At 40.3% G+C, this 121896-nt stretch overlaps 7 protein-coding genes across 10 annotated transcripts; 4 read left to right on the top strand and 3 right to left on the bottom strand.

Annotated features, from left to right (window-relative positions):
• Positions 1–2557: 2557 nt before the first annotated feature.
• atp2a1 (ATPase sarcoplasmic/endoplasmic reticulum Ca2+ transporting 1) lies at positions 2558–33610 on the top strand. 2 transcript variants are annotated; one of them, XM_049560626.1, is made up of 26 exons: positions 2558–2689; positions 2800–2936; positions 4426–4443; positions 5099–5181; positions 9829–9933; positions 13582–13720; positions 15113–15193; positions 15279–15364; positions 18073–18228; positions 18397–18538; positions 22029–22195; positions 22315–22403; positions 22496–22598; positions 22706–22837; positions 23237–23362; positions 24181–24399; positions 24504–24615; positions 24696–24919; positions 26453–26673; positions 26778–26980; positions 27348–27433; positions 27590–27723; positions 29451–29568; positions 30984–31101; positions 31583–31627; positions 33295–33610. In XM_049560626.1, the coding sequence occupies exons 2-25, from the start codon at positions 2819–2821 to the stop codon at positions 31585–31587; spliced, it is 2985 nt and encodes a 994-aa protein (XP_049416583.1). In that variant the 5' UTR covers positions 2558–2689; positions 2800–2818; the 3' UTR covers positions 31588–31627; positions 33295–33610. The 2 variants fall into 2 exon arrangements, with proteins under 2 accessions (XP_049416583.1, XP_049416582.1); XM_049560625.1 differs by lacking the exon at positions 31583–31627.
• Positions 33611–34603: 993 nt separating this feature from the next.
• Positions 34604–43730, bottom strand: rabep2 (rabaptin, RAB GTPase binding effector protein 2). The gene is made up of 12 exons (XM_049560627.1): positions 43513–43730; positions 40544–40699; positions 39763–39845; positions 39310–39678; positions 38905–39000; positions 38178–38276; positions 37403–37513; positions 36582–36660; positions 36460–36471; positions 36100–36254; positions 35660–35776; positions 34604–35478 (listed from the first exon to the last, which is right to left on the bottom strand). Exons 1-12 carry the CDS (start codon positions 43535–43537, stop codon positions 35374–35376), a joined length of 1407 nt encoding a protein of 468 aa, XP_049416584.1. The 5' UTR covers positions 43538–43730; the 3' UTR covers positions 34604–35373.
• A 3596-nt stretch (positions 43731–47326) lies between these two features.
• Positions 47327–55894, bottom strand: si:ch211-11k18.4 (uncharacterized). Its single transcript, XM_049562279.1, has 12 exons — positions 55627–55894; positions 54864–54975; positions 53696–53789; positions 52221–52275; positions 51660–51800; positions 50912–51072; positions 50087–50185; positions 49787–49932; positions 49326–49497; positions 49110–49222; positions 48209–48293; positions 47327–48121 (listed from the first exon to the last, which is right to left on the bottom strand). Exons 1-12 carry the CDS (start codon positions 55742–55744, stop codon positions 48062–48064), a joined length of 1356 nt encoding a protein of 451 aa, XP_049418236.1. The 5' UTR covers positions 55745–55894; the 3' UTR covers positions 47327–48061.
• A 2728-nt stretch (positions 55895–58622) lies between these two features.
• On the bottom strand, positions 58623–64513 carry nudt9 (nudix (nucleoside diphosphate linked moiety X)-type motif 9). Of its 3 annotated transcripts, none has more exons than XM_049562144.1 (8): positions 64339–64513; positions 63427–63705; positions 63188–63325; positions 61795–61881; positions 61410–61521; positions 61059–61205; positions 60884–60968; positions 58623–59870 (listed from the first exon to the last, which is right to left on the bottom strand). In XM_049562144.1, exons 1-8 carry the CDS (start codon positions 64434–64436, stop codon positions 59725–59727), a joined length of 1092 nt encoding a protein of 363 aa, XP_049418101.1. In that variant the 5' UTR covers positions 64437–64513; the 3' UTR covers positions 58623–59724. The 3 variants fall into 3 exon arrangements, with proteins under 3 accessions (XP_049418101.1, XP_049418102.1, XP_049418103.1); XM_049562145.1 differs by having other exon boundaries at positions 63188–63322; XM_049562146.1 differs by having other exon boundaries at positions 63427–63669.
• A 2187-nt stretch (positions 64514–66700) lies between these two features.
• On the top strand, positions 66701–90792 carry mapk3 (mitogen-activated protein kinase 3). Its single transcript, XM_049560557.1, has 9 exons — positions 66701–67114; positions 68549–68731; positions 71982–72171; positions 75197–75313; positions 76055–76169; positions 78228–78356; positions 79971–80080; positions 83358–83486; positions 86432–90792. Exons 1-8 carry the CDS (start codon positions 66900–66902, stop codon positions 83475–83477), a joined length of 1179 nt encoding a protein of 392 aa, XP_049416514.1. The 5' UTR covers positions 66701–66899; the 3' UTR covers positions 83478–83486; positions 86432–90792.
• Positions 90793–93807: 3015 nt separating this feature from the next.
• gdpd3a (glycerophosphodiester phosphodiesterase domain containing 3a) lies at positions 93808–108162 on the top strand. Its single transcript, XM_049560848.1, has 10 exons — positions 93808–94222; positions 96219–96261; positions 98253–98388; positions 99085–99130; positions 99306–99424; positions 101026–101115; positions 101291–101424; positions 101645–101704; positions 101982–102033; positions 104701–108162. Exons 1-10 carry the CDS (start codon positions 94066–94068, stop codon positions 104827–104829), a joined length of 966 nt encoding a protein of 321 aa, XP_049416805.1. The 5' UTR covers positions 93808–94065; the 3' UTR covers positions 104830–108162.
• Positions 108163–110431: 2269 nt separating this feature from the next.
• Positions 110432–119177, top strand: ypel3 (yippee-like 3). The gene is made up of 5 exons (XM_049560849.1): positions 110432–110794; positions 113628–113746; positions 114020–114063; positions 115461–115569; positions 118004–119177. The coding sequence occupies exons 2-5, from the start codon at positions 113630–113632 to the stop codon at positions 118091–118093; spliced, it is 360 nt and encodes a 119-aa protein (XP_049416806.1). The 5' UTR covers positions 110432–110794; positions 113628–113629; the 3' UTR covers positions 118094–119177.
• The last annotated feature ends 2719 nt before the right edge of the window (positions 119178–121896 follow it).

The raw sequence follows: 121896 nt of genomic DNA, 5'->3' as shown, positions 1-121896 counted from the left end.
CGCAGTTCCCCGTTTTAGTGACTTTCAGTTCTTTGTTTGACTGTCGGCCCCAACTTTACTGTTTTGGTTCACTCTCACCGCTCTCATGGTTTTGTCTTCAGCCGCAGCAGGCAAAAAAAAAAGATCTAGAAATTCTCTCTACACAACCTGCTCAGTATATAACAGCAAACACACACATTTAGCAACTAGCTGGTGAACATAGTGGAGCATTTAGCTGTTTAAGAGCCAGGAATTTCCCTTAAGAGTTTGTAGAGAATAAAAACAGCTGAAAGACAGTGAATATCAGACTTACGCTGAAAACACAAAGCCATGACACGTCTAGCTGCGGCGGCCACTCCGAGCTCAGCTGAAGTCAAACTAAAAGTTGAGGGTTGTTTAACTTTTGGTGGCAAGTTGCAGCTAAAGAATACCTGTAGCCAGATAGTAAACAGAGTCCGGTGACTCCTGTGACATGTTGGCCTCTGTTGCAAAAAAAATTCTCCCCATCTGAAATGCATGAACTTTTCCCAGCTGTAGCATAATGTAATTATTGCAGAGAGCTGCATTCTTTAGCCTCTTGGTGTGTTTTCGGCATTACTTTCTCCATGTGGACACAAACACGACTGCGTATGAATGATACTGTTGCTCATAACTGCTGGATGTGCAAGTTCGCCATATCAGTTTTAAAGGTGATGATATGTCAATGCTGTGTTCACATTTTTTTTCTGCTGCCCCCTAGTGGCTAATAAAATTATTGGATTACTGTTACTTGATTAAAAATGAGCATTTCAGCCCTTGTCTTCTGTCATGCGATGGGACATGACAGGATGAGACGACAGGATGCAATGTAACTAGGAATGGACACCTAGTAATGATTCAACAAACTGCAGACGTAACACACTTTCCACAACAATGACTTAGGCTTAAGTGAGCTGAACTCACATGCTGCTCATACTGCCCCAACAACAACACTGCCTCTTCTGTCTCCTGCTTTCTTTGCATCTAATCTGTGTTTGTGTAATTATGAGGGCATTAGTCTATCTATATCCCCATGGCTTTATCCTAATGCAATGTTCTTGTTCTGCTGGTGATATATGTAGTCTATAGTTATGATATGAGAAGTCTAAAATTGGAAGAGGTATTCAGATGCTTAACTTGAGTGAAAAGTTCCAATTCAACAATGTCAAAGCCTTTGTACTTAAAAGTTCCAGTGTGTAGGATTTTGGGGGATGCATTGGCAGAAATGGCAAAAAAATATTCATAACTATGTTTTAGTAAATCATTGTGTTTGTTATCTTATGAGAATGAGTCGTTTAAATCCACTTCCTCCATGGAGTCCACCACGTTAACCTTTAGTAGCCTAGAACAGCCAAACCGAATATTGACTCTAGATAGGGCTATTTGTGTTTTTGCATCAGACATCGAAGTTCCCCTACACGCTTGGCACACAGGAGAAGTTTGAGCTGGTTGCAATCTACAACCTCACCACTAGGTGGCACAAAATCCTGCAGATTAGACCTTTAAAGTATCAAAGGTAAAAGTGTTGTTGCTGCAGAAAAATGGCCTCTTATTCAAACAATTATATTTCATATTATATAATTGTGGGCAACACAGTGGTGCAGTGGTTGGCATTGTTGCTTCACAGCAAGAGGATTCCTGGTTCGAACCCAGGATAGGGGGTTCAATATTGGGGGTGAGGGTGACTCTAAATTGTCTGTAGGTGTGAATGTGAGTGTAAATGGTTGTCTGTCTCTATGTGTCAGCCCCTGTGATAGTCTGGTGACCTGTCCAGGGTGAACCCCGCCTCTCACCCGCTGTCATCTGGGATAGGCTCCAGCCCCCCCGTGACCCCCAGTGACAGAAAAAGAGTGAATGAACCATATAAAATTGTGATTACCAACGTTGCAGCACTTAGATGAACACTATTTTACTGTAAACATTCTAGTTGTTTTATGCAATGGTTCCTAACCTCAGGGTCAGGCCCCTCCAAAGGCCTGAGATGAGGGAAAAATAATGCACTATATTTCATAAACTTATCACTTTTTCCCCCCCAGTTCTAGAAAAGTTGTTTTGGGGGGAAATATAAATGCATTGAGGAATAGTGTGTCAACACAAAATAAGATTTAGCTTATTAACAGTAGGTTTGCTTCAGGAAAAGCAGGGGTGAAAGTGACCTTTTAAAACTTGTTTTAATTCACTTGTTGAGTAGATGAATGTGTTCACGTGTCCACAAACATGTGCGCACACAATCACTAAGTAGTACTCTGTCATGAGCTCATCAGTGTCCCCTACCTCTCATTCAGAAAGCCGGTACGTTGCCCCTGAACATGCATGTTCTCTCATGCACATCTTATTTCCAGCTTGCTGGGGCAGCAGACCCCTCTGCAGTTGCTGCCCTCTCCCACCCCCCCCACCCCCCAGCCCTCCCAATTCTTTACCACAGGACCATCCCTACCCACCTATTTGTGACGTTCTCAGCCAATGAGGGGGAGTGCATGGCCAGCAAGCACCAATGAGGCATCTTTTTCATCTGTATAAAACTTTTCAGGACAGTTTGCCGGGTTGCACTTTCTGTCAGTCCAGGGCTCCGAGAGGAGAGCGACAGCCCAGAGCGAGAGCTAGAGAGAGTGTGTGAGGGGGTAGAGAGAGAGCCAGTGTGAACGCAGGGGGTTGCCAGTTTTTAATCCCAATCCCACACTTCAGGAAAGTGGTGGGTGAACATTTGAGCTTCACTTGTTGTAACTTTGAGTATCAGGCCAGCTGGGCCGCTCAGACTTGATGTGAATGTTTCTGTGCTTTCTATCCCTTCTGTTCCTGAAGCCTCTCCGTTTCAGCAAGGATGGAGTGCGCACACATGAAAGAGGGCCCGGACGTTCTGTCCTACTTTGGCGTCACTGAAGAAACCGGCCTCTCGCCTGAGCAGGTCAAGAAGAACCTGGACAAGTATGGCTTCAACGGTGAGGGAGAGAAAAAGATGGATGGATGGATGGATGGATGGATGGATGGATGGATGGATGGATGGATGGATGGAGGAAATAGTTGGATGGAGCATTGGAGTGTGTGCAGACAGAGTAGTTATGAATGAAATGATTGGAGAATCTTTGGATGCATCATTGCATTGGATTTAGCTTGGAGGAGAGCTGATGCATAGAGGCAGAGACACTATCTGAGGGGTTTAGCAAGGGGAGAAGAAAGAGCAGGAGGAGAAGTAGATGACTGATAGATGAAGCGGCGCAGTGTGTGATGTTTTTGATGATGGTCTAATTACGGGAAACAAAAGGAGGGGGGTGATGTTTGTGGAGCAGGTGCATCAGAGTTTCAGGTTTCTGACAACCACTTCTGGCTTTAGTTTTGATTGAAGATTATTTATTAGAAAATTCAAATATAACTTTGGAAACAACTCATGGTCAAATTAGTTACTAACTGCTTCTCTCAGTGGATGGAATTGAGCAAACTCTATAGGTCGAGGAAGGCCGTGAAATGCAGTTGAAAGCTCCCGAAAAGGCTTGAGATCAAATTATTATTATTGTCAAACCATTAACAAGAGCTCTGCTGCATTCAAGTGCTCCTTGAACAAATTATTAATGTTATTAATTACACCTGTGAAATTACGTCTGCTATTTCTAAAGGCCTATGACAAACAAGACTTAACAATCTTTACATAATAATGTCTTTGTGAGCATGCATGCTGGAGAAAGCTTTGAACCATCTTATGGTTGCTTTGAATCACGCTCAACAGGTTACAGTGACTCTGTTTGGAGCATCTCATCTAACAGATGGATGTTACAGCAAACTGCATTAACAGAGTAAATAAGATCATTGTAAAGGTCAGTTAGTAAAGTCTCCACATTTCTGTCGTAAACTGAGGGACAAACCAGCTGCTACTTAACATTAATCACACAGATTCCAACAAATAGTTAATAGTTTCTGTCAGTGCAGATCTTCTTGCAGGCAACATAGGCCGAGATCCCAACAAATCCCCCCTCTGCCCCAAAAAAACCTCCACAAACATGAGGGAAAAATGATCCAAAGCTCTAATGCTAACGGTCAGTCTGTAGCAGGGGTACAGCCTCTAGTCCTGGCAATGTGTTTATCGGTCAGTGATCATCACAGTCAGTATGCTTGAGCATCGATGGCTATAGTGATGTGTTTGTGGAGATCCTTAGAGTAAGAGAAATAAAAAGGCCGCAGTACAAAACAAAGCAAAATAAACATGACAAATTTTGCAATAAATAGGGCACCACAGGAGGCTTGCCCAAGATGCTGATTGCACTAGGTTCACCACTGTTTTTTTTGGTCAAGTGATATTCTGTTTTGATTCATAAATATGCCAAAAGTTTTTGCCTCATCAACATTTGACGCTGCAAACTTTTAAAAAAAAAATGCAGTACAGTTGGTGTGTATACTTTATCAATAATCTTTGTGTCTCTGCCTCTTCACCCACAGAGCTGCCAGCAGAGGAGGGTGAGTCCACTTTAAACACCTGCTTCCTAATTATTCCTGTTTGAATCACATGATCAGAGTGCATCTTTTAACTTTGTGCCACCGGGACCGGACGCACCTGTCTCCCCTCGCTTCCTGTGATGACAAGTCACACAGTCGTTTTTCTAACACCTGTCGCTGGCTCCTTGTTCTGTCTCACCAGTGTGCCACAGGTTTGGAGACAGTTGTGTGACACAAACTACTAACGTGTTCACACTGCACACAATCAAGAAATCAAATGACAAAGCCATTCAGTATCTGTGGCCTGCTGATGTTGTATATGGCTTTTTTTCATGCCTGTCTGCCCTGATGGTTTTACAGCTAGCAAATCAGGCAATATGGCAGGAGTTTAAGATCATGCAGATCATTTAAGGGGCAGATTTTTTTAATGCTTCATATGAGGTTGCTGAAGCAAAATAGATCATCACTTACCACATATTCATCATTGGCTTCATCACAATCACTGCTCCTCCTACTAAACCCTTATTGGTAAAGTGATGTTGCATGTAAAAGCACATGAATTGAGATTATATTGATGTTCCATAACATTTAAACCACTTACCATGCATATATAGACATATATTAACATTTACAATGTGGACACTTCTGTTTGTGATCTGGTGTATTTCTCTAACAGGAAAGACTATCTGGGAGCTGGTGGTGGAACAGTTTGAGGACCTGTTGGTCAGAATCTTACTGCTGGCCGCCTGCATCTCTTTTGTGAGTTTGCTCACGTTTCCCTTCACATAATACAGAGCATTTGTATTCACATGGTTTAGTACATACATGCAGGGAAGCCTGAAAGGTTTTAGAATATGGCCATCTTGATCTTTCTTTGCAAAGACAGAGATGTTTGTTCCAGTTTGGATTAAGGTGTTGCATATTAGATCATATATGTAGTTCCTTTCCTACTTTACATTATTTTTATTGAGATTTGGTCCCTAAAGAGTCCCAGTAACTGAGTCCAAACAACAGATGTGAATGTAACTTTTTGTAAAAGAGGCAAAAAGCCAATACGAGATGAAAGACAAGAATATATTTTCTCAAAACTCTCAAGTTAAAGTTGAAACCTGTTGCTGAACAGTATAAAATAGCTGTGTTTGTGTCATAAAATTACTAATTTTTGTGTCTTATCTCAGTATTTTCCCCTTAAAAACTGTTTCCTAATTTTCCCCTCTGCCACAAAATGTTATTCAGTTATTAGATGATTAGATTAGATCAGGAGTTTCAAACATACGGGCGACAACCGGCCTGCCAAAGGGTCCAATCTAGCCCTCTAGATGACTTTGCACACCTAATGGAGATGCATATATGAAGGCTAAGAGGTTACAGGAGAAATTTAAACAGTGAGTAAATACTCCATGTAAATGCTGCCTCAGAGGCATTTCCATTCTGACCAGAATACAGCTCTCTGAAATAACAATTAATATGTTCTATGGTCATATTCAAAGATATTGAACATTGTGCAAAATACTGTCAACCAAGAGCTTCAGCATGAAAAATCTGTATCAGACAAAACTTCAGATTATAAATGGCTGTAAAGGCAAGGGAAGACTTAACCTGCTTCTCCAATAGCTTCCACTTTAGTGGAAAATTATGAAAAAGTCACATGTAATGAAAGTGAGTAGTAGACTGACTGAATGTGGAAAAACTGAGACATATTGTTGAATTTGCACATAATTTTTCTTTCTTTTTTCTTTGGTAAAAGGATGAACAATTTTAGAATGAAAGAGACATTTGAAGGGGTTGATATTTTCAGGTTATTATGCAGTGGTTTCACTTGAGATCAAATTGGGCTGTATGTTGCCCCTGAACTAAAATGAGTTTGACACCCCTGGATAAGATCATTATATAGAGAGTTACTATTAGACAGTGAGAACAGCCATTTCAGCCAATTTACACCCATCATAACTCTACATTTGGCATGTTGACGTTGACCAATTAGAAAGTGGTATCAGTCATTAAAGCACTTTCATGGCCTTGCTCCTACCCATACATAACAAGCTCCACCAATCAAATGGTTATGTTCAGGTTTAGGTTAAGTCTGAATTTAGGTGAGGAGATGCTTCAGAGGCGACAAAGTCAAGTAGCTGCTCAAAGTTGTTGCACACAAGGTCATTTCTTGCATCTAAACATGGCGTGATGATGATGAAGCGCCTCTAAACCTTAAGGGAAACTACTTTTTAAAATAAAAGTAATAAAAGGGAACAAGATTGGCAACAAGAGCCTGACAGTGACGTGAGAAGCGCAAACTGAGCTGCATCTTTTCTGACCCCCTCGTCTGTTTTCATTGTGATTACACACACGCTCACACACTCGGGCCGACAAACACAGCGTGTACATCCCTGAGTTATTAAATTACATTTGGACCCGTGTCCTCACTCTCATTTACACAAGGAATCCCTCTCTCTCCCTCCTCCCCTCCCCTGCTGCTCTCTCCGAAACAGTTTTGTGGAGGAGAGTAGGCTGGACACATTGTCTTAATCCTCGATCTCTGCCCTCTGGCCTCCCTGCACAGCTGTCACTATAGCCTTAGAAGGCCTGACGGCTGTGTGTGTGTGTGTGTGTGTGTGTGTGCGGAATAGAGAGAGCAAGATAAAGACAAAGAGAGTGTGTGTGTGTGTGTGTACATATGCATGGCAGGAGCTTTATTTTAAGAAAGTCTCAAGCCAGGACGAGAAACTGTATCCTTGCACAAAGGTCAGGGATGGAAGGAACGAGGGATGGCTTGCAGCAGCAGGAGAGAGTGAGAGACACGGAGGAGGGCGAGGAGGGGGAGACGGGATTGGGTTGCACAATGGCATTGTTTGTTACAATGGCAAACGAGAACAATAGATTCAGAGTCATATATGGTTTCTAAAAGAGAGAACACTAAATACTGCAAATACACGGCCATCCTATTCATACACACAGGAATGTCGTGCCGCCACAGTGTGCTGACAGCCTCTGACTCTCATCCTGGAGATCGATTGAAGAGAGAGGCAGGGTGAAGACAGACTGGAGAGCGTGAGCAATAGTCACTATTTTTGGAAAAGGGTGAGAAAAGATGTGAGATGAAAAACATGGCAGATAATGATAATGAAGAGGAGCAAAAAGCTACATGCTACACGAGAAGGATGAGGCTCCTCTCGTCTCTCTCTGGTTAGCTCCGTGCTCCGCTGGCCTGCAACTAATCTGTGTCAATGTCAACACGAAGGCTTTCCGAAACAGACTCCTGCTCACAGGGGCCCAACACGTGTGAGACTATAGGTTTGGAAAAGAGTCACATGTAGAGGAAAGATTTCACACATAGGATGACATAGGAGACGACAATGACAAATGTCATTTGATCTGGATAACGCTCATAAATAGCCGCTCGCCCCGGCTTTATGTTTATGTTTAATGCTGAGCAGCAGTAAAAAATAATGCTGTCACCCTGAGAAACAGGTGCACCACACACTTTAAGACACTCGAGCCAAGCAGCATTACAGGCTTAACAACCACAGTAATGGCCGTCAAATTAAAGTGATAAGCAAGATATTAAAAGGAAAAACCAACATAAAGAGTTTTAGTAAGAAGTTGTGCCACCAGAAAAGCTTTAATGCATCTCTGCATTGATTCTATAAGGCACTGGAACAACACACTCACTCTTTGGTTATGGACTTTCCACGTCAAGATACAACGTGTAAGGTACCCTGGGTACGTTAGTTGTTGACGTTCTGGGGCGCTTTGTCAAGTTCTGCCTGTTACATGCATTGTCTGTTTTATAAAAGCAGTTTCATTCTCACAGTCTCTTTCAAAGTAAAAGCACTACCTCGGTACAACGCCACCAATTAACCTTTTTTTTCCCCTTTCAACAACATATGCACATGGTTACATTTTACCAACAAACGCACATGGTTTGGTTTAGGAAAAGAAAACAGGGTTTGGCTTTGCAATCATAAAGGAAGTGAACACCAGTCTCCCGGGTGAAAGTCAGTGGTTGCACCCATCCACCACCACTTCTACCCACCCTACTCAGACTTCTGCACCCTTAACTTTCGTTGTTGTCCTGCTGCGTTTCCTCCTGACATCGCCAGGCGCTGTTAAATAATGGCGACGAGCAATATACCATGCCGACGTGACAGGACAGCTTTTTTTGTTGGTGTCTGACGCGGGCCGTCACTGACCAAGTGCCGGATTTCAACAACTTCAGAGTGAGGCCGAGTTGACTGGAACTATAGTGGAGGGATTAAAATATTCCTTTCAATAAATACACCCTTATTTGGTGTTTTGAGGATGGTGATGGAGAGTTTAACAAGCCAGGCAAAGGTCTCACTAAAAAACAACAACAACAACAACAACAACAACAACAAAAAACTGAGTCAACTGGGCCTGCTTAGCATTTTTCTAAAGTCACAGAGCATAACTGGATGTTAAGTACTTAATTACTGCTTAATTACTTAATATTTCTTTAATTTGTCACCAGACTGTACTGTTGTAACTCAAAATGGAGTTAGTATCATTCACTATTAACACTCACCAGTCACAGGCATTAAATGAATGGTTTCAGACCACAGACGGTTTGGCATTTTTGCTTAATAAATGAATTTTATGAATGACTGTTCGATCAAAATTGCATTTGTATTTTCTTTTGATCGACCAATGGTTTCATCACTACAACATACATCTTAAAGAAGGGTTAACATGCAGGTTTATATGATGTCAGTATGTGTAAAAAACAAAAGGTGTGATTATTGATTTGTGTAACTAGAAGGGCGCTTGGAGAGTACAGGCCTCTGCCTAGACTAAATGTCCTGATTTGCAAAACGAAAGTGAAAAATAATGAATATCTCGCTCGTGCTTTGAATTTGTGTTCCTTTGCCCACCAAGTTTTATGAAAATTGGGCCAACAGTTTCTGCTGTTACCCTACTGACAAATCAAACCGAAATACAACCTTTCTTGAAAAACTAAAAAGGCTCATCATTTTCTATTGTGTGCCTCAAATGTTTGTTTCTGTTTTATGTAATTGTAAATAGAATGTCTTTCGATTTTGTACAAAACAAGCACTTTAAAGACATCACCTTACGCTGGGAACGTGTGAATATTTGGGAATATTTTCACTATTTTTTGACATTCTAAAGATTAAAATCAGAATTGATTTATCATGAATATAATTGTTGGAAGTGTTGTCCCCGAATGTTCATAGATTCTTTTTTGTTTTGTTTTAACATGAGAATTAAGAAGAAGAAAATAATTTAAGGGGATAAAGTCTGAGATTTGAAAGTGAACACTGCCATGTTCACAGTGGCTCTCTGTCATCACGGAAATCAGAAATATTAAGTGCCGGTAAATTATATTTTCATTTAAATTCACACTCTAATATGTACTTTCTCTCGCCACCACAGGTGCTGGCTTGGTTTGAGGAAGGTGAGGAGACTGTCACTGCTTTTGTTGAGCCCTTCGTCATCCTCCTCATCCTCATTGCAAATGCTGTTGTTGGAGTGTGGCAGGTCAGTGAACACACGCACATACACAGAGGAACAATCACAAGGACACATACCTGCCCCTGAATGCTGTCTTTTACACACACCTAAATAGACTCTTATACTTAGTAACAGTCACACACAATAAATCACACACGATGGACGGCCTGTTCAGCTCGCAGCCCGTGTCCTTTACAGCAAGCACACGAGAGCTCAAGAGTTCGAGGGAATCCAGAATGAGAGGTCTGACGTCAGCCGGAGGTGAAAAGGCAAAAGGTTAAGCCAGTGGGGGCGAGTGGAGGGGTGGAGAGGGGGGGTGATGGAGGACTGGGACCCTTGAAGGCTCAAACTGCCGTCTGCTTTGTTACAATCCACACTGTGCAATCCACAGTAAAAATACAGAGGGACGATCGGGTTACCACAGGCCTGGGTTGTGTGTGTATGTGTTTGTATGTGTCCGTGGTGGTGGTCGGGGGGGTTCATATCAACCCTGCGGCAGTCATTTGGAAACTATGCACAAGGATTCACACATGGGGGGTATGGGGGAGAATAGAGGGAGGGAGGGCGGCTGGCATAAGTTGGGCTTTACACTTTGAGGCGGTCGAGGGCAGCCTTGGAAGAAACCACAGACTGAACATCGGCCTGTTTCACTTCATCAACCTGTTGCTCAGCAGACCAACACCATATACTGCAAACACACACACTCAGGGCTTGATCACACGTGTGCAAAATTAACATTGGTGAAAATTCACCACCCATGTACTTCCTTTCGATGTGAGTGGATCAAATTTGCATCTTTGCATCATGTGCAGGTCAATTTTGTTGCAGCCTCAGCCCACAGCAAAAAGTATGTGTGGTTGGACCTGCTTGACTGTCATTAGCTGTCTGGAGGACACATTAATTGTTGCCTTGTCTACTCAGCTCATATTGTCTGACACTGGCCATGTAAAATACTAACTGCCCCACATGAGAAATGCTACCTGGCTGGATGGAAGTTGGGAGACAGGCAAGGAACACAAGAAAATAGAAAATGTACCAATGACATCATATTTCGTTGTATTTATTAGCAAGCTGGCTGAGCTGGTTTTGTGTCACATCCGGCACTGTCCATATTCATCACCTCAGCCTGCATTCGCTTATGTGTGACTGTGCCCTCATTCACAGACCACAGTGCTTTTTACACTACATGTCACATTCACACACACACCAATGGATCAGCCATCAGAAGCAATTTGGGGTTAAGTATCTTGCCCAAGGATGCTTTGGCATGCGGACTGGAGGAGCGAACTGCTTATCTTTTAATTGGTGGTCAACCTGCTCTACCTCTGAGCCACAGCCTCCCCAACTAGAATGCAACTCATTGACACAACTATGCTTCTGGTAAAGTAGGTGGTGGCAGTATGTAACCCCCCAAAAACAATGGTTGCAATTGGCCATCAAACAGAAAGACGATTAATGAAATACGCACAGTTGGAGCAGGAAGTGTCATGACATTTTCACCATACATTGGTGCATAAAAATCCACTATGCAGGAAAGGAAGTGTTTGATGCTTAGAATTTCTTGGGGTAGGACCCTCAGACCTTCCCTGCCTAATGTGTCCCTCCAAATGTTGACAAAAATAAACTACACCTTTGCAACCACTATATAGGTGGTCACTGAAGATTTCTTAGATGTCAAACAGTTCAACAACAACATCCCGCTCCTCAGGTGATGTATTAATGTCTTTGTGCTCTTTTCAGATGTATGTCCAGACTGACTTCACATTCTCAACAACTTGAATTGCTGATTATGTTAATGTATTTATGGGTTGATTGGATGGTTAACCACACATGCCATTATATAGACTTTTCTGTGGCAGTGCTGATTTCCCAGATTTCAGTTGACTGGGAGAGGCCTGACAATCACTTTCAGATACACAATATAAAAAATATTTAATTGGAGATAAAATCTCAAGAGCCTGTTAAATGCCTTTTCGATATTAAATGAATATGTATAAAGGGTTTTTTAAATGAAAACAATATGAAGCCTGCAGGCGTGCATGTTAATGTTAGGAAATCAAAAACTCCTGCATGAACAGCATTAACATCTTCTCTGATGCAGGTAGTGGAAAGGTGTTCTTTAATATTTCCTACACTTGGATTTTATAGTACTCAAATTCACCCTCAACCCAAAAAAAAAAAAAACACAGCAAAGACATTGCCCAAAAAAAAAAGCCTAGAGACCAGAGTGTCTGGCTGACCGCATTGTGCTAAAATGAGGTGTGCATTAGGTCGACAATGGCTCAGAACGTCCACTAAGCCCTGAAGAAAGGACGTAGTCACACCCCCATTGGCCCAGAGGAGAAATGCACCAAGCTGCTCTCAGTTCCTAATCAGGAGCCAGTCTCCACACCCTGTGCAACAGGTGATCTGAATAACCCTCTAATTAACTCCAAGGAGTTGTGACATTCAGCTGAAACAAATTGGAAAAATGGAAATGACAGCAAGTACCAAAAAATTAGGGACTGCTGCAAATATATGGTTGAAATAAACATTTTAAAGCCCTGAAAACCTATTTTCTTTTTCTTATGAGCACTGGGGTCCTCCAGAATATAAGATAAAACAGTTTAGTAATTTCATTCAAGACGTTTCTGTGTTTATTTTCTGTATGTATTTGCTTTTTTTGCCAACAGTGTCAATGAAATCTAACCAAAACCTCACAGTCCTTTTGAAGCAGATTATCTGAGCTTCTCTTTGTTTAACTCCTAAAAATGAATTTTGTCTGTCTAAAACTTTAATTCTTAATAATGTGTTGCTTCTTTGGTCATATTTTTTTTATGTTAAAGTGACATGCTTGATGACCAAGAAATTATTGAAAACCACATTTTTTAAGGACAAAGTAGTAAAATAAAAGCCTCAATGATCTCTTTCTTTGTCCTCAACTTATGCAAAACCAAGAAATTCTTCCAGTATATTCCTTTAAATGTTATACAGGCTGTAGCAGGTGCTATCACTTTTTTAATATGATTTTACAGGGAGCTGAAAAAATGACAGGAAAACCTACAATACAGTCAAATGCAACAATATGACCTCACATATTAACAATATGCTTTGCTGGAAAGTTATTGCAGGAATATGTACAGGATTATATTAATATTCAATTCAGGGGTTTTTTTGTCCACCATGAGAGGTTAAAAAAAAAAATGCAATGTAACACAGTTCCAGTACAGAGTATAGGACTGATGTGTTGCTAATTTCCAACTCCTGTCTCTAGTTGCGCTTTTACATGTTGACCTAAAATGTGATTAAAATATACAGTTTAAAACATCATACAACCACAATACATTATAACCATGGAAGGCACAATAAAATATATAAACCACAGTCCACACACTTCAATACACACACCACAGTATATGTACTGAAATACAAACATGATAACATATCCCATAACACATCTACTGCAATAGACATACCACTATACATATGCTAAAGTACACATACCACAATAAATTAAAACACTCACCCTAATACCCCTTAAAGTTTGAGCACATTTAGCTAAGAGTGGGTACAGCTCTGGTTTGGAGTTTCACACTAAAGCACGAAGAGGTGTGTCTGGAGTTGGCATTATCAGGGATGTTATGGTACTAAAATTACTATATTTTATATTTCGTTCTGCTTGTGTTTTTGCAACAGGAGCGCAACGCAGAGAGTGCCATTGAGGCTCTGAAGGAGTACGAGCCTGAGATGGGCAAAGTTTACCGCGCAGACAGGAAGAGTGTGCAGAGAATCAAGGCCAGGGAGATTGTTCCTGGTGATGTGGTGGAGGTTTCTGGTAAGATCTCCAAAACTCAAGGGCTTTTTTTCACAGCTTTACCTGCTCGCATGTGAAACACACTGAAAACGCTACAGGAACAGTCAGAATCATTGTAATTTGGTGTCTGCAAAGACCTTCAGGGTCAAAGAAAATCTATACTTGGTGTCGGACGCTGCCCAGGAAATCCTGTTATTTCAGTGCAATAATGTGACTCAGAGCAGTCAACAATTATCCTGACCGAAGCCACACAGGGTTAAAGGTCAAGGGCAATTTCCTGAAAGTAACCCCACAGGATAAGACTTGTTGTGTGCTCACTTCAGTGGTGTAATACAGGAGAGGAGAAAATATCTTCCAAATTCTTCATACTACACAATTTTAGTGAGCAAAGTCCAGTTCATGGACAGTTTCAAATTGCAGCGGTAGCATATAAAAGTATGATTGTGCATGCTATACTTTTTTCTTATTATTATTTGACCCATATTTGACCAGGTAAGTCCCACTGAGATCAAGAATCTCTATCCAGGGGAGACATGGCCAAGACATTACATGAATAAATCACTTAGTCAGGGGTTGTCAGTTTACCCAAAAACAGGTAAAGGGTCCCTCAAAGGAGTATACTGGATACTACTACATATAAAGAATATACTGTATCAATATTGAGGACACACTTTAACTACGTAGCACATACTAATAACTAAGCCAAAGCTCATCTCTGTGGCTTATCAAGGACTTCTCAACCTGGGATCCAGACAAGAAGTGTTTTATGAACTCACAATTGTCTCAGAATAAATTATAATGTTACACTCCGAGCTTGAGATGATTTCAAACAGATGACTTTTGCTATTTGTTTGACTCCTGACTCCACAAAAAGAACAAGTCAAGCGTCTCGGCTCATTCACTCATACACTTCAAAGAGTCACATGCACGAGTGTGTGTGCGTGTGTGAGTACATGTCTCCCAGTGTCCTTGAGAATGAACACGGGCCCTTTTAAGGCAGTCGCAGAAAAAAAGGGGTGGAGGGGAGCTGAAGGAACTTGCTGCGGGAAGGAAAAAAACAAGCTTGAGTATAAATACACTTAATATCACGGGCGGACTCGCTCCTCTGTCTCTCCCTCTCCCTCTGTTTGCTGTACACCTGTTCTTTTCATTTCATGATCTCCCCAAGGTCTCCCTCTCCCTCTGTCTCTGACTGTGGTATCAGTTTTCAACAACAACACAATCCATCCAGAGTGCTAAAACCAGTCAATCAACCCCACAACCCCTCCCTTCCCTCCCTCCCTCCATCCTGCTGTAATGCTGCAGTCAGATTGATATGAAGCTGTATGTGCTATAATCCTGCAGAGACGGTAAAGGCTCGTAAACAAAACCATCATGATTCACTTTTGTGTGTATTTCTCTGTGTGTGTTTAGTTGGTGACAAAGTGCCTGCTGACATCAGGATCATCTCCATCAAATCTACAACCCTGCGTGTGGACCAGTCCATTCTTACTGGTCAGTGTTCTCGGACAAACATGGCATCTTTTTTTATTTTGCTTCCTTACCTGACCACCCTAACCATACCTTGTGTCTCCTGTAGGAGAGTCTGTCAGTGTGATTAAACATACCGATGCCGTCCCAGACCCCCGAGCCGTCAACCAGGACAAGAAGAACATGCTGTTCTCCGTGAGTCTCTTTTATCGCTCCACTCTTTATTTTCCACTCTTATGTAACATATAAAATAAAGTTACCACCAATGACCAAAGCCAACACGACGTCACAAGATCATCACCATCGTCTTCTGGGGGAAATGTATTCTCTGGTTTGTGCACAACGAAATCTTAAGCGAGCCTCAGTTTTTCATGCTTTCATGTTAATTTCACAACCCTGAGTTACATTTTGATTGAAGCATATTGAGACCAATATGGCGTTTGACTCTTCTGAAGCCCTTTCTGGTCATTTTAGGGGGAGATATGAGCAAAAAGTTGCCTATACAACACCACTGCAGACCAGTAAATGGACTGCACCTGTATAGCACCTTTCTAGTCTTCTGACCACTCAAAGCACTTTTATGCTACTGAGTCACATTCACCCGTCCACACACATTCACACACTGTTGGCCGAGGCTACCGTACAGGGTGCCATCTATTACTCAATCATTCTCATATGGAACACCGGGAGCAGTTTGGGGTTCAGTATCTTGCCCACAGATACTTCAACATATGGACTGGAGAAGCCAGGGATCAAACCCCCGATTTTCCAATTGGTGGACGACCCACTCTATCTCTGAGCCACAACCGTCCGGTTAGACATCAACCCAAAGAAATGGCCATCTCTTGAATATACAAACGTGTAGCCTACCACTGCCTGATCACACATCCATGTACATCATCATTATTCTCACTTATGAAATGGGTAGAGCAGACATAAGTGTGGTTTGATGGTTGCCAGCCTCTTTTTCTTTCACGATTTCCCAGCTGGTATGATGTAAAACTGTACACTTGGCTTTTTGGTCTATTCAGTGATATAACCAATCATACAGCACATCTTAGGCATGTAAGTGTGTTGATGTCACAAAGAAAATGTTCTTAAATTTCCGCTTTTCCGAGCAGTTGTCTGCACAGCTAGAAACTGACGAGGTGATAACTTTTTCCAAAATGATGACCTCCTGCCTAATAAAAGTACACCCATACATGTGTGTGTTGTGGAAAACAGTAACCAGCTAAAAAGTCTAAAGCTAAGCCAGCAGCTGTATTAGGCTGTGAGGTACACGAAGGTCTGAAACAAATGTCATAGCGATTCATCCAAAAGTTGTTTAGACATTTCACCACAACCCGGTCTCAATCCAAAGTCGTCGAAATTTGGTGCTTGGACACTGACAAAAGTTAAGGCAGCAAAAGTCAGAGGGCCTAATTCACAAAGAATGAACTGCGGCTGCTGATAGCACCTTGAATTGCACTTCACTTGCACCCGCAGTTTGCTCCGTCTTAACGTCCTATTCACAAAGGATATTGCGCTAATGATGTACCAGCGCAAACACGCCCACAAAGTTTGGCAGCTGAGTGCAGTTTGCCCCTGATTGCAATTAGCCACATGGCATGGCATGGCATGGCAAGTGTTTGGCAAAGTACTGAATACTGTATACCCACATGTAGTGATGTCTGCTGGTGAGTCAGTCTAACAGTGTCGGATGGGTTGACGCTGTGGATTTGACCAAGTTTGACCACTTTATCACTATTCCCTCTCACTTGTAGCTGTTTTTTTGATATCTTTGGAATTTAATATGAATTATTGAACTGTTTTTGTTCACGTTTCTTTCCACCATTTCGTAAAATAAATTATTGAAAGTTGCTTTTGAAGTGTGTGACAGAAGTGATTTGGAGAACGACCGCAGACTGTCACCTGTTCAACGCATCAATATCTTCGGATGCCATTAAAGTAATAATGATTATAATAATAATGTCAAAATATTATTTACAGACTGATTTAACAGTCTGATGTGTTCTAAAGACGTTATTTACTTCACTCAAACTGCGTGTGGCTATTAGCGCTGGTGTTAGTGAATTAGACGTTGTTTATCAATGAGGCTCATTTGCATAGAAAGGGGCAATTTTCCGCCAAATGTATGCATATTACCTCATTTAAATACGTGCAAATAACACCGGAGCACCGAGACGCAATCTGCTTGGCAGCGCAGTTAGTGGAGCATTTCACCCCCTGCGCGTGCTTTGTGAATTAGACGGTATCTGTTTGCTCCATTTTTACCGGTTTAGCGGCCGCAAAAGCCACGCAATCCTTTCGTGAATTCAGCCCAGAGTTTTGGTGTATGGGTCCAACAAACACAGACTTTCATTTGGGAGAGCAGCAGTGTTCATGTCCCACAAGATCCTAAAGCCAAACCCTGTTCTTTTTTTGTAAACCCAACCACGTGCTTTTGTTGCCTAAACCCAACCACACGCGAGTGTTGCTGAAGGCAAGAAAATATAAATTCCTGGTGTTTAACCAACATAGTGTGTTGATTTTGAAAGAGGCTGAATGTAAACGGTGAATTTCCTGTGAAAACGGAAGTGTATCTTGAAAGAAGACAATGCATGTAAACAGGCAGAACTTGACACAGCGTCCCAGAACATCAACAACCAATGCAACCAGGGAACCTTTCACGTTGTATCTGGACGTGGAAAGTCCATGATTAAACGTCGATATGCAACTAGGTCGAAGTTAGAATGTGTTGTTCACCACAAATGTTAACCTCATGCTGGCACTACATGAAAGTCACCAAGGATTCGTCCTCTGGGGAACACTAATTTCAGTCAAAATTTCAATCTCAGTCTGTTTGGTCCAGATTAACCAACTAATGTTAACTATATGATGTTCTCTCTTAAAACTCTGCTCAGGGTACCAACATCGCTGCAGGAAAAGCCACTGGCATTGTTATTGCAACTGGTGTGTCCACTGAGATCGGTAAAATCCGTGACCAGATGGCTGCTACTGAGCAGGAGAAGACCCCTCTGCAGCAGAAACTGGACGAGTTTGGAGAGCAGCTGTCCAAGGTTCGTGAGGCAGAAAAATAAATCTGACACCGTATCACCGCAGACAGCTTTTATTTATCTATTCATTAGTAAAAAATGAGATAATACTATATTAAATGGCTTAATATGTATACAAAACAAAATCTACAGCCAATGTCTCATACATCTGTCTGACTGTCTGTCCTCCAGGTCATCTCCCTCATCTGTGTGGCTGTGTGGATAATCAACATTGGCCATTTTAATGACCCCGTCCACGGAGGCTCCTGGTTCCGCGGTGCTATCTACTATTTCAAGATTGCTGTGGCTCTGGCTGTGGCTGCCATCCCTGAAGGTAAGCCCCTGGGATTAACTTCCACTTTGTACTCCAAGAAGATTATCATACCTAAGATTCATCTCGTGCAGCTCATCTATCTGACGCTCCATTAAAAACTGGCTTATGATTGATCATTATAATATTACCATACAGCTTATCAAGGAGGAGCTGGATCAGTTGTGCTTATCAAAGTCTGCTTGCAGGTCTTGAGGAGTACTGCTGCATATGTTTAAAAAGTTGCATTAAAACCTGTCGTGGCTCCAGAATGAGCAACACAAAGTCTGATAAATTGCCTCATGTCACTTGAGTCAACGTCATTTGGGGCTCAAAACTACAAGTTTAAAACTGGAGTTAGAAAAAAATTACCTTACCAGACCTTTGTAGGCTCCTTAACACTGCTCGAGGCTACATTAGCCGCTACTAGCATAACACACCTGAATCTATGATTGATCTGTTGCCAGTCAAATTGCATTGTGGGTAATGTAGGCGCCAGGTTTTGGCAATGAAGAAGAATCTTTGGAACAGTCTTGCAATACTGTCTACTGACAGTGTTTTTTCTCTTTTCTTTCGGTGGTAGCTTGTCTTTGCTGGTGCTTTGTTGTAATTTGCTCCGTACAATAAAGCGATCCATTGTCCTCACACTGTTTTCCTTTTAATTATCATCCCTCACCCCGGCTGCCAATTGGGGCTTTTGATGTGTCACACACTTAGAATTCCCATGCACGGATGGTGACAAATAGTTTCCCTATGAAGGTTTATTAAATTAAATTAGATTTTTTTTTGCTACAGTTTGCCTCCTTATTAGGAAAATGGGTGCACACAACATACTGATACAGTCAGTTAAAAATTCATTCATAACTTTTTGTAGAATATTGCAAAAATAATGAATGGTTATCACAAAATCCCACGGCACACCTGGATTGGCATCATTTGAGAACCACTGTGGTAAAAAATCCATAACTGAGCTTTTAGAAACTGCAAAACCAAAAAACTCAGCTTTTACACATTAAGACCTAAAGCACCTTAAATCACTCAGCCACACTACCACCCTTTCGACCAACAATATCAGGTTTGTTAGTGTAACTTTTCCTCTCTGGTAGACTTAGGGTGCTAAAACAATCCTGATGCCATGACATGACATGCTGATATCTAATGTTTTTAGCTAGCTACAGGGATTTTGTTAGCATTATAGCCTTAAGTTGCATATTGTGGCGCTGATAGCTTTCCTTACAGTGGGCATGGTTTTCAGAGTGTGACGCGTTGCACTCTGTCACTGTAGAAATGCAAAGCTAAATCAGCAGAGTATTTTGGACTTTAGACTTTGCCAGTTTTGTTGATGTTTATTATGATGGAGATTTAAGTTTTGAAGTGAGAATAAGCAAATCCACCTCCATTCTTTTTTTTGGTGGTTTTAGTGACAGGTGAAGGCAAGCAGAACAGCCCAGACATCTTTTATCTTCAGGATTATCGTCCAAACTGTCCACATTGTTCTCAGGCCAGCTGGGAGATGAACTTCCATGTGTCCTGGTGTGGCCTGGGATCTCTGCCCAGCCTGCCTTTTCTGATACTGATGTACAGCATCATCAGCAGGTGGTTGAATCAGTGTATCTGGCTCTTAACTTGGAGAAGCAGCTGTTTGTCCCAGACAGGAAGCCAAATAATCCTTTTTTCTTGATATGATTCTTTTGGCCACTACCCAACTCCAACAATAGATGACAGTTGGAAAGACATTTGGCCAATAATTAACAGTCAGCATAGTAACTTAGCTTTGTCGCTACAATTGTTCTGATTTACGATTAGTTGTGATCAGGACCCTAAAAACCATCAAATTCTCACACTTGAATCAGAAACGTTTTTGCCATCTGAATGGGAACGATTAAATATTGTGAGCCAGACACAGTCTGAGATTTGGAGGTGCTCACATACCTCCTCGTCACACCACAGCCAGCTGTAAACTGTGCCAATGCTCATCAGAGCACCCTCTGATGATGCCAAAAGGACAACATCATCTGCAAACACAGATGCCACTATAATGTCACTAAACTGGACACCCTCCAGACCTTACCCACACCACTGTCAGAGTTGATTTTTGCCAAGCATCTGAACAGACATCTGACTGAATGGCTTGCAGCAGCCCCCTCCAACAGGAATACCTTAGTTTGGGTGTGTTCCAGCTGATGTGTTAAGGGCTGTGCAGGGACCACCACTGTTGTCAGCTTGCCCAGTGACAGATGGTTTACAGCCCAGGTGGTTTTGAACAGACAGATCAGATCTGACTTTCTAGACACCTGGTTCTTTGGGTCTTTCTAAGAAGTTTCTCTTAAAGGGCAGGCACATTATTATTATTATTATTATTATTATTATTATTATTGTTATGTTTTTATATCATTCTGTAGCTCTCCAGTAGTGTTCCTCATGTATTCCCATACCAACATTCAAACTCTAGTCGATGTATGTGTCTGCAATGCCCTGCCTTCCTCGTCCTGTGGCACTTCCTCCTCTGCTCCGGTCACTCTGAGGAAGGAAACAAACAAGAACCAGTACGCAGAGGCACACCAGCCCCAGTTCACACCACTTGCCTGGTCCCACGGCCGGCCCTCCAGTACCCACCACAAACACGGTCAAAAAAATACTCACGGTTTTCCTGGGTGGTAGCCAAACTACTGACCCAGACTGGAGTATTCTCGCCAAATGGGTACAGCCTGCTGTGCTTCAGGCTCCGGTATCTTTCGCTGCGTCACTGCGTCGAGCACCTGCTGTCGTGGTCGTTGTGTCGTCCCTCCTCTCTGTACCTCCGCTTTTCTCCTTTATACTTCCTGTGCACCACACCTGTTGCTCGTCGCCCTGATTGCTGCCTGAGGTTTGGTCAGTGTCTGCTGCTTTCAGGGGCAGTGGGAAAAACAGCACCGCATGCAAAATAATCACTCAACTAAAAACATAATCCTGTAAAACTTCTGATTAAAAACCAAACAACACTGCCAATTAAAAACACAACAAATAAATGGTCTAAAACACACAGCAATATTATATTAAAACATGCATAAAGCCCCCAACAACACTGACCTTTTCTCATATGTTTTAGCATCAAAATGCTATTTTCCCAAGTCCTTAAAAATGTTTTCCCACATCACCTGACAGGTTTCTGCTAGGGCTGGGCATTTAAGGTAATTTCCATATTCAAGTACCCACATCAAATTATTGTCAAGTACTTGAGTACTTGCAAAATGCAGAGAAACAGAAGTCAGACAATGTACTGCTGTGGACACCATGTTAGTTTAGATCCGAAAGTCACACAATACCACAAACGCACTTATTAATCCAGGCAGCAGTAGACCAGCAACTTCCATGTTCAGCGAGGTAAAATTACCTACATCCCTGCTTTTTGTTAACGTCGCAGGGTGGTATTTCCATTTGATAAAGAATGCAGATTTTTTAATGTTTTGTCCACCCTCCAGCAACGGCTTCATTTAATACCTATCTGCCAAATCTCTCACTCCGTCAATCGCAGGTCTGCCCGCTGTCATCACCACCTGCCTGGCTCTGGGAACGCGCCGCATGGCCAAGAAGAATGCTATCGTCAGAAGCCTGCCCTCTGTGGAGACCCTGGGCTGCACATCAGTCATCTGCTCCGACAAGACTGGTACCCTTACCACCAACCAGATGTGTGTAACTAAGGTAGGTTCACACTCACAGGTGTGATGTCACACAGATATATTCATTTTAAATCCAGACGTGTGACTGAAAATGAGAGCAGATCTAATGCAGATGTGTTTTTTGGACATGTTTCCATGCAGATGTTCATCATCGATAAAGTCGATGGTGACAATGTTTCCCTCGGTCAGTTTGATATATCGGGCTCAAAGTACACCCCTGAGGGAGAAGTGTAAGTGTCAAAAGAGTTAAGTGTTCTAAACACCATAACCCAATCTTAAACAATTCATTGATCTAATATTCTTGTGAATATTCTCCTACCAGTACAAAGAATGGCATGTCTGTGAAGTGCGGCCAGTTTGACGGACTGGTTGAACTGGCCACCATTTGCGCTCTGTGTAATGACTCTTCTCTGGACTACAACGAGGTCTGCAGCTTTCAGGAGAACTTTGTGTTTGTGTCAAGTATTTTTAAATGTGACACACTGCCAGCTTAACATGTATGCTTGTTCTTTCTTATTTTTCCATGATGCAGTCCAAGGGCATTTATGAGAAAGTGGGTGAGGCCACTGAAACAGCACTGTGCTGTTTGGTGGAGAAGATGAACGTGTTCAACACTGAAGTGCGCGGCCTGTCCAAGGTGGAACGGGCAAACGCTTGCTGTTCTGTAAGTCCACAAAAGATTCCACACAGTATGCGTGTTATCCTGTATAGAAAGACGTTTTAGTGAAACACAGATGCAAATGTTACCCGAAATATTACAGCTTTAAATTTGTGTTTGGCGACTACATACATCCCAAAAACTTTAAAGTGGTGATAATCAATATTTTGTATATATGTATGTTTATGTTTGTTGTATAGGTATGTTTAAGGCCTGCCATAGTGACAATAATGATCACAAGTCCATCAACTTAAAAAGTGATAATATGTTAATGTCCACTGCCCCCATGTGGTTACAAAAAAAGTTGTTGCAGGTTTAATCAGTGCAAACAAACTGGCTTAAAAGAGATGCTGGGCTCAGCCTGTTTTCCTCCAGTTCACCTTCTTTTCCTTCATTTTCTCACAGGTGATCAAGCAGCTGATGAAGAAGGAGTTCACCCTGGAGTTCTCCAGAGACAGAAAGTCAATGTCAGTCTACTGCTCTCCTGCCAAGTCTGCCAAGGCCCCTGTAGGAAACAAGATGTTTGTCAAAGTGAGTGTAGGACACACAAGAAGTAGAGTACACAAAGAGTCTACAGCCATGCTGGCAGCTCTGTGAACAATGTGCTGATGGCTGGGAATAATTTGGACAAGGGGTCTTTAATATTTTCCAGGCCAAGGACCCTTTAACTGACAGAGAGACTGAGCAGGGACCCCGTACTACATATATTGTATAAAACTGAGTTGCACCAGAGATAATTTTCTGGTCTTCGCTCGCTTGCAATTGCCTGTAGCTGTGAAGTCAGCGGCAGTTGTAGCATGGCTAGGTGCCGTGCCCTTTGCACTTTTGCTGTGTATGTCTGTACACGTGGAATAACACAGATAATTGTATGTAACTGTTAGCTAACTAGTTCACCTCGCTGGTATGGACAAGTGCCTCACAGTGATTTGGCATTAGCGTTCACATGAGCAGAGGCACACTTCCGCTTTGCAGAGATACCATTGGTGGGTGTAGTTCGGTAGAAAGGAAATAGTTCCTACATGAAACTGCTCACAAGGTCTGCAGACTATCTTGAGTAACTGGGTCATGATCTCTGGCAACCCATCCAATAGTTGTTGAAATATTTCAGTCTAAACCAAACTGATAGACTGCCTCTCAGACATCATCCCTTAGAGACATGCTTCTAGCAAAATAAAATATTTAAATTTAGGGACTCTGTAAAACCCTTTAAACAGAAATTATATTATAGTAAAACAACCATGCCAGTTATTACCTCTAAATTTGAAAGAAATGGCCTAAACTGTGTTCAAGTCATTCAAGTCACATATACTGTTATTGACAATGATGTTGTATCTTAACTCTGTCAACAGGGTGCTCCAGAGGGTGTCATTGACCGTTGTGCGTACGTTCGTGTGGGCACCACCCGTGTGCCCTTGACTGGCCCAGTCAAAGACCACATTATGTCAGTCATCAAGGAGTGGGGCACCGGGCGCGATACCCTCCGCTGTCTGGCTCTGGCCACCCGTGACACACCGATGAAGAAGGAGGAGATGAACCTGGAGGACTCCACCCAGTTTGCAGATTATGAGGTGGGAGACTGATAAAGAAACATGTAGGCAGAAATGAAAGACATATGTGTGTGATATTGTACAAACATACAGTCTCTCATTGGTGACTTTCTTCTTTTCTCCAGACTGACTTGACCTTCGTGGGCTGTGTTGGCATGCTCGACCCGCCTCGTAAGGAAGTTATGAGCTCCATCGAGCTGTGCAGGGCTGCTGGCATCCGTGTCATCATGATCACTGGTCAGTATCACACTCAGCATTTTAATCTCATCGCAGACACAAACAAGCAAACAATAAAATCTTGATTCCTGTCTCCCCAGGTGACAACAAAGGCACAGCTGTGGCCATCTGCCGTCGTATTGGCATCTTTAGTGAGGATGAGGATGTCACTGACAAGGCCTTCACTGGCCGTGAGTTTGATGACCTACCTCCATACGAACAGAAAGTCGCTGTCCGAAAAGCTTGCTGCTTCGCCAGAGTGGAACCGTCCCACAAGTCTAAGATCGTTGAGTTCCTGCAAGGCTTTGATGAGATTACTGCCATGGTGAGAGGAAGGAATTATAGGAGACCTATTACGCTTATTTTGTGTCATATATGTCGTGTTACAGTGTCAGATGTTCAGGTTGAATGTGGCTTAAGTTTTTAATAATGAGGTAAACATACGTAAAAGTAATCCCTGTGAGCCGTTTTCAATGTTTTTTTTTTCTGCTTTTGAAACAAGCTGACGTCAGCTTGTGACAAACTTCTTCATATGGTCATCTGGTCCAGGCACACTACTCCAAGTTTTTATTCTGTAGCCTACAGTGCTACATGCTAATATCAGAGGAACATTTAATCTTGGTTGCTGACCATGTTAATTCCTCCCTGATTACAGACCATATTCCTGATGGAGCATGATGTCTGGCTGTGAAGATTTTGGTTTAGAAGCTTTTATGGGGAAGTTTTTACAGTAGAAAGTGCCACTTGACTGCATAACAGTCATTCCCTGACTGCAATAACAGTGCAGAGACCTGGGGTCTCATTTATAAAACAGTGCATAAGATCCATACTAAAAATGTACATACGCACAAAAGCCAGAAATGGAGTACGTCAAAAAATATTTTACAATTTCTACAATCAGGCTTCCACTTCAACGTCTGTGTTGCCAATTTCCCATCTCCAAATGTTCGAATCATGGGTCAAAGTTTCTCCCATCAAGTCTGTTTCTATAGACAACCTTTGCGTGGGAAGTGGCATACGTCTCTTTTAGGCCTTGTTTTGTGCATATGCAATGTTTATAAATGAGACCCTAGGCCCCCAGGAAGTGTGTCAGGTTTTGAAGCCAATTTTTGTAGTGACCAAACACTGGAATTACAACTTCTGGGTCCGTCACACAATGCCAATGGGCCAAGAAAGACTTTTCCCCATAGACTTCACTGAAAAAGACATCTATAACTCAATGGATACATTTTTGAGACTCATAACCCCACCAAATGACTCATTTCACTATCAGGATTTGATCCATCAGGTATGATAACATTTGGAAAGACTGCAAGAGCTGCATCATTGAGTCATTTTGTCCCACTTCAAGTTAGCAAAGGGCTAAACAGGAAGTTAGCTGCTCAGCCTGCAGAAGTCTGCAGTGCACTTGCTGTATGGGCCCAGTGATGCAGAAGATCTGGGTAATTTTATACCTGAAAGTTGAACTCTTTTGGGTTCATGCGCCACTGATCAGCAGTGCCCTGCCTCCAAAGCTGTATCCAGTTCTCTTAATATATTCATGGCAAAACGACTGATAAGGCAGACCTGAAATCACTGACTTATCAGATTGAACTGGACTATCATGGGAGTGGCTTTAAAGAGACAGGTGCTAAAACAGAGTGGCTGAGACAGACGATGAATTCGGGAGCTGTATGAGGAAAGTTAAGTGTTTTTTCAACATTAAATGTGTGAATATGTTCTAGAAACCCCCCCAAAAAATAAAAGTATGAACCTGAAAATAAGCATAATATGTCCCCTTTAAAATGTAATGAAACCATTTGACATGAAATATAGATACTCAAACACAATAACTTATCTGCTTCCACCTTTCACCAAGACTGGAGATGGAGTGAACGATGCCCCCGCCTTGAAAAAGGCGGAGATTGGCATCGCCATGGGCTCTGGCACTGCCGTTGCCAAGTCTGCCTCTGAGATGGTCCTGGCTGACGACAACTTCTCCTCCATTGTGTCTGCTGTTGAGGAAGGCAGAGCCATTTACAACAACATGAAGCAGTTCATCCGCTACCTCATCTCCTCCAACGTAGGCGAGGTCGTCTGGTAAGTACAGGCGGAGGTGAGCTGTGACAGGCAGGAGGAGACACTGTGTTTAAACTGAGAAAATAATTTGCTCTGCTTCCCCTCTCCCACACTCCCTCCCTCAGTATCTTCCTGACCGCTGCCCTGGGTCTGCCCGAGGCTCTGATCCCCGTCCAGCTGCTGTGGGTCAACCTTGTGACTGACGGTCTGCCTGCCACAGCGCTGGGCTTCAACCCCCCTGACCTGGATATCATGGGCAAAGCCCCCCGCTCCCCCAAAGAGCCCCTCATCTCTGGTTGGCTCTTCTTCAGATATTTGGCCATCGGAGGTACGACACGTTGGTTGGATTATTACTGGCGCTGCAAATAACCCTCATCCCTTGGTGGTTGAAGCACTTCAGTATTGTAGCAATTTCCTTCAGTCTAAAATTGCCTCCCATGATGGTTGATAATACTGTCTTTTAAAGAACACTTACACAACTACAAGTCACAAACATTCACAAAAGCATCTGTAATTTTCATCTGAACATGTTGTTGCCATGGTAACACATCCAACTTCTTGGTATCATGCACCAAATTAACACTTATTTCTTTAACAACACCAATGAAAACTCTCCGGCAGCCATTATACATAAACCATCCGCATGTTGACTTTGGATATAAACTTCTTATTTAACATGGTAACATCTCCTCCAGGTTACGTTGGTGCCGCCACTGTTGCAGCAGCTGCCTGGTGGTTCCTGTACTGTGACGATGGCCCAATGATCACCTTCCACCAGCTGGTAAGTATTCAACACTGTTGTTTGTGAACTTTTCCTACAAATTATAGCCTGTCAAACAGTGGACTCTATCCACCTGCTGTAACTAGAAACTTCTTGAGAGGATGTTAACTTCCCAGAGACTGTGCCAAACTTTATATTTCCATCTTCCCCCATCAGTCACACTTCATGCAGTGTAGCGATGAAAACGAGGACTTTGCTGGCATCCACTGCGAGGTGTTTGAGGCTGCTCCCCCAATGACTATGGCTCTGTCTGTGCTGGTCACCATTGAGATGTGCAACGCTCTGAACAGGTCTGACTGCACTGTGAACTCATACTTACAGCTAAGCACTTCCTTCAACACTGTTTAATGAGTAACAGATGATATGTTGTAACCAGTGGTGTTAAATAATTAGGTACTCGAGAACTGGACCTAAGTACAAATTTGAAGTACTTATACTGGAGTTTTTCCTTTTTGATGACAATTTGTACTTCTATTCTGCTGCATATCGGTCGCCACTTTTTTCTGCAAAATGGATACTCATACTTTGATACTTTTAAAAGCTGGGGTAGGCAGAATTTGGAAAAGGAAAAAAAAAACGCAGAATTTGAAAATACACCCCTCTGCAGCTCTAAACTCTCTGTCCAAAGCCCCTCCCACCAGGTGGCCGTGGGCATTTGCCCACACTTCTTACAGTAACCCAGTTTTTTCAATACATTTATTTATTTAATCTTATTTCATTGCACAGTTGAATGCAGCGCATTCGCTCAGCCCCTCTCAAATGATACACCCCACCGTCCTTTCGACTCGCTCCCCACTGCTGTGGACTGCTTCCCCTGGAGGAGAGCAGGCAGCAGCTTGAGTGACAGACCTTAGGTTGGCGGCTATAGCACCTCGAATTCAGCCAGTGCAAACTCCCCAGCACCGGGAGTCACAGCAGGCTGGTGGGCAGCAGCAGCAACAGGAAGTTTACTGATCTGCCAGGACACCGGTCCCATTGGAGTGGGGGTTTGTGCTGGCTGGATTCGTGTGGATGCAGCCACTGACTGGGGGTCTGTCTCCGGAGCTGCTGCCCGTTCTCTTCCTGGCGAGGTGGTTTCTGTGAGGCAGAGAACATGCTGTGACTCGAGGCTCTATCTAACATTAGCTACATAAACATGAACATGAAGCCACAGCTGTGACCCTTTTGCTCCAGTTAGCAGAAGGATAAAATACTGGCAACATGTCCTGTCTATCTCTGAAATGCTTAACTGATACTGACTTGCTTTTTATTTTGTTTATTGTCAGACTCTCTCTTAGAGTCTTTTTGATAAGTCTGTCTGTCAACCCTTTTTGGGTTGCTCTGCAGTGCAGGCAGTTGCTGCCAATGCTGGAATAGCTTTAACTTAACTTAACTTAACTTTCTCTGCAGGATTCTCTGCCATTTAATTAGGCTTCCACAGTAGGAAAGTGCACGCACATCTGCATTTGTAGAACAGCCAGGAGGAACGCAATCTCTCAGAAATGACCAGTGATTGGCTCAAAGTTTCTTTTTTCTAGAGTCTGAAAACAGAGTCAAGAGAAGGTGCAGAAGTCTAGTTTTTCTCGCAGACTACTTAAATTACAACATGTTTATAGTTTACTATAGGAATTGGCCCAGTGACACCAAATGAAACTGCCTACCCCAGCTGCAAAAGCTAAAAATACTCCTGTACTTTTATCTCAGATGCGGGTTTCAAATGCAAGATTTTCACTTCTAATGGAGTATTTTAAAACTATGTAACAGTCACGGTCAGATCTTTAAAACAGAGACTACCAGGATCATATGTCAGTGTGATTATAATAGCACAATACACAACATGTTGGGGGGTCGTCTTTCAGTATTTACCTCATAAATGTGTCAGAGCTCTTCACATCCTTTTGTACACATTTATTTTCCTACATTCATCTCAACACACACACTTTTTCATATGCCCTCACACATTTTCAGTCTGCATTAACGTACCCCTCCGCCTCCCCAACCAACCCCACCCTCCTCCTCCTCCTCCCTCCCCCACCAGCTTGTCTGAGAACCAGTCCCTGGTGCGCATGCCCCCCTGGAGCAACGGCTGGCTGGTGGCCGCCATGAGCCTCTCCATGTCCCTTCACTTCATGATCATCTACGTCGACCCCTTGCCCGTGAGTCTGGCCTCCTGCACCACAGCCCTCTTCTCCAAAACAAACATCCATCTCCCTCTACTCCTCACTCACACACACTGCCTCTCCAACAACCTCCATGTTCTCTCTCACATTATCATTCCTTTGATACTTACAGATGATGTGTCGCCAAAATTACTAACAGAGGTGGCAGTTGAAGAAATACTTCACCCCCCCATGACCATTCGTATATCAGTTACCCATATGACTTTATTCTTCTCACATGCCTTGCTCGTGAACGAAGAATCCAAAAACACAAAATGGTCTTGATGAACGCAAGTCCTAAGTCCTATTCACACAGGTCTAATATTTCCTTAGGGACCTCTGGTGATTAGGTGATGTAATAAATGCAGAGGTCTGTGATCTTAATCCTGTGCAAATCTGCCATGTCTGTAATTTGTCACATAAAAATTGCCTGCTATATTTTGTCAAACACAGTGGTAGTGTTATAATGTTAGTCCCGTGTTTTTTGTTTTCTCTGTGCTCCGTTTCCTGGTCAAGAATTACGGAGACTTTCGTTGGCAATAACAAATTAAAATTTTGGCAGCACTCTGGGTGCAGGAGACTCATCCTGCTACACAGCATGCAGACCCATTTGCAGAAAAAGCAAGCTCCAGTTAATCAGAAGAGCCAAATCTCAAAAGATAAGATGAATGACGTGGCAATGTGTGGCAGAATCAGTTCTGTTTGTTTGAAATAAAAAAGGAGGTTAACACTGCTCATTACTGCAAGTGGTGCTGTGTTTCTGCATTGTGTACAGTGGAGTTACAAACAACTATGTGTATCATATCCCGGGATAATGTTAAAGTCAATTTGAGTAAAACACAAACTTTGTTTATCCTGTGCAAATGCACCGCACGAAACACAGACACTGGGGGATAATTTCTAAAACACATGACATCCGCGGGTTATAATAGTCCTGTGCGAATAGGGCTATATATATAAATATATATATATATATATATACATACATATATTTTTGATACATCTAAAGAAGAAGAACCAGTTAAATGTGTGTGTGTGTGTGTGTGTGTGTGTGTGTGTGTGTGTGTGTGTGTGTGTGTGTGTGTATATATATATATATATATATATATTTACCTGGTTCTTCTTCTTTAGATGTATCAAAAAGAGTATGAACAGTCACATTAGCATTAATGTTAGTATCTCAATCATACTAACATTAATGCTAATGTGACTGTTCATACTCTTTTTGATACAAAAAGAGTATGAACAGTCACATTAGCAAAAAGAGTATGAACAAAAACAGTATGAAAAAGAGTATGAACAGTCACATTAGCATTAATGTTAGTATCTCAATCATTTATATGCAGCTTTTTCTTACTGAAAGTTGTGTGTGGAGTTTGGCAGCTTTAACACAGCGTTGCTCTCGCCCACAGATGATCTTCAAGCTCACACACTTGAATGTGGAGCAGTGGATGATGGTGCTGAAGCTCTCCTTCCCAGTCATCCTTATCGATGAGGTTCTCAAGTTTGTGGCTCGCACATATCTGGAGGGTAAGCTGATCATGTGGCCTGTTCACATCCTTTATTCTTTCAGTATCATGTGCGTGTGTACAAATGTTTGGAAAATCAAAAAACAAATGTGATCGTCTATTTACAGGTTTATGAGTTTAAAATAACCTCCACAACATGTGTACTCATTTTGAAGCGGCTTCGTCAGACTTAGCTAGACAAAACGAAGAACACAATTTTAACTTTGTCCTGTAACATTTGAACTTGAACTTATGCCATCAATGACTCATCTATATTAATTTTTAAAGAATATACATATACAATTGATTAATCAAGTGTTAAGTAACAATATACCTTTTAATTAAATACCTTTGAATGTATTTTATCTCCCTGTTTTCTTATGCCTGACAGTTTTAATGATCTCTCACCCTCTTTCCTCTCATCTCTGTTTACTCCAATGACATTTATCTAACTTTCCTCTCCTTGGATACACCTTTTCACTGTTCCCTCCCTGACAATCCAGTCTAAACCTGTTCCCCCCTCCTCCATACTCCTGTAACAAAACAAGGTATTCCCCTGACTCATGCCAAAGGTTTAAGCACCCTGCATCGTGCATGAATATTTTGTTAAGTATGTCTCTGTTTTGCAAATCTTTCTGCACTAATGCATTTGGATCCTGAGTGAAGCTGTGAACAGTTCGGCTGTGTATCTGTCATGAATTGGTTTCAGCATCATACGTGGTATTTGCATAGTTTGTGTTTGTCATTGGCAGCTTGATATTGTTACTTGAGTTCATTGCTTCAAGGGGCTTGTAGATCCTCTGAAAGCAGAAAAAGTAAGATGCCAGCTAGCAGGCTATGACTTTGCACTTACTTACTTGTGCATTGTGATTAAATTAATATTGTGCATTTTGCCAACAAGGTCAAAATATTGCTGATTATTTCTCGAACAGACTGTGTATGCTCAGTTGCTGTTGTGACTATAGATAACATAATGTTTTCTATGGAGTATAATTGGAATTTATATGTGTATATATTTTTATATTACACTGTAATTTAGCAAATGTGCTACATTTTTCCCACTATGCGGCACTGGTAATAGGCTTGATAATGGACTAATACATGAAAATAGTTGCTGTCTTGCTAGTTTGCTGTCTTGCCTGTAAAACACATCCAAGCTGGAAACAAGTGGATGGATGGGTTAGTGCATGTATTGAGTTTATCAATTTCTGCAAAAAATTAAATCTAGAAATTACAATTTCCTGTTTTACAGGTGTTGCATTAGACTATTTCTTGTCTTTGAGCAGCTGCCAGGCTATGAGCGAAAACCCCAGGAAGTAAATGGTCCCAGCCAAGAAATAGGGTGCTGCAGAGATGACGTTTTCTTGCAGGCCGATGCAGAAGTTAGCTAAGCCCAGGTTGCTGCTTCAAAAAGCCTAAGCTGTGGATACTTAGACATTTTGTTCAGCAAGATAATCTTCAAGAATAAACACCACTTTAATGCCAAAATGCAATCGCCAGAGGTAAAAAGCTAGTGTTGGGCTGTAAACGAACCACACTGTGGTCACGTGACTTAACGTCCCCACCAGAACAAGGCTGTAAAGCCGTGTTCAGTGTGTTGACATTCTATAGTCTTATTTAGCTACTTGTTAGCAACTGCCTTTATTAAGACACCTAAAAGCTTCAACATTCTCAAGTTTGGGATTTACAGACATATTTTATGTCATAGAACAAATGTGAAAGTCTCTTAAACTTACTAACCACAGACCTCTTTTCAGGCATCTAACCAAAAACACAATGACTTTGAGAAGAGGAAACAGGAGTGCTAAAATCCTAGCTCATTTCCAGGTTTTAGGACTCATTCCTGCACTGCTCTGTTGTGCAAAGTTTCATTTTTACAATTTGGTTTTTGTAGAAACTAAACAAACGGAATATTGCGTGATATTTGGTGAAATTTAGAGGTGCTGGAAGGTGGATTTTGTTAACTTTGACAGAGACTGGCTAGCGGTTTGGTTGTGCTAAGCTAAACTAGCTGGATGCTGCATGAATGCATGTAGCCTCGGCAGAACAGTGTCAGTCTTCTCATCTAGCTAATTCTGGGCAACAAATCTAGTTAATATATTCCTAAAGTGTCCCGAAACTATTCCTCGACTCTTCACTCAGTGCATTTAACTACTCAGCTACTCTGCACACTGCCTTTATCTCACAGCTGACAGGCTTGTGCTTTCCTCTGCAGGAAAAGTCTAAAAGCAAAGTGTGACAGAGAGCGGCTGAAGCAAAAGAGAAGAGAGAGCTGACACACAGAGGATGGAGAGAAAAAGGCTGAGCACTCCCACTGAAAGAGAGCCTGCCAACAGTCACTCGACGTGATCAAAACATCTAGTGGCATGAATAAAAAAGAAAAACACATAAGCCATCTGAAAATACACCAAAAGAAAGCTGCAAAATATTTTTTTCTGTGTATGTACTGAAGTTAATATATAGGTAACAGTTATTAAAACTATTCTGTGTTGATTCTATTCTTAAAGAATAAAGATATGTATTAAAGAAAATATGAGACTTGGATATCAGTGTTGTTAACTCTTTACATTATTCAGTTTTTTAAAACCTGGGGTTGAATTTGCAGCAGCTGTGTTTTGCAATGAATTTTAAGATCATACATGTATTTCCAAATAGGTGAAAAGGCAATAACCAAATTATACAGTATATTAAATCTATTTTATTAAATTAGACAGTGTAAAGAAATATATTACTGTGCATATCCATGTTATAGATTTCCTGTGACTGCTTTTTCATATCAAAGATCTAGTGTACAGGATTTAGCGGCACCTTAGCTGTAATGTTGCAGAGTGCATCCAACTGAAGCTTCTCCCGTGTGCCAAGCATGTAAAGCCCAGTTCAGACCAAAGATTCGCGACAAGAAGAAACTGTTTTAGAACGTTGCAGAGAAAAGTTGCAGCGGTGTGAATTGGCCGGTCGGAGCCCGACTCAAGCCGGCTGATGTGTCACCTGTACCTTGAGCTGATCAAATCGTTGGCGGCTGGTTTTAGAACATAAAGCACGTCACCTGTTTCTACAACCAATCGACTTGTAGTGAAGTCCATTGGCTAAGCCAAAATGACAGTAGACGGCGTGTTCGCTAGCTTTGGCAGATGCTCTGTAGTTGCCTGTTTCAATGCATCTTGTCGCAAACCCTTGGTCTGAACTGGGCTTAAGGGAACTACAGTGGCAGACGCAGCCAAGCAGGGTTTTGTTGTCTGTTCTGGGCTACTCTAGAAACAACATGGCAGACTCCATGGAGTTGGACTTGCTTCATATAAACAGCTCATTCTAAATTAACAACAACACAATGATTCTTAGGTTGTGGTGATTATACATTTAAGAAAACATAATAATAAATATTATATTACATTTCTGCCGGTGTATGCCCCTAAATCCTACACGCTGGACCTGTAAGTGACTCTGAATGGAGCCTAGCGATGAGAAACTTTATCAGAGTATTTGATTATGAACTCAAAGGTTGAAGAAAAGACTGTGACAGCCTATTTTTACTTCTCAATATGTATTATTAACACAAAACAAACTGACATGATGTTACATATTCACATTTCTTCATGATTATTTTCTTAGCTTCTTTCCTAATCCACATCCATAAATTAGCTTAGAAGCTAGTGTGGTTGTGGTGAGAACAGGAATAGTTTATGATGCTAATTAAAATAAAAAGACAACAAATTAAAGTATGTAATAAAAATTGCATCTGAAATGCAGTTAATTTAGGAGAGTTTCTACTTAGTATCCCTATTATTCATTACTGCACTGTGATCTGTCACTGTTAGAGCTCCTCCTTCACAAAGAAGATGCAAAAAAGTGTTTGCATGGAAAGATAACTGCGTAGTTTGCATATCAATTACTGATACAGTGAAAAGTCAAGTGTTGGAATGTCGAGTGTTTTGCTGGAGTCAAGTCAGTTTTAACAACAGATACATTTACAAGTGTATTAGTAGAGGAATAAACATGTTACTGGATGTAAGAAAAAGAGTGCGCGAAAAAAGTTAAGTGTCCTCATGGTTAATTGAACGTCACTTTGGTCGCTAAGAAACAGTATCGGCCATTGACACCGAACCATCACCTCGGAAACAAACAGATAAATAATGTCTCTGTAGGAGTATCCATCAAATGTTAGATGTGCTCACAGCACCGGCTGTGATATCCCAGTGGTCACGACAGTGTCTCATGTGGAGGTGGTTAATTGGTCCTTACTGGTCACTGCTGTTTTATCTTGGGCTGCTCTTTGGTTCCTATGTGACTCTGTAACTCATGAGGCGTCTGCAGGTGGGGAACCACCTTTACTGACTCCCCCCTCCAGGATTTCTTTGACTTGTTCAATAGTCTCCGCCTGCCGAATTACCTCCAGCTTCACCTGAAGGGGGAGAGAGGGGTCAGTAAAACATAAATATGTCAATGATAAAATATGGAACTAATTTGTACCAGTTTCTGCAAGAGCAAGAAAAAGTTTTAGCTATTTTTTTTTCTTTTTTTTTCAATTTTCACTATCCCTACTCCACTCAAGCTGACTTCTACAGCCGTCTATTGCTTCTTACCTGCAGCGACTGGGAGAGCTGGACAAAGTCCCTCTGTACTGTCTGGCTGGTGTCAACCTGGGAGCGCAGACTGATTACTTGGCTGCGCAGCTCCAAACACTGTTGATGCAGGGCCGCCTGACAGTCACAAGAAAACAGATTTGACAATGTATTACTTAAGCGACTCACAGTGGGAGTATCAACAAAAGTTACTCTAACAGCAGCAGTGGATATCACCATTTATACTATTCACAATGTAAACTTGTAGAATCTTGGACAAGATTGGGTTTCATTTGATGAATTTAAGTTGTAGGCCTCCACGTTTAACAGCAAAACTATACCATAACGTCCGTTCACAAACTCTCACACGACTCGAATGCACCAGTTCAAATAACAGCACTACAGATGTCACTGAGACAAAAGTGTGAAGCATCAGCAGTAACTGAACAGATTGGACTTACTTTATCATTACCAATGGCCTTGTTGGTGTTCTGCACATGAGACAGTGCCACCCGCAGGGCTTCCAGCTCAGTGCGGCAGGCCAGCACTTCAGCCTGCAAGTGGTCCTTCTGAGCCTGGATCTTCTCTGTCTCCGTCTTCAGACTGGAGAGCTGCACTGCACACACAAACAAAGCAGATTATGATTAAAGAAAAAATACAGTTTATTACAAGTTGGTCTCATTTTCTCAGTTTCTGTCTCACCAAGGGGGGTAAAAATTTTAAATGTGAGAAAAAGGCTGAATGAAATGTGCATCTACACCAATCACAAGACCTACTAATTGGCTTCCCAGACTAATAATAAGCATGAGCTGTTCACTCACCTTCTAAAACTTCTGATGATCAGCGTTGCAGGTGGGAGCAGGGAGGAGGAAATAAAACATGTGTCAGTGTCACAGCAGTCAGTGTCGCAAACCTGCCCTGAATAATAATAAAATCAACAGACCGTTCTCCTCTGACCGGGTGTCCAGCTGCTCCCTCAGGTTGACAATCTCGATGCGGAGACGCTCCTCATTGTGTGCCCCCTGTAGGTTACAGGTCAAAAATCACCACACACACACACACATACATACACCACAAGCAGGCACATACAGTACAATAACTGTCTGCAATAAAGCTGTGCAGCAATGAGGCGGTAGCATTACTATTCATAAAAGGTGTCAAAACACAAACACTATCTCACAACTTGTATTGAAGACCAGCTGTTAGCTTGCTAATAGATCAGTTTTTCCATTTGAACAAATGTAACACTCTCACAACAGTACAGTAGCTTGCAGTGTAAATAAGCAGCGTAGGGAGAAGAGGCCAAGTTAGAATGATGTGTTTAAAAACACTAACTGACAATTCCTGCATAGTATAACCTTGAAGGAACCAAATAAATATTTGAAACTACCGAGAGATGGTCAAGGTACTTCCAGAGACAGAGCAGTGACAACCTGGTCACAAAATTAAACCTTTGTCCACACATAAAAGTTGACAAACATACAATCTAAGGGCTCAGACAATTACAGTCATCCCAAGAACTTTCTGAAATGAAGAAAAGCAGCAACTAAAGGGAAGTCACATAAACAAGCTTCTCACTGGTTTCTGTTCCCTTTATGATGCTATGTGAAACTCTTTATCTCATTATCCTCATTCAACAAGATGTGAGACAAGACGGTGTCAAATAAATTACTCATTGTGCTACGATACAAGTTTATATGAGTTTTAAGAAAACTGATTCCTTGCTGCAGCACTGTAAATAAAAACCCAGAACAGTAACTGTACCTGCAGTGTTGCTGGGAATGATGAGTCTGGTTGCTCAGGGTCCTCGACCTCTTCTCCTTTCAGTCTGGACAGCTCACTGCACACCTTCCTCTGGGAAAAGGACAGCTCTGCCTGGACACACAGATACAGGTTTGAACAACTACTTGTACTGAATAACGCACTAATAAACCTTATCTTACTTTATGGGTAATTATATAGTCTTGCTTTGGGAATCAATTGACTACTGTTGGCTAAATTAGTGTGTGGTGGATGAGTGAGTCATCATGCACCTGGGTTACACATTCATGGCAAAAATACAATTTAAGAGCCACAACTTTATTGCTTTTCTTGGCATCTTTCCATATTTAATCAAGATGGTTGAAATAACTATAAGAAATACATGTATTCTCTTTATTGCAGAGTCAGATGAAGAGATCAACACCACCCTTGTGTCTGTACTATAAATATGTAGCTGGAGCCAGCAGACGGTTAGCTTAGCTGAGCATAAACTGGACAAAGGGGGGGAAGTGCTAACCTGGCTCCGTGCAAAGGCAAGTACCTCCAAGCAACTTGCTTTCACACTGCGTTTTTGTATGTGTGGTTGAGTGATTTCCACTCTTTATTCTAAGCTAAACTTACTAGCTGCAGCTTCATAACTACTGGAGAGACGTGTGCTTGGTAGTGATTTAACGCTCAGGCAGAAAGCAAATAAGTGTATCTCCCAAATGGTGAATTTTTTCTTTAAGGACAATCCCTGACACAGTCACACACACTCTGTAGGATCATCATCACTCACCAGCCGACTCTGGACAGCGTTCTGTGATTGGCTAAAAGATTTCTGCAGATCCTGGAGAAGGGCCTCTGAAGTGTGGACCTGTGACTGGAGCATTGATACCTGAACACACACACACAAACAAAAAAATTAACGTGTATATACTGTCATAACTAGTCGATCTGACGACTATGTTCCCTTACTCTCTGACATCAGCAAATCCTCTACCACCCTTAGCTCGTCCAGAACTCTGCCACCGTGACTACAGCAAAGAAACATGATCCCGTTTCACTGATCCTGGCTTCCCTACAGTGGCTACATGTTACTTTTAGAATTGAGTTCAAGATTATTGATTATGTACAAAGCACTGAAAGGCCTCATCCCAAGTTGTTTATCATATTTTTAATTGCCCTTTGTCCATTCCCGCAGCCTGAGCTAATCAGATGCATTGTGTCTTGTTGTTCCAAGGTCCAAATTAATTCACAAAGGTGATAGAGCCTGTGCAGTCAGATTTCCTGGAGTCTGAAAGGACCCCACTGAGGAGATCAGGGCTGCAAACTCTGATCTTTTAAATCACTTTCATAACCCGCTTTTTTAAAATGTCTTCTCTGTGATTCCATTTATGTTTTACGACTTTTAAATATGTTTAGTTTTTGGTGTTTCTTTGATTCTCCCCATGTTTAATGTGCTCTGTTTTTATTGTGAAGTACTGTATGTGCTGTATACCCACACTCAGAGCAGCACTGCTCACCTGTTTGTGTGTGTGGTTGGTCTGTGTGTCCAGTTCTTTCTCCAGCTCCTCCTTCTCAGCCTGCAGTCGACTCACCTCCACTCGCAGCTCTGACACCTGCCCAACACACCACACCGTCACGTCATTACGCCACAAAGTCATCTGTCTATGAGGAAGATTTTAGTCGGACCAAAATCTTGCTATAATCAGAAAAACTACACAGATTTAAGTGTAAGGGCCTGAACACATGCTGCATTTTTGCGCTGTCAAATCAATTTTTAGCACAAGTGTAGCACCCAGCACCTGACCTCACGTTTTCCAGGAAGTGAAAGACACGACATGTGTATGAGCCCCATGGAATGGCGTGAATATTCTTTTTTTCATATAAGAAACCTGATCTCTCATATCATAGTTTTACATACATACCTGAGCATTTAGTGAATCCCAGTCGTTGTGCGTGACCAATCTGTGTCCGGCTGGCGGCAGGTAGATGGCTTCAGGCACCAAAGTTCCAGTGGAGAGCAGAGAGTCAGTGTCGTCCTGTGCGTTGAGTTTTCTGGGCAGAGACGGCGTGTCTAAGGAGAATGACGACAGCGAGGCTGAGTCACAGTGCCGCAGTGAAAAATACCCTTCTGTTATAAGCGATGGTCCTTCTCCCTCCGCCACTGTGTCGAGCTCCGCTGATTGGTGTGAGTTTCTGTCTGGTGACGCCGTGGCCTCGGCATCTGTCAGGCTGTTGGTTGTGTGTGTTCTGTTCATTTCATCTGCCTCCATCTTGCCTTTCCTTCCACTCATCTGACAGGTACAAAAAAAAAGCTGGGATTAAGTCCAGAACATTGGGAACAATTCAAGAGTAAAGACACAACATTAAACACTGACCATGCTCTGCCCACTGGCTCTTCTCCACTCCACAGGCTGAGACTGGAGAACAGATATCCTGGCCTCATACTGTGCTGCTGTCTCTGTAAACACGACAGGATAATAAAATAATAATGAAACAATTTACTCAGACAGATGAACAATATTTGGTTTAGCTAAAAGGCCGAGATTAAAAGCTCACAATACCTTTAAAAAAAGTGTAGCTGCATTTTATGTTACTTCCTATTTTGTTAACAATATGTTAGTTATAGTATGTTTTAACACCATTGCAAACTTTCATTGTTTTAAAAAGGAGCATGTCAATGTTTCCCACTCCTCTTCTGACCTTTCACCTTATTGAATAGCTTGGCAACATACCAACATTTTAGTCAGTTCCTTCTGACCTTTGTATTAAATGTTAAACTAATACTATTGATTGAAAGTCAACATTGTAATTAATATTACTTAATTCATTTGGAAGTTTAGAAACTACACAAAGAGGAACAAAAAAAGAAAATCATAAAACCTAGAGCTGTTCAGGTTTTTTAAAAAAAAATCCCTTAAAAACACAGTATCAGTATTTTTTGCAGTTTAAAAGTATCATCTTCAACAGGTTTTTATCGTTAAAACATATCCAAAGGAGATCCAAATTATTTAGGCTCTGATTTACAAAAGAAAGAAATATATAAAAAATATTTAACCATATATAATTAGACAAAAAAGGACTGTAACAAACTCACTGTGCTTATCAGGCACATGCAAACACGAAGGCACAGCCAACCACACTTACACACATACTGACCTCTGAGAGCCTCCTGGAGAGACTGGATCTCTTGATCACATTGTTTTTGTAGCTCTGCCAGTTCCTCCTGTTTGCTCAGCTCACAGATCGTCGCCACGCCCTGCCAGTGTTCGACTTGAGCTCGGCACTCGGCTAGCTGGGCCTGCAGGCTCGCCTCTGAAAAATGATAAACAGCAGGTTGTCGTGTGTTTTGCCTTCATTATGTTGTCTTGAGGATGTCTGCATCAGTAGGGTCGGAATCACACCAGTATGAGAAACAGTGAGGTGATGCAACAAAAAGGAATCTGCGTTACTAGCTATCAGACAAGACCTTTAAATATGTAACTGTAAGATAAGAAGAAAGCAATCTGATGTCACGGATCTATGTGCTGGGAACTTTGTAGGACGCCGCTCTAAATTCTTTGCATCACTCACTTTTGTAAAACTACAGCATGTTTATGTCATCCTTGTTATCTGTGCACAGAGTAGACTGATAGAGCTGTTTGAAAGTTGCATGCAAGTCTGCCAGTTGTGTAATGGTGTGTATGTGTATTTATGAGCAAGGATTAGTCCATGATTGACCCAATCTGACAACATTCTTAGTTGTTTGAGTGTATGACAGGAGCATAACCAGCTGATCACATTGTTTGGTACAGAGGGAGATCAATGAGGAGAATGAAGCTTACAGTCAGGTCCATAATTATTTGGACAATGATACAGTTGTCATCATTTTGGCTCTGTACACCACCACAATGGGTTTTAAATGAAACAATAAATACCTGCTTAAAGTGCAGACTCTCAGCTTTCATTTAAGGCTTTTTTTCAAAAATATAGTATGAACCGTGTAGGAATGACAACCATTTCTTCACACAGTCCCCCGACTTTAAGGGCTCATAAGTATTTGGACAAACTAACATAATCATCAATTAAACAGTCAGTTTTAATACTTGGTTGCAAATCCTTTACAGTCAATGACTGCCTGAAGTGTTGGACACATAGGCATCATCAGATGCTGGGTTTCTTCCCTGGTGATGCTCTGCCAGCCCTTTACTGCAGCCATCTGCACTTCCTGCTTGTGTTTTGGGTGTTTTGCCCTCAGTTTTGGCTTCAGCAAGAGAACTGCATGCTCACTTGGATTCAGGTCAGATGATATGACTTGGCCATTGCAGAACATTCCACTTCTTTGCCTTAAAAATGTCTTTGGTTGCTTTTGCAGTATGCTTCAGGTCATTGTCCAACTGCACTGTGAAGCATCGTCCAATGAGTTTTGAAGCGTTTGGTTGAATCTGAGCAGATAATGTAGCCCCAAACACTTCAGCTTTCATCCTGCTGCTCTTGTAAGCAAGACAAGACTTCACTAGAATAAAATCAATCAATACATATATATTCAAATCAAATCAATACATATATATTCCTTTTGTCAATCACAGATAAAGACATGTACAGTATGTAAATTTACTGTTCATGCTTAGATCTGGGGTCAAATAGACCATAACAGGCGATGAAATAAAATCAGTTTTCTAAGTTATTATGTTAATATTCAGTGTCTGGGTGATGTGATAATTACAAAAGCGTAATGCATTCACTTGAGGAAAAAAAATCTGCTTTGATTTGCCCCCACTAAGTGCAGCGAGTGGGAGTCACAGCCAACAAGATCGCAAGTGAAGCCCAGGATGGGGCTGAGTAGCTGGGGGTCGACCAAGCCATTATTCTCAAGTGAATGCATTACACAATACAATGCATGTAGTAGGGCTGTACCATATATTTTTTCTTCATTGTCATCGTGATTTCAATTTGCACAATAAACACACTGTAAAAGAGAATATCAGTAGAAAACTGCACTTTAAAATGTAACTGTCATCCTGTTTAATGTGTATTTTGTGTTAAGTTCAATGTTCAATTTGTTAAATAATATAAGGCTGAAATAAATCCCTTGCACTTTTTTTTTATCAATCTGCAATTTAATTTAATATCTGTTTTAAAGGTCCAGTGTTTAGGATTTAGTGGCATCTAGCAGTGAGGTTACAGTGCTGAAATCTCTCCTGTGCACCAAGCGTTTAGGAAAATTATTGTGGCTGACATGAAAATGCAAATGGCCCTATCTGGAGCCAGTGTTTGGTTTATCCATTTTCAACATGGCAGACTCTGTGGAGGAGGATCCCTTCCATATGTACATATAAACAGCTTATTGTTAGGTAATGAAAACACAACAATTCCTATTTTCAGGTGATTATAGATATTATATACCACTTCTGCCTATAGATGCCCTGAATTCTACACACTGGACCTTTAAGGAGGCCTATCTTTTTTTTTTTTTTAGCTGTCAGATCCCTGGATCTCCTGGACCCTGAACACAACATTAGGATTACTGTTGCTGCCATTATATGTAGAGACTTTACTCACACTCACACACACACACTTCGTTGTATTTCTTTGACTAATGTGGCAAAGCACAGCTGAGAATCTGTCTTATTATGTTCGACAACTTTACAGTAACACTTGTTGCTCATGTTTTAGCAAACGGGTAAACACTTAACATGATAAGGGACCTAAAGTTGCTAAACTGCTAATGAAGCCACCTGCAGCACATAGAGAAGAATCTGTTGTGACAAATATGACTTGGTACAGTAGTCACACCACTGTCTATGATACTAGCAAATGAAGGAAGTGAAACTAAGCTCTTGTACTGAATTAACGCGGTTTATAGAAGGTGCTGGACCCCAGTTTTGACAGTTAACTTAGTTAAGCTAAAGTGTTAGCTAGCGGCTAGCAGCGCCTGTTCTATGGTCAACGATGCTAACAGGCCGTTAAACGGTTTACTGACCACAGCTGCTTCACAATCAACAGGTTTCAGTCACAGTGCAGACAAACAACAAGTTTACATTACTGTATACTAAAAACTCAAACTGTAAAGGTGACAGCACATCACCTCACAACCAATCCCGTTACACGTAAAGCAGATTAAAGTTTACCGCTGCAGTTTTTATTACCTGTGTCTTCACCGCTGGAGCTCATTTTTTGTCAGACAGACTTCACCTGACGATAAAAAAAACATATCTATCAAAAATCCGGGAAACCTTTCGGAGTCATTTTGTAGAAGCAGCAGAGTTTAGGTGTGGAAATGATCAGCGCAGTGTCAACTTCAGGAAACAACTTTCCCCGGTTTAAGCCTGCGGAAATGACGTCAACCTCCTTCCTGTTCACGAGTGCCTTGCCCTGTGCGCTTTGGCTTCTGATTTGACCGGATTTTATGGAGGTTAAAATACCAAGAAAAGTGACCACAGCTTTGGTTTATGTTGCTGCCACTCCCTGGACATTAGGCATCCTGTCATCATGTCCACTGTTTGGTGACCGCTGGGGGTCACTGAACCCCAGTTTGTACGTCACAAAAATAATACACCATATACTGTAACATTATTTATTTCTTGTTTTATGTATTGTTATTCATTATTCATTCATTCATTTATTATTATATTTTATTATTTACTCATTCTTATAATAATAATAATTATCATTATTATTATTATTATTATTATTATTATTATTATTATTTTCATTTTTATTTTTATCTTTATTTTTATTTTCATTATTATTAAAGAACGATAGCTGATATTTACTAATTACGCACTTACTTTTGTTATTTAATTCCGACATTAAATGGAAAATGATCACATATATCTATATATATCTATATCTATATCTAGATAGATAGATAGATAGATAGATAGATAGATAGATAGATAGATAGATAGATAGATAGATAGATAGATAGATGCTATTTTGTTTTAAGTGCTGAAGTTTACAGTGAGTCCTTGAGACTATCTTACAGAATTCAAGGATCTTTGCCCCATCAGCAAAAATAAATAAAAAAGTTCAAAAATAAAACTAGAAATATAAACTAATAATAATAATAATAATAATAAATAACAAAAATGAATAATTTTTTTTATATGGCCCACCAATTGTTATTATTTTCATTATCATTATCATTATTATTGTTATTATTATTTGATCAGCATATAATAATAATTTATTTATTATTTTTTATTATTATTAGTTTATATTTTTATTTTATTTTTTTTTATCTTTATTTATTTTTGCTGATGGGGCACTGTGATTTTGAAACAGATCCTTTAATTCTCCGAGATAGTCTTGTGGACTCACTGTAAACTGCAGAACAAAAACAAAATAGCCTATATATTATTATCATATATGAAAATTTTCAAGTTTTTAATGTCAGAAATAAAAAAAAAAAGTTAGTGTGTGATAAAAAAAATTGCATTTCTCAATTTTCTTGGACATATATAAGAGAAGAACTTAAAATTACTGTAACACTACTGTAACCTCTTTGATGAAAGCAATATGGAGGTATTGAAAAATGACTTTTTCCTCTCTAATAAGGATACCCTCTGGTGGAGGAAGACAATTTTAAGTTATTTTATATTTTGGTCCTCGTGAATGGTATGTTATTACTGCTCCCAGCACTGATATATATCCTTTGCAAGTTACCTTTTCAAAATTAAAGAGGAATGTATTAAGAAGAAAAATCCAAATATTACGGCAAATCACATCTCTCTTTTTTTCAGATTATCCCTCAGTTTATGTAGGATAGAATTCAAATGTAGCTCCTATTTTGAAGGCAGTGTGCAGGAGGAAGGTCCTGCTGATCAGAAATGGTGTCTCTTGGACTCTGTGTCATGATGAAAGATGTGGCTGTGTTGCTCTGTCATGGCTCCCAGTGCTTCCAGTGCAATTCCTCCATTCAACAAAAAACTATCAGCACAGAAATCTGTTTCTTCTGTTCACAGTGCTACATACCAGTGCACAATGAGCTTCAGCTGTGTGTTATCAGCTTTGGCAAGCAGGTCACTTTTCATACTGCATGTTGATATGATGTGAAGTCCTCTGTTGTCCTTCACAAAGGAAAGATTATGTAATAACGTACTGTATGTGCATGACATCATGTGTTCAACACCTTAAATTAATATGAGTTATGTTAGAGGGACTTCATAATGTTTCACTTTGCGGTTAATCATCCCTCTTATAAAAGAAAAGAGCAGAACTCTATCTGAGTGATTCATAAACTTCATCTGTAAATTATTTCACTTGGCAGTGTTTGACAGAGATGTTAAAAGTCAAGCTTGGTAATAACCTTGAAACTGGAAAACAGTGTTTTATTGGCAGCAGTCCTTTTGCACCTGCTTCCTTTGCTTGACAAAGGCATGACTACAAGGTTTATAGTTTCCTCTGTTTGCTTTTCAATTTAAAACAAAAGATTTGAAATCACTGTTCTCACCAAACTGGAAACCACATGCTATAAACAGTTTTCACCTGTGATTACAGCAGAATCCTTCCATTTATATGCCCTGGCCAAACCTGCGAGTCTATTTTGATCCAACTTCATTTTCCAGCCCTGATACTCTTACATGCCTCTCTTCGATTTTCATCTCTTCATCTAGAAATCTGATATCGAGGATGGCATGCATCCTGCCCCTATTCATCTGCAGTCAAACGGGTGTGGCAAGAACAAAACTATGAAGCAGAGAAGAAATATAGGTACAATCTTACAAATTAAAACAGATCATGATAATTCTTCACAGGATCCATTTTAGCAAAGCTAGATTATCGAAGATCTATCCAAACCTCTCTGATATTTGTGACAGATGCTGTCTCAGGCAGGATTAATATCCCTGAAAAAGAAAAACATGAAACTTTGCTACTGTGTCATCATACATCCAAATTACTGAATGAAATTTGGTAACAGAAAAACATAACAATAAGGTCTTACATTTTATGATTTTAAGACATTTTTAACTAAACTTGAGACCGATTTTTGGGACAAATCATATTTTGCTTGATCAAACATTTAAAGAAAGTATAAATGTAAGTAGTATACATGTGGTCTTGTGCAGAGAGAGGTATGTAGGAATATGGTTGTTAAAGCCAGTTGGGTTAATCTACATTTTGCCAACATATAAGTAATTAAGACCTCACAAATTCTATTTAATGACTTTTAAGGCCAAATATTTATAAAATTGAATTTAAGACACCCTGCAGATATACTATAACCATTTTATTGTGTATTTTCACATTTCCGGTGACTTGCTTTTGTTTTTATTTCCTTTAAAAAGTTTAATTGTAGGCATCAAAACATCAAGTTGGTTTTCACTGAATGTGAAAACCAACGTGGCAATAAACCTTACTCTGATTCTGATGTGGCGACTTCAGAACACTTTTTCCCAAACAACACACATTTTTGTATGGTTACACATAATCAATAATCATCTGTCATCTTCAAATGCAGATATTTTCAAACAGGATTTGGGCAGAGCATCATGTCATTACTCCCACCTAATGAAAATCAAAACAAAGGATATCCCAAAATGTGGCACTAACCCTTTTGTAAAGGCATCAGTCCACTAGAGGCAGACATTTTCTGCAGAGACTGTATCTAAGATCTTCAGGGTGGTACCTGACTTGTTATTCAAACCGGAGAGTCAAGGAATTTAGAAGTACGGAGAAATGATCACATGCACAACTAAAACCTGAAATGCACTCCTCTTAAGATTTGTTTCTTTCTTGTGGTGAAGTGAGTAGTCTGCAAGACTGCATCTAGACCCCTCTAGTTTTTTTTTGTTTTTTTTTTAAAAATCTTCACCTCAATCAATCAATCAATCAATCAATCTCTGTTTTTGTCTGTTTACACGTGGAAAAGAGGCCAAAACGTAGAGAAAAATATCCATTTACAAAAATATCTGCATGCGTGTAGATGGGGCCTTAATCTCAATAAGGAACCTCCGACAGTATATTGAACACTATTTATTTAATTCATTTGTAGTTAAAACATGGTCACAATATAGAACAGGAAAGTACAAAAACTTCACTGATAAAATGTTCGATTGCTGGATATTTACTTCAATAACAAGAGTTGTGTGGATAATTGAATATTCTACACATTACCTTTCACAGACATTCATGATGAGACCTGGATTAATACCTCAAACTGTAACTTCATGATACCAAGCAGCCAGAGTACTGTATAAAAATGCTGGTGAAAGTCTTCGGAAACTCATACAAAGTGACTCATATAAACTAGTGCTATATGCCATATAACCAAAATACAATTTCTCTGATAAAGAAATATTATAAATAGTTTGAAAATGTTTAAATATCTTAAAGTGGTATTCATTTGACTGGTGCAGAGGCACAAAATACATGTATATAAATGCTTACAACAATAAGTGATCAGTAACAAAAGGTCATCTCCAAACACTAATCATCTGCAGGTAGTGTGGTTTTGGAGCGTTTACAGAGGTAACACCATCTAATACGTAAACAAACTTTACAGTATCCAAAGCACCAAAGCTTTTCTACAAGTGTACCATGTGCTTAAAATGTACATCTGCACACTTCCACAGTATGCAGCATCTAGTGGTCAGTGACATGACGGCTGGTGTGAAACCTTGGCAAAGCTTTTATTTCATTTGGTCCGACGTCAGTGTGGGGATGTGGAATCGCTGTGTGCATCACCGTCTTTCTTTACAAGTCCATGTCCTGATCGCTGACACTCTGACGGAGGTAATCTTCATACAGCTTTTTCTACAGGCAAAGATTAGACAGTTTAAAATCCCAATAATGCATTTCTATTAGTACCGTTTTAGTCATACTCAAACACACTTGTAATACCTTTTTGGTCTTGACCACCTCCTGGATGTACTCCAGCTTCTCCTGCAGTTGCCTTTTTTGTTTGCCTGACAGAGTTGGTTGAGTGCTGCAAAGAATTGAAGGGAGTTTGATAAGAAATGTGAAAGTTTGTTTTTATCCTTTGTCATGAGCAGTGCTGCAAAATCACAGGGAGCCCAGATCACATGCAGCTGCTTAACAGATTATCTTCTTGATTCCACAAAGGGAAATCAAAGTGTCACAGCTGCAGTAAAAAAACACAACAACCTGTAAAATACCACGGGCAAGAGAAAATAGACACCAAAACAATCTCAGATACAAAGATACTACATACAGTACAAATGTAGTTTATGTACCAAACTGTACTACTGACTGGTGTCGACTATATTGGGCCCAATCTGATCCTTTGTTTCATGTCATCTGTCACACAAGTGTTTTTACTCAAGAGGCTTTCATGCACAGCAACGTAATGACGGCAACGAATTTAAACCTTCACTGGAATACAGTTAATTCAGGTGACTAAAGCAAAGGCAGCATCGAAGCAACAAACTCTAGAGAATACTCTCTTAAACGGACGGAGAAGTCCCTTTCGAGACAGTGACAAGGCTGAAAAGATTAAAGAGAGTTTGTTATTTGATTCTTTCTTATTTTTTAATAAAATAAAATAAATAACATGAAATAAAATAAAATACATTATGAAACTTGGATACAGGCATTTTTTTCTTAAAAATTTAACTGTCAAGTATGTACATTTGAACTTGAAGTGTGCACTGTGCAGATGAAACTGCACTAGAGCAAAGGGTAAATGAGGACTGAGAGTTCATGTAGAATAAAATATATTACAATGAATGAAAATGGTGACATTACAATAACAGTAGATGAGCAGATGATGGTGCTGTCCTACCTGAAGGAGAAGCGTGCGATAATGAGCAGGAGGAAGGAGAGAAGGACCAGTCCGCCACAACTGTAAAGCTGCTGCTCCACAGAGAGGGACTCCAGTACTCTCACTACAGGAGCCTGTGGATTACAAGGGCAGCTAAAAATCAGACTTGACTGCTTTATGTCGACTGTGCAACGCCTACAAAACAACAGCGTGTGGTGCACTCCCTTGAACACTCACCAGGTAGAGTGAGAGCATCTCTCTGCCCTCGCGGCCCATAGCCGCCTCCAGCAGCTCCTGGGACAGAAGGCCCAGCACCAGTAAGGCCATCAGAGCCATGGGGATGGTGAAGCCCAGCAGAGTCAGGAAGCAGCTCTTACAGCGCGCCCGTCGGTTCCTAGTACCGGTCTGCCTGTGAGAGCAGAGGGTCGGATTATTCTCTGAAGGCATCATGGACTGATGCTACTGTGCATGTGTCTCAGTAAGATTAAATATCTGCACAGGATGGCGCTTACAGTTGGGATGAATAGGAGTCAATGAAACAAAAGTGCAAAGACAGTGACCTCAACTGGCTGCTGCACACATTTCTTTTCAATCAAGTTAAACACTGAACATAATTTTTTTTAGTAGTGCAACAATAAAGCATGTCAGGTCATGAAACTATACTGCATTCTGAGGCACAAACTGTTTCTGTGTGTTACCTGTCATTATTGAGTGTATCAGTGATGGCCTCACTGATAATCTCACAGTCCTTCTCCAGGGAGTTGAGTGTATTCTGGACTGTCTGGTTTATGGTTTTCTCGACGGTGCGACAAACCTCCTCAATCTGGTTCACACAGCGACTTGGCTGTGAACAAAGACAACAAATTACAATGTGCGCCCATCATTATGTTTATATTAACCTTTAAATAATTGGAATTACAAAGAACAAGTTGAGGTAGCAGAGACATGAGCATTAACAGCATACAATCACCTGAAGCTCAATGAAGTGCGACCCTTACCTTACTTGGATTAGGAATGTAGATGGTGGGCATGTCAAAACCGCATTTGTTCAGTCCTGGTCGCTTGCAGAGCTCCTGAACAATCTGCATCATTACTCTCTGAGACAGACAGACACAAAAAGACAAATAGGTCCTTTTGAGTGGATATAGACAATGGCTAATAATTCTGGTCAAACGGACTTTACTTTATGGGAGAGAATGTTCATTTACTTGTGTGTTCTGAAAAGAGCTGCAATAGTCAGTCAATTTATGGTTAGTTCATGGACAGAAAATTAATTGGCTGCTGTTCTGATCATCAAATTTAATCCTTTTAAAGCAAAACAAGCCAAACATCTACAGGTTTCATGCTTCTTAAATATGAGTATTTGATGCTCTTTTGATCAAACATGACAACATACTAAAAAGCTTTGGACTTTTAGACTGTTGGTCAAATGAAATGATGTCACCTTAGGCCCTGGGAAATTAGACAGGGCAATATTTCACCTCTTTTTTTTTTTTTTTTTTTTTTTTTTACATTTTATAGACAAAACATTTAATCTGAAAAATAATTGTGAGTTACAGCCCTACTTCTGTGCTCATACATACTTTAAAACCTGCATTGGTTAAGACACTCGACAGCAGCTTTCAACTACCCACACACTTTAACATGAAGAGGACATGCTCTGTTTTAGGTTATTATTCCTCCTCCTCTGTTTTTAAAATTCTTATACATGTGGAAACTCCTTTAACTGAGGTGAGTAAAAAATGCATTTGTATACATGTGAATGAAGAATGATGACAGTCCTAAAAAAATGGGCTTTTAAAGTGAGCTGTTGCTGAGCGTACCTGTCTGTCCGACTCTCCTCCAGCCTCGTCAGCCTTGCTCAGGTAAAAACGCAGACGATCTCCATGTTTCTCATTCAGGCTCTCCACTATGTTGAGGGTGCGCTTGCACAAAGCCTGACCCATGGGATCAAAGAAGACCAGAATCAGGTCACAGAGATCACCTGAGAGGGAAAGTGGGAAGGACTATTACACCACAACAGATTCTTACACAATGTCTATTGTATTAAATCTTCTTATTATTATATTAAAACGTATGGTAATGGAAGTTTGATGTCAGAGCGAGAACTCCTGAGTGATACTCATTAAACTTTTCTGTAGGATTGTATAAAGTTCTTTAATTGTTTTACTTGCTCATTACTTAGAGTTTTGTATCATTGTGCGGTTTCATCACACTGTGACAATATAATTGCACAGAAAGATGATTACAAAACTAGCTTACAAAAAAAGAAGCTTACAAAAGCTAGTTCGCAAAGGAAGTGGTGAGATCAGTAGCCAACTTGACAAAAGATCACTAATGGCACACAAATACTGTGGCAGAAATAACCGTGGCCTGGTGCCTTTAGAGGCTGGTATCTCACTTTAACTGAAGACATCACACATTCAACAGAACTGCTCCTCTATACTTGTATTATTTTTACAATGCCATTTAAAATAACTCGGTGTCACAACACCAGCTGCCACAGAAGCCCTAGGGGACCCTTATTAACTACAGTATGACAACAAGCAAGGTCATTTAGTGGCCACTCACCCAGCCACATGATAACCTGGTCCACATCAAAGGGATACTTCATGTCACCGTCCACCAACCCCGGTGAATCCACAAATGTCACCAGGCTGAACCGTTTCTGTCGCGACGTGCAGATCTCTGTGCTCAAGTACTCTGAAACACCTAGATATCAATTCAAACAGATCAGAGATCAAATCAGTACAGATCTCTGAGCATTAAATTCATCATGCTTCAAATAAGTTCCTTCATTTGGCTTTAACACAATTGCAGCATAGTAATGTGAATGCTTTCTGCTTTTTGATCCTTGTTTTTCTTCCATAAAGACAAGGGACTGTATCAGTGTCTTCAAAGGATAAAAATGTGAGGGTGCTGCCACTTTGATCCAATCTGTGCTGTTGCTGCGTCCTAAACAGGCTGCAGAAAAACTACGCCAAGCAACAAATCAGCAAATCTCTCCATCAAAATGCCGGGAATTTGGGAGTGGATCAGTGTGGTGGCAGCCTGAGGGGGGACAAAGTGCATCATTGTGGTAACTCTTTAGAATAGAACAGGGAGGGATTGTGATTCGAGCAGCAATCTCACCTTTGAACTCTTGCAGAGGCTTGAAGTGTGGATATAGATGAAGGGTGGCATTGCCCTACAGAAAAACAGAAACAAATTTGTCAGAGATAGTTTGTGAAGCAGGTGTCAGGATCTCCAGAAGAACTGAAAACACTTCAGAGGAGCTAATTCAAGTTGATGTAACAAGTCCATTTGAATTTCACATTACTTCTCCCTCAACCAAATATCAATCAATAAACCATTGTTTATTCAGGGAAAACTGACTGCGCATTAAGCTCTTTTACAGCAATGTCTTGAGTTCACATTCAACGGGCTAGGGGGATTCAAATATATGATAGCAATTGCAATAAAGTGATGGAAAAAGTTCATAAAAACAAATAAGTAGCGGGGAGTCAGTGGCTTAGTGGTTGGAGCAGGCGCCCCATGTACAAGGCTCTTGCCACAGCGGCCCGGGTTCGAATCCAGCCTGTGGCCCTTTGCTGCATGTCATCCCCCTTCTCTCTCCCTCTTTCACGCTTACCTGTCCTGCACAATAAAGGCAAAAATGTCCCAAAAAATATATTTTAAAAAACCCAAAAACAAGTAAGTAGCAGCAATGTATCAAGAATTATAAACAGCAATAAAAAACCAATCATATAAAGATGAAAAATTAAATATTAAGAATAGAGTCTGCAATAAAGGACGGATACATAACAACAACAACAACAAAAATAGTAATATGTAGAAAAGCATGTCTGTCAATTAACCAAAGCAGGAACACTGTAAAACAACCATATCATCTAGCATATACTTGATATAACCTAATGACACATACCTATCTACTTTAAATACCTCTTGTAACTCCTTCCATTTATTTGCTGCGAGAAAACTAAAAACTAATTTACCGAGCTTTGAAGTGATCTGAGGAGTTTCAAGGGATAAAAATCCCTGTGAGTGTGTTTGATGAGAGATGGATTTGATTTTAAAAAGAGAAGTGAGGTAGAAGGGCATCTTTCCAAGCAATGCCTTATAAAACAAAAAGGAGACAATGTTTTCCCTTCTATCAGTGCGAGAACACCATCCCACATTCTGATATAGCTCACAGTGGTGAGTTATAAAACCATCCGCAGTAATAAAACAGAGAGAACTGTGGTAGACGCTATCAAATGATTTTAATGTGGATTGAGCTGTATGCATATACAAAATATCGCCATAATCTGAGACTATAGTAGGCTGAATAATTGTCCTTCTATTTTCTAAAGAGAAGCATGACCAAAGTCTGTACAATGCCCCCAATTTAATTCTCACCTTCTTTGTGAGCTTAAGCACGTGTGTTTTAAATGAAAGCTTGTCATCTAGCCAGATGCCAAGGTATTTGTAATCTGTAAGACGTTCAATGTGGATGCTATTCAGGGACAGGATGGAGTAGGCGTCACGCTCACGCTTCCTTTACCTTGTGAATATAAACTCAACTTACAACAAATGGCACCTTATTGTTTTTGTACTGTTGCACTTACTGTGAGAGATTCTCTCTTGCGCCCACTTGTTACAAAGCTGAAGCCTTGGGTCTCAATAGCCACTCCAGTGCGCTGGATGTGCTCTTCGACATACCTGACCAAAAAAAAAAAAAACAGGTCACAACAAACAATTTAGTGATGCTCCAGGGGAGGATAAATATTTTGTCCACTGTCCAAGCTAAATAAATTAAAACTATACTATTCTACAAAATCAATAGTCTGTATTGGCTGACATAAAGATCACAGTAAAATCTTAGCTGCACTCATGCATTATGGATTGCATTTATCAGCTAAATGTTCCAATAAATTGCATAAAGGACAGTACCAAGGACACACACAAAATCAGCTGTACAGGCTTGGACAAGAACATTTTGTCACGTTTGTCACTTTGTGATGTCATCCACATCCAATCCATGGCACAGGTCCCATCATATAAATATCTCGAAGTCTTTGTTGACACCTCCCTAACCAGGAACACACATGTTGATAGTCTCTGCAGCAGATTACAACAACAGTTGCATTTCTTACTTTGAGAGTTCATGGTGATGATCAAAAATTTATGATAATTTTTTATCAGGCATTGTTAGAGGGCCTACTTAGGTACAGTATCACAGCTTGGTTTGGTAACCTCTGTGTGCAGTTAAAATACAGACTGGAGAATAATAGGTGTCAAAGAGCACATTTCCTTGCAGTCTATTTTTTTGAGCAAGCTACTCTAAGTCAAGCCAATAAGATCATCAATGACTCCTCTCATGTTCTGCATACAGAGTGCAAGCTGCTGCCCTGTGGTAGGAGCTTTAGAGTGCCTCATCGCAGACTCGACATATTTAAAAACCATTCATACCTCTGTCTGTAAAGCTTTTAAAACAATGGCAGATAGAGAACTGGAATTTGATTATGATGATTTGCTGATTTGCATTTTTGTAGAGGTATTTTTAGCATGTGATGTTATCTATCTATCTCTTTTGTGTTTTGTATGATGTTGATTTGTCTATGTATTATGTTGTATGTTGTATTTCTATGGCTGCAGTATGGGTGTAGGGCCCAAGACAATTTCCCACACTGTGGGACAATAAAGTTAATCTTGATCTTGATCATGTTTGCTTAATGTGGGCAGACTTGCTCTCTGTAAACTACACTGGGACATCCTTTCTTACAACATACTTACCAGTTGATGAAGGAGCTTTTCCCAGCAGAGTGGTTGCCCATCAGCATCACAGTGATCTTTTTTCGGGGAGGCAGCAACTTCACACCAACAGATTCAGCGACTGTGATCAAGCCTGGAAAAAACACAATGATTTTTTATTTTATTTTTTTATGTAAATTAAAGAATACACCTATCAAGTTAGACTGGAGCCATCATGGTGCTGTGGTTGCACCTGCAGGACTCAGGTCAGGCAGTCAGGACCAAGACTGCTGCTTGAGTGAGCTGGGCTGGAGAAGGGCCACAATCACTTCTGTAGGAGTAGTTATTTTCATTTATAAAAGCATTTATTGCTTTTAGTGCGTTCACGGTACTTAATTTCATTCATTCATTAATTTTCCGGGGACCCAGAATTCCTAGCGACGCCCCTAGATGGACTCTTATAAACTGACCCCAACCAAAACTCACTTTATAATGAGGTACAACTGCAAAAACGCTGTTAACGTGTAGCTGACTCATCAGTAATTAATTGGCAGCTGGCTGTTAAAACTAGCATTAATGCTAGCTTGCACAACGTCAGCCAATCCATAAAGTCCTTGCTTAACAGCTAACGTTAGCTAACGGTTAGCCCCCTGTAGCACGGATAAGGTCTCCAAACTTACTAAGCTAGCTAGCTAACCCCCGGTCAGCAAACAGTTTGCTAGCTTTATTATATTGACAATTAGGTCAGTGTTGAAGGGATTTCCAGCGAAGGTTTGAGTCCAGCAAAATATGTCAGCCAACTCACCACTGTCGGGATCCGTGTACAGTTGGTGACAATCCCTCAGGATGCGTTCATCGCAGGACACCCCGCCGCTTATCGACTCTGCGTTAGCGGCACTCCGGCTCTTGATCTTCCCAGACATTGTGATGGTATCAAACTTCTGGAGAGACTTGCTGAAGTAGGAGACTCTCTGAACAAGCTGTGAACAAAGCCGGTTTGCCTTATTTGAATCGCCCCGGTCCGTTGAAACACGGGGCTGAGACGTACACCGGCCACGTCGTCAGCGAAAGCGGCTTTTGTCGCACAGGCTTCTGGGTAATGTAGTTCTTCCACTGAGTTAATGTAGGCCACTTTGACTTTGCTTGATTTTTTGGTTTTTCTGCAATCACATAACCTAAACATTAAAAAAATAAGTAAACAAGTAAAAATAACAAGAATATAATGCCTCAATAAATACAATTTTAAAACTGTTTTAAATGAATGGATGGCTGTTTAGCTTCAGACAATAAAGGCACCTTTATTGTCTGAAGCTAAACAGCAGCATCTGAAATTGAGAGTCTGGATAAAAGTAAGTTTGTAAGAAGAAAAAAAAACACAAGTGCAATAAAGATTCATGTCCTGTTCAACAGTCATGACTATATTTCAAGACTTGGTAAGACTGTCTGCTGCACTAATGCAGTTATGGCTGCAGTAAATTTACAGGCAACCATTTACCCTAAGATTATGAAATACTTAAAGTCCTATGTCTGGAAATTAAATCCATGTTGCTATAATGTGTTCATCACTGAGCATGGCCTGAAAACATAGCCATTAACACCATGCAAATACAGTGTATAATTTAAATGTTCCCAACTTTGAAATAATCTTTTGCACCTCCTTGCCTGTCTTACTGAATTGACCTTACATATTCCATATGTAATGAGGCAGTATATCCTGCTGCTGTCTGAGGAAAGTATCTGTGTGGTTCAAGGCCACTCAGGGAAAACATTACAGTTTAGTAAATCATTACAAACATGACCACCCATTATACAGAAGTAGCCTATAGAGAGTGTTTTGGCCTGTATCCAGCTGGTGAGAAGAGCAGTCTCAGTGCACACTACACAGACAGTACACAATGTACAATGAACAGATATTTGTCCAATCGAAATGTAATTTTCCATAGTTTTTATTTAGCTGTCAAAAATGAACCTTTTCACAATTGGAAGAGAAACACACTAGACATTGATGTAGATCACCTAAGATCAAACAAAAATGAATTTCATTTTTATTGGTTTTGTAGCACTTGATAATGCATGAGGTCTCAAGATGTGCATAAATATGTGATGACGGCTTCTAATGTGAGACATAAAGACAGCTGATGTTACGCGTACAGTAAGACAATAAATACAGTGGAGAGTGTATAATAATCCTTAAGACGAGCACATACTTTATGGGGAAAGTACAAAATCAACTTAAGAATTCACACTGATTTACAATTTCAAGTGAGTCAAATGAATAACAAAAAACACGAGAGCAGACACTTTCAGTGCAAGTTTAGTAAGTGGACACCTCTTGGTTCATCTTCACATTATAGCATATACAGACAATCAAATCAGCAAAGCCTCACGTATAACTCCTCCTACGATTTATTTATTTTTTCTTGTACTAACCACAAGCCAAAATCATGAGGCAGAAAAGAAATCAGTGAAAACTTTTGAAGGCAAAGGTTAGAGGATTTTGTGACTGGCAGGTTGCCAGTTTGAATTAGTACAGTTGGGGCAATCTTACTGGGAAATACTCGCCCTTCCTGCAACAATAAATGTTATTAGTGCTCCGACTGTAAATGCTCTTGTGGAGCTGGTAAGTAGTCTGAGTGCACAGGAAGTCTATCAGAGCTGAATGTGCATCTGCATAGGTGTGAACATTTTTAAGATTACGCTATATAAGGCAGCTGCTGTATTTTAGTGACGTTTGAACAGCACACACAGCTGTTGGTATCGCACCTTTTGAATATCATGTCATGCAGGCAAATGTTGTAGCCTGAGCAGGGGTGAGAGCAAATAAAAAGGACTTGTAGGAATTGTGGCATTACATCAAACTATTGTGGACCTAATTTAATAAGTTGTTCTTGTAAGAGGTTCACTTCCAGCCACACTCTTGTTCCTTTCCCACAAGTGCCTTTTTGGCATCACTGCAGCACACAGATTATTAATACCACCTCTTATGAAATCTGTTAAAGGGACAGTTCAACCTAAAAACACAAATACATATTTTCCCTCTTACCTGTAGTGCTATTTATCAGTCTAGATTGTTTTGGTGTGAGTTGCTGAGTGTTGGAGATATCAGCCGTAGAGATGTCTGCCTTCTTTCAAAGATAATGGAACTAGATGGCACTCGGCTTATGATGCTCAAAGTGCCAACAAAGTGCATTTAAAAAACTCAAAAGCAATGTCTCTTTCCAGAAATCATGACCTGGTTACTCAAGATAATCCACAGACCTTGATGTGAGCAGTTTCATGTAGGAACTATTTTCTTTCCACTGAACTACACCGGCCAAACATATTACTATGCAGAAGAAAGTGTACATCTACTCATGGATGAGATGCTCGTGCTTGTGACAGCGCGAAATGTAAACATTAATAGCGTCCTCCTTGGCTAGCCTTGTGGTGCTAGGTGAGCTAACAAAACTTCCTTGTGCGCAGTGATGTAGTTGGCAGATGTAGTTCGGTAGAGAGAAAATAGTTCCTACATGAAACTGTCCACAAGGTCTGTGGATTATCCTAAGTAGGTCATGATTTCTGGAAAGTGACATTGCTGGAGTTTTTCAAATGTATTTTTTGGCGCTTTGAGCATCACAAGCCGAGTGCCATCTCGTTCCATTATCTTTGAGAGAAGGCAGACATCTCTATGGCTGATATCTCCAACACTCAGCAACTCACACCAAAACAATCTAGACTGATGAATAGCATTACAGGTAAGAGGGAAAATATGTATTTGTGATTTTGGGGTGAACTGTCCCTTTAACAGATTTCATAAGAGGCGGTATTAATAATCTGTGTGCTGTAGTGAAGATGCCAAAAAGGCACTTGTGGGAAAGGAACAAGAGTGTGGCTGGAAGTGAACCTCTGGCTGTTATGTCCAACACTGAGCAAAACAATCAAGATTGATAAATAGCGTTACAGGTAAAAGGAAAAATATGTATTTTTGATTTTGGGGTGAACTGTCCCTTTAAGAAATGTTTTTCTGTTGTTGGCTGCTTTCTGATAACAGAAGTGTCCATGTGTTAGTGTTTGTGTCATGAATCCTCACAGATACAAGCCATTTAATGCGTAATTCATCACAAAGTACGCACAGCAGTGAGATGACACTTACTGATGTGAATGTTTTGGAAAAGACAGGCTGTCGAGTGTGAAATGGCCTTTGCTTCCACCGTCTGTTGCCACTTGAAAACATGTTTGTCCTCCAGCTTCTGGCCTGTCTGTGCTCAGCTTCAGCACATTGTTCGGCTGTGTGTGGAGCTCCACCACATCTTTATATTCATTTCACATCTAAAGATCAAAGTCAATCGACACTTTTTCATTTTGATTGCCCCCACGCCTTATCACACTTAAATTAATGTAGTATGTGTTGTGTTCGGCAGCTCATTGTGTTTGTTCTTACATGATCACGCTGGGTTAATGTGATCCTTGTTAACATTGAATAAATTAGCATAATTAGTGCCAACAGAAACAGTACAGTGTGCCACTCAGTAGCATCTTGCGTTCTACAGTCTCATGTTAAGCTTCTTCCAAGCAATGAATCAAAATCTTTTTTATGAAAATGTACATTTCTTCTCTTTCATTTTATTTTCTGCAGCTCGTACATGGGCTGAGCCATGTCCTCTGTGGCAAAGTTTTCAACATGCTGTTACATTCATTTCATACAATTTGCTATGTCAATCTAAACCTACAGTCACAATGTTGCTGTAGATTGTACAGGGGGAATACGTATGAGTGCATATAAGGCTTTCAATGACTATGATTATTGGGTTTAAATTAGCAAGGGAAGATTCACAAAAGTTTAGGTGTCATGCATCCTTAATGCATCAGCACACAAGGCTCTTAATGTTTCCTTCATTGACATGTCAGAGTCCGTCGTCCTTAGTTACCAGTGAGCTTTCCTCTCTTTGGCAACCAGCTCCAGGAAATGGGAATGATTCGCAAAGAGCGGGAAGGACGAGTCAACATCAACCCACTGGACTTGTCCTGCGTCATCGCCAGCTTGGAGCGGCAGCTCGCTCACACTGTTGCCTACGGTAACGACATATGAGATATGTCATTGTCCTACAAAAACCCCATTTGTTGCCACTAGAGAGAAAATACCTCAAGAACTGTAACAGGGTTTGGATAGTTAGAAAGGGAAAAAAAACATTGGGCCTCATTCAGCAACTGTTAAAGAAGCATTTCACTGCTGGAAGGACAGCCTTGTCATAGAACTGTGCTGTCTATACAGTAGAAAGATGCAAATACTTTTGAAATTGGTGCTACATGACGTGGGCTGTGGTATTCAAGGCCCTCATGTGAGGTGAGCCCACAGAGATACTAGAATGAATAATAGCTGTGGATGTACAGATGGGTCCACAGAGAAAGCCTGTGAACAGGATCCAGAATTTTGTGCTAGGCCCCTGACTACCAGAATGCACTGCGCTGCACCAGACCAATAAACACTCCCACTAGTGGGTAAAGTAATGCAAAGTGCCTTTAAACTGCCAGCTAAAATGTGCTTCAGAAAACATTTGAGGCCAGATATCAGCAACGCAGTAACAGAATCTTGGTTTATATTTGATCAGCGCTGTCTAATTTTACTGTTTGATTTCAGTGCCATCCAATACTTAGTGATTGATCATGTTATGTATAGGCCCAAAGTAGGTCTATTTCTGCATTCCAGGTCTATTTGCACAGTGGCAGATTTATTGCTGCTGCAAGATGTTGCAGATTAAGCCCTGGGGAGGGAATGCATCTTCCAGGACTGTGTAGATCTATTTGCAGAGACTGAGAGGTGGTCAGAGTCTCTCTTCTGTGTTTGGCTTTTTTTGGCCTCAGATTTGAGATCACAACCTACTTGATCAGCTGCGTGCTTAATTCTCTCAACTTTTATTTTCAGTTTCTGTGCATTAATATAGCCATGTAGTCTTACACACTTATATTTGGATTTCTCAGGGCATTTACTTAGACTTTTCTTCAGACCTTTCTCAAGAAAAGAAAACTAAGAATTAACTTAGAGATATTGGTGAATGAGGCTCATTCTTCTTCATTACTGATACCTGAGTCATCATGAAAGTTGACAGCAACTGTCTCCATCCAAGCATTGTCAGTGTTTCTAGGATCATCCACATAGCCTTTATAGACCTGAGGAAGAAAAAAAATATATTTCTGATTCCCTCATGGAAGCATTTGTTGAATAAAATGTGACAGTGAACAAGTGAGTGAACTGCTGACCTGAAACCCTGGTGATTTGAAGAGTTTGGTGATGCGTTCACTGATCTTCACTCTCTCTGCTGGCGGGACTGCCAACGAATTCAACGCTTCTTCTGAGAACTCCCGCTGCAGCGTGAGAGAGACCTGCTCCCCTGGATCTACCATGCCCTACAAAACAAGCACACGCACACAAATAAATAGGCAAGTCACATGGCCGTGACACCTTACATACCAGAAACCACTCAAACCTGTCCATGTCTTAACATTTAATTCTTTTTATTGTCCCTGAGCATTCTTGAATAGCTGTGAGCAAATCATAATAGGCACACCCTAATCAGTGAAGCTTGTAAAAGAAGTAAAAAAGCCACCAACCCCAGGAATGGCCCACTCCCCGCAGTCTTTCCTCTTGATGGACACAAACTGCAGGATAGGCCGCTTGGAGACTAAGTGAGACACCTTTGCTCCTTTGGCATCTACTTTCCATCTGCCAGACGATGACACACATTAGACCATCAGGCATTTATAAAAAACAAACAAACTGCTAAGTGCGTAAAGTTATCCATTTTTCTGACATGAAAGACAACTGATCTGATACAGTGATACCATGTTTTGGAAGAACCTTACGTTGCCTGGTTGTAATGAATTATTGACTGGGTTTTCCCTGGTTGAATAATTTTTTATGTTACTAAATTGAGTAATGAACTATGGTCACCAAGTGTGATAATGATACCGATGTGTAAAATAAAGAAAAAGTTACCTGGTGACAATGGGATCAGCTGCGTGATTGGGTCCCCATCGTCCCAACAAACCTCTACCAGTCACCCCAGTGCGGCCATGAGGATTTCTACATGGGTAAAAAGTATTTGTTTATGAGCAGTTTTAAGAGCATACGTTTACAAAAATCTAAATATTTTACAAACACAAAAATCATCAGAAAAGGGCACAAAGAGCACTGTAGAGCTTCCAATTAAACTCTTTAGTTTTTAGAAGAAGTGATCACAGGCCTGCTCTGGCTTCTCATCCTGACATGTGTATTACTGTTAAATATTCATTAAAGGAATACTTCACCCACAAAATGACCATTGGTATATATATATTACTAATCCGTTGTTACCTTTTGTGCGTGTGCCTCCACAGTAAACAAAGAAACCAAAAGACAGCAAACATTTTTGATGGATTGAAGTAAAAGGGGGGCCGGTTTAACAACAGAAAACTATATCAATACATCCATTTACAAGCTTATAAAACTTGTGCAGAGTAATCCAAGTCTTATTCATCCAGTGTTATGCTCAGTACTTCCCAAACAGACAGCCCTTTCCAGGAACTTATTGGAGAGTGAAACCTATCTGTGCTCTCTTCAAATCCAGACTCCATGGACAAAAACAATAATTTCACCTCATTTAACATGGGAGCTGCTGCTCTACTGCTGCCTTCATCAAATTTTTTGCATTACTGCGTAACTTTGGTGTTTTAAAGGGTTAGTTCAGATTCCCTCAAGTCACATAACAACACAAACACAAACAAACTACTGATCTAGGCAGCAGTAGACCAGCAGTTCCCTTGTTCAGTGAGGTAAAATTACTGTTCTTGTCAATGAAGTCTGGTTCTGAAGGGAGCATTGATACGTTTGACTTTCTGTTCAGTTCCCAGTCAAACAGGACTGTCTGTTTGGGAAGTACTGAGCATACGACTGGATAAATGAAACTTGGATAATACTGTTGAGTTGTGTGAGTTTATAAACAGATGCTTAAACATATTCACAAATTCAAGGTAACATGGGCTGAGTAAATTAAATACAAATGGTCATTTTATGGTGGAAGTATTCCTATAAGCAACATCTTTAACATTAACATTCAATGAAATGACTAATGTAATGTGAAAGGATTGCTAATACTAGAGAGAATCATCATCCCCATTGGCAGCTCTATGCAGCTGCTGCTACTGAAAGTAACATTAGGAAAGAGTTTGCTATGTCATTAGCCATCAAAAATATAAAATCTGACATAATATACATCGTCTTGTTACTTCTAACTCTCTTTTGGAGTCTACTCTCTAATTATGAGGCATGTAAATCACTGACTGTAGATGTGAACTACCTGTTTTTGTGCAAAACCAACTGAGAGTGTAAGAACAATTTCTCTATAACTTACAGTGGCTTTCCTTTTTCTATTTTGTAGGTGCCGCCAAAGCTGGTCCTGTCCACGCCACCGTCCACAGTGTTGAACTTTGGAGAGAAAGAGCTGCGAGCAAAAGTCATCAAAACTGGCATGAAAAATCTCCAGCTGCTGCTTTGAAAACAAACAGCATGTGTAACAGTCAGAATATCTCACAGCAGCCAAGACAGTAACTACTTGGTAACTACCAACATACATATCAACCTACTGCTCACCCAATATCAGGGTCCGCCCATGCTGGCTTCTTTAATACTGAAGGGTCAGTGTGGGAGACTGGATTATACTGCGGCCAGCTCTGACTCCAGTCCACCTTGTCATCAGGCACGAGTAAGCGCTTGACTTTGGACCCTGGATACTGAGGACATCTGGACTTGACATGAGGCGCTGCTGAGGAAGGCATTGTCCGGACACTGGTCGTGTAGAGGTGACAGCAACTGGCACTGATGGGTCTGATGGTTCTGAAAGGGTGAGAAGATGAGCAGGAGATGGCAGACCTGCAAGGGAGGAAATATGAGACATGGAAATCCAATAAGTAAGTAAGGCGCGCTCTGCCTTCCCTGCAGCAGCATGGTCCCAGCCGGCCACCACCTACATGCACTCCTTGCTCCCCTGGCTCTTCTGCAAATAATGGAAACACTTTCCTAATGAAGTAATGGCAGTGTTAATCTTCTGACATAAGCTGACATCACATTAATTCAGAGGGAAACCAAACACTTGCAGATCATACCAGAACAGCAGGACAGCTGCAATTATACTGCAATACACATCTGTTGCATGATGGTTTAGCTATGATTTGTTGAATTTTGCACGACATAACGTTTCATATTATTATCATATTAAAAGGAAACAAAGCCTGGCTATCATTTTTGCATATAAGCAACATTAAAATACAGTACAACGATAATAAACAGTTAGCTAATGCTTATGTCTACGTAAGTATTGACTTCAATCATAACGCCAGGCATTGATCAAGGACTTTGACAGAAACAGCTACTGCAGCACATACCTATGACCACTTTCAAGTATAGTGTCAGCTTAAAACTGAAACTGTCCTATAATGTCAAATAGTCACAGTTTTTAACGTTGGTTAAATCTATATAAGAAACGTTACTGTCTACCGTCCATACCTAACTCCGGGGGAGCACACGGTGTACTGGAGTCCGAAGAGAGTGAGCGCCAGACGAAGACGACCGAACCAGTCCCGTCGCAGAAGAAAATGTACCATTCCTTGGACAAATAAATCAATAGTTAACAACCACAACACGCAGCGCCAAGTAACCAGGAAGTGCTCCGCCCGACGCGGTGACGTCACAAAGGGGTGTGGTTACGGCAGTCGCACTCGTTTCCATGGTGATAACGTTCAAGTGTACCACAATAAAGGTAAAAATATTATACATAGATGGGTTGAAACCGATATAACGCTATATTTTATAGCTATAAATTAGACACAAGAAACAATTTTGTTGCATCTGTTTTTGTGTATCTAAATTATAAATATTTCATTTAAAAACTAGTAAATTCCTTTTGTCAATGAAGCTAAATTAACAATCAGATGTTGATGGGTTGAAAAAGGACAATTACCCACCTAGTCAGTATCTATTTTGCTGTAATGTCAGTTGTGAGGTGGAAAACCGCATTGGCCTTTTAGGTGGAAGCCCACAATTATAATACCAGGTTTCCTCATACATTAATGTCAATATATTTAAGGGACTGTTCGTTATTTATAAGAGGGGAGGGGTGGTGTAAAAAGGGGGAGGCATATTAAGCAGCGGGGAGGGACTTATGTTGTTTATTTTGGCTAAGGGGAGGGGCATACAGCTTTAAATGGCTGTATTTTGTATTTATTTTAGCACAGATTTTTAAAGAAAACATGCCTCTATCCAAACCTGCTGACCAGAAACTGTGAAAACAGGAATCATCATTGGATTTGTAAATTTCAGAAATCCTTGAACAGATTATGTGGGAGGAATGCTTCACTCAGAAAAAAAAACCCAAGACAAATCAAAGCTTAAAATAGTGATATTTCATCAAAATTCTACATGTTTCATGTAAAATTTTGCAAAAATAAAATTTGCAACAATTTGCACCAACTAACCAGCATACCAAACAAGAATAAAAAAAAAAGCCATAGCTTTTTCCAACTCCAGGATTTGATCTTCAACTTTCAAATTTAAATCATCCAAGAGGAAGTTTTTAAAATCTAACAACTGACATGTGGTGGAGGGAGGTTGATGTATTTTCCTCTAGTTAGTCAGTCAGTCAGTCAATATTTGTAACTTCATGGGAAGGTAAAAAATAAATAAATAAATAAATAAATAAATAAATAAATAAATAGATCAAACATAAAAATATATAAAATATAAGGCTGCATAATACATATCCTCCTGAGACCCTGTGTCCTCATATGAGGACATCACATTTTGGGTCTACCTGACCTTATACTTAATTCTACTTAACTTAGATCTGCTGTCCTCATTTGTGGACCCTTTTGTTGTGCCACCTCAATACACTAATCCATGTAAAAACAAAATGGCAGCCATCTGTGCCAAGTCAGCCTGCAGCCAATCCTGATACTAAAGTGGACAATGTCCAAAACCTGATCACTTTTTAGGGTTGAACTTGTTTATTCATGATTAATGAAGTTTGTAGTTTAATATGGCAACAAATCTGACCAATTTTAGCAACAGTAACACGCTAAGACAGTCTTGATTAGGAAGTACTCATTTGAGGACATTGGGACTTAATTATCATTGACAATGTATAGTTTTTTATACTTATCAGGTCATACTGATCTCAACTAGCAAGGAGAAATTAAAAATGCACAAAGGTTCGGGTCTCAGGAGGATATATTGTTGTTTATTGTCAACAATAATAATTATATAATGTTTTTCATTACATAAACAGTGCTATACACCAAAGTCCTTATACATGTAAACAAAGAGTTAAGTTTATTTACTTTATTAATCCCCCTGAGGGGAAATTCAATGTTTTCACTCTTGCTTGTCAATTACACACAGGTCCGAAAGACACACGCATGCACAAACAGGACCTATACGTGCACAAAGTGGAGAGATGTCAGAGTAAGGGGGCTGCCCTTGGTCAGGCGCCCTGAGCGGTTGGGGGGTTCGGTGCCTTGCTCAAGGGCACCTCGGCAGTGCCCAGGAGGTGAACTGTTCTATAGCATAACGTCATGACGTCAGTTGGTGGTATACAGGGGTGGATAATCACAAACAAATGCATAAAATGAGTATTTGATCATAAAGTCTATTATTCTTGTCTCAACAGGCAGCATGCAACATATTTCGGCACGCCCACTCGTGGCTGCTGCTGCATGTTTATTTTGCAGATTGCGCTTGTTTCGCTGTAACATTGGAGCTGACCAGGCGGTGCCTGTAGCCAACTGACGCGACTCCGCCCGAGCAAGTCACCCTGGGAACCATATCTAACGCACCTGTATTACCGTAGTTTGGCACGCGCATTTACGCTCGGTGCTGAGACCAAATCCGCGCTCGCGCACGAAATCCATTTACACTCCGGTAGTAGAGAGGGCCCTGATCGAGTCGCTTTGCTCCGTCAATCAAACAATCCGCTCGGTTAAAGCTCCGGACAAACGTTAATCTGTGCTGAGAGCGTCGGTGGTCCCTCGGTGAAACACAGTGACAGAGCAGGAGCGGTTTGGAGAGGAAGAATGGCGGATTCGAGCAGCACTGCAGCAGCGGTCGGGGCCGCAGGCTCCAACTGCGCTTCTGCTGCCGGGGCGCCTCTCCCGGTTGCGCAGGATGGAGCGCCCGCAGCTGTGGGAGCCAAGCCCGCGTGCGAGTCCGTGAAGGGCCAGATGTTTGATGTTGGCCCCCGGTACACGAACCTGTCTTACATCGGGGAGGGGGCGTACGGAATGGTTTGGTGAGTTGTGCTTGTCGTCTCTGTCGGGCCACCGTAGTGTCTAAATCAAAAGTGCTAGCTAACATAAGCTGTTTGTTAGCAAATTCCGTTAGCCAGCTAACCATAGCTGCTGTATTCAACAAGCGTTGCCCAGTAAATGTGACTGCGGTGTTGATGTGTGTGTTTAAAACTGCTGCCCAACATTTAGACATCGTTAAACCTGAAGGCGGCTCATGTTGTGGTTAGCAGGTTAGCTGACTGGCTACAGGCGTGGCTATGAGCTTTACAGGAAACAAGATTGAGAGTGATTGCGCAGGACGTAGTCTGCTATCCGACGAGAAATCTTTTGCAGACTGCATTTGACCGCAAATGTGAGCTAGTTATCGCTACATCCATGTCATACGTCCTGCAACAGTCTCACAACCACCTTGATCTCTGCTTAAATTCTGATTGTTAGCCTGCAGCAAAGCTGCTGCAGAGGATGCGAGTGGGATTTATCAGTTTAAGCGAGGCCTTTCCTCGTATTATCGCTGTGTGAGATCTACAGCCCTGTGTGGACATGTTAAGCAACCCTGTTGCACTTGACATCAATGCCAAGTCATCGCAATCGAGGGTGAACTGTGAACAGAATCAGATGTGACAGCACTGCGTGTCAGTGCAAAGTGGACCGTAGCATGAGAGCTGGGCCCACACAGACATTTCAACAAGACACGTCGTGTGGATCACTGTCATCTCGAAACAGAAGTGTGTCAGCACTGTGTTATTTTGTCACTGTCATTACGGGGCATGCGATTCCACTTTTGCAGCATTTGGTGTTTGTAAACATTGGCAACACCCTCTGGTTTGTACAGTGAAAGAAAACCAATTATAGTTTAACCTTGTGATTTACACTAACTTCAAAACTGCGTGTTGATTATTATCCAGGTGTAGAGATGTGATTTTAACCAACATACAGTGCTGTTTGTTCATGTCACAGTATTCCAGCCATGGCAGACAGCACACAGGCATGTGAATTTACTCAGTTTATGCAGTGTGTTGTGCAATAAGAAAAAAAAACGCCTTTACTAACAGGGAAGATGTGATGTAACCGTTGTTCCTGTTGAGGCTGAGTGTCTGTGTAAAAACCGAGCTTGGATGATTTTTTCCCCCCATGCAAAGGGACAGTGAATTCAAGGGTCCCAGAAATGCACCATTCACGGCTGCTCTCAGCCTCCATCTACTCCACACCTACACCACACTGACATTGCACCTACACTCAGGCATACACCTACAGTACTTCACAACAAATCACAGCAAAAAGATGTGTGCATCTTGGCAGTGGAGACAGTCTGCAACGCCCTTTTGGAGCTTAGTATTAGCCCATTTTCTGATAACGTCATTGTGCGTGAATTGTACAGTCAGTGTGTAATATGAGACCTGTTTTTTGCTTCTTCTTTCCCCATCCACCCTACCCAGCTCTGCTATGGACAACGTGACAAGCCAGCGTGTAGCCATCAAGAAAATCAGCCCATTTGAGCACCAGACGTACTGCCAGCGCACACTGAGGGAAATCAAGATCCTGCTGCGTTTCCACCATGAGAATATCATCGGCATCAACGACATTCTCAGGGCACGGCACATTGACAACATGAGGGATGTGTATCCTTTAATGCTTTACAGGAGGGGCCATGCATCTGTCACTTACTTCCCAAATTAAGATTGAATCAAACCTGAAAGTTGAAAGCATTATTTTTATTTATGTAGTGCTGCACTTACTATAAGTGTAACACTCAGAAGGTGTTAATTAAAACATCCAGTCATTTTGCCTTCAACAACCTGCAACACAACAGTGTACAGTGACTTCTGAGGAGCAACAGCTCTGTTTTTTCATTTCAAGTGTGTGGGAGATTTCTGTCGTGAGTACACCTGACTTAGAAATGATCGAGGCAATGTGTCAGCGTGGTGAGGTTACAGCAAACAAATAAACAAGGAGATATTAATCCAGCTTCCAGTCCTCATACTCAAGCCTTACTGTAGAGCCCCAAGATTGGTTTGAGCAGGAGTTCAGTGGAACAGTTAATAAGGAGCAAAACTGAGACAGTTGTGGCTTTTGTGGCTGGACAAGCTACTGTTTCGGCTATATATGAAATATAAACGGTAACAAAATTGTTTGCTGGGTGCTGGGGTGATTGATAATTACTGATAATTACTTTAAATTACAGTTTGTACATTGATTTTTTTATTCATTTGTCCAATAGCATTGTCTAATAGATGCTGGAACCAAAGTGATTGCAAAATACATTGAAAGTCATTTAGATGATTTTACCATTAAGAAATACAATAAGCACTGTTGTCCAGGCACAAATTAAATTAAAGGAGCAGTGTGTAGGATTTAGTGACATCTAGTGGTGAGGATTGCAGGTTGCAAGCAGCTGAAACGTCTCCCGTGTAAAGCCTGAACTCCTGGTAAGGATTCCTTTAGTGTTCGCCATTCATGATTGTTTTACCGGGCGCTGAATTATCGGTAGAGGTCTCTTAGTCTCCAAAACAAACAAAAACAAGTAATTTATACCAGTAAAATTTGTTTGTTTGGTTGCTAACTACAGAGGCCAATGCAAAGACACAATTGGCCCTATCTAGAACCATTATTTAGTTTGTCTCTTCTGGGCAACTGTAGAAACAAGGGCGTGTAACATGGTGGACTCTGTGGACAAGACCCTGCTCCCTATATAGACATAAACAGCTCATTCTAAGGTAACAAACACAACATTTCTTGTTTTCAGGTGATTACACACAAAAAGAAAATATACTTATTATATTATTTTTAATTTCTGCCAATATATCCCCCTAACTCCTACACACTGGAGCTTTAACTCTCCAAACATTTAGTCTCAGCTTTACCCAGTCAAGCTGTTAATTTAACACAATCTAAAACTGATCAGTTGAGTATTTTGACAAGTTTCAACGTGTCTGCTGTTAGCATTTACCTGCATTTTTCAGGTCAGTTCTTGCAGACTTTCTGAATGGCAGTAGTGATTTGCAGAGCAGTTAGCAGTGGACTGTGGCCCTGCTGGTCAGTGAGTTGCTGCTACTCCATCAGTTTTTCTGTGAAAAGCTGCTTTGTCCACTTAAAACAGTGGAAAAGAAAATGCATGATGTCCATGTATTATTTAGGCCTGGTTTTCTTGCTTGTAGGGCTGCCACTAACGATTATTTTCATTGTCGGCTAATCTGTCAATTATTTCTTCGATTAGTCAACTAATCATTTCATCGAAAAATGTGTTAAAATGTTGAAAAATGTCGGCATGTCTCGCCCAAACCCCAGAATTACATCATCTAATGTTTTGTTTCATACTCACGCCAAAGGGTTTTAGTTCACTGTCACGGGAGAGTGTGTAAAGCTGCCAATATCTCAACGTAAGAAGCTGCAGTAAGAGTATTTTGGGGTACTTTTATAGTACTTTTCTATGAAAAATGACTCAAACCGATTAGTCGACTACTAAAATAGTCACTGATTATTTTAATAGTCGATTAGTCATCGATTAGTCGACTAATCGTGGCAGCCCTACTTGCTTGATCTCTTTAGTTGCTCCACTTTTTGTATTGGGTTGTTGACTGAATCCTGATCAAGGGATGGCACCAACTCCGAAAAGCTCCAAATAAGCTCTGGTTATTGAGCTGGTTCTATTCAGGATTCTTTGAACTTTGGTGCTATCTAGTGAACCAGCCTGCCCTCGTTTCTACCAGATTTGAGTTGAACCATTGTAATCATTGCAGGGCGTTCTGCAACTGAAGTAAACAGTTATAGCAAGATCGTGGTTCACACTGATTACCTGCACGGTTTTGTTCTGTTTTTACAGATTCTTGTTTTTATCCGAAAAACAAGCATGAACCCACTAATGAGCCCAATGCATACTCTTTTTTTCTCTGTTTCCTTCTCCATCCTCTCTTTCCAACCTGTAGAATATGACATGGCCAATGATGTCATCATGGTTGACACTTCAGGGTCAAAACAACAGATGAGAAACAGCTATTTTGGGTCAATCTGCTCTGAACGGTTCAAAATTAGGTGTGTGAACCAGAATGAAGCCTATTTCGTGTTGGTGGAAAAGGGGTGGTTCTGATCTTTATGCAGCTCAGCTGGCAGGAAGAGCGTTGCGCAATAGAGTGACTTATATTAGACAGCTGTGCAAGTGGCTCTGTGAGGCTGTATTTGGGTACAGTGATGCTAAGATATTACAATTCTCTGGGAATCATGAATGTTGGTACCAAGGTTTGTACCAGTCCATGCCATAGCTGTTTAAAAGTCAGGATCAAAGTGGTGGACCAACTGACTCATTGCCATTGCCATTCACCAAGCTATGCCACTAGCTTAGCTAAAGAAACGTACGCTCTAATAGTATTACAAAAGCCTGCAGAAGAATATTTCTCACTGGTCGTGCAGCTGTTTAAGACCCTCTGTACAACTAGGGCACTTTTGACTGTCTGTATCAGATGTGTTAATGATTGGATAACTCTCAAATGATTCGCTACATACTTTAGCTGCTAGTTGTTGTGTCACAGTTGTTTAATGTTAAGATTTGAGGAACAAAATTATTGCACCACCGTTATTGCGCCTAATTGACCAAGCTGACCAAGTCTCAGTTTTCCCTACAAGACTCTAGAAAACATGACAGAGAAGTCATTGCACCCTGAAGGTGAAGGTTGAACCACATGAAATTTAAAAAGGGCAAATGTAATATCAAATACAGTCCAGCAGCTCCCACTTTGATTTTATTCATAAACTTCTGTTGCCGAATAATTTACAACACATTAGAAATCACTCTCAGAGTTGTCCTTATGTTTCTCCTGGTGTCAGCGGATGCTTTCTGCCCTGCCGTTGTCCTCCTTGACCTGTCCATCCTTCCAGCTACATCGTGCAGACTCTGATGGAGACGGACCTATACAAGCTGCTGAAGAGCCAGAGGCTGAGCAACGACCACGTGTGCTACTTCCTCTACCAGATCCTGCGAGGCCTCAAGTACATTCACTCAGCCAACGTGTTGCACCGTGACCTCAAGCCCTCCAACCTGCTCATCAACACCACCTGCGACCTCAAGGTCAGCACACACACACAAATCATCATCACTGGTATTAACTAGAGTACTGTATCTACTTTTAATTTTTCTCAGGCAGCAGAAAAAAGACAAATTTAGATTTTTGTTATTTTAGGTTATGGTGGGCTTTGCACATAAACCTACAGGAAAACTACACATGCATGTTTTTGCTTTCATATGGAGTTATGTGGAAATCCTGCGTTTATCTGTGGTAAACTTAGTATAGATGTTAAACATTCCCTGTGATACAAAAATAGTAGCTGGTACACTTCATGTTTTGGGGACAGAAGTTAAAATGAGGATATTCTCCTACACTCAGATGGTGCATTCAAGCCAAATGCTTATTTTCAGTTATCTAAAAAAATGTCTTACACAAGAATCCAATGTCTATTTAAACATTGGTACCACTTGCAAGTTACAGCGTTCACCAAGATTGAGGAAGCATCCTAGGAATGTTGGATATGGGTGATGAATTGACCTGAGCCCTTTCTTGCTTGTCTTGGCTGTTCACTGTGCAGTAAATGTTTCACTTTAAAAATGTAAGCACTGAATCAACTTTGATACTTGCAGATACTCAACATTAAATTACTCACAGTTGGATTGTGATGCTGTTAAAAAAACTCTTGAGGCGTTTCCCTTTCCTGATTCTGCTTTGTTCTCAAATGGGTATGTTTGTTATTTTTGCAGCTAAGTAGCCCAACGTGAGGTGGAATAAGTGAAATACTTCTGGAGTGTATTAATTAGGATCAAAACAATCTTTTTTTTAAGAATATTTATTGTCCAGTTAGGTGTTAGTACCTTAGAATAATAGACCAAAGGCGTCTTTCCCTAACACAATACAGCTGCAGGATGGTTTCAGGTTTATACTTGTATTTTGAGTTTCTGTCAGTACATTTTTACCTGCTTTAATGGTCAAAGCACACTTAATTTTCCTCAAGCCATCTGTACTGGAACACCTGTATTCACCCTCTGTCTGAACAGTCATTTTAGTACCTGTCTGTGTAAGCCCCCCCCCTCCCAAAAAAGCCCACTTTGCTATGATTGGTCAGCGTTTCCGGATCTTGCACATCTCACCGTCACAGCAGCTGGGGAATGACCGTAATGAAAAATAGTGGCACGCTACCATGAAAAATCACCAATAAAAACCTCTAAACACAACCAAACATGCTCCAGCAGGAATCTGAAATCAGGGAGAAATTAACAACATCAGCAACCAAGATTACCTGACGTTAGCGTGTGGCTACATGCAGCCGTGTACTTGCAGCTGGAGAATGTGTGTGTGTGTGTACAGCAGCACTTTCTCCCATGACAAATGACCAATAAAACCTTCTTAGTACAAGCGGACTTGTTCCAGCAGGAATATGATCTGAAACTCAAGAGAAATTAACAACATTAGCAACCAAGATGACCTGTTTCCTTGACGCTATAGCAGGTAGCTTCATGTAGCAGTGTCATGATCTGATGTCACCTTGTCTCAAAGGTAGAAAAAAATGTTGGAAACAGAGTATTCAGAGCGATCTGAAACTTTAGGGTTTTGCTCACAGGGATTATTTGAAATTTAAGCCACATTTATTAATAATAATAATAATAATAATAATAACAATAATAATAATTTACAGCCGCTGCTTTTTATGTTTGTGAAGATGTATCTACAGACTGTTATGCTAAATGGTAGTGCTCTAGGCCCAATCAAATCATTGGTTGCTAAAATGCATTCCGGAAAGTAGGAAGCCGCAACTTAAAATCAAAGTGCACAGCAAACAAGTTGAGAGAAAGCTTGTCTTAAGCATCGCAGATTAATGATGATTCATTTCCTTCACTCTGTTTCCGCAGTGATTCGCTAGTGGTGGTCTTTTTACCAGAATCTAAAACAAGCCACTATAAACACATTGATATGAGCCATCAGGGTTCTCTTCGCTCTTTGCTGGGTTGTACAGCTTCAGAGTACACTTGTGAACTCTTAGCAGCACAGCCATCAATCCCTGGATTAGTTGATCATGTGGGAGGAGTGGAGAACAAAGGCAGCACATGTTGCACCTACTTACTGATACATTCCTCTACAAGATAAAAAAGATAAATAAACCCTCATTACTGCAGCTGTTTGTTACATCTGTGACTCTGTATCACTGATGTTACGTAGAAGGGTACATCGCAGATTTGCAACCATTTTTGTATCATAACAGTGTGGGTAGTATGTCTAAATGAAGTGTTGTAAACTTCCCTCCATCTCACCAGTGCCTAGATATCCCCTCCCCACCAGATGAAACATTTTGCTTCACTCGTGCCGCCACCACAGACTTAAAGAGTATAGAAGTGGATCAAAAGACTGGCCCACCTCTATCTCTCTCTCAAACTCAGACCAAACTCCGATCAAACAGGCCACCATTTCAAATGGATGCATTTCCATTACATCACCTACCAGCGGAAGCTTTTATTGGTCTGGTACGGCGCTGTGCATTCTGGTCATTGTAGGTTTTCTACCTCTTGGGCAAAAGCAAATGCCGCAGTCCTTTTCCCTCTGTTTTCTCTGTCTTTTTCTCTCTCATGTAGCACCAATTTCAAAAGTATTTGCCTCTGTCTACTGTATAGAAAGCCTCATTTTTATTAAAAGATCATCTTTCCAGCAGCAAAATATTTCTTTATTGCGTTTATTCATAATGTAATACTAAAGTAGATTTAAAATAATTGATCCACTCAGCTAACAAAGGCAAATAAATAGGAAACCGATATTATGATTCCTCCCCTCTACTGGAATACTGCCTGCCCCACATTTCCTGCAATCTGGTATTTTAATTACACACAAACATAATGTAGAAGTTCAGGCCTTAAGATTAGAAAGTAAAGTAGGAGCAATAAAGCTTCAGAGAGGCATAACAATGGGAACTGGTAGAGCTGTATCTGAAGTGGATTCTCCAGTTGAAGGAAAATCTTAGCTCAGCTTTACCTACTCTCATATTCTTAATGCGTGTGGGGCTTGACTGATATAAATATAATGTTTCTGACGTCTGACTTTTTGTGTCATCTTCAGATCTGTGACTTTGGCCTGGCACGTATAGCCGATCCCGAGCACGACCACACAGGTTTCTTGACTGAGTACGTGGCTACACGTTGGTACAGGGCTCCAGAAATCATGCTCAACTCTAAGGTAAGTGTGTGTGTGTGTGTGTGTGTGTGTGTGTGTGTGTGTGTGTGTGTGTGTGAGTAACTGATGTGGATTCTGTACTGGACTGGATGGTTTGTTAGGCTCCGATCAGACAGAGTACTTTTTGCAGCTACAGAGCTGCAACCTTAAAACCTGCATGAAAAATGGACAGGCGAAGGTCACTTGGGGACTGGACAGAGAGAAATGGAGATCCATTCTGCCTCGTCTGGATGATGGTTGGTTCAAGGCTTATATTAGAGTGAGTAGGTGACAGTTTGACAATCTGCTGTCAATCGTTGGATCCAATTATAGTTGGTAAAATGTTAGAAATTAGCTGAAGCTACAGTTTGTCCTGATTTGTCTTGCAGCTTGCCTCAGGCGATGATAAAAGTGAGCTAACGTTAGTTTAACATAGACTATGTACGCTGCCACTTGTTGTCATCGCCACTACTCTCAATTCATCTGATTGGACATTGGGGGGGAAAAAAGGCCAATGACATAGAGCTCTTTTTTGTTCTGAGTTGAGGTTTTTCTACTGGGGGCATTCAGGGTGCTCCTGCAAAACACGTGAGGCACCAAAAATGGAAAAATACAAGGTGTTCAGCAGTGCAAAAGCAGTGAGCAAAATGCTTCTCTCTCATTTAAAACCATCACAAAAAGCCGCCCAGGCTGCTAAAAAGCTCTTTGTCTGATCAGGGCCTTGGTTTGTTTACTGTATGTACAATATGTTCGTTTGTGTCTCAGGGCTACTCCAAGTCCATTGACATTTGGTCAGTGGGCTGCATCCTGGCTGAGATGTTGTCCAACAGGCCCATCTTTCCTGGGAAACACTACTTGGACCAGCTCAACCACATACTGGGTGAGTTTTCACTCATTTCTACAAGATGTTAACACCATGAAGCAGGGCTGCAGGAATAAAATAGACAATAAGTTAAACAGATTTTAATGCGTGTTCAGCTCTTTACTCAGACTTTCACAGTACCTGTGCTTCTGCCACATCGTCTTTCCTATATCCAAAATATTGCCAGACAGCAATTATTTTTTAGGCACCAGTTCCTCTCTGGCATTTACAGTTTTTAGTTCAATGGACCCCCAAACCTGACCCAAAAACCAGAGCTGAAAGTTTCTGGTAAATGACCATCGCTAGTAACAACTTACTCGCCGTTGGCTATATTCTGTGAAGTAAGGTAAGGTAAAACTTTAATGTCCTTGAGGGGTCATTTGAGATACAGACAGTAATCATGAGTACAACAAAAGAGACAGTCTTACAATCCGTAAGACACAGGATCCAGTCACTGTTAGGGGTGAATCATGGATATTAAATCATGCCTGCATTTCCAATAAATGTGGCGACAGGCTAACCACCGCACCACCTGTTCCACCTAAGATTTGAATATGTCAGACTATAACAGAAACCTGCGATATTTTCTAACAAGCTTACCCAAACTCTGCGGTTTGTGGGTCGACCTTTGCATCACTAGGATGAGCTTTTTAACATTTTTGGTATTCTTAGCTCAGGTAACTCAACTTTTTGAGATCTGAACTTACAGTTTCAAGTAATGAGTGAGATGTGATTGATCTGAATCTGGGACCAGCAGCACTTGTTTTGGGGACATTTTTTTGTGCGGTCGGGGGGCAACAACCTAATACATTGCTGGCAAGTTATCAAGACAAAATACAGAGAAAAACAAAAACAATAATAAATGAATTTAAATGAGGAGAGAGGGAAAGAGACAAACACACAAACAAAAATAAAAATTGCGAGGAGTTAAAAGGCAACATTCGCTAGTAAGCTTTATAGGGGTCCCAAATCCTTGAGAACAGGTCAGTTTTACCCTTAAGTGACTATCTGATCTTCTCTAAGCTCCAAAACATCAATAGGTCTCTAACCCAGTGTCTTAATGGGGGAGTGTCAGGGGATTTCCAGTTTAGCAAAATAACCCTTCTTGCGGTACATGTTGCTGGGGCTACTGCCCCATGCTGGGATTCAGACAGTGGTGAGCTCACTGGTAGAACTCCAAATAGAGCAGTACATGGAGAGGGTTGGATATTTATGTTATGTTTATCAGAGTGACATTTTAATATCTGTTCCCACAGTTTAGCCACTGAGGGGCAGGCCCAAAATGTATGGTATAAGGATGCAGATTCAAACTTGCATCTAATGCAGGTTGGGTCAAAATTATTGCATCTACACTTCAATAATCCTGGTGGTGTTCATTTGTAAAGATTATCTTGCTGAATAAAATGTTTAAGTATCAAACATTTGTTTGCCACAGAACTTATTTTCTGCTACAAACCCTAACAAGAGAACCACTGCCACGGTAACTTCCATGTTGACCAACAAAAATCCTTGCATCCCTGTGTAAAACAACCATATGAAGGCTCCATGCTCCAAACCAGGATGGCAAACTTAATTACTTCTTTCAACCGTAACAAAAGCAGTGCATACCATATCCATTCCTTTGTTCTGACCTTTCACAACAAAAGGCCTGGTCTTGTACACTTTGTCTGCTAGAGGGAACTTCAAATTCACTAAAAAATATTAAATAGCTTGCAGTTGCTTCGGCTATACAACAGCTTACCTCACACAGTCTGCTAGACGTTTCTTTGGGTCAATACGATCCCGGTAGTTGTCGCTGCTTGCGAATCTGTTTGCATCAGAACCTTTTATTATGAGTGTCACAACTGTTGTATAGCAGCTGTCGGTTTGCGTAGTTTTGATATTCTCCTGAGAACGAGACCCAGTACTCAATGAGATTACATGTTTAAATAAATGTTAGATAAAATAAAATGTTTGTCATTTATTAGTCACACCCCCAGTGAGCAAAGGCCTCAACAGCCACGCCCTGTTCCTGACATAGGCTATCAGTTGAGTAGCCATATTGACACGTATTCCCTCGCTCTCCTCTGTGTGCAGGCATCCTTGGCTCTCCATCTCCAGATGATCTGAACTGCATTATCAACATGAAGGCGAGGAACTACCTGCAGTCTCTGCCTCATAAAAACAGGATCCCCTGGGAAACTCTCTACAAGGCAGACTCCAAAGGTATGGCAGCGCTACGTGTTACTCATTTGTAAATTTAGAATGTCAGGGAAGAAAATAAGATGTTTAAATTTAGAATAACAAAACCTACATACTAATCTGGGAAGCAGGAGGAGAAGCTGCTCTGTATGGCCTGTAATTGGCAGCAGATGCCGCTGTGTGGTCACACTAACAAACATACTGGTGACTGTTCATTGGGGTTTTTTTTTTTTTCAGTGACCAGTCAATAGAACCATTGTACAAGTTATGGTCTCCTGTAGCTGACACTAAACAGTCATATTCTGCCTCCTATAGACCTGAAGAACATTTACATAACAGGCTTTTAATGTGTAATTATCCTTTTGTCAGATCATCTGTACAAAGCTGTTGTGTGGATTTCCTCTGTTTAAATTCACAATAAGCATGAATCAGCCAGTAAAGTTTGGTGCTTCAAACTAGAACACTGAATGAAGGGATAATAAATATCACGTTACAGAATTGTCATAACATTAATATTTATCAACTAACTTTGATTTGTATATTAAAATGTGTGTTTTTCTTTTAAGATCCAGCTATACAGTGATGGAAAAATAAGTAAATAATTATATAAGGGCTGGGCGGTATGACCTAAAATTCATATCATGGTATAAATCGAATCCCTTCACGGTAACGGTATATATCGCGGTATAAATTTAAGTGTAAAAGTTATAATAGCAGTGTTTCTGAATGGGTTTTGTAGTCCCTTAGCAAAGCTAAATTGATTTAAAAAAAAAACAAAACAACAACAACAAAAGCAAAGATATAATGTATTTTTTAGAGTATTTATTGTGCAGAATGCAGATCTCAAAACTCAAAATTAAAACCCAGTACTCTATGGTGCAAAATGTCCCCTGGGATCTATATCAAAAGGTAATTTCCTTCTTTTAGCAAAATCCTAAATGACTGAGTTGTGTTTTTCCACCTGGACCTTTATGCTCTGCCATTTCTCCTCTAATCATCACGCTGTAACCTGTGACAGGCTGTTATGATACCACAACTATCACACATTCACATATGGAGTTTTTTGTGGAGCCCCTAGCATCACATAGGTTTACATTACCAAAGGTTTATGACAAAATCCCTTGCCGAAAACCAACTCCCGTGTGCGCACAGCGAGAGAGGAGAGGGAGAGACGCTGTGCTGCTGCCAGAGGAGACACTGAATGAGTTCCCTCTGAGCGGCAAGTCGCTAAAAGAGTCTGAGAAGTCCGGGGCTGTTCATAAAACATTAACTCACTCACTCACAAGTTCTCCAGCAACACATGTTGCACGTGCTACACTAAATCACGGATGTGAACCAGCTCCTCTTGCTCTGCTGTCTCTGTGCTCGCAGCCATTTTCACACTGAGGCAAGTGTGATGACGTCATCGACGATAGGATGGTAGAGCGCAAATCTCTACTGTGGGCCAAATTTATATCACTTCTGCCGTCTACCGCATATACCGTGCAGCCCTAAATTATATAAATATTTTTTCTTTTATATATCTTTAGTAGTTTTAGTATCACTGACAGTGAAATGAAATGAATACCGCTGTAAGGAAAAGAAACTGGACAACCTGGTTGATTGAACTAACTGGAGCTCTTGATGAATCTGACGCAGCTCTGGACCTGCTGGGCCGCATGTTGACCTTTAACCCCATGAAGCGCATCAGCGTTGAGGAGGCCCTGGCTCATCCTTACCTGGAGCAGTACTACGATCCCACAGATGAGGTATATATGAATTATTTTACTTTTCTTATAATAGTGCCTTCTCAGTCTATCAATATTAAAACTAGGGATGCACCGATTGTGAAATTTGGGGCCGATACTGATGTTTAGGGTAACAATCTGGCCAATTGCTAGTGGGTTGTTTTTTGTTTTTTGTTATTTATTCCCCCTTTTTTGCCAGGGAAGCAAAGAAATTGAACTGTCACTCAGCCCTTCATTACACTACCTTTTGAATCAGCACAAATTAAACCACACACATTCATGGAAAAACCTTTAAAATAACATTCTTCCACATTAGAACAAGTAGGCCTATTTATTTTAAATAACTGCTTTAAAAGCCTATTTACTATATGTAATTTATGTTAAGTCCCTCTCGGATATCTACCTTATATTGCTGTGCATCAGCTTATTGCTCCTTTAAACAACTGTATAGAGAATAGGATCGTGACTAGAGTAGTAGAGATCAGCGCAAAGCATTGTGGGACTTTAAGACACGGTAGTTACGGTTTCGGACAACTCAGTTGAGTTTATGTTTTATCCAGTTTGAAAACACAGTGAAATGTTAAACGTTTACTGCATTATCAGAGGCCATAACTGTTCTCTGCCCGACCTGTAAATCATCAACCTGAACCTGAACTGTAAACCTGCAAACCAGAGCTGAAAGTTTCTGGCAATGACCATTTATAATATCAACCTACTTGCTGTTGGTTATATTGTATGTCATTTCTAGAAAATATCACAATAGTAAATGTTAATTTTTTTTTAATTTAAATATAAAAACTAAAGAAGATGGCAAGTACTCGCCATCTTTTAAGTGATTAAGTCTTAAGTATGATCTCTAGCGCACAGCTGACCGGTACAGTGCTTTGTTTACTTGACATTACAGAAGTGCAGTCTGGACATTATGACCAGAGAGAGCTTTAAATATGTCAGATTTTAATTGATTTTTCTGCTCAAAAGATGAATAACATAAAGCCCGGGCACAGCAGCGCCGATGATAAAACTACTTGTTTGCTAAAGCTTACCCAAACTGCCTGACGGCATCACTAGTTGTTACAGATTGGGACTGTTTATTTCCTTTTAACATGGCACAGTAGCGCTTCTTTGCATCCTTATGCAGCTTAAATAGAATGATCAACTTCTCTTGTAGGGAATGTTGCACTTGCTCTTTGACTGATCTACTCTTGTTTTTGGTTTTTTTTTGTCTCTATTTAGGAGGCACATCTTTAAGTATGGATGCTACTATCCAGAATGCAATGTGCCATGATGTCATTGCCTTTTCTCTATTTATTCAAGTTTCTCGTCAAAAGCTAAATTTTACAAAAATACATTTGAACCCATCATAAGAACGTTAAATTTCCCTTCCCCGAACACTTATTTTCACTAAATAGAGCCTGAACGCATCATAATATAACTCAATGGGGCCTTCATTAGCTGTTAGCAGTTGCTTAAGATAACTAGGTCTCCTGCTGATGTCAACATGGACTTGGTGTTCACAGTCTAGCTTTATCAGGGAAAGAATAGGGTGTGTCTCCTGAGGTGTTGTCAGTGAGTTTATTGCGTTCTTTTCTCCTGACAGCGTCCCAAGGAAGGTCTCTGTTTGTCCCTAACATGTTTTATATTGTCCCCGGGATGATGGGATGCTGTTAGTTTTGAGCCTTGTTTTTTTTTTTACTACGCAAAATTGATGTGACACAACAGAAAAACATCAGCCGCTGCCATCGGCTGATGTCATCATATTTGCTGATAGGGTAATTGCAGTCAACAAAGTGAATATCAGTGCATCCCTAAAATTTAAAACTGCACTACTCTCTCCAGAGGAATTTGCACAAACATAACGACAACATGAAAAAAAGGTTTGTTTTGAGTTTTTCACAAATGTTGGGGGCAGAAGGGCTCATTCATTCAATCATGTTCTTTAACCATGAGCCAAGACTTAATTGTTTTCCTGCTTTGTGCTGGGAAGCCTCTTAGCTGTGTTTGGAATGCAGAAGGTATTACGTTCGCTCCGTGGTTCAGCTCGAGAGGTTAAAGAATGTAATCACATCTCAGCTTACGTTAGCATTAACTGAATCCTAGTACTGGACTGTAGAAGTTAAAGTGGTGGATTTCTTCACTGGTTTTTCTAGTTTTTAAACGTGGCTGTTAAAACACTTTACAGCAAACTTTGTGAAAATTACAGCTTCCATTGAACTGCATTTAACCTCTAACACTCCACCCCCAACATCCAGGCCTACCATTGAAGATCCAGGGGATCTTTAGGGGCAGAAAGCAGGTCAACAGTATATGCCACATAAAAATGGTATACGTCATGTGAAAGCTGGGAACCTGAAGATAAATTTGAGATGCAGCTCAGCACTGTGTTGAGTTTTTGAAGTCATAGATGTGTGTTTTGGTTAGGTGTCTGTCCAGATTTTCCACCACTTAAGAATGGATAGAAAATTGTCAAAAATCCTCCAAAATACCACTTTAAGACAACAAGACCTTATATAACACCTCAGAAAAATCCATGCTGTGATATAGTTTGAGAAACTGAAGCCATTCAGAGATATCTGTAAAAACTCTTTTTTTTCTGTGATTGGATAGCAAGCAATTCTGTTCTTGAAACTGCTGTGAAACCCTCTTATTGTCACTATAAGCATGAAAGCCAAGCATCCTTTGAATGCCCGAGGTCTCCAGTTTATAGTTGTAAAGTTTCACGAGGCTGTGATTATTCTAGAGGTCACAGTAGTTCATTCCATACCGTGATGTCTGTCTCAAAGAAATGGTCTCATTACAATGAAATGACTACTGTGTGGAAAAACATCACCATACATGAATAAAATCGGGCTTATTAAATCTAAAAGAGTCTAAACTTTCCAATACCCCATTTATGCAATTTCAAGACTGTTTGGGAACCCAGGTATTCAGAAATATTTAAATACAATAGGCGGAAATAACACATTTATGCTGCATGAAAAAAAGTGGCTTGGTTTTTGCCCAAAACTGCATGGTTATGTCCGAAAAGGGAGACCTGTAGGTACCATTTTCATTCAGATATCTTGAGGTGAGAGGTCAAGGGACCCCTGTAAAAATGGCCATGCTACCATCCCTATTTGGTAGCATAAGTAAAGCCTAACTCATACAAAACGTGCAGCTGCCTCTTATGAGTTTAATAACTGTGTGTAGCATGTTGCAACAACACACTTCTCAGTTTTACTTTATTTTTTGAAGTAGATTTTAAGGAAATGGCTCTCCAGCTTTAGTTGAATCTTTACAATGTGTGTGTTTGTGTGTGTAGCCGGTAGCAGAGGAGCCCTTCACCTTCACCATGGAACTGGATGACCTTCCCAAGGAGAAGCTGAAGGAACTGATCTTTGAGGAAACGGCTCGTTTCCAGGAAACCTACCAGGGCTCCTGAGACACACAGGTATGTGAAGAAGGCCAGTTACCACACACACACACAGTCACAGCAACACAACATTCTGCTGGTATAGGTCGCAAAAAGAATACATGAAATATATTTTAGAAGATATTCCTAGTGTGAGTATCAGACTGAACAACAGTGGCTAAAGCACATTAAGTTTCCATCTTTATGTCCTAAGTATTTGTCCATCACACGCCTACCCGATACCTCGGGGTCAGGCTAAGTTCCTCGCCTCTCCTTGTGCTCCCCCTGATGATGCAGCTACATACCACGCTAGTTTTCCTGGTTTAAATTCTTAGTTTATCTGAATAATAAGAGGCTAAATTATGTCTTTTGTGCCATTGTTTGTCCCATTCATGCGTTATAAACTATTTTGGGGTGATGATTGGTGTCGTATATAAGCACCTCTTGCAGTGACGGAAACACACAGGTGAGGTTGAAAAGAAATTGATGCAAATCAGCAACATGTTCTGGTAAAGAGAACGGCAACATCAGTCAAAAGTGGACCACCCTACTTTGTTTCACCCCATGTTGTTTTTATACTTTATGAGCTCTGAATAGAATTTGCTGTGATTTGAGACCACTAGATGTCAGTGGAGCAAATGCCATTCATGCATTCATTCAGACATACCAGACCTCAACTGTCCCTGTCACACAGTTGAAAGATTATGCTAGCTGTGCATACATGCCACCTAGAGTCAGCAGAAACATGGAACTACCTTTTCTGTTAATTATATTAACTTAAATTTACATTAAGGGAAATAAAGGTTGCACAGTAGGTTCATCAGAAAATGTTGGAATGGTTAAAAGTCTCAGGCTTTTTGTTATGAAGACAAAGTTCTACAGAGCAGTAGCTCAGTCCATAGGGACTTTGGTTGGGAACCGGAGGGTTGTCTATTCACGTCCCTGTCCGGACCAAAAAATGGAGCGTGGACTGGTAGCTGGAGAGATGCCAGTTCACCTCCTGGGCACTGCCGAGGTGCCCCTGAGCAAGGCACCGAACCCCCCAACTGCTCGGAGTGCCTGTCATGGGCAGCCCACTCTGACATCTCTTCACTTAGTGCAAAATTAAATCCGCAGTTACAGAGTGACATTGTCCAGTGAACAGTCCTAATGTCCTGCTGCTATCAGCATGCATAATTTTCAGCGTCAGTGTTTCATGTCTCGTGACAGAATTGATCTGAAAAGTGGACTCTGTAAATGTTTAAGTGTTAAGGAATTGCTATATATATCTATAAATTCAGGCTCTGTCACTAACTGTCATTCCAGTTAGTGTTTGTCAGCAGGATGTCGGAGGCATGTGAATGCATTTCAATGTAAATAAATGTACAGATTATTATTTTTTGGATATGAAACAAATTAAGATTGACATTTTATTTCAGATACTAAGGTAATGTTTGCAGGGTCATCTCTAAAATATCAACTTGGAATTAAAATAAAAATTTAGGGCAACTTGGAGACTTAAATTTGACTATTATTCCTGTCAGCTGTGACAACATTTCACTCTTTAATAAGAATACAATCCAAAGCAGGAAGCCCAAAAACAACCGATCTGTAAAGAGACGTTATGTTGGTTGGATCCATTCTGGTGTTTATTTAATCATGTTGATCATCATCATCTCACTCACAACCTTACAACTATTTATTTCCAAGTTTAAGCAAAGATGACCATTTAATTTAGTACCCAAGTTAACTATCTATTGTTCATGACAGATTTAGCAGAGATACCTATTGGTACAAATGTCTTTGGCTGTAGTTTTCTGTAGGTCTTCAATGCATTATGTCACTGTAGTAAACATTTTGGGTGTGTTCTGTTACGTTATATCTTAACAAATGGTGAGCAGGTGAGTCATAGGGTTGCAACAGTATGAGATTTCCACGGTATGATAACCATCTCAGAAAATATTGCAATTTCAGAATTAATCTTATTATCAGTCAGAATGATTAAGGGAATTAAAATGGAAGGGTTATTTTTGGTTGAACAAACGTTTTATTACTGTAATTGAGAGTTGAAACCACTTTGTTGATAGAAGTATGTGTAAAAAGTCTCCCCTTTGAAAAGACATAAAATTAAGGAAAGATTCTCTGTCTAGTTGCGGGTTTTTTTTCTTTTTTCAGTATTGTAGATAAGCAAATGTACACGGTGTGATAACTGCATATAATCAGCTTTTATATCAGAGTATACCTTGAAACCAGTATATTGCTGACAGGCTCAGATTGTTATTAGTGTCTGACAGCATTATGGAAAGGATTGGTACTGAGAAAGACCTTTCTGTTAAAGAGTAAGATCTGTTTTGTTTCACCAGAAACAGCCCCAGAGAGGCATTTGCCATATCAACCAGGCTCCACTTAAAAAAAAAAAAAACAGTAATTTTGGTGTATAGAGCCAGCATATTTTCACATCTAACCCTATGCATCTAACAGGGTGTATTAAGGGTTTATTTCAACCAAGTTAATTAAGTTGGTGATTGTTGGAGCAGTGAAAAGACAAACCAAGATGGTTTTTGTGAGTTTTATTTTGTTTCTGTCGACTTTGAATAAAGTGTTTTATGATGATTAAATTACTGTTTATTTAAATGGAGTCTGGTTGGTTTGGAGATGGCGATTTGAGGGCTGTTTTTAATTAAACAAAAAGTATCTTACTCTTGAACAAAAATGTCTGTCTCTGGAGTGATCCTTTCCATAATGTTTTAAGACACTTAAAATAACAATCTTAGCCTGTCAGTAGCAAAAACAAACACTTAAAGTGGACGTATGTTTATGGTGCAAACATGCCCCAAGTGGTTACATTGTGGCCTGTTTTGCTGCTTATTTCTGGACGAATTACTAAAATATAATAAAACATAGGAAAATAGGTCCAGGTTGTAAATAACTGGACTTACCATTTAATATTCATTAATTCAAAGTGGATCTAAATGCATTTCTTTTCCTTTCCTTTCCTTTTTCAGCCCTAAAGTGACAAAGCCACCCAGAGGCTTGGAACAAGAAGACCCCAAAACGACATGCTAAAACAAAAAGAAAAATGCATCTTCAAGAAACCAACAAAAAGAGAAAACAAGAAATGAACATTTAACTGCTTATCTTTCCATTTCTACTGCAAGAGAGCTAAGTCTAACTTTGATTTCTGTGGTTGGGTGGGGTGGTAGGGTCTGTCGTACTCATACTCTTTCAGTTTTGTCCATGTTGGACTCTCCCTCCTCTCACCTCACATTTTGTTCTCCCGTTAAAATCCTGTCTCATCCTGTCCCATCCACAGTAACTCACTGTCCCCCCTCCTGTCCCGATCAAACCCCCGGTTCCTCCTCTCCTGCACCTGTCGCTGATCTGTCTGTCTGAGCTCTCCTCTCTCTGTCGCTCCCTCTCATATAAACTACTGTATTAACCAACACCATAACTCTCTTGTCTTGCTCCATGTAAATTACAACCTGAAAAAAATCGAGGGCTAAAAGAACGGGGATGCTAATCGGGTGTATGTATATACAAAAGTATAAAAGCTTTTTTTTTTTTCTTCTTTTTCTTTAAGTGTGCTTGTCGCAGTTTTTGTTTGTACACCGTTGTTTGAGTGTTTTCGGATCAGTTCAGAGTCGTATCTGTTTATATTTGCAGTTTTTTTATTTTGAACACTTGATTTTGAGCATTCAGTGTTTTTACTGGCATGTTGGCAGGTTTAAAGTTCTCTTTGTCGTTGCTCTTTCTTTTGTTTTGTTTTTGTTTTCCGAAACAAACAAAACTGTGTATGATGTTCATATGAATGCATGCATTCTTGAAATTAACCAAAGTGGCAGAGAGATGCAGGAAACTTGGCTGGGAAGCAACTAAGGAAAATCTGTCGGAGTTTAATAATACACTTCTTGACCTATAACTCATAAAAGGGCAGACAAACTGAACTCCCCCTTCATTTGTGGAAAGCTGGTTATATTCATGAGGTGCGACATGATTGGAACAAACAGAAAGCAACATAATTCCTATTCAGATAACAGTGATACCTACGCCCCATTTTCCAGAACATTCATATTACTCTGTGCCACATCAAAACATTTTTTTTTTTCACCTAACTTAATGTAAGTATTTGTAAGTAATTATTTTTTTTCCCCCAAATTGCATTAAACAGAGAGCAAGCAGTGCCAGAATACTGATGTGAGACACTGGTATAACATCACTGTATCATCTACATTTGGCTTCACAACACCCTTTTCTGTAAAACACAACATCAAATAGCAGATCCAGTGTCAGCATCACATTCCTGTATAGAATTACATTCTCCTCTTGATCCTAAATGTCACTGGATCCTCTGTATCTAAGGCCAAGTCTGATAACACATACAGTATTCTGGAAAATGGGGCCTGATTGACATCCCATCCCACCGTGCTGTTTTTGCACTGCGTTTCTATCTGCTGCCGCTTGACCCAGGACGATAGAGCTGCAATGATTAGTCGGTTAATCAATTAGTAGATCGAAAAATGTCAAACATTTGTTGGTTTCAGCTTCTGAAATGTGAGAATTTGCTGCTTTCCTTTGTCATCTGTGATCGGAAATGAAGAGTCTTTGGTTCAGGGCTGTTGGTTGGACAAAAGAAGCAAATTGAAAATGTTACTTTGGGTTTTGGGAAAGTGTGTTGAGCATTTTTTGACATTTTATAGACTAAATGATTAATCATGAAAATAATTGTTAACAACAATCGTGAACAGTCGTTAGTTGCAGCATTATAAAACAACAGTATGGAGTCAAACGTGCGCAGGCTGGCGAAGACCCAGATCTATACAAATTTACGTATTCAAAGTGGCCAGTTTATTTTTAAAAAAAAAGCACTTTCCAACATCCCTTTTTACAGATAATGATCTTTCCAGCTCATTGATGTGAGTGTTGAATGTAAATGCCCTGAATATCTGGAGTCGTGTCGCTGCAGCTCGCAAAACTGTGGAGTTTTACAAGAACAGCACCTCCTTTACGACTACTGAGAAAACCATAGGTGTCGCTGATGAATGCCGCGTTCACGTCATATGGGATGGACGGCAGAGCTGAAAAGAAACAACTTGCAAGCGTCATCAAGACGGTTGTATGATTACAGAGTTGATTGTGCTGACTATAGAACACCATATCGTTTTAAAATTTTGATTTAATCACAAGGAACGACGGCTTTTAGCCAATGTGAGGCGTTCATATTTGTTCAGCTTTCAGGCACTCCCATATTAGTAAGTGCCAAGTCGTAAGTATCGCAGCTTTCAGAAAAGTTGTTGCTACAACTTGGAAGTAAAAGATGTAAAACGTAAACGATATGTCAAAGACAGAAACTTTGTAATTTTGATATAAGTTCAACACCATTTCTTCCCTTCCGATTTCTGAGCATGTAAATTTGCTAGATTATTGATAGATAATGTTGTATTTGATCAGACCATAGACTTATTTACTCGCTGATGCAGCATGTTAGGCAGTATTGGAGGCATTTCTAAAACTATCAATTTGGTATCATTATTGTAAGAACTCTAGTGATAACTTCAATATGACGTGAATGCAGCATAATCGGCAACATAATAGTCAAACCCAGGAATGTCAGAGTGCTGTACAGTTATTCCGGCTCAGTGCACAGCCAAGCAGCTACCATCACTCCATGGTTGTACAGTGTATATATTCCCTCCCTACCCATTTTACTTCTCCTTCGCCTGCGTGCTTTCCTGTTAACATACTGGATGTTTACTCTTCAGTGTGGGTGATTCAAGGCTGCATTGTTCCTCAGATGGCTTCTCATGTTTATTTGCATGTGTATTACGTCTGTGTTTATCGTCCTCCTCTCTTTGTTCTGGATGTGACTGTACTAACTGCTCAGCTCAGTCTGCACTAATCTCTGCCTGTTGCACTGGGACCAGTAGAGAAGCCTCCTCCCTCCTCCCCACAAACAAAAAAATGGACCAACACATGCACTGGATCCTCGTTATCTCTCTCAGGGCGGGCTTGTGATGTGATGTCACTGGCCTCGCCCTCTCGCAGCAAAAATCATTGATTTTTTTTTACGGGCATCAAAGGCTGTTTTCTCAGAAGCCATAGCCAGCACTCTGGGATCGGTGTGAGGCTTTTTGGTGCATGTGGTGATACTCATCCTTTTGTTCAACCTCCCGACTCTCACCACGCTTTACTCAAAGGGCTGCCTCCCCCTTCCTCCTCCTCCTCCTCCTCCTCCTCCTAGTCCTCCCTCCTCTGTCTGCTTCTCCACAGTGGGATTGGTAACTCATATCACTGACTTTGCTGCCACTGTCCTCCTCCAGAAAATAATTACCCCCGTCTCACTGGGATCATACATCATGGATGGTCATATATGCAGGAAACTTGCATAACTCAATCAGCACGCCTGCACTTTGTCTTTCCAGCCGCTCTCTCTCTCCCCCTGCGAGGTTGTTTTCGTCTTGTATCCTCCCTGTTCAGCTTTAAGTTTCGCCTGCGTTGTGTGTGTTAAAGCTCATGGATCGTCTGCAGTAATTTATGTCTGTGTACAAGTGTTTGTGTATCTGCTCATCAGTAAAGCCAAGACTCTTTTTGTCCTGTGTGTTTTGGGCCCTCCCCCTGCAGTTACCTGTGCTTTCACATCTGTAAGATTTTCTTTGTTTTGTATGTATTTCATATGTATATTTGGTCACCAGTCAACCAGGCCCTGCTCGCTCGTTTTTCTTTCTCCAACCGACCTGCCACCAGACCAAACATCTCACTGGGTAACCATGGGAACGAACCAAGAGGACCACATTTTTTTGCAATCCTCCTGACGCACTCACACACGCACTTCTTTCTGAGGAGTGTACCTGTGTGTTTGTGAAAAGTTGCACTTAAACACACCATATACATTCACACAGTATCAATGAGTCTAAAGGCCTGTCCGTCACGAGGCCTGTTTCCAGATATTGTTGTTTTTAAATGGCTGTTCTTATTATTGCTATTGTTGTTATATTGGTGAGTTGTTGTATTTCTTTCTTTCTTTCTTTCTTTCTTTTTTTTTTTTTTTACATAAAAGGGAGTTAAAGTTGTATCATTTTTTTTAATAATTAGGATGTTTTTATTTGTATTTTTTTCTTCTTCCTTATTTCTCTTATGGGCGTGATTATTATTGGCAGTGTTTTCAGTCTTTCTGAAACCTTTTTTCTTTGATTTTCCCCTCCAGGATCTTATAAGGAATTATTTTAAAAGAAGATATAAGTAGATTGTCAAAGAGATATGAGTTATTGAGGGTTACAGTCTGTATATTCTATGGGTATTATGAATTAAACGATTAACAAAGAAACAGAATTATATACATATAATAAAATAAAATTTCCTGATACTGTTACACGTGTTTGTGGATGGTTTTTTTTTCTTCTTCTTCTTGTGGTCTTTTTTCTTTCTGTGACAGACTTTGACTGTGGCTTAGATAAAAAATAATAGTTAAACTAAAGAGGCATAAAGCATGTGCATGACGTCATGAAAATGACACAAAAAAGAGAAAAAAGAAATGAGACGATTAGAGGGATGCAAGCTGACCACATATCAACCAAAAAATGAAACAAAACACCCAAAATGACTCAAAACAACAACAAAGTGACACAAAATGACTCAAAACAGTTACAGATTAACACATAATAGCACCAAAATAACTAGAAACAACAACAGTGACACAAAATGACTCAAAACAGGGACAAAGCAACAGACAAAATGACTAGGAACAATGAAAAAGTGCCACAACATGACTCAAAACAGCAACAGATTGACACAAAATAACCATGAAATGACTTGAAACAATGGCAAACTAGCACACAATGACCACAAAGTAATGCAAAACAATCACAGAGACGCAGATCGACCATAAAATGACCAAATATGATGCAAAACAACCACAAAGTGAAACAGTGAAGCAAAAACAGTTATAACATATTTACTTATTCCCCCAATGTGCTCCCTCTCTATGAAACTGAACCCTAGTCTTGCCCCCAATTTAAAAGTTTCTAAACCCACAGATTTAACAGTTGCAACACTTATTGGGGGAAAATAAACCACGAGAGTGTAACAACAGAAAAACAAGATCTCAGCACAGTGCAAACATGTAGCTGCAGACGCTCATCAGTCGGGTTAGTTTTGCAAATGAGAATGAATGATGAGGTCCTCACTGCCACCAGATGTCACTGATTGTTACCTCGGAAATGCTTTTCAGCAGTTGTCACCGATTGTTAACCATGAAATCATGGCTCTTAGCTCACAGACTTAAATCTCAGAGCAAAAGTAGGGCGAGGCGGGTTTATTTATATAGCACATTTCAGCAACAGGGCAATTCAAAGTGTTTTTACTTACAAAGTGCAAAGACACACATTATAAAAGGACATTTAAAAACAGTCATTGATAAGCCAAGAAAATAGAAAATGAAAAGCTAAAACAGAATAAGACTGGTATAAATACAAGAATTAAAGTTACAGTCCAGTGTAAGAAAGAAAGAAAAATATTTGATTTAATAAAAGGTAGAGGCAAACAGAAAAGTCTTCAGCCTTGATTTTAAAAATACAGAGTTGCAGCAGACCTGCAGTTCTGTGTGAGATTGCTGCAGATATGTAGCACATAAAAACTAAATGCTGCTTCTCCATGATTAGTTTTGACTATGAGGACACAAAGCAGACTTGTCCAAGACAACAGTCCATAATGCAGCAAAAGATCAGAAATGTGTTTTGGCCCTATACCAGTCATTGCATTATAAACCAGCAGTTGTATTTTTTAATCAGTGCTCTGACAGACAGGATGTCATTGTTAAGACCCCAAAACTGGAGTGTTGTGAACCACTTCCCTGGTCTTAGTGATGATTCAAGCAGCATTCTGAAGCAGCTGCAGCTCAGGGTGACCTGTAAAAACACCTTTATAGCAGTAAAGTATGAATCAGTGGATAGATTTTTTCAAATCCTGCTGACCCCTCTGCCTAACTGGACATGATGCGAACAAGTGAACATCAGATTGTTTCAGTTTTTCCTAGTAAAGTTGTCCTAACTCACTCCATGCAAATGACCTGAGTAACTTGTCACTTTCTGGAAAACCTGCTCATACTAGCTCTATTTTTGCAAAGCTTCATGTACCTTCAACCTATTTTCAGAGTCGTTTCTTAGGCTCAGTCAGGGCTCAATAGGCTCTTGTCATTTATCATAATTTATCTTGACATATTTATGGAAAGTCCTTTAATCCTAACAGAGCTGATAGTTGGTTGATTTTGTAATAGTCTAACGTGGCTGTTGAAATTCAGGTCTAAGTCCATGACTACGCCTAGACTTCTGGCTTGGCCCCTGTTTTTTAAACCAAGTCTGGCCTCACACTGCAGACCAGTCTAAACTATCTTTTTCAAACCGGTTTCAGAAGTGAACTTAAAGCCTGAGAGTCATGGGAATGAACATAACTTTGTGGCATCTCATCATGAAAGCCAACTTGCTCTCCCAGCTGTGCAGCTTTCCCACCTTCCCATATAACATGTCTGAGCACGGCTACCCTGTTCGACCCTGACATTCCCAGAGTCCTAGGCCATGATTTGAATGACTTCAGCACTGTCTCCTTGTGGGCTGAAAATCTACCTGAAAACAAGGCCAACATGATTTAGGCCAACAGGACAGGATTTACTTATATTTTGTATGTAAAGGGAGACACATTCAAAAGTGAGAAAAAGCTGGAAGCCACATTGCACTGCTGTGAATAGATTTCTCTCTTCTGGTGAAACATTTCAGAGCGAGCGCCATTGTTTGTCACAGTCCAGCTTTGCTATTGACCCTGAACAATACAACACTGCTGACTTTGTACTGTATGTATAGCGAGCATGCATGCCTGTAGACATGGAGTTGTTTTCATATTTCTATCTGTGTGGGTCAGAGTTGAGTTTACATATCTGAGAACGCCACATCCCTTTTGTCAAATACACACAGGCTACAAGAAACCGGCCGCCCTCCCACTGAGGTCTTTTGTCTTTCTCTGTTATCAGCTACAAACATGTCTGTGCTCAAGATCAAATGAGACTGGGAATAAATCTGGAAATGACAATAGATGTCAACAACTGCTCATTTGTCATATAATATTGTTTGTCATAATTGCAGTACTGATGTCCAACCTCACACTGCAAACAATGAATTAGTATAAAAGAAATCCTTTAAGTGTTGGCAGACGTGCCCAGGTGTGACACGCACAAAACCACCAGTATCAAAGCTGGACAAAAGCAGTGTAAAGAGAGTGAAATAGTATTTCCACAGGCAGGGGAGAGGCCAGAGAGAAAGAGAGAGAGCGTGGAGGTGAGCTCTGGGTTATGGGCTGGTGCTTTATTAACTTATTTTTTACAGCTCTGAAGGTTTCGAGAGTCAGTAGGAAGAAGAATTTCCTCGGTCTTACCCGTCTGTCCAGTTTTTTTCTTATCTTCAAAGTAAGACAGAGAGAAGGCTGTCTTCAGTGAAGCCTTTGAATCCGTCTACACAACAGGGGGATTGTTTAAAGGCTTTATTATCTTTTGCTGAAAGACACACCTGTTGGCACCGTTTTATTTGATCACTTTTTTTTTTGCTGGAGATTTCTGTTCATTCTCCATGTGACAGAGACTCACTCAGGAGCTCACTGGATGTGTTTGCGGGGAAGAATGAGCGGCTTTCTGTACTTCATCCTCCCAGCTCTGGGTGGATACACTCTCACCTCTCTGTACCTGCTGAAGAACCCGCTCATTCTCCACAGGAAGAAACGCACCGCTTTTTACTGCACACACATCTCACACAGAGGAGGTAAGGGGGTGACCAGCACTGTGTTTACAGTTTCACTTAGACTAAGGAGATAGATGGGGGTATGTTTTGTGTTTAAAGGGACAGTTCATCCCAAAATCAAAAATACTTATTTTTCCTATTACCTGTGGTGCTATTTATCAGTCTTGATTGTTTTGGTGTGAGTTGCCATGAGTTAGAGATATCGGCTGTAGAGATGTCTGCCTTCTCTCTAATATAAGGGATCTGGTGAAGAGAGAGTTGAGCCGGAAGGCGAAGCTTTGGATTTCCTGGTCCATCTACATCCCAGCCCTCACCTATGGTCATGAGCTCTGGGTAATGACCGAAAGAATGAGATCACAGATACAGGCGGCCAGAATTAGTTTCTCCCGTGGGGTGTCTGGGCTCAGCCTTAGAGATAAGGTAAGGGGATCGGACATCCAGAGGAAGCTCGGAGTAGAGCTGCTGCTGCTTTGCGTTGAAAGTTGTCAGTTGAGGTGGTTCGGGCATCTGATCAGGATCCTCCTGGGCGCCTCCTGTTAGGGTGTTCTGGGTATGTCCCACTAGTAGGAGGCCCTGGGGCAGACCCAGAACACGCTGGAGGGCTTACATATCTCATCTTGCCTGGGAACACCTTGGGGTCCCCCAGGAGAAGCTGCAAGGCGATGCTGGGGAGAGGGACGTCTGGGGTGCTTTGCTTGGCCTGCTGCTCCCGCAACCTGGCCCCAGATAAGCAGATGTAAATGGATGGATGGATGGATGGATGGATGGATGGATGGATGGCATTCAGCTTGTGGTGCTCTAAGTGCCAAAAAATATATTTGAAAAACTCAACGGCAATTTCTCTTTCCAGAAATCATGACCAAGGTACTCAATATAATCTGCAGACCTTGTTGTGAGTAGTTTTATGTAGCCTATGAACTATTTTCTTTCTACTGAACTAAACCTGCTAACCATATAACTGTGCAGAAGGAAGTGTGCATCTACTGCTGGCTCACCTAGTACTACCAGGCCTCAAGGAAGAGCACCGGGCTTTGAATCCAATTTTCATAGTGGCCAAACAGTGGAATTACAACCTCCAGGTTCATTGCATGATGCCACTGGGCCCAAAAAGACTTTTTTCCCATAGACTTACATTGGGAAAGAGACATCTGGTAATCAGTGGATACATTTTTTTGAGCATCTCAACACCTGAAATTGACTCGTTTCACTATCAGGATTTGGTGCGGTAACATTTGAAAAGTTTAGAGGAGCCACAAGATTAAGGCATTTTTACCTCCATTCACGTTACCGGAGTGCTAAACCGGAAGGAGCTGGCCTAGCCGGCGGAAGTATCCAGAGCTCCTGTTCTTTGGGCCCATTGATGCAGAAACAGCACCGATCAGGCTCCAATGTTGCCATCTAGTTCAGTGGCTCCCAACTGGTGAATTGTGGTCCAAAAGTGGGTCCTGGGTCCATTCTGTGGCTCGCAAACATGTCAGCTTTGTAAAAAACACACTTTATTTCTAAGTACAATGAATGTCTTGCACAGAGCTTTTATTTTGAAGTGCCATTTTCTGCTGTAGAATGAGTGACTAACAGACACCTACTTGACAGAGATAGAAAAACTAGCTTGACAAAAAGGCCAAATGCAAGTATGTCACTGAATGTATTAAACTGTGTGGACCTTAAACAAATGACTAAGGAGAAATTTGGACCTTGTGGCTTGACCAGTTGGGAACCACTAGTTCCATTATATTGGAGAGAAGGCAGACATCTCTACAGCCAATATCGGCAACACTGTGGCTTAATGTTTCTCTGGCTACTGAAAAATCAGACACATTTAACACAAGTTTAAAAACTGAGGAACTCACAGCATGCTGTCTGATTACCATTCACGGTGTCCTCCTCACCTACAGTAGACACAGTGATGATATTTTCAGAAATCTGTCAGTCCAGAGTTTGCCACAATATAGCTAAGTGTGCTGACTGGTTCTGCTCTGCTGCCATCATCAACCCTGACTCCTCTGTTTGTCACCAGGATGTGGAGAGAGGATTGAGAGCACCATGGGGGCGTTCACACAGTGAGTACCAAACTCAAGTGGTGAGCTGTTGCTCTCACAAAATGGACTTTTCAGAGAGACTGTGGAAGCCAGCCATTTGGAATTATAGATAGGTGGACAGAGCATTCCAAATTGGGCCCCTGTTTCACACCCACTCCAGCATCACCAACACCCACCCACCCTTAGCTCTAATACCACAGACAGGCAATTTTAAATGGTCTGACTACGGGGAATCATCATTATACATGAATACAGTTGGGCTTATTGATATCCACAAGTCTCAGTTTTCCAGTCATACCCAAACTATGCAGTTCTAAGACTGCTAGGGGACCCCAGTATGCAGGAATATTCAAATGTACCATTTAATAAAATCACAATGCCATTTTTTTCTTGACAAAATTTAGCTGAACTCTGAAGCATAATTTAGCACCTTATGGCATGACATAGTTGATACTAGTGGATGTGGTGTGGTTGTCTAGTTTCATATGATACCAGCATCTTCACTCTAGCTACAGTGGGTGTTGATCACTAGTCTGCCTAGCTCCCCACCTTTGCCATGTTTAGCTTCGCTTGGTGCTTTGTCACGCTTTTTTGGCCATAAATTTGGCCATTGCCTCTCTGCTCCTTTCGTTTTCTTGTTCTCTTTGTTCCCTGACATTTATGTTTTTTGAGCCCTTTATTTTTGGTGACTTAGCAAGTCAGTAGCTCCCTTCACATCTTTAGTATGTTCTGCACATCTGACTCACTGTTTTTACAATAACTGTTAGAGGTGGGGTATCAGATGACAAGTTTAAAATGATGACAGTAAATTAATTTATCATGTAAATACACAAAGCTTGTATTGTCAGTGAATAAGTCAGTGGGTAACTTGGTGTACATGATCCCATGTATGTAACAAATGGTAAACTACGTGAGAGTGGGCTCAATAAACGACTCTGGAGACAGTTCAGGTAAAATAAATTTACTGGTCAAAAGGTAGGTTGGGTACACAGATGGTCTATCAGTGGAGGCAAATAACACCTCTGCCTCATCCCTATTGGGATGAGGCAGAGGCAGAGTCAAGCAATAGGCTAAAGCCAAAAAGCCAAGAAAAGGACACTGGGAAACAAAAGGCCTGAATGCTAGACACATAAGGCGCTAAGACAAACTGGCACTGAGAGAAAACAAGACACACGCTAAATACTCTGGTGAGGGGAAGGATAACGAGACACAGGTGAGGCTAATCAGGATGGGACAGACAATCAGACACAGGTGAGGTCATCAAAAGGGAGGGAAAACACACAGGGGCAGGAAGTGAACCGATCTGAAACAAGAGAAGTAGTGAGTTTCAAAGTGCAAGTAAAATTAAAAAAAAAAAAAACAACAAACATGACCAGAAACTTGAGCTGTGACAATGTAAGGGCCAGCCTTTGCATGGTCCCCCCACTGAGGACAGGCCTAAGACCAACTGAGCATGATCAAGTTTACTCTGACTCCATCTTTTTTTTCTAATCAGGCAGAAACTGTGATGTGAGTAATTATCCAGCCTTATGATATGTTTTACAGTATATGTCATAAAAGAGGGATTAGGTCAGGCAATTTACATTTAGCATCTTTTCATTTGCAAGCATCAAGTGCTGTCTAATAAACTGTCACTGTGAGATTTTAGGCTTAACAACAGATTATTTGGAAATCTATCTGCAAAAAATGCACTTACTGCATAACATAAACCCTAGTAATGAAGATATCAAAGATGCTGGATGTCTGGGCTGCCTAAAAATGCATCCAATGATGTGCTGCACAAAATGTTTGCAAGATTTGTGCTTCATAAAAAACAGTAAATATGCAACACTGTGTACTTGCTACATGAATTTTCTTACATCCTTTCACAGTTGGACATTTTCTTGGACAACATTTTAAGAGATTGACTCCAGTTCAGAGGGCAGGAACAGCAGAAAGATCTCTTTCTGTGCAGGCAACAAATGCATGCATTCTCATTTTTATCTTTCCTCCATATGCACCTCTGTCTGCAGTGCGGTGGAACAGGGCACACAGATGCTGGAGATGGATTGTCACTTGACTCGCGATGGACACGTGGTGGTGTCACATGATGAGAATCTGCTGAGGCAGACCGGCCACGACGTCACCATCTCCTCACTCAATCTACAGGTGGGAAGACGGATCCTACAGGGCTGCTGGTTAGGGAAAAGGTCACAAGGTCACACTGTGATACAAGCTCCTGCCAAACAAATGGTGGTTTTCTTGCTTATTTTCTTTAGCCCACCACATTGGCATGGACAGGGTCTGTGTCACAAAACAAGAGTATGAGATTCTCATCTTGGCTTCAAACATATATAATTAGCAAAGCCTCTATGTTTCAAGTCAGTCATCTGCTCCACTTTAACTGCAATGTGCGAAACAACGGTATGCAAAGCCAAATACACAATTTAAATTTGATCCCTTGAAGCCACGTCTCACACAGCAGGTTTCTAAATGAGCAAGTTACTATATTAGGTAAAACCTGGAACTGCATCTTTTACTTCTTTGTGTGTTTTCACTGCAGTTTTTCAACTAACCTTATTAATGATGCTGTGAGCTACAGGCCCCTGAACTGATACCATAAACATACTTTGTCATGTGTTGTAACAGATTAAAACACACAAAAACCTGCTACAGAGTAAATGTTTAGTATCGGATTACCTTCAAGTGAATGTTTGACTTTGCATACAACTGTGTCATATGCAGCAAATCCACTGCATTACACTAAGAAAATCCCAAGATGCATGTTGTTTTCAAGGTAATCACAAGCAATATCATAATAGTATATTTTTATGTCTTAATACAACTGTTCATCAACTCTTTTAGGATATGCCTCTGTATAAGGAGAAACTGGAGGTGACATTTTACGCAGGTGAGTTTCTCCTCTCATTCGTATATTCTCAATCATTAACAAAAAGCCACACAATGAACAAGTCGGTCAGTAATGTGTGTGTGTGTGTGTGTGTGTGTGTGTGTGTGTGTGCGCGCGCGGGCGCGCATCGACAAGAGTATGTGTAACCTTTAGTTTCAATCCCTCCCTCCTCCAGGACGCTACAGCAGTGGTGCGGACAGGAAGTTCGCTTTGCTGGAGGACGTGTTCAGGAAGTTCCCTGACACGCCTGTCAGCATTGAGATTAAGGAGAACAACAAGGAGCTGATAGAAAAGGTACTTAGCAGAGCAGTTTCAGCACTTTCCCAGTTATATCAGATAATCTCCAAAGTATGAAAGTGTTCATGCTTTTGTGATGCTCAGCAACTACCCAAACAAATGTCAAGATTATCTCTGATGATGAGATTTAAAGGTCCAGTGTGTAGGATTTAAGGAAATCTGTTTGCACAAATGGTGTATAATAGTCATTGCTATGTTTTCATTAGTTTGTTATCACCTGAAAATAAGAATTATTGTTTTTTCATTACCTTAGAGTGAGCTGTTTATATCTACATACAGAGCAGGTCCTCGCCCATGACATTTGTCATGTTGTTCTACAGTAGGTCAGAATGGATAAACCAAACTCTGGCTCTAAACTATGCATTTTCATGTCGGCCACCATAGTTCTCCTACAGCAGGCTTGTCCAAAGTCCAGCCCCAGGGCCAATTGTGACCCAAAGACCGATTTTAAATGGCCAGTGTAACTCCAACATAACAACGTATCGCTGCCGTGTTACAGGGGCTGTAATAAGTACAGATGTTACTGCTCTGATTGCATTAAAAAAGTAAACCTTTTCCACTCAGATTTTATGCTCCTGTAGGAGTGTTCTTTATGACAGTTTTACCTGAAATTATATTTAAAAAATACCACAATATATTGCCTTGCATTGCTGGGGAGACGGACGTCTGGGATGCTTTGCTTGGTCTGCTGCCCCACGACCTGGCCCCAGATAAGCAGACAATCCCATGTCTTGATACATATTGTTTCGCCAGATTATTGCCAATACACAGCCCTACAGCAAAGAAGCATAAAGTGAGAGTGAGGGCCGTGGCGTTTATAGCAGTGGAAAATGGAATTCTTTTTCACTGAAAGATGAACCATTTGCTTTGTCTCATTTGTACAGGATTATTTTTAAGTAACCCATATGATGCAAGAAGCACCTGGCTCCCAGGTATTTTCACATGTTCTAATCTGGCCCCCATTTTAAAAAATCTGGACACCCCTGTCCTACACACTTGGCACACAGGAGAAGTGTGAAGTGTGAAGAAGAAGGGTGTAAGTCTATAGGATGTCTGTAAGATAAGCAGGAAAAGGATTATGAAGAACTTTTAATGTAGACATTAAGATTTTTTTAAACCAATTTATTTATTTGGCTTTTAATAGACAGTATCATTTTTTTAAAAAAAAAAAAAGTAATCACCATATTCCTCTTTGCAAAAAAAAGAGAAAAATAAAACAAATTAAAAATAAATTAAAATTAAAGTCAAAGTAAAAAAAACCCATAAAAATCACTAACATATGTTGTGGTTAAAGAGGCACATTTTGCACTGATTTGACAGAGGATAAATACATTTACAACTGCTAAACCAAGCATGTGATAAAAGGCTGCTATATTTAAAATAATCTGTTAATAATAAGCTTTAAAAGGTAATCTGATAAACTTTAAAACTGTTGTTGCTTTAAAACTCCCAACATATAAACATAGTCTATTTTGAAGCCAATACTTCCTACCTATGAGGATTTGTTTAACCTGTAAAAGTAGGCTGATGCACTGTAATATCTCATTGTACCATCACCACCTTCACATTTCATCTGTGACTCTCCTGTCTGTGTGCAGGTGTCTGACTTGGTCAGACGCTACAACAGGGAGGAAATCACTGTCTGGGCGTCTGTGAACAGCAGGATCATGAAGGAATGCCGCAAAACGGTACATAGACCACCTGGGGGAGACAGAGCTACTTGTGCAGCATTTTACAGTTAATACACAGACAGTATTACATTTTTGCCTCTTATAATATTGTTCTTGCTTAATCTGAACAGCAGGAATAAAACTGTAAAATGTTTCTGTCTGTCTGACTGTCTGTCTGTTGTCTTCCTCATAGAATGACTCGATGCCGTACAGCTTCACTGTGCACCGAGGTGTCTTGCTTCTTCTTCTCTTCTACAGTGGCCTGCTGCCCTTTGTGCCACTGGGAGAGAGTTTAGTGCAGTGCTACCTGCCACGCATCATCAACAGGTGTGCCTGCAGGAGTGTGTGTCTCTGCATGTTGAGTCCATGTGTGTGTGTGTTCATGCATGTAAATCCTTCCTCCCTCTCTTTGGCTGCAGGCCATTAATACATTAATCTGGTTTTATCCTCTAAGATTATTCGTCTCTAATCTTATGTTTGATGTGAGATGAATGTGTCACAGTACAGATGCGTCTTTTGTTTTTCTCTCTGTTTTTGTGTGCTGAAGGACGTTCATTCCTAAGAAGCGCATCCTGAGGAACCCACTGATCATCTCCCTGATAGAAAAGTGAGTAAAGTTCCCGTTGCAGCCTTCCTTTGACTGACTTTGTGTTGCTGTAGGAATCTAAAATAATCATGAGAGAATCATTACCAGTAACATGTTCTAGAAAAAAACTGACTGAGAACATTAGAGTACATGGGGTGATGCTTTTTTTTTTTTGCAGAATAACAACATTTTGGAGTATGATGATACAGTTTATATATCAGTATATTCTGGATCATGTTTTACTAATGTTTGTGTAAAAACTGAATTATTCATATATTAATTTATGCTTCCGTTACAGAGTAACAATGAGGAAGAGTCTTTTTAATCACCTGGCAGCCCGGGGAATTCAGGTATGAAACCACATACATACCTCAAACACTGCTCTGCTGTAAGTAAGTGTTTTAAGATGAGGTGTGTGAGGATGCATGATAAGATATAGAGTTGTGTGATAAGTGTGAGTGACAGTGGCTATGGGGGAAGCTCTGTAGTTAGTTTCAGTTTTGTTTTATCAACTGTTATTTATTTTTGTTTTATTTGATATGTATTTATATTAAAGTATTTCTATATTTTCTTTATTTTAAACTTTCTTTTTATTTTTGAAATGCAGTGTTACTATATCCTTCGTCAGTGCAGATCAATATGCAAACAATGAGAGAGAGCAAAAAAGAAAACCTACATAAACAAATAGGTAAATAAATATGTAAACATTGTGTGTGAGAGAAAAAAGGAAACCTACAAAAAAAGGATAAATAAATAAATATGCACACTCAGAGGGTTTTTGGTTCATGACCTGTCTGATAAACCATCTGTAAACTCAAATAAAATATGAACCATTTAAAAAAATAACTGTTATGTTGAGCCACTGGTGTGAAAACCTCTGCTGGGTGACTTTGAATTGTATTTAGCCTCCTAAATCCTTCACCTGCAGATTTCGTCATGAATCTATCAGTGCAAAACCTCAAATCATAATTCCCATCTGCAAAAACAAGAAGGGTTTTTTTTCCCTTGTTACTGCATCATCAACTGTAAGACTCAGTTTCACCAAAGCACTTAATGGTTAAATGCCCATTACATTTAAGTATTTCAACAAACAGTAACACTCGCATAGCCTCTATGAGTGTCTAGGCTGCATCACCCCTGTCCTGATGTGAGTAATCTCTGATGGGATGAGGTCACCCCCATCATCTGGCCATGAGTGGTCACTGAATAGTTTGAGCATGAAAACAATTGCAGTCATATGTTGTAGCATTGTCAGCTGCTGAGGGAGCGTATTTGAACACTCATGGTTGATTCTGAGGTAGTGACTAAGAAAAGCTCTCCCCCTCATCATCCACACAAAAACAAGAAGGATGCGGTTCCCTCCAGAAAAGTCCCACATTCCTGGTAAAAAAAAAAAAAAAAAATTAAAAAAATATACATATAAGAAGTTGGAATAACAGGGTAACTTGAAATATCTGTGCTTCCACCATGATTCAGCAATATTTGATACAAAGTCAAAAAAATTATGTATTTTTTCCCCCTAATATTAAGGAATCCATCACATATTAATGAATAGTGTGTAAGATAATGCTAAGTTAAAGTGACAGTTCACCCCAAAATACAAAAACTAACATATTTTTCCTCTTACCAGCAGTGCTATTTATAAATCTGGATTGTTTTGGTGGGAGTTGCCAAGTGATTTCAGCTGTAGCAATGTCTGCCTTCTCTCCAATATACTGTAATGGAACCAGATGGCACTCGGCTTGTAGTGCTCAAAGCGCCAAAAATACATTTGATAACCTCAACAGTAATGTCTTTTTTAGAAGTCATGATGCGGTTAATCAAGATAATCTACAGACCTTGTTGTGGACAGTTTAATGTAAGGAATTATTTTCTTTTGAACGACACTCCCCAATCGTATCACAGCGCAGAAGGAAGTGTGCATCTACTCTCTGTTCATTATTTTGCATCTACATAATTTAATGTTAACTACATTCATATATTGTTTACATATTTTAAATTTGGAGCTATTCAATATCACACACCTTACATGCAGGTAATGAAAGACATGATTAAGTTTGGCGGAGTGATATATGATGTGAGATGCCACTATTGTTGTCAATTTCAGTTGTCCTACGTTCTCTTTTGGACAGTAAAGTGGATCACGTTACACAGAGAAGCTGTCCCTGTGCTCTTACTTCACTCACAACCCTCTGATAGTTAATTCAGTTACTACTTAGTTTATAGGTAAAACAGGAGAGAGAAACCTGCCTTACATTAGCTAGCTCAGTGGTGCTAGGTGAGCGAGCAGTAGATGCACGGTTGATTCTGCAAAGTGATACGGTTGGCAGGTGTAGTTCACTAGGGAAATAAAAAGTAGCTGAAACTGCTCACAACAAGATCTGTGGATTATCTTGAGTAACCCGGTCATGATTTCTGGAAAGAGACATTGCTGTTGAGTTTTTCAAATGTATATTTTGGCGCTTTGAGCACTGCCGAGTGCCATCTGGTTCCATTATATTCAAGACAAGGGAGACGTTGCTACAGCCGATATCTCCAACACTCTGCAACTCACACCAAAACAATCTAGACTGATAAATAGCACTACTTGTAAGAAGAAAAATATTTATTTTTGATTTGGGGTGAACTGTCCTTCAAGTTTATTTCTAACATTAGGGAATATCTCAGTGCTACTGGCATTTATCTGTCATTTGTCCACACTACAGTCTGAAAGAGTGCCCTGAGCTCAAAGGTCTTACTTTATGCTGATGTCAGCTGTATTCTGGCTGTCAAATCTGAGACAACTGCCACTCTCCAAAACAACAGGGTTTGTATTTTTTGATGGTGAAAGCATGTACTGTTACTCAAAACTGCAGGAAGGATGACAGGGAGACAGATCACTCTGATTTTAACTCAGCTTTATTTCTTGACTGTTTGAGAAGGTGATAACACAATTTTAATTGTTTTTGAGCTGTTTGGCCTCAAGGACTCTGAACAGCTCATTACCATTGATTCATACACCGTATCTGTAATTCCAGGTGCATTTGTTTGTGTGCAATGAAGATGAAGACATAAAGGCTGCATTTGAAGTGGGAGCCACAGGGGTGATGAGTGACTACCCGACTCTTCTCTCAAGCTACCTCTGCAGAAACAGGAGTCAGGATTGACCCCAAACACGCCCTCACATGACCACAATTATTAACTCAGAAACAGCAGTCGTCAGATGAATGAGGATTCTGTAAGGAAAACACTGTAAAAGAGAAGTAAATACAAGAAGTGTGAGATATATTTCTCCCACTTTGCCCAGATTAGTCAAAGAGTTGTTGGTCTAACTATTAAACATCATGCATTCAACTCTTCAATCTGAATGCTTATCACTGTTGACAAAATTATCTGCACTTAGGTCATTTCTACAGCCTCCACCCACAGCTTGTCACAGCCCAGAGTTTAAAGGAATATGTCAACCACAAAATGACCTTTTGTTTATTGATATAATTACTCACCCAAGGTTATGTAGAAGCCATGAAAAAAACGTTTTTCTGGCATGCCTCCACAGTGAACTATGAATCCAAAAACGTAGAAAATTCTTTTAGAAAAATTTGTTTAGCAACAGCAAAGCTATATTGGAAGCACCCATTCGCAAACTTTCACACAACTTGTGCTGTATAATCCAAGTCTCATTTATCCATGCCAGAGTCCTGCATGGGTCCATTTTTGAAAAACTGCACCCACCCATACCTGTAAAGCTCAGTGCCAGACCTGACTTATCATTATCAGCCATTATGTCTGCCATAAACCACACCACTTGCACCCAAGTCCCACCAAGTCCCAGGACCCAACTCTCATTAAGCTGGGTTCTTCATCCTTGAATTACAAATCCTGCAAGAATCTTTCACTGGCTGCACTCGATGTCAGGATGGCAAAAACATACCGCTGCCAGGTTATGAAACATTTAGCATGCTCTTTCCACCACCATAAAACCTCAAAAGGATCCTCCCCAGATGTCTTGAACTCGATGTAGGCTGCCACCTCATCCTCAGACTGCAAAGTTTCATGGCTGGAGACAAAGGGTCAACTTGTGTCACTGACTTTTAAAATAAAAGGTATTGCAGCCTGATAATAGTGATGTCAAAAGATGTAAAAATATTACACATATACTGCACATCTTTTTCATTTGTTTTATTCTGAAAAATAAATAAATATATTTTTGTTCTCACCTGCTGCCCATCTGCGTGTAGTTCATTTTTACCCGTGCTTGTACCCATATATTTATACTGTATGTACGTATGTACAAATTTTTACCCATTGCTCAGCTTTTTGCAGGTTACCCATCAAGTACCCAACCCAGTGTGGGACTCTGAGCTGTTTTCAATTGAATATATGAGCAGAGTTTAAATGCACACACTTGCTAAGGTATACTTGTACTTGAAAGTGTTTTAAATCATGACGTTTAAGCAAAAATGTGTTTTGGAAGTGTTGGGTGTACGACTGATATATGAGACTTGGATTATACTGCACAAGTTTTGGGACACTTTGTAAATTCATTTTTTGATATAGTTTTACTGGTTTTAAAAGTGGACCCCTTTTACTCAAAAACTTCAAGAATTTCCCTGTTTTTTTTTTTCTTTTTGTGCAACTCAGCAACACAAAAAAAAATTCTTCATAAATTCAACGTAACATCAGGTGAGTAACTGATGTAGAAATGGATATTTTGTGGGTGAAGCATTCCTTTAAAGAAACAATCGTTTATTTTTCTCAGCAATAAATCAAAAAATGCTTTATTAGTGCTCTGGGACAAAAAGGTGACAAATGTGAGAGACAATTACGGTCGACAACCATTATGTTTTTATGGGAGAGCTAATTGCAGACAAGTTCACTCAGTTTTAGTGTGTGTTTGTGCATGTGTGACAGATTCTTGGGTTGGAGGAGGGCCAGCAAGATCCACCAGCACCCTCTTTTTCTCAATTTTAGGTTGTTGTAGGGTTCCCAATGTGATCCTTTGTGTCTTGTTCTTTAATATTTGATGATGATGATGTTGATGATGATGTTGATTTGAGTCTAATGATTTAAACCAGGTAATAATTGGTTGAACTGGAATCACTGGGATAAAAAATTCATTTTAGGGCAGGGTTGTCAAACTCATTTTGGTTCATTGGCCACACACAGTGGCCAAGGAATCAAAACTTTCCCCCCTTTCTTTTAATGTAAAGAAAATGTTAATCCAATACAGATAATACACAGCCTGAGATTGTACTGAAAAACAAGTGCTTTAGCATGAGTCGTTATACCAACAAAGTCACCTGTGACCATGCAGTGATGTAGGGTGTTTGCCCCACTATAAACCCCTACATCATCACACACTCTGCTCCCACTGAATTTTCTCCCCAGGATTTTGAGTGACAGATAGCTCTGGCAATCATCCACAATTCATAGAACCGTAGTTACAGCTGTAACTCTCGTTATCCCCTGCCTTTCAAACCAATTACAAATATTACATACAGATTCTTTTGTTGCTGCTGGTTGACAATATTTTGCACAATGTTTAGTATCTTTAAATATGACCACACATTAAGTATTCATTGTTTTTCAGACAACTGTATTCTGGTCAGGGTGGAAAAACCTCTGATGCAGTATTTTACATGAAGCTTCTCACTGTTTACTCCTGACAACTGGCAGCTCTCAACCTTCACAACTGCACCAAAATCAGGTGAGCAAATTCATCCAGTGGGCTGGATTGGCCCGTTTGGCAGCCGGTTCTGGCCCATAGGCCGCATGTTTGACATCCCACATAACTATTCTGCCCATAACAGATATTTGTGAGTTCATCCAGCGTTGGAGATCATCATTTATTTTTATAAGCAGTGGGGTGAAGTTTAGATTGAACAGCTCTGTCAGCCTGGGGGAAATCTGAATCCCCAGACATGTGATGTGACCAGTGGGAGAGGTGGTGCAGCGGCTGTTGCATCCCAGCTGTTGTTGCTTTTTCTTCATCAAGGAACATTATGGTGGTTTCTGTTTGCTGTTTTAGATGAGTACTGTATTAAATTAAACAGACTGCATGTATTTCTCAGTGAGTAATTTAATAAAAGGCTTGCTCTGGATGGATTATGGGAGGAATCACCTTCTCTAGTGTGTGACTCAGAGCTCTACTTATGATGTTAATCTCTGTGTTGATGAGTGAAATGAGACAGTAGCTGTGTGGCAGAGTCAAGTCATTATTCTGTTTAAAACAAGTGAAATTTTGATGGCATTCATATTTTTTGGTAGTCAGGAGTTTTGCTTTATTCCAGTTATCAGTCTCAGAGGAAGCAGAGCTGCGACGGTGCAGAAGTGTTTACAGTTGGAGTGAATATTTAACCAGCTGGACCATATCACCTGACGACCCATCTCTCATGATAAGAGAGTAAACGTGACTTTGTTTTGACTGTGTCTGTTATTTTCTGACATTATTTGACTGGTTTGAGTAAGTGCTTATGAAATAAATTATCTGGGAAAGTTCACGTCAGTTTATGCTTTTATATTCTTTTGTGTGATATTACAATGAAGAGCACTCAAACATGGAGTTGGAAATTAAAGTAAAGGAATTAACGTTTTACAAATATCCATATAGGTGAGTACAGTTTTATTAATATCTAGGTTGTGTTTTTGCATCTGCGTTCAACAGTCACTCATCTAATGTACGTGCAGTTAGCCTCACCTGGGTCCTTGTTTTCCCAGGCTTGGGTTAAAGTCCAGCCACACCGCTGTGATAATAATCAACCGGCCTGTTGGCGAAACAAAGGCTGTATTTTTCTGACCTGCTTGGCTGTGCTTTGCAGTGTGACAAATGGGTTAATGGAATATAAGTGGATCAGTGCAGACCGAAGTCTTAATACAGTAGATATGCAAAGAGCAAAGGTCTGAATTAGTGACCCAGCAGAGAAGTTAGGCTCTTAATCACACAAACAGGGCTGTTGCTGCCATAATACATAACATTACATATAGTATTTGGGGGAATCTAGTAAATTATTGACATTAAAGGAATAGTTTACCCACAAAATGATAATATGAAGATTAATCTGTCATGCCATGTTACATTGAAATCATGAAGAAAAGTGTTCGACATATTGATTTATTACTTGGGGACCGCGTTTAACAACAGCAAAACTACTCTTAAATGTGGTCAGGGTTGTTGTCACTCACTGCTCCGTCCAGCACTCACTGAATTTCCTCATTACCGGTGACAGAGGGGAGTCTGCACCTCGTTTATTGTCCACAGAACGAGGCTGCACACAGACATTTTCAGAACAAAATACAACAGGCTGCAGTGAGAGTCTCTCTCGATAGGATATTTAAAAATAACGGGTTTGTGCATTTAGTCCTTCCCAGGAAAGCTCAGGGGTTTAGTGTTGCTGGAGCTCACAGGCCTTTTTTTCAAAGTTAGGATTGGAATATATGCAGTTCATATAACCCAGTTGAAATTAATATATATATAAATGCTTGAAGATCCACTCATTACTAAAAATGTATGTCATATAAAAACTAAAGTGATGGTCAAAGTTGTCATCAAAGTTGAAATCTAAGGTGTGATGATGGATTCACATCAACTCATACATTGAATAACATTACAAGTTGACACTTCACCTTAAAAGTTGCCGGCAGTCGGCCCAGTGAATCATTGTTATGAGTTATTTTTTTCTCAGTTTAAAGCTGCTGCAAGTAGCAGCACAACATTCTTTCATTTTATTGTTATAGCCTACTAATAAAACTTTCCATGGTATAAACAGTGGTTACATAAGCCTCAAAACAAACCCCAACTCTGCCCTGGGCAGACTGACTGTACGTTATTAACCAATCAACAGACTGCAGTGTTCACAGCTCCATTTTTTAGCACCAGCTAGGTACCCCAACAGAGGGGTGACCAGAAATGGGGACAGTACAGAACAGTCACATTGGTACCATCCACAACTTTTCACAGAGGAAACTGAAAAAAAGCATACTGAACTGAACTGTACCGCACTGCTAGGTGGAAACGATGCTTAAATGACCACAAAGACACACAAAACCACAAAAAGATGCAGCAAAAAAGAAGAAAAACTACCACAAAGTCTTTATCTTGTTCCCATGTAGAAGAGGTGGTGGGGCCTTTTGCATATCTGTGCCCAAGGCCCCATTGTCTCATAATCTGCTCATGCATATGTTTATATGACTTTTCTGTTGATACTTTTGCATAACAAGCGTGGTAGTAAATGAGATACTCATGAGAATATGCTAAGTGAAAAGGGTAGGTTTAACAAGCTTAAACTACACCTTTTCAGTCTACATTTTCTATTTTCCTTTTGTTTTTTACTTTTAATTTAATGCCTTGTCTTTATTATGCGCATTTCTCCTGGAAAATTGTTAACAAGAGCCAAAACAGATTACCATTACCATATAATAGGGAAGAAAACACACAGCTCCAAGACAGTCATACAAATAAATCAAGAAACCACAACCAAACCCCCTCCCCATCCTTCTTATCAAAGATATTGAAGGTTTCCTGAGTCTCGTCACATAACCACAAATATTTGTTCCTTACGTTGTGCACGTTTGATCAGTTTGCAGCCAGTCTGAAGGACTTTTATCCCAAATCCATCAGCAGGATGTGATAATGACCCACCAGCAGCATTTATGAGACTGTACCAACAATCAAACTGATAGCCATAAAGGGCTCATGTGAAGTCGAATCTGATTGGTTGACCCACATTCTAGACGTCACCCGCCGCCTCCCATTGGTCGACGGGGATTTGTTTTGCACTCTTCAGACTTCCTCCTGCGTGTTTTCATAAACAAACCACATTTTTCTCCCGCCGGGGCCGCAGCGCAGTCATCCTGTCAGTCTGCCAGCATTGTCGGACTCCAGCTCCTGTTTCAACGAAGGCCGCGGAGGAGCTTTTGAAAGCGGGCTCACATTCAAAGGAGAGACGCGGGTAAACGCTGCAGCGACCAGAGGCTGTGTGTGTTGTCTTTATTGTCCGAGCCGTCCGCTCGTGGTCGACTGTTGCACCGAGCCGACCTGCTGCCCACAACAGTACCCTGCTTAAAATAGATGCTTTTCGGCTGTCAGCCGCATTGGTCCGCTGTGTAGACTCCGAGGAGCTTCTGTACTATCAGGTGAGTCGACGTACACCGGGGAATATCCTGCAATGCGCATCTAGCTGCTGTGTGTTGTGACAATGCGGAGCTAGCCCGCTAGCTAACACGTAAGCTAGGTCAGGAAGCTAGTGGCCAATCTGTGCTGCAGCTGACAGATGTGTCAGGCCGTTTGTGACAATATATAGACACTGACAGACGGTCACCAGGGTTGGACACAGCGTACATGGTGCAGCACACGTTGCAGGGGCTTGAATTTGGGTTAACTGATTGCATCTGACGAGGCCAGGGTTGTTTGTGCTACCTATTTTTATTAACCAGGAAGCAAGCTGCCTGTTAAACTGTGTTCCTCCTAACCAACCTACCACAACTGATTTTTGTTAATAAATAACAATACGTGTCACCACAGTAACAATAACAAGTTATATGAGCACAGCATGTTTTCTACTAGAGCTGCCATTCAGTTATTGTCCCACACTATACACCTTTTTTTTCACCTTCTTGTATATAGTAGCTCTGTGTTTGATTAATCATTTGGTCTACAAAACACCAGAAGACTATCAAATGTCTTGTTTTGTCCAACCAACATTTCAGTTTTGTCATATATTTCTTATTTTTGTTATATATTGTAGCATAATGCACATTTTTACTTGCATATTTCTGTTTTCTTATCATTTCTCTATGCCTATATACGGTAAAAGAGCAGTGAGAGCAACTGTAACATGTCCTAGTTTCCCTCTGTGGTTTAAAAAAAGTACTTTGGCTCTGATTTCAAAATCCCCAACGTATTACATTTATTTATTTTATTTAACCCATATTTAACAACGTAAGCTCCACTGAGATCAACCGTCTCGTTTACAAGGGAGACCTGGCAAAGACAGCAGCATGCAAAAAGTTACAGCCAAAAAACAACACACTCAAAAACATAAAAGATAGAACACCTACGCATAATGAAAAAAAAGCAGCAGATACTCACATAAAGGGAACTGAAAATATCACTCGAAATATGATAAATGATTGATTCATGATCAAACTAGTTGCTGATTAGGTTTCTGTCAGATCGAATAATCAATAAATTGACTAACTGTTGCAGCTCTAATTTTTACCTATCTTCATTTAGCTTTGTTGTCTTTGTTTGTAGCTGTATATCTACTTCTGTCTTCCTCTAAATTGTTCTTTAAACTGTGTAGGCACACTGTGAGCAACTTATAAAAACAGAGTCAGATTCCTCGCATATGTGCACATACTTGGCCAATAAAGCTGATTATCATTCATTAATATAGGTTAATCTTTCAAGTGCTGCATTGGCCCATTGCACTTTCTTGTGTATAATAGTTATGTGTTTTTTGGTCGTTTTGTTTACAAGGGCTGCAACTACTGACTAGGTTTATTGCCAATTAATTTCTAGATTAATTTCTCGATTTATGGATTAATTGCTTCCAAAGTGCTACAAAATATTAGAAAACAGTGAGAAAAGCCTGTAAGAATATGCCAGAGCCTTAGGTGACATTATCAAATGTCTTGTTTTGTCCCACCAACATTTGCAAACCAAGATATTATTTTACTATAATGTAAGGAAAGCATAACGATCAAATTGCGCTTAACTGACTAATTGTTCCAGCTCTAATTTGTACCTGTCTTTTCTCAGCTTTGTTGTCTTTGTTTTTAGCTGTATCATTCTCTACTTCTGTCGTCCTCTAAAATATTTTTTGAACTGAGCCTAGGCATGTTGAGTGCAAGTTAAAACCAGAGCCAAATTCCTTGCATATGTACACATACTTGACTAATGAAGCTGGTTGTGATGTTAAATAGGTTAATCTGCCCAGTGTGTTGGCCCATTTGTGCCAGGAAAAAATAGATGAAATGTTGAAATTATGAAACACAATCATGGTAAACTGAAATGCTGAAAATGCAAAATTGTTAGTCAGTCAATTGTGATCTCTAAGAGCAATACTTCAGCCGGAGACCGCAAAACTATATCAAAACATCCATTTACACACTCTCACAGAACTTGTGCAGGATAATCCAAGTCTCATTTATCCAGTTGTATGCTCAGTGCTTCCAAACACATGCATTATTGACTAAAATATTGGTATTTAAAACTGAACTGAAAGTGAAACTTATGAACTCCACTGACAAAAATAGTTATTTCACCATGCACTTCTGCAAAACAACCTTAGTACTGGAATCTAGCTTTTAAGAGAGCATAGATATGTTTCACTTTCAGTTTAGTTTTAAATAGTAACTTTTTTTAGAGCTTAATAGTAATAAAAAAATAATAATCTTAATCTTTGAATTTATGAAGTCTTAATTGCTGCAAAAAAATCTCATTTTATATAGCTATTTTTTATTTTCTTTTTGCCAAATGAGCCATGTCTTGTTACTTTATACTTGCACTTATCTGTTGGTAAATGTAGATTAATGTTATGTTTGTTTCTGTCTGCACAGAACCACATATATTCTACTTAATGTTATACTTACCTGCAGTACATGAACAAGAAGAAGACAAGTTGTCCAAAATCAGTCTTAAATGGAGTTAAAAATGATCTCTAAAAGGTCTTAAAAGCATTTAATTTCTGTCTGATACCCTGTGTAAGACATATAGGTCAGGTCAGGTTGTTTAGGGTTAGCTTTGCAGTGTTTTATCGCTATTATCAGATAACTGAAAGCTGATGTGAAACCTGTCTATGTTTCACATCTTTCACTTCCTCACTGACATCTGGAAACTTATTCAAGACAAAAAGTGGTTCATCAAAGGGTCTTAGGAGTCATAACCTGACTGAGTGCTTGCATCACCAACAAATGCACAACAACAAACTACCAACCTACTTCCTCCTCCCCTCTTCCTCCGCAGACATGGTGAAGCTCACAAAGGCCAAGACGTTCCAGGCCTACCTGGACTCCTGCCACCGGCGCTACAGCTGTGTGCACTGCCGCGCCCATCTGGCCAACCATGACGATCTCATCTCCAAGGTCAGTGTACTGCCACTCTTTTGTTGTTAATAATCATTTCAGGCGGGTTATGACGCCGCCTCATGGCTCTCGCTTAGTTTAAAATGTGGCAAAACAGGAAAAACTGGACTGACAAAACAAAAGAGGTTTCCCAAAGTTAGAAGTCATTTTGCAAATAAAAAATAAATAAAAAATGCAATTAATATCATGTGTTTTATCCATATTACAAGTGGACACATGTAGCATTTTTTTCTTATGTCTTTGTTTTGTTTTTTTTTTGTCTATGTCCTCTAGTCATTCCAAGGCAGTCAAGGCCGAGCCTACCTCTTCAACTCTGTGTGAGTATTTGATTTCTAAATATTACTACATGTCAGCACATTGAATGTACACAAGTGGCTAGTCTTAATTTAGATTTCCAATCTTATTTTTATCTCCATGATCACTAAAAAGGAACTTCAGTAAATGTTAAAATTCAGTTTTGAAAACCACTTTCCTTAAATGTTTCCTTGTATTAGCCCTACTTTGTTATCAGATCATTTCAGATTAGATAAGTGGCTCCTTAAAGGGACAGTTCGACCCCAAATTAATTATACGTGTTTTTTCTCTTAGCTGTAGTGTTGTTTGTCAGTCTACATTGTTTTGGTGGGAGTTGTCAAGTGTTGGAGATATCAGGCAAGATAATCTGTAGACCTTGTTGTGAGCATTTTCACATTGGAAACTTTATTTTTTCTACCAAACTACATCCATGAACTATATCACCCCTCAGAAGGAAGCATGCATCTTCTGCTAGCTCAACTAGCACAATGGAGCTAGCTAATTTTATAGCTCAGCCGAGGAGGACGCCATTAAATTTTACATGTCGCGCTGTCATGAATACAAGTCTCTTGTCCATGAGCAGATGCATGCTTCCTCCTTCGTGGTTATACAGTTGACGGGTCTAGTTCAGTAGTGAGAAAATAGAACCTGTCAACAATAAATTCAGTGGATTATCTTGAGTAACCCAGCAGTCATGATTTCTGGAAAGAGACATTGCTTTTGAGTTATTCAAATGTATTTTTTGGGCACTTTGAGCACCACAAGCTGAGTGCCCTCTAGTTCCATTATATTTGTGAGAAAAAGAAATCTCTATAGCTGATATTTCCAACATTTAACTCACACCAGAACATTCTAGATTGATTAAATAACACTAAAGGTTAGAGGAAATATATGTATTTTTGGGTTTTGGCTTGAACTGTGGGTCTTTGAAACAAAAACATGTGAATGAAATATGATCTTTGTTTTTCCAGCATATAATTGCATCATTTTTATAGTCTACTTTTCTCTGAAAACAAATTCCCAGTATCACAGATGTTTGCACAGCCCACACGGCCAGCAGATAATTTGATTTGCTCTCGAGTGAACCTTGAAGTTCACTTTAGTCATGCTTCTCCTGGGTTAGTGGGTCAAAAATACACAAACGGAGCCCCTTAAATAACTCAAGCACTTGATCTAAATAGAAGGCTTAAATTGAATAGATGCTGATGTTCTGTTTCTGTGGAGCTCTTGCAGCCTTCCCATGACTGATTCATGAACTTGAGTCTTTTTTTCCCTTAAAGGAGCAATGTAGGACAGTAGGTCCTTTACTGTTTAGGTTCACAGCCCCTTAGTGCATGGTAAGGAGAGTAGTTTAATTACTGTGAAGCCCTCTGTGAATCAGAGTGGAGCTGCTGCTTGATGACACTGTGTCTGGTTTCAGGGTGAACGTTGGCTGTGGTCCTGCGGAGGAGAGGCTGTTGCTCACAGGACTTCATGCAGTTGCTGACATCTACTGTGAAAACTGTCACACCACGCTGGGCTGGAAATATGTAAGTACCTGCAAATAAAATGCTGACTTGTCACTGTTAAATCGCTTTTTTGTTTGACAAGAGCTGTAACATCGTCCCCAACACTGACACCTGGTGTAGGTTTTGATTTACACTTCAGCGTCAGATTTCAGCTGTTGATGGCACTCCAGTAACATCAGCAGGATGTATCGCAGTGATCAGATCTGTGTCCTGTTTTACTTTTATTCCTTAACTGTGTTTACATTCTTTCATCTACCATGTGATATAGAGTGAGCTACGCACATACTTAGAAAACTACCGTTACATCTAAGTGAGTTCTGTCATGTGCCGTATATTTGCCGTGTTTACTTTAATTCATTCACTGTGACGCAGCAATTAGTCTGAGCAGATTTGCAGTGGAGATGGCTTTGCTAGATGTCTCTTACTGAAAAGCAGAAGTTTGAGTCTTTCTTCATCTTCTTTAATGTTGACTTCGCTTATCAACAATCTGTACCTGCATCAGAAGCTTGTAGGAGAGAGCACAAGCAGCCCAACCTGACCAGTAACAGCTCTTGTAGTCTGCTTGTGGTATCTTTGTAGCCATGCCAACTACACTGTAGCTATAACCTCATAATGCACAAGTATAATTTTAAGCTTTACACGTTTTACAATGTTGTTGCAGACTACTTTTTTTTTTAAATTCCCATGAGAAAATAGGTTACTAATGATCAATATTTTGAAATGTTGGAGACAAGGGTTGGTCAATGTCTACCAAATTGGCACACGACGATGAATACGGTGAAACATTGCGATGGACAGTGATATCATTGTTGTTATACTAAAATAATTGTCATGGTTGTGCCTAAATTAAAACATGCTTTCACTGGGCGATAAATGATTGTAATTGTGAAGTGACTGAATAACCTGTTTGTCAGACACAAGGGGCTATCATAATAATTACAATAAACCCATTCTTCATTTTGTACTCTCAGGCTGACACTCCTTAAAACAATGGTTCCCAGCTGGTGTATCGTAGTCCAATAGTGGGGCGTTGATCCATTCTGAATGGGCCGCAAGTGATACGCAAACGTGTAAAGTTTGTATAAAAAAACAAAAACGGTTTACTTTTAAGTACAGTTGATTTTTTTTAGCACAGAATTTTTATTTTGAAGTGCCGTTTTCTGCTGTAGAGTAAGTGACTAGCAGACAGCTACTTGATAGAGACAGCAAACTATCTCAACATGACCCAACGCAAGTATGACATTGAATGCATTTAACTGTGGGACCTCTAACTTATGACAAAGGAGAAATCTGGACCCTGAGGCCTTTTTAAAATACATAAATATCTGTTCTAAGCCGTGAAATGTTTGTATACTTGTGTTCATCTGCAGTTGCACCTCTGGTAAATTTGAATTATTATTATTTAAGCGTACAATGAATGCCATTAGTGTCAGTGCAAACCCACGTCCCCACTGCCCTTGTGTTGATGTTGACATAGTGTTAGGGCCATGTGGTCAATGTTTGTCAGCCATCGGCCCAGCTGCCCAACACTACTGGAGATGTGAAGCATTTATTGAACCATAGATTCGTTTACTCTTATATTCATACTATAGGTCAGTGTTTCCCAACTGGTCCAACCCCAGGGTCCAGATTTCTCCTCAGTCATCAGTTCGAGATCCACACAGTTCAATACATTAAGTGTCACACTTGAGATTGGCCATGTCATGGAGCTAGTTTGCTGTCTCTGTCAAGCAGCTGTTCATTAGTCACTCAATCTACAGCAGGAAATGGCCTTTTGAAATATAAGCTCCTTGCCAGAAATTCACTGCACTTCAGAATAAAGTGTGTTTTTTACAAACTTGATACGTTTGCGAGTCCCTTGTGGTCCAGAATCCAGAATGGGCCCACGACCCACTTTTGGATTGCGAACCACCAGTTGGGAACCACTGCTATAAGTTAGGTACAATGCTTTGTAGGAAGAAAATAAATGTACTCATTTGGCAGATGTTTCAAGTACAAGAGATCATTTACCTCCAAATTCAACATAGTATTGAGTTGAGACACAGCCTTGAAATGTCATGGTTGAAGTGAATGAAATAGTTAAACAGTTACATGACGTGACACGTTTAGAGTGTGTGCATGTTTTTTATGGAACTAGTGCTCAGCTGCATGTACAGTAAGGACACCAGGACTTAGTTTGCCCAGGGGTTACTTTTGCAACATAACAGGCAGCCAGGGGCCAGTTAAAAAACAAACATTAATACTTAATCTGTTAATAATTAGCCTGGACCTCTGTTGGGGGATCTTCCCCTGGCAGTATTTTTTTTTATAAACAAGCTCTATTTTGATGCTTTTTTAATGCACCCTGGCACCTCATTTACAAACATAAATCCCCACTGTGAATCCATTTATTTTCATTGTGAAAAGGAAACTTTAATCCGCTCTGTAATAACCTTTATGTGCCTCCCTTCTGCAGGAACAAGCCTTTGAGCTGAGTCAGAAGTACAAGGAGGGGAAGTTTATCATTGAGCTGTCCCACATGATAAAGGACAACGGCTGGGACTGAGAGGGAAAAATCTTCATCTTTCTTCATGACTTTTTCAAAAGTTGCATCCCCCTTGACATTAAAGGGTTCCAGTGTAGCTTCCTCATCCCGTGTACGAGCCATCGCTGTGCCACACTTTTCACTTCGTACGGCTTCGCCAAGAAATAGCATGTGATGCCTTTATCTTTTTCTGTTCTTCATGTTTTTCCAGCGACCACAACGACAACACATTTGCTGATATTGCTATCCCAATTGCTAGTTGTGCTGGGACATGGACTGAATGAGTGCAGGGTTTGTTTGTGAACGACTGGGGGATGTTGTCACACAGGCACGTGTGCATGTTGGATTTTAAAACGTGTGTGTTTGAGTGATGAAACCCTTATCAGCGACCGCTAAACAGTCTCGCCCTGCGGGGGCGAGGCCAGTGCAAATCAAATAATCTGACCCTCTTACTCAGATGCAGGTATTTGAGGTTTCCTTTTGAGTTTAAGAGGCACATTTAGACATATCTGGCACAAACTGAGTGAAGTATTTAGGCCTGTTAAACCCGTAGATTATTTGGAGTGATGGAAGGGAATGGGAACACTCAGAGCAGTGGGAGGGCTTGTTTTTTTATCAGTGAAATTCTTGTTTTTTATGGTAAGAGCAGTAACACTTAATATTTTGCTAAAGGCAGTCAGGATGTTGAATTGGTGACGTTAAAACCGGTAAAGTCTCCTGCAAGAATTCTTAAATCTCTAGTATGAGTGTTTCTGCTTGTAGGTATACATTTTAGTGTGTGCGTGCGTGAGTGTGTGCGTGTGTGTGCATGCTGAGATGTCTTGAGCTGGATGGCGTTGAGAAGCATTAAGCCCGGGGTTCACATCTACAGTTTCCACTGCACAGTTGGGAAATGTTCACTTTTACTTAATGCTGTTGAGATCTATCCTACATGTGTTTGTGTAATAGCCTAACATGGAGCTGCCCCCCTACAGATACATTTACTCAATCGTGTTAGAGCAAAAGTGTGATTAGGATTATGTAGCATATTTATGGTGATTTTTAATGTCTGCTTCTTTCATTAAAGTGTATTATTTTAACCTAATCTTTCATTAAAATACAGTGTGTCTGTAACCTGTGTTCAGTTTTCTTTTTCTTACTGTATGAAACCTTCACTCTGATTCACACAACACACACTTGAGTTATTGAAATAACTTAAAAGCAGTGGTGCAGTGTAGCTAACTACCTTAATTTAAGTACTGTGGTTAAGTACAAATTTGTAGTATCTGTACTTAACTTGATTTTCTTTTCATGCTACTTCATACTTCTGCATTTCAGAGGGAAGTATTGTACTTTTTACTTCACTAGATGTATTTGACAGCTTTAGTGACTTCACTAGTTTAAGATTTTTTTATACAGATCATATAAATAGCTTCTAAAATATGACACATTGTTATGAATTAAACTGCTGTACTCAAAAATATACAAGTAGTGCAGAAATAATTAGTTGATTGACAGAAAATTAATGGCAACTACATAATGAGTTATTACGATTACTTAAGAAAATAATCACGATATTATATTACTCTGAGGTCCTCTGGCAGAGGTCTTTTGTCTGTTCCAGAGGCTGGTCTGAAAACTAAAGGGGACTTAACGTTTGTTGTCAGGGCCCCAAGGCTCTGGAACAATCTGCCCAAGGAAATCACGTCGGCTGAATCAGTAATTTCTTTTAAGTCCCTTCTTGAAATATATTTTTATCGAAGAGCCTTTCCTGATATTGAGTTTTAAGTGCATTTAGACTGTCTTTGAATTCCTCAGTGTTTTATCATTTCTTTTTTTTAAAGTTGTTTTCATGTCTTGTCTGACATGTCAAGCACTTTTTAACTCTGCTTTAAAAAGCGCTTTATAAATAAATATATTATTATTTATCTATAAGGTAAATTATTTGTTGCGGTCCTCTGTAAAATACTTCAAAAATGAGCTCAACAGTACAAACCTGCTTTTACATGAATGTAAGTGATAGGCTAATAATCTAATGATACAATATATAATAATGTAACAGTCACAGGAGACATTTTTATGCTTTTAGTACTTTAAATACTTTAAATACATTTTCCTGATTATGCTTACATCCTTTTACTGAAGTAACATTTTCAATGCAGGACTGTTTTGGGAACACTATTTTTCACACTGTGGTATTAATACTTTGACTTAAGTAAAGGATCTGAATATTTCCTCCATCACTGTTAAAAAATTCAGTGTGTAAGATTTAGGCGGATATAGTGGCATCTAGTGGTCAGGATTGCAGATTGCAACCAGCTGAAACTTCTTCCAGTTAGAATTCCTTCAGGATTCATTGTTCAGGAGGTTTTTACTGGGAGCCAAACTATCCGCAGAGGTCTCCTCCCCTTCAAAACAAACAGACCAGGTGATTAAAAATGATAAACGCATTGAATAAAGCAGTTTCACTTTTAAAAAACAAAAAATAAAATCAGTGTTTTTCAAACGCTCCTATCGCAGAGGGGCTGCTAACTACAATGGCCAATGCAAAAACAAAAATGGCCCTATCTAGAGCCAGTCTTTGATTTGTCCGTTCTGGGCTACTGTAGAAACATGGCAATGCAACATGGTGATCTCTGTAGATGTGGACCTTCTCCTTATGTTGATATAAACAGCTCATTCTAATGAAGAAAGAAAGAAAGAAAGAAAGAAAGAAAACAAACAAACTTATTATATTTAACTTCTGCCAGTATACCTCTGTAAATCCTTCAAACTGTACCTTTAAAAGAAATGTAGATGAGAAAAGTAATTAGTTTGGCTAAGTTGGAGGGATATGCCCCCCTTAACAACAAAGTGAATTTAGTGTAAAATTAAAAAATATTTGGATATGAGTTTAGTATGTGCACGATAGTGATGCATGAACTGATGCAGTGTTGGGAGAAATAAATTGGTAGAGTATGTCATTTTGTGGTAATAGCACAAAAATAAAGATCTTGTAGAGAGGCAAAAAAGCGCTAACCTTAGCTAAAACGAACCAAAGTTCCAACCCTCCAACCCTTGTAGCCTTTGCTTCATTTAAGGGTGTTTTTAATACAGCTAAAGACATAGATGACAGAAAAAAAACAACAACCTCATAACTGTTCTGTTGGAATAAATCTCAACAAGGCAGCAATAGAGATGAAATGTCACAATTCACTACTGGAGCAAAGCCTTTCAATACCTGTGCTGAGAGTAGATTTGGCGCCATCAAGTGGTCAGAAGAGGAATTAAGAGCATCATTTTTACTTTCTTTTTTTACTGAGTATCAGCTGATGCATGGGTCATAATGGTGTTGAAACAAACTGTTCACAGATTCAGTTTGTAATTTATCATGAATTATAATTGTTGTTGTTTAAATGTCTCAGTGGAGCTCTCATTTTGAGGAAGGGAGAATATTATAATTATAATTATAATTTTTCAAAGTACAATGTAACAGCACAAGGCCATATGCATATTCAAAAGGCCTATTTCACTGAGTTAGATACCCTGCATTTTATATTTGGCTGCCTCAAACATCTAAAAATGTATTTATCTGTTTGGGAAAATTAAATTCAGCCTTACAAGTAAAATTTGTTATTCTCAGCCATTTTTTCTTTCTGTTTATGTAACAGGCTAAATTTTGTGTTTATTTCGGTCAAGTCTGACTTTTTTTTTGGTATGTGGGTCAGATATGTTTGTAAATCTGTTTGTATATGTCTTTTTTTTTTTAGATAAAAATTAAATATAATATGAAAAAGTCTTACAACTAAAATGGCTCCAGAAGGTGTTCTTCTGCAGAGAAATTGACATGCCATGGCTTCTTTGAA

The sequence above is a fragment of the Epinephelus fuscoguttatus genome, linkage group LG19 (assembly GCF_011397635.1).
Source record: "Epinephelus fuscoguttatus linkage group LG19, E.fuscoguttatus.final_Chr_v1".
Lineage (NCBI taxonomy): Eukaryota > Metazoa > Chordata > Actinopteri > Perciformes > Serranidae > Epinephelus > Epinephelus fuscoguttatus.
Note: the sequence above shows the minus strand (reverse complement) of the source record. Positions and strands in the feature narration are given on the sequence as shown.

Bases quoted from the DNA above. Each gene is read 5' to 3' on its own strand.
- rabep2 (XM_049560627.1), bottom strand. From the start codon at position 43,537: ATGAGCTCCAGCGGTGAAGACACAG. The intron at 37,514-38,177 runs GTGAGTGATGAT...CTGTGTGTCCAG, and splicing joins ACGCTGTCCAGAGTCGGCTG to GCAGAGCTGTCCTTTTCCCA. The intron at 35,479-35,659 runs GTAAGAAGCAAT...CTCCCCCTTCAG, and splicing joins AGCTCTCCCAGTCGCTGCAG to GTGAAGCTGGAGGTAATTCG.
- ypel3 (XM_049560849.1), top strand. From the start codon at position 113,630: ATGGTGAAGCTCACAAAGGCCAAGACGTTCCAGGCCTACCTGGACTCC. The intron at 113,747-114,019 runs GTCAGTGTACTG...TATGTCCTCTAG, and splicing joins ATGACGATCTCATCTCCAAG to TCATTCCAAGGCAGTCAAGG. The intron at 114,064-115,460 runs GTGAGTATTTGA...GTCTGGTTTCAG, and splicing joins GCCTACCTCTTCAACTCTGT to GGTGAACGTTGGCTGTGGTC.
- gdpd3a (XM_049560848.1), top strand. From the start codon at position 94,066: ATGTGTTTGCGGGGAAGAATGAGCGGCTTTCTGTACTTCATCCTCCCA. The intron at 101,116-101,290 runs GTACATAGACCA...TCTTCCTCATAG, and splicing joins TGAAGGAATGCCGCAAAACG to AATGACTCGATGCCGTACAG. The intron at 102,034-104,700 runs GTATGAAACCAC...CTGTAATTCCAG, and splicing joins TGGCAGCCCGGGGAATTCAG to GTGCATTTGTTTGTGTGCAA.
- si:ch211-11k18.4 (XM_049562279.1), bottom strand. From the start codon at position 55,744: ATGTCTGGGAAGATCAAGAGCCGGAGTGCCGCTAACGCAGAGTCGATA. The intron at 54,976-55,626 runs GTGAGTTGGCTG...TGTTTTTTCCAG, and splicing joins GTACACGGATCCCGACAGTG to GCTTGATCACAGTCGCTGAA. The intron at 49,933-50,086 runs GTAAGGGTCGCA...CTTTGTTCACAG, and splicing joins ACATTCCTAATCCAAGTAAG to CCAAGTCGCTGTGTGAACCA.
- mapk3 (XM_049560557.1), top strand. From the start codon at position 66,900: ATGGCGGATTCGAGCAGCACTGCAGCAGCGGTCGGGGCCGCAGGCTCC. The intron at 76,170-78,227 runs GTGAGTTTTCAC...CTCTGTGTGCAG, and splicing joins CCAGCTCAACCACATACTGG to GCATCCTTGGCTCTCCATCT. The intron at 80,081-83,357 runs GTATATATGAAT...TTGTGTGTGTAG, and splicing joins ACTACGATCCCACAGATGAG to CCGGTAGCAGAGGAGCCCTT.
- atp2a1 (XM_049560625.1), top strand. From the start codon at position 2,819: ATGGAGTGCGCACACATGAAAGAGGGCCCGGACGTTCTGTCCTACTTT. The intron at 22,404-22,495 runs GTAAGTGTCAAA...TTCTCCTACCAG, and splicing joins TACACCCCTGAGGGAGAAGT to TACAAAGAATGGCATGTCTG. The intron at 27,434-27,589 runs GTAAGTATTCAA...TTCCCCCATCAG, and splicing joins TGATCACCTTCCACCAGCTG to TCACACTTCATGCAGTGTAG.
- nudt9 (XM_049562144.1), bottom strand. From the start codon at position 64,436: ATGGTACATTTTCTTCTGCGACGGGACTGGTTCGGTCGTCTTCGTCTG. The intron at 61,522-61,794 runs GTAACTTTTTCT...ATCGTCTGGCAG, and splicing joins GCTGATCCCATTGTCACCAG to ATGGAAAGTAGATGCCAAAG. The intron at 61,206-61,409 runs GTTGGTGGCTTT...CTTGTTTTGTAG, and splicing joins GGGAGTGGGCCATTCCTGGG to GGCATGGTAGATCCAGGGGA.